Here is a 144179-nt window from a genome sequence, read left to right on the forward strand (position 1 = left end):
TTCTCAACCTAAAGACCAAGGCAGGAAAAAGGGGTGATTGTTCCGTTTAAAATAAATTTTAGCGACGCTTTAGACACAACTTGCTTTTTCAATTTTAAAGAGTTGAGAAAAAGCTAAAGATGACTCTAGTCTCCTTCGATGTTTTAACGAGCCCGAAGTGACAAATGCTCGGATGGACTTTTTCCATTATAGAGTCTGAAAAAGGCCAAAAGGAACTGCTCTGGAGTTCTAGGTAGAGGGTGTGCCAAACTTTTCGCAAAACCGCAGAATACTTTTTAGGGTACGGGCGGTCAATCTTCCTTAATGATGTGTTCAGTGCATTGTGATCAGTAGGGCGGCCGACATGGCTTCCTATGGATAAAGGTTATATTCCTATAGGGGTCTCCCAATATATACGCGACGGTATGTGGGAGCACAATCCGTACTGGCACTTGTCGTCTCTCAGGAGGAATCACCCAACCATCAGCGAGGCGACCAGTGACCAGGTTTTACGACACCGGAACATGTCTCTAGCCTAGACCTCTATGTTGTGCGTTATGTTACAAAGCATTGTTAAGTTCATTCAATTTATTTTAGGTTGATCTTTCTTAGAAGTTTGCCTTTTTGGATCACCATGAGATGTATGATACAATTCCTAAATGCAGTCTAAAGATGATAAGCAAGCTTTTATATCTTTTCAACAATGAAAATCCTAGCTACAAGGGGAAAAGAAAGACACCATCTTTTCTCAAAGAGCGTAGAGCACACAGTAATGCACTTTTCCCTAAATCAACATACAAACTGTCAAAATGCAAATGCACATATGCATGTATTTGTTTTCACTTTCTTAATATTGATGCCTAAAAAGAAAGTTGTTATATAAATTTGAATTCGATTTCAAGTGAAAACACAAACAAGTTCCTTTTTCAAAATCAAAAAGACGATTACGACACTTTATGATTTACTTGTTTCGACACTTTGAAATGCATAAATTCAAACCAAAAGACAAAAGTAAAAGCTAAATCAACTGTGAACAGCAAACAAACTCACTCCTAAGATCAAAACGACACTTACGACAGGTCTAGATCTAGGGGCGACAGTATGACTAATTTACTTTCATAATGGGAAACTGCAAATGATGTAACAAATACACAAAGAACAAATATAGTTTCTTTATATAACTGAGGTGGAATTGAGGCAAAGAAAAGAGGTTTCAGATAGGTACACTGATTGATAACAGGCTGCAAAAAACAGAGATAAAACTGAGCAAAAGGAAGCAGGGAACCACAGCTGCACAAGGCAAAGACTGATCAGCGCACTCCTAACACAGAGGTTTTGACATTCAGCGCAGGTAGCCTTCACAGGACCTGCGTTGAAATGCAGAACCTCTTCATAGAGTCTACGCTGAAGCAGAAACGAGAGTTGTTTCTGGGTTCTGGGTTACGGTTTGCAGTTAAATCTACAGTTTTTGGCCGGATAAAAGCTATCAATTAGGTACAATTAGGAGGATTATTTATAGGAGGACTAAGATCTATCACAAAAGGCTGTTATAGCACTTCTGGATCAGCTTCTCAGATCATAAACAGGCCCAGTGAGAGGGCTAGAGTAGCTGATCTCTACTTTGCATTTGTAAATAGCAAATGCAGTTCGATTCGGCACTCTTGAGTCTATGAAATGAATAGCAATAGAAACACAAATAAACTAACAAGATACTGTCCCCAGCGGAGACGCCATTTTGTTGTTGGGAAAAGTATCCAATTCGAAATGCCCCTATCCCACTCTAAGAGGTGATAGTGCCTTAGCAACAAACAAGGAAAGCTATCTGAGTATTCTTCTTTATGAGATGCAAATAGAGAAAGAAGGATGTAACTAACCGGTGTCTTCCGCTAGTTTGTCGATCCAATCTCTCTCTCTTTCGTTCACTTCCTGCTGCCTGCTCTTTCACTGGTCCATCTTCACACAGTTCCTGCAAGATCACAAGAGAGGAAAACTACATGAAAGATAACTAGTTTAGGATCAGATATAAACTAAATATGAAAATATAACAAAACATCATTGAAATACAAGCATATAGGAGAAACTCAAGTAGCTTTATTGATATGATAACAAGGTTCAAGAGGAGATACAACCAAATGAGTCCTGATCCAGCATCTACCTCCCAGCAAAAGAATCCCTTCCTCTCCTCCAACAAAGCATAAATCACCCAATGTACTAATCTCAATCTCAAACCAACAGCAATTCTCTGCAAAGTACAAAATTCCAGCCTCCTGAACCTCTGGGTGAGAGATCCATATATAGATGTGAGCAGAGAGGATGAGTCAGCTCATGTTTTGACTTGTGGCTTCTCTCTGTCAGTTCTTGCTTCCACTTGGAGGTTGTGAACCTCTTACTCATCACTTGGTCGAATTCACTGAGGCAAGTGTCATTGAGGAAGATTCTGGAAGCTTCCAGGGTCTTTACACCTCGTTGAATGAACTTGCCATTTGTCATTTCCCGCTCAGCGCACCCTGGTAGTGCTTCTACCTGCGTTGCAGTGCAACTGGCCAGTGTAACCTCTGCATTTCAACGCAGGCAGCTAGTGGAGCTGTTGAATTGATCCTGATTTGACCATTTCTAAGTGATTTTTGGTGGAGAACTTCTGGAAGAAGCTGTCTTTGGTTGACCTTGTTCCTCTAGGGGTAGGAACAACTCATTTAGGGACTTTGGATCCCTTGGATTATGGACATTTCATGCTCAATGCTGTAAGGCACAAAAATGTCTATAACAAACAAGAACAGGAGAGGGCTCTCTCCGAGTCACGCTAAGTGAATAGATAAACGAAAGCGGTCTGAGATGACTTACAGTGAAGTATTGATCTTAGGCTAGTAAGTGAATATGGATACAAGAAACAATTTTTATGAATGACTGAGTTTCTGGGATGGTATAGGACCAACGAACAGCAATGAGCAGAGAATTTAATACAAAGGCACAGATTACTTCGTGAGGCAAGACAGGTGGAAAGTCTAGTAATTTAGTTAGAAATAACGTGGAATGTAGGAATTGCTTAGGATGGTGAAAAGGGCATAAGTACATGAATCCTTTTCAATAGAAGAAGAACACCGAACATGAAATTTTCCCACAAGAGAGCAATAAAATTGAATTCTACCTTATCTAACTTAGAAAATTTCACTGGAATTGAATATGAAATGAATTGTGAAACATTACGAAATACATATGAAACATAAGAGACACATTTTCTACACTCACAACCACATGAATCTCATGAAACAGAGTCGTTGCCTATCATTAATCCTCTTGTCAAAATATACAATGAAGAACTGAGTTTCTCTCCCACAGTCTCCCAGAAATTACAAGCCAACCAACACTTTGCAAATAGTTTGCATACAATATATAGAATGTGCCATGAAGAGATAGAATGCCCCAGGGTTGGGGAGTTACTCGAATTATTACAAAATGGAGGTGGAAAGCCAACCATTAGCTACAGGTGTAGCACTACAAACATGACAAATGGCTTGGGTGACTATTGGCCTTCCTTTGCCACTTGGATAGAAGCCAATCTGGAGTGAAAATAATTTAAATGCCTCTTTAGGTGCCAAAAAAGTGAGATGTAGATGAGCGGGCCCACTTGGAGAAGTCACGAATCGAAATTTCGTGAAATGGGCATGATTTTGGCATTTTTCTCTATATGCAGCGCGCCAAATTCTATATGCACAGTGCCACTTTGGAGGCTGTTTTGAGGTACCTGTAGGAGTCCAAACTGTGCCCAAGTGTGCTTTTTGGAAATATTGGCCCATCTACTTTCCAACTCAAGTGGAATTTCTGAATTTGGTACTCATTTTCCCCTCCAAGTCTTCATTCTCCCAAGACTGCTTCCTGTGTGTCAAAATAGGGGCAGAGAGGTCATTTTTTGGGTGTTTTTGACCTCCTGGAGAGTCAAATCATGCCCAAATTTCTTGTCCAAGCACTAGTAGTCGTGATTTAGCATGCTAAATCCAAAAATGCAAGCCATTTCCAATTTGGAGCTCCCATTTCTAAGCGTTGCGCCATAGGGAGAAAAAACCTGTGTTTTGACCAAAAAATTACCATGTGACCAAAATTGCCCCAAATTTGTTGAAATCTGGGCTGGAGGTTCTTTATGAAGTGCTATGCTATGCCAAAGAAGCTTCAGCCAAGATTCAAAGCTGATCTTTCTCTTTTTCCTCTTTTGTTTCTTTGCTCAATTTTGCCTTCAAGCTCTTTATCGGGGCCTTTGCACTCATATTTCGTGCCCTGTAATGGAAAGCCATGTGTCTTAGTAAGTCATGGTCCTTGTCGACCTTGTCCAGCAGCCTCTCCAAGTGCATGTTAACTCTCTCGAGATTGGCCTCCTGGTCCTCATTGATCTCTTGCTCTAATAACGTGAGCTCAACTCTTCTCCTTTGTGCAGCTTGGCGATGCTCATGAATGTTTTGTAGCTCCATGATCGCTTGCTGATCCTCAAGCTGTTTGTTCCTTTGCTCCAGATATTTCATATTCCATTTGGCTCTTTCTAAATCAAAGGACAGGGCTTCAATCTCTGATTGCTGCTCCTGGATGATCTCTCTAATCTTTGCATTTTTCGGTTCTGTATCTATCTCATCATCATGAAGGAGAACGAATTCAGTCTCTCATTCACCTGATGGCTCACCTGAAGGCCCCTCATCATGCATTGGCTCCTTACCTTTGTCCTGTTCCTGTGTCGTCGATGCCGGAAGCGAGGCCCCTTCCACCCCGGGTGGAGATAACACTCGCTTTGCCACTGCAAACAAATGTCTACTGCCTCTCTGATAGGTGATGAATACTGGAATAATAGCAGCCTCATGGTGCTCATACTAGTGAGAAGGACCACCTATCTTATGCTCTGCTTATGATAATACCCGTGGAGTGTTGAAGAAGTCACGGGAGATGAAGTCCTCCCAAGTAATGCCCTACAATCCCAACTAATGATCCACCAAAATCTGGATAAGAGCAAAGTGATAAACACTGTTAAGTTGCTGCTGAGGGGTCTTATGCTGCATGAAATTGTTCATCCTCTCTATGTTCCTGCAAATGAAAAATGGGAGGTTCATCATCCGCACCCTAGTAAAGTGCATGAGCAACCTGATGTGATAGGCATATAGACGAGAGAACCTTCCCTCATAGCTGAAGTACTTCATGATCAACCTCATTAGTGAAGCATACTCATTTCTCAAATATTGGAATGGAAAGACTCTTGTGAGCTGGCTCAAACAACTGGCCTTGATGTAAGGCTCATAATGCTGCCTATCCACCTTCTTCTTCTTATGCCATTGTTCTCCAACATTTGGTATGCCTGTTGCCACTGAGATAGTTTCGGGTGTCAATGTGAAGGAGACCCTGGCCAAGATAGACTGACCTCCATGGAGGTGAAGCAAAAAAAGACGGGCCAACTCATGATGAACTCTAACATTAGCCACCCTTTGACAAAATTCAAAACATTCTAGGTGCTGGAAACATGACATAGCAAGAGGGCATGCCTGCAATTCAATGAGGGTGTTTGGCTCATCCCTAACATGTTTTCCACTCTTGTGATGTCTCCTGGGAACCTATTCTTCTGGGGACATATCACTTTGAGTCTCCACCTCCTATTCTGATGAACCCTCAGATGCCATGACTGATGTTTATGTGTTGTGCTTGGACTGCCCTTTGATGATGGTGAAACTAGGTGTTGTTGTGATATCTGCCACCAAGGGGAACAATGAAACAAAAGGGAGTATTAGGAGGGGAGTAATATGATGGGAATAGGGGTTATGGGGAGAATTTTTTTTTAGGCATATGTAGGGGGTTTGGGTATTTGATAGGGTAGTTTTTTGGGGTTTTGACAAGGTAGGGTTTTGCGGTGTTTTGTTGACCAATAAGAGGAGGGGAAAGGGAATAGGGTTTGGTAGTGTTTTAGGGTAGGGATAATGGGAAAAATGAGAAAGGGAGGATAGGGAAAAATGGTGGGTGAAAATGGAACCTTGGCCTCAATACCACGATTATGCAACCCTCGCAACAATGGCTTTGGTGTTTTCTAGTGGTTTGTTTTATGAATTTTAGTTGCCACTATAACTAGCCATGGACCACCATAACCTTCACAAAAATACATGAGCCATCAATATTTAGAGCCTACCTGTCGATTTGAGGGGCTTCATAAAAAATTTGGGGAAGTTTGGCACTGTTTTGGTGCTTTTTCTGTGTGCGCTACGCGCAAAACCCAGCGCGCCACACCCTAGGTGTGCGCCACACTCATTGGAAAAATACATTGAAGGCCGAATCTGTGTGCGCTGCGCCCTCTGTGTGTGCCACACCCCTATGCATATGCGCCACGCCCTGAAAACCTCCTCCAACCTTTCTCCAAACACGCGCGATGCACACTCAAAGACTTTGCAATGTTTCCCTATGCGTTGATTTGCACAATGACTTTGATTTTTTGGTGAAAAGTTGTATATAAAGACTTGGAAGTCATGGGTTAAATTTTGCTTTTCAAAAACCCATTTTTCTAAGGTTATGTTTTGACACTTTTTCACTGACTTAAAGCACCATTGACTTTCACTTTTCCTTTGAAATTTTGACTCAAAGAATATTTTATCACCAACGACACTGTTTGACTTTTCTTCAAAACAGAGTTTTGAAGAACAATCGAAGTTTATCAATATGACGATGAAATTCTCTAAATCATTACCTTGTAAGGGCCTCACTCTAGCCTACATGGCTTTACTGGACATATTTAAAGACCAAATTGATTAATCCCTAGACCTAATGATCGAAAATGACTTTTTTTTGTTAAAGGACCAGACCTTGACTGTCATGGATTTTAGTGACCATTGACAAAAGACCTAAGCTAGCAGGAGCCAGACATGAGGGGAAATGACTAGCATGACCTTTTCTGTCAGATCATGACATGCCCCTAGCAGAATGCAGATGAGTGAATCGAGCGGGACACCTAAAAAAGAAATGCATAAAGAGTTTTGATCTCTGACGGAGGACTGACCAGACCGACACTAACATTGGCTCCAATGGGGGATGATAGCTCCTTGGAGGTGCCAAGAACAACAAATCTCTGGAAGAGCTAGACAGTGCCTTCGTCCATTGGGCTATGGAGTCATCATTTTGACAAACAACACCAGACTCTGATTCATTTATGAAACTAAAATGACCAAAAGAATGACTCAAACTTGACATTGAAATGACTTAAAGACTAACTTGACAAACTCAAACCAAACTGAAAAAAAAAAATGGTATTTACAATGACAGTGGAAGCAGTGTTAATAACTCAGCAATGGTACCGCTTGAGCAGCCAACCATTGATCAGCCGTCTTGGACAATCTTCCCTGTTCATTTCCTTCAGAAGAAAGGCATTCTAACCCCGATATGCTACAATCTTGAAAGGACCTTTCCAAAGATTCTCAAACTTACCGTGCTTACCTTTTTCCTCATTCCTTGCATCCCACTTCAGTACCACATCATCCAACTGAAATTTGTCCATATTGACCTTTCTGTCATAAATTTTCTTTATTTTCTCCTGCAATTTGGATGTGTTCTTGAAAACTTCTTCTCTTGTCTATTGCAAGTGGACCATTTGATTCAACCTTCTCTGCATGGGATCTTCTTCACTGCCGGCCTCCTGAAGAAGTTTAACTACTGGGGCAGCAAGAGAGGTAGGAAATACTGTATCAACTCCATAAACAAGCTCAAATGGTGACGTACCAATGGATTTCTTCTGACTGACCCGATCTGCCCAAAGTGCATGGACCAACCTCTTATGCCAGCTCTTCTTATTTATTTCCAACAGCTCCTTGATGATGTTGACCAATGATTTGTTCTAAGACTCTGCCAATCCATTGCCTTGCAGATGATAGGTAGTTGAGTGACCCAAAATGATGTGATATTTATGAAAAACTCTACCATCCTTTTTTATTTGAAAGCTGTTGCGTTATCGGTGATTAACTTTTTCGGGAAACCAAAGCGAGACAAGATGTTATTTTCAAGGAATGAAATGATTACTGCATCTGTAGCTTGTCTGGTGGGAGTTGCCTTGATCCATTTCGTGAAATAATATGTCGCTGTGAGGATCCATCTATGCTGACCGGAAGAAGCGGGATGAATTTCACTAATGAAATCCAACCCCCATTGCTGGAAAGGAGCACTCACCTCAATAGGCTTAAGTGGAAAAGGTTGTAACTTCTGCTTTCCTTCAAAAATCTGACACTTATGACAGTGCTTGACAATCTTATATACATCAACAAACAATGTTGGCCAATAGTACCTTGCTCTCAGAATTTTATTTGCTGTTGACTTCCAAAAAATGTGACCACCACACTCTCCTCCGAGGAAATCCTCCATAACTTTCTTTTCTTCTTCTTCCACCAAACAATTCAAAATAACACCACCGAGATCTTTCCAATAAAGTGTAGAATTAAGAATGCAAAACTTGACAGCTTTCAACTTGAGTGTTCTCGCTCGGTTTCTAGGCATTCCAGGCGGTGGTGACAAATTTTTAAGCACATATATGATATATGAATACCACAGAGAGAAAGAAAACATTTCAGATACCTGAATTGACGATCCTTCCTCATTCTCATTGGACATAGCAGTGATCAAATTTATGTACAAGGCGTGCAAGTTTGATTCGGCCATTAACTTCGCCAATCCCTGTCATTTAACCAGCTTTGTTGGCTTTATTTCCACATCATATTCTAGCAAGGCTGCATTCCATTTGCGACGTCTTCCTTCCAGATCGGTCTGCACTAAAACATATTTTACAGTAGCATTAGGAACTTAGGCCAAAATATGAGAATGTAGAATATATACCCGGAAATCTTTCAATGCCTTCACAAGTGCAAGGGCTTGCTTCTCAATGATGTTGTATTTTAAGGCTGCATCTCTTATGGCTCTGCTGAAAAATGCAATGGGTCTTTCATGATCATCTCTTTTCTGCAATAACACAGCTACCATAGTGTGCTTTGAAGCAAATGAAAATAATATGAAATCCTGATTGTAGTCCGGGCTTACTAGAACTAGAGCTGAAGCAAGAGCCAATTTGTCCAAATTGAAAGATTTTATAGCCTCCTCCATCCACTTCACTTGGCTATTGTTCTTAAGCATGTTTTTTATTTCTCTTAGGTGCTCAAAAAGATTAGGTATAAAGCGGCTTCAAAAATTCGTCTTACCATTGAACTATTGTATCTCCTTTTTATTCCGGGGCAGATCGATTTGTTGAATTGCTTGCACACATGCTAGGTCAATACGAATGCCATATTTTGAGATAATGTGCCCGAGTACTTTGCCTTCCTCCATGGCTAACAAGCTCTTCTTCGGATTCAGCGACAAACCATATTTTCTGCACTTTTGGAAGACAGTTTTTAGATGGTACATGTGCTCTTCATCAGATTTGGAAAATACTGTCAAATCATCCAAGTACACCACCAAAAAGACATTCTTCTCATTTGCAAAAGCCAAGTCCATTGCACGCTGAAATGTGGCACCTGCGTTCTTCAAACTGAAAGGCATTTTAGCGTAATGAAAGGTTCCCCATGGAGTGGTGAATGTTGTCTTGTCTCGGTCATCTTCATGGACAGAAACTTGGTTATATCCAGAATAACCATCAAGTAGTGACATACGAGATGCTCCCACTACTTGCTGAAGTATATGGTCCATTTTGGGCAGTGGATAGTTGTCCTTCAATGAAACTTTATTGAGATTTCTAAAATCAATGCATAAGTGGATTTCACCTATCTTCTTTCATACGGGCACCAAATTAGAGATCCAATCTGAAAATCTGATGGGAATAATAATCCCTGATTTGTACAACCTGTTTATCTCCTTTTCAATAGATGGCAGAAACTTTGGATTTAGCCTCCTTAACTTTTGTCTGAATGGTTTTTGATTGGGCTTGATGGGTATAGTGTGCTGAATTATATTGGTATCATATGTCTTTAAGTTAGAATAGTCCCAAGCAAACACATCTGCAAATGAAGCTAGCAGACTGAAGTATTTGTCCTTGATCTTTGGTGGCAATGCTTTGGACAATTTTACCAACTTAGGATTAGTAGTTTTTTTGATGTTGAGCTCTTCTACACCCTTCTCTGTTGGCTGTAATGTTGGCTTTTGGGCTACATCATCTTGATCAAAAAGTTCTTCTAAAGGTATCAAGCCTTTAGGAATAACGTTATTCTTCAGCGACAACACGTCCATTTCATTGATATGCACCTCATCTGTACCATTACCTTTACCATCGTCATTTTCTACATCAATTGAGGTCTCTTTGAACTTGCCTTTGTTTTGTAGAAAATCATCAATCTCCTCATCATCTTGGAACACTTTCCAATATCTATGATTGTCTGGAACGGTTGGACGATGCTTGACATGGATTTCGAATTTATTGCTAGAGTTCATTGGGATCTTCAAACAACTTGCTGCCTTGGCAAGAGTGTCAGCAATACTATTTTGTATACGAGGCACGCATGTCAAGGTGTATTCTGAAAATAATTTTAGGATGTCTAGAACTGAATTATGGTAAGCCCGCATCCTTGGATGCTTTGCTTGATACTCGCCTCTGACCTACTTAATTACCAATTCGGAGTCTCCATATATTTAAATCCTCTTAGCATTCAGCTTTCTTAGAACCTTTAGGCCAGCAAGCAGAGCTTCATACTCAGCTTCATTGTTTGAACACTCAAAAGCCAACTTGTAAGAGCATACCCGTGTGTTACTAGGCACTTTGTTCAGGGCGGAGAAAGGACCGCGTACCCAAATTCCAATTCCAGCACCATCATTTCCTACTACTCCATCAAAATCCATGGTCCACAAACCTTCTTCCTCCTCTTGCAAGTGCTGGAAATCTGTTTGTTGTGCCTTGTTTGCTTGCTATCCATTACTTTCAGCTGATTGCCCAACAGTGTTCTGTTGTTCTTGTCCTTTTTTCTTTAAAATTTCTCTGAAATTTTCTGTTATTTCTGGAATATCATCTGCTTCAACTAACTGACTATCTATATCATTGAAACTATCTGAATACAAAACAAAAGACTCTAAATCTGTATGTACATAGTTAATTGGATGATTTATTGGTTTCTCCTTGCTTGTGATCATGTATTTCATTTTTTGTTCCCGATACAATTTCCTCATTTGTCTGAACACTGGAATCGTTGCATACAAGAAACCTAGCTGTAGTGTCCCTTTCAATTTCGCTACCCAAGACCTGGAAAGGAGCATGCCAAACCTGGGAGGAATATCTGCTACAACCACATCCATCAAAACATTCTTCATTGGGAGCTGATCCAGACTCACAACCAAGTCTTTGATGACTCCTATACATCTTACTCTGTTGGAATCAAATGAATAGAGATCATGGTATTTCCAGGTGATGTCCAGACCAAGCTTATCCATGATAGCTTCGGGCATGAGATTGTGAGAAGCTCCGAAATCGAACATGGCATTATGTAACTCAAAATCATGCAATCTTAAACTGATATAAGAGGGTGGCACATCACTATCAGGAGACTCACCATTCGATGTTGGCCCAAAAATCATTTCAGGTTGATCATCTTCGACATTCACCATGTCAGACATTGGGTCCAAATTCAACATTTTAGATACTTGCCCTCTATAACTGTTGTTCCTCATTATTTCAGTCAAGGGGATGGATAACTTTAATTTAGAAATCTCATTCTCTAAATTAAAAACGGGAATCTTTTCTACCTCTTTGACTGGGATTTCTTTCTTTTCCTTTTCTTTCGATGCAACCTGCTGATGTGATTGTTCTGCTGATGGTGATTTGCTGCTCTCCAGACCAACCGCCTCCTTTGCTTTCCTTTGTGTAACTAATGAATCATTCTTTGATGCCTCAACATCCTTCTTTTTCTGAATTGGTTTGACCGGCACATCTCTATTTCTAAGTGAATATCGTTGCTGCTGGGCAGACAGAGCATTCATGTAGCCTCTTTGGTATTCATCTAATTCTTCCTCCAAGATGGTGTAGTTTGCTAGAATGAAATCTACATCTTTGTGTACAACTGAACTTTCTACATACTCCTCATCCTCAGTGAGATAAATAGGCAAATCATCAGGAGTAAAGAGGTGGTTTTCTTCACCTATTATATTCCCGTCCTCATCTGACTCCGGTGAATGCACAAAATGTTGCTGCAAAGGTGTTTGTACTGGCTTTGTGTTGTCTGCTCTTGGGCTCGTTGATCTCTCTGTCTTATTCTATATTGTGGTTGTTGCTGACCACGAAAGTTAGGATTTCTAACTTGTGGCTCTGGTTTGTCAAGTTTCACCCTTTCAAGCATCTGATCTACCTTCTTTAGTAATTGATCCATCGAGGAAGACTCTTCCTTGACTATGACCTTCTTTTCTGCTTTCGCTCTAGCTCTTTTGGACAACAGATTTGGTTCAACGCTGACCGCTATCTTCTACATGTCTTCCATTGTGGTCGGTTCTCTCTCTCTCTCTTAATTGATAAGCCATGTCAGCATCAAAACCATCCAAGAACTTCACCATGGCTAGTCCCACAGGTGGCCTTAGATGATCTGGAATTTTGTTATAAATTGAATTGAATCTAACACATTAGTCTTGGACCGACTCACCAGCGTTTCATTTGATTTGCTCATATTTAGCTAGAATTTGAAGAGGATTATTTTTCACTTCCCATCGGTTTAAAAATTGTCTTTGTAGGTCGGCCAAGGTAGCGATACTTGCTGCTGGCAAACCTCTGAACCATTTCCTCACGTCACCTGCAAATGTCTCTACAAAGAGTCTCATTGCCACATTCTCCACATCGATCTCATGAAGTTCATAGAAATCTGCCATTCTATCCACATGTTGCTGAGTAGTAATGCTGTTAGGAGTGCCATCAAAAAACGAGATTTTGCTTTGATAATCTGTAGGCATATCATCTAGAAATTGAGGCAGAACCAGGGGTGCAAAATGGGCAACCATCACTCGGTGGATTTGGCTTTAGAGGTGTTGGAGGAGTGTGCACAGTTTGTAGGGAATTAACAATTGGAATTTGAAGTTGTGTCACAATATAATTATCAATTGACGAGTTGGCCCTTTCAGTTTCTAGGTCTACAAGAAATTTTGGATCGGGGATAGTATAGTCAACAGCCCTTTCGGATTTGGTCTCGAACAATGATATTTCAAACCGCTCATCAAACTCAAGCTCTTCAAGATACTCAAAAATGCCAGGAAATGAATGGGATTTGAAAGAGGGAGTTATAGTGCTCTCTTGATGAAGGAGTCTTGGAATCAAGTTGGGGTTTTCGTAAATATGAGGAGGATCCGGATCTAGATTGGCTCTGGTATATCGTCTTGAAGCCAGCGTGCTATTTTCGAAAAAATCAGAAGGACATGAACAACTCACTCAGCCTATCAAATCCTAAACTTATCATCCAAAAGCTTAGAATTATCAAGAAGTAAGGGGATTAATTACGTTCCCTAGTATGGTCGCTATTATGTTAGCACCTAAATCTGCCTTAGGCTGAAGGAAGGAAAAATTCAGGGTAACCACAAACCACTCTTAGTGAATAGATAAACGAAAGCGGTCTGGGATGACTTACAACGAAATATTGATCTTAGGCTAGTACGTGAATATGGATACAAGAAAAAAAAATTATGAATGACTGAGTTTCTGGGATGGTATGTGACCAACGGACAACAATGAGCAGATAATTTAATACAAAGGCATAGATTACTTCATGAGGCAAGACAGGTGGAAAGTCTAGCAATTTAGTTAGAAATAACATGGAATGGAGGAATTGCTTAGGAGGGTCAAAAGGGCATAAGTACATGAATCCTTTTCAACAGAAGAAGAACACTAAACATGAAATTTTCCCACAAGCAGAGCAATAAAATTGAATTCTACCTTATCTAACTTAGAAAATTTCACTGGAATTGAATATGAAATGAACTATGAAACATTACGAAATACATATGAAACATAAGAGACACATTTTCTACACTCACAACCACATGAATCACATGAAACAGAGTCATTGCCTTTCACTAATCCTCTGTCAAAATATACAATGAAGAACTAAGTTTCTCTCCCACAGTCTCCCAGAAATTACAAGCCAACCAAACCTTTGCAAATAGTTTGCATACAATTTATATAATGTGCCATGAAGAGATAGAATGCCCAAGGGTTGGGGAGTTACTTGAATTATTACAAAATGGAGGTGAAAGCCAACCATTAGCTACAGGTGCAGCATTACAAACATGACAAATGGCTTGGGTGGCTGTTGGCCTTCCTTTGCCACTTGGATAGAAGCCAATCTGGAGTGTATATACTTTAAATGCCACATTAGGTGCCAAAAAAGTAAAATGTAGATGAGTGGGCCCACTTGGAGAAGTCACGAATCGAAATTTCGTGAAACGGGTGTGATTTTGGCCTTTTTCTCTATATGCGCCGCGCCAAATTCTATATGTGCCACACCACTTTGGAGTCTGTTTTGAGGTACCTTCAGAAGTCCAAATTGTGTCCAAGTGTGATTGTTGGAAAGCTTGGCCTGTCTACTTTCCAACCCAAGTAGAATTTCTAAATTTGGGGCTCATTTTCCCCTCCAAATCTTCATTCTTCCAAGACTGCTTCCTATGTGTCAAAATAGGGGCAAAGAGGTCATTTTTTGGGTGTTTTTGACCTCCTAGAGACTCAAATCATGCCCAAATTTCTTGTCCAAGCACTAGTAGTCGTGCTTTTACATGCTAAATCCAAAAATGCAAGCCATTTCCAATTTGGAGCTCCCAATTCTAAGCGTCGGGCCAGTGGCACGGTGTACAGGGAGAAAAAACCTGTGTTTTGACCAAAAAATTACCATGTGACCAAAATTGCCCTAGATTTGATGAAATTTGGGGTGGAGGTTCTCTATGAAGTGGTATGTTGTTCCAAAGAAGCTTCAGCCAAGATTCGAAGCCGATCTTGCTCTTTTGCCTCTTTTGTTGCTTTGCTCAATTTTGCCTTCAAGCTCTTTATCCGGGCCTTTGCACTCATATTTCGTGCCCTTTAATGGAAATCCATGTGTCTCAGTAAGGCATGGTCCTTTTCGGCCTTGTCCAATAGCCTCTCCAAGTGCATGATAACTCTCTCGAGATTGGCCTCCCGCTCCTCATTGATCTCTTGCTCCAATGATGTGAGCTCAACTCTTCTCCTTTTGTAGCTTGGCGATGCTCATGAATGTTTTGTAGCTCCATGATCGCTTGTTGATCCTCAAGAAATTTCTTCCTCTGCTCCAGATATTTCGTATCCCATTTGGCTCTTTCTAAATCAAGGGACAAGGCTTCAATCTCTGATCTCTGCTCCTGGATGATCTCTCTAAGCTCTACATTTTTTGGTTTTGTATCTGTCTCATCATCATGAAGGAGAATGAATTCGGTCTCTCGTTCACCTGATGGCTCACCCGAAGGCCCCTCATCATGCATTAGATCCTTACCTCTATCCTGTTCCTGTGTCTTCGATGCTGGAAGCGAGGCCCCTTCCACCCCAAGTGGAGATAACGCTCGCTTTGCCACTGCAAACAAATGTCTACTGCCTGTCTGATAGGTGATGAATACCGGCATAGTAGCGGCCTCATGGTGCTCATATTGGTGAGAAGGACCACCTATCTCATGCTCTGCCTCTGATAATACCTGTGGAGTGCTAAAGAAGTCACGGGAGATGAAGTCCTCCTAAGCAATGCCCGGCAATCCCAGCTGATGATCCACCAAAATCTGGATAAGAGAAAAGTGATAAACATTGTTAAGTTGCTGCTGAGGGGTCTTATGCTGCATGAAAGTGTTCATCCTCTCTATGTTCCTGCAAAGGAAAAATGGGAGGTTCATCATCCGCACCTTGGTAAAGTGCATGAGCAACCTGATGTGATAGGCATATAGACGAGAGAACCTCACCTCACAGCTGAAGTACTTCATGGTCAACCTCATGAGTGGAGCATACTCATTTCTCAAATATCGGAATGGAAAGACTCTTGTGAGCTGCCTCAAACAATTGGCCTTAATGTAAGGCTCATAATGCTTCCTATCCACCTTCTTCTTCTTATGCCACTATTCTCCAACATTCGGTATGCATGTTGCCACTAAGATAGTTTCGAGTGTCAATGTGAAGGTGACCCCGACCAAGATAGACTGACCTCCATGGAGGTGAAGCACAAAAAGATAGGCCAAATCATGATGAACTCTAACATTAGCCACCCTTTGACAAAATTCAAAACATGCTAGGTGCTGGAAACATGACATAGCAAGAGGGCATGCCTGCAATTCAGTAAGGGTGTTTGGCTCATCCCTAACATGTTTTCCACTCTTGTGATGTCTCCTGGGAGCCTGTTCTTCTGAGGACGTATCAATTTGAGTCTCCACCTCATACTCTGATGAACCCTCAGATGCCATGACTGTTGTTTATGTACTGTGCTTGGACTACCCTTTGATGATGGTGAAACTAGGTGTTGTTGTGATATCTACCACCAAGGGGAACAGTGAAACAAAAGGAAGTATAGGAGGGGAGTAATATGATGGGAATAGGGGTTATGGGGAGAATTTTGTTTAGGGATATGTAGGGCGTTTGGGTATTTGATAGGGTAGGTTTTTGGGGTTTTGACAAGTTAGGGTTTTGGGGTGTTTTCTTGACCAATAAGAGGAGGGGAAAGGGAATAGGGTTTGGTAGTGTTTTAGGGTAGGGATAATGTGAAAAATGAGAAAATGAGGATATGGAAAAATGGTAGGTGAGGGAAACGATGGTGGGTGAAAATGGAACCTTGGCCTCAATACCACGATTATGCAACCCTAGCAACAATGGCTTTGGTGTTTTCTAGTGGTTCGTTTTATGAATTTTAGTTGCCACTATAACTAGCCATGGACCACCATAACCTTCACAAAAATACATGAGCCATCGAGATTTACAGCCTACCTGTCGATTTAAGGGGATTCACAAAAAATTTGGGGAAGTTTGGCACTGTTTTGGTGCTTTTTCTGTGTGTGCCACGCGCAAAACCCAGTGTGTCGCGCCCTGGGTGTGCGCCACGCTCATTGGAAAAATACACTGAGGGCTGGCTCTGTGTGCGTCGCACCCTCTATGTGTGCCACGGCCCTGTGTATATGCGTCACGCCCTGAAAACAGCTTCCAACCTTGCTCCAAACACACATGATGCACACTCAAAGACTTTGCAATGTTTCCCTATGCCTTGATTTGCACAATGACTTTGATTTTTTGGTGGAAACTTGTATGTAAAGACTTGCAAGACATTGGTTAAATTTTGCTTTTCAAAAACCCATTTTTCTAAGGTTATGTTTTGACACTTTTTCACCGACTTAAAGCACCACTGATTTTTACTTTTCCTTTGAAATTTTGGCTCAAATGATGAAATTTTCGGCACTCTTTGCAGGCATTTCATGACAGAGCATTTGGCCACGGAAACCATGAATGCATCTGAAGAAATCAATTGATGACTTTTTTGAAAATTTTATCACCAATGACACTGTTTGACTTTTCTTCAAAACAAAGTTTTGAAGAACAGTCGAAGTTTATGAATATGATGATGAAACTCTCTGAATCATTACTTTGTAAGGGCCTCACTCTGGCCTGCATGGCTTTACTGGACATATTTAAAGACCAAATTGATTAATCCCTAGACCTAATGATCAAAAATGACTTTTGTCCGTTAAAGGACCAGAACTTGACTGTCATGGACTTCAGTGATCATTGACCAAAGACCTAAGCCAGCAGGAGCTAGACATGAGGGGAAATGACTAGCATGACCTTTTCCATCAGATCATGACATGCCCCTAGCGGAATGCAGATGAGTGAATGGAGCGGGACACCTAAAAATGAAATGCATAAAGAGTTTTGATCTCTGACAGAGGACTGACCAGACCGACTGTAACACACTCCAAGTAATTTTACTGAGCAGATACCTAATGAAACTCTGTTTCTGATCAACACTATTGACCCATGGTAGGGAGACATTATTTTTTATCTCCAAACCCAAAATTTTCGATCTGAGTTGTCCCAATCCAACCGACACCGCATTCGGCATTAGTTCCAACCCTATCGGATCCTCAGTGATACATTGTTTCGGGTCGGTGTGGACTATGTTCTTCATAGATGTCTCACCCTTGAAGAGGCTAATTAGGTCTTAAATGATTGCCACTCTAGTGCCTATGGTCGTCATATGTCTAGATATGCCACTGCTCAGAAAATCCTCTACACCGGTTATTTGTAGCCTTTTGTCTTCAAAGACTTCATTCTAGTTGTCCAAAAATGCCATGAATGCCATATTTTCAGCCACAAATAGTGCACCCCACCCGCACCCCTACACCCAGTAGTTACCATTGGCCCATTTTCCAAATGGGGCATTGATTTCATGACATGTAACCCTCACTCGATCGGGGGGCCCGGTTATATCATCGTCGTCATCGACTATTTTACTAAATGGGTTGAGACGATGCCTACATAAAATTTTGATGGTACTAATTTTCCTCAGTTCCTTTTTAACCATGTCATAACACACTTTGGTATCCCTCAAGCTATCATGACTGACCATGGATCACATTTTCGTCAGCACATAATAGTATTGCTTAGTTGAGCCTTCGACATGATAGCTCAACTCCTTATTATCCACACGCCAATGGCCAGGTTGAATCTGTTAATAAAGTTTTGATTACTATGCTTCAACGTACCATTAGGAAGCATAGAAACGATTGGTATTTAATGCTATTCTCAGCTCTTTGGGCTTACAGAACTTCTGCTAAGATGACCATTGGATTCACTACATTCTAGCTGGTGTACAGTTCCGAGGCAACTCTTCCAATCGAATGTGAAATCCATTCGCTTAAGCTGGCTATCGAACCTCTTCTAAATACCTTGCATCAAGAGGAGAGGCTACTATATCTTGAGAGACTTGACGAGACTTGTCGCATTGCTGCGATGGTCATCGAAGCTCAAAAGAAGCGAGTAAAAGCTCATTTTGACCAAACTGTTTCTCCTCACACTTTTGTTGAAGGTGACTTGGTCCCTCTTTACGATCAATCCAATGCTAAATTGGGGGTAGGGATGTTCGAACCCATGTGGCATGGGCCCTACATTGTCAAGTGTGTCTTAGAGAAAGGCGCATATGATCTATGTGACTATGAGGGAAATGCATTGTCACAGCCCCGTAATGGGTTGTATCTCAAAAAGTAAAATGCGTGAGATTCGTGTAAGAACTTTTGTACATTAGTGTGTTAACTCATTAGTGTGTGTTTTTGGTTTTTGGTGTGTTTGTTTGCTTTCTAGACATGTGTTTTTCTGCTTACCCCGTGTTCCACTCAGTTGCAGATTTCATCAAGCCATTACATTTTTTTTGGTAATGGTGCTTGTCGTAGCACAAGGAACTTCTGTTCTGTAGCATGGGTAATCTATGACCCTAATGGAGAGCTAATTAAATTACAAGGTATTTGCCTTGGTTGAACAACCAATAATATTTTTGAATATAGTGCAGTTATTGAACTCTTGTCAGAGGCAAATGCTCTTAGAATTAGGGCTTTATTTGTCAAGTTGGATTCGTAGCTTGTGTTACAATTAAACAATCATTACTCAATGAGAAATCCACAAATATTGTGTATGTATCTACGTGTTATAATTCTGGAAATAAATTTTTATTACATTGTGTATCAACATATTCCATGTAATTTAAATACATTAACTGACGTATTAGAAAATTTTGTTCTTAATAGGCATTTGCATCATTTATAAAACTAAATCATGTTATGAACACATAAGTAGAAATAAAACATGCATATATATATATATATATATATATATATATATATATATATATATATATATATATATATATATATATATATATATATATATATATATATATATATATATATATATATATATATATATATCTATATATATATATATATATATATATCTCACATCTGCTGGAGTGTTTACATCAAAATGTCAAAAACTAGAGTGTTCTAAGACACTTGGCTTTCAAAGCCTACAAAATGTGTAAAAGAACTAGATAAACTATCAAACTACACGGTGCTCATGATAGCACGAGACCACCCTGATCACTCGGCCTAGCAGCTGATGCAGCCTCACAGAGACTCCCATAGTATGTCTCTAGAAACGCAATGGAACATCATTGATAGTGGCATAATCTGGAACTGCTCGAGTTATTTCCTCTAGATTGTGCTCCATCTCAGCTAAGGGGTCAACCCCTTCTTCATAGTCTAGACCCACTATCATCTAAGTAGCTCGTCGTGCCATTAGCGATATGCCTGGTGGTCTCTCTAGTCCCACATCTACACATTTATCATAATTTGAGTCACAGTTTAAATTTTTACAAAAAATCATTCAACTTGAAAAAATCCAAAAAACAAGTTTTTACCTGCATCGATCCACTGTTTGCCTGGTGGTAGAGGTAGATCTGGATCCCACCTGAAATCTATTCCAACATAAGCGTAGTCATCCCCCACAAGTATTTGGCATTCTAGCCAAGTGAAGAACTGTGGTGGATAATTCATATGCTAACTTGTGCCTCCTCGAGGCATGAGCTGGCTCCATCTCCCAAGTCTCAGATATCGGGGGCAAGATCTAGTACTTCTGCCAACTAATACCAAAATAGGGGCACTTTCTCCAAAAATATGGTCACCAGTATGGAACCAAACCCAAATTTCTTCAGCTGTCCATGCTTCCCCTTGGTTAGTTGACCTTTCATGTTTTCCAAAACTCATCCACACCAGTTGAAAATAATGGGGGTCAATCATGCGATAGCATATTGGAACTGGGATTTTGAAGCCTCATGCAAGGCTTGCATGCCAAATACACATACCATAATGAACAAAATCGTTCTCAAGACAAGGCTATTGGTGATTGTCGCAATCTTCACCTTACCTCCGTTGGTTATTTTGGCATGAGGACAATACCTCTGCACTAAACCCCCTGTACTCTCACCTCCTTGGCAAGTTCCAAAGAGTTGAACTGCTTCCCCTTGTTAGGACAATCCTGTGATGAAGTATATATCCATCTCCTCTAGTTCTAGTTCCTGGCCTTTTATGATGAAGATCTCTCGATCTACATCCTAGAGACTAATTGGATAGGGTAGCAACTCCATCTGATCCCTCAACCCTGTGGTCCTAAAGAATTTTAGCAGCTTGCAATTCCTCAAAGAATTTATGCATTCCGGATCTTGAGCTACTTGAAAGTCTTTAGCCTCATGGCCTCTTTCTTTCCACTCCAAGACCATATTCTCCTGCAAAACAACATTTAAACACTTATTAATGCCTTTTAAATCAATCAAAATCATCATCTTTTTTCTTAAAAGAGAGTTATATTTTTTTAAATCCGCCCTCAGCGCCATCACACCTATTTTTACAAACAATGTGATGGCATCATGTGAGCATTTAGGCTCAAGTGGGATCATCGTGGGTCCAATGACCATACCCGCAATGGTCATCGGGGCCCTAAATTTTTAAAAATCCTCCTTTCTAGCATAAAAACCACCATTTAAAATGCATAAAAATGTAATAAAATGCAAGAGTAAGGATGAGGTTCTTACTTGTCACACGCAATTCCTGAAATGGTACCCTGGATCTCCTATAGCAACCACTGGAAAATCAAGAGAATTAGGGCACAAAAAACACTTTCAGAGCTTAGTTTTATAAAATGGTAAAAAATGAAATTACTTTTACCTATTTATAAGTTTTGAAAGTCATTTTGTCAATATTTTTTGTAATATTTTAATATTTTCTCTCGATATCAGTGATGGGTGTGTTTCTTGTGCAGTTATAGGTGCCTTCAATGTGAACATTGATTATTATTACTGACCGATTCTAGGGGTTTTATTTTATCTCTTTTTTAGACAAATTAAACAAATGAAAAAGGAACCCTCCTAGAGTCATCTTTTAGCTCTTTTCTGACTCTCAAAAACTGAAAAGATTGTCAAGTACTTGTCATTTTGAACTCGTTAAAGTAAATGAATCAATGTCACCTTAGTATATGTTTACCCCTTTTTCGGGTTGAGATTGACTATTTACAAAAAAGGTACACCTTGGTCAACATGGTCAAGAGGTTCCCTCGGATATTATTTTCTACCTTTTCGGGTTCGAGGGACAAATTATGAAAAGGGACATGTTGGAGTTTTCCTTTCCATTTCTTTTTCACACTCTCTAAATGTGAAAAAGATACCAACCTATTCTAACATCGAGCTCGTTAAAAACTTTATGATGAAAGACTCGTCACCATGATGAGACTGAGCTTCTCCTTCCTAGGGCTCGTAAAACTTACTAAGATGGATTCATCCGAAGAATGAACTTACATGACAAGCATATTCTATCCCCTTCAATCTTGTGATAAAATAATTGGGGTACTCGCTAGAAATAGCGGGGAAAAGTGAAGATGAGACATCCTTTGTATAGACAACATGTTGCTCTTGAACATGACACTCTTCTGCTCTCATGTTGGATTTGAGATATCCTCACTCAGTCACTTCTCCTCCCAGGTTTGGGTGATCCATTTTGCCTCTCATTTGACTATTCCACACTTTCATCATGACCTTTAGTCCTATTTCAAGTCAGATGCTACCACACTTTGGAGTCGTGTCACCAATATGTTGAAGATAATTCCAATTTGCAGTTATTTACCTATACATTATTTGAGTCATTGATAGAGACTTGATTATTATTCCACTTTATTCCTTATTTTCATGTCGATGATGAGGGATTCATCATTTCCCTCCTTCGATGGGTCACTTCCTGATGACTTCAGCTCATTATCCAAGAAGATGACTTAGGAACTCCCTTTCAATACCTTATAGCTGGCATGCCCTAATGGCTAGTTCTTCACTCCCAACGACAAGTCTTCATTATTGGTTTTCTATCGGGTGATTCCAGGAGTGTTCGACCTCAGCTTCATTATCATAGTCACAGATTGCACTTTTGTACCTTGAGATCCATTTTCATTATTGGTGGTTTCTCTCATACCTATTAATGGTCCACATCATTTGCCAGTAATCACGTGGTTTTATAGCATGTTTGACTCCAACATGTTTATTCGCATGTTAGGATTCATACATTGATCAGGTCAGGATAGAGCGTAAGACCATGAGTCTTTCCTATTATGACTCAGGATCAATGGAGTTATATGTCATTCATGATTGTACACATGTTTCTACTATACGGATGGTTGTGACCATAGTGTGAGACTTTATATCTATGATGATCCTTCTTATCTGGATGGTTGCGCCCATATGTTATAGACATTTTTGTGCCTTACAGCATTGAGCATGAAATGTCCATAATCTAAGGGATCCAAAGTCCCTAAACATGTTGTTCCTACCCCTAGAGGAACAAGGCTAACAAACCACAGCAATTCACAGAAGTTCTCCACCAGAAACTGCTCAAAAACAAGTCAATTCAGGGTCAATTCAGTGGATCCACTAGCTGTTTGCGCTGAATGTCAAAGCCAACACTGGCTACCTGCGCTGAATGTCAAAGCCAACACTGGCAACCTGCGCTGAGCGAGATTGGACATGTGGCAAGTTCATTCCACAAGGTGTCAAAACCCAGGAAGCTTCCAAAATGACACTTGCCTCAGGGAATTCGACTATGATGAGTAAGAGGTTCCAAAATCTCCAAGTGGAAGCAAGAACCTCCAAGTGGAATCAAGAACTAACAAAGGGAGAGGACACTAGTTAGATCTCAAGCTGACTCATCCTCTCTCCAAACATCTATATATGGATCTCTCCTCCATGAGATCTGGAGGCTGGAATTTTGTTATTGCAAAGAATTGTTGTTGGTTTGAGATTGGAATCATTGGGTGCTTAATGCTTTGAAGGGAGGTGAAGATAGGAATTCCATTCTGCTGGGAAGGAGATGCTGGATTGGAGCCCTCTGGGTTGTATCTCTTCCTGAACCTTGTTATTCATCAATAAAGCTATCTTGGTTTCTCCTATATACTGATGTATCTTTGATGTATGATTGCATTAGTATGTTTAGTTTACTTCTAATCCTGAACTAGTTATGATTATGAATCTATGTCTTTGTGTAGTGTTCTTCTCTTGTGATCTTGCAGAGACCTGTTGAAGCTGGGCGAGTAAGAAGGCAAGTAGCTGTGAACTCCCAAAGAGAAGAGAAACCGGATCGAGGGACAAACGGAAGACACCAATTAGTCCATCCATCTCTCTTCATTCTTAATTCATAAAGGAAGAATACTAGAATAGCTGTCTCTGTTTGTTGCTAAGGCACTGTCACACCTTAGGTGGATAGGATCGTCTTGCATAGGCATTTTTCCCCACAAAAAATTGGCGACTCCACTGGGAGATAATCAACAAAATGGATAGCGATCCTTCAAGAGTTTGATCTGGAAGATCAAACTCTTGAAGGATAAAGCTATCTGGAGTTTCATCAATAAAGCTATCTGGGTTTCTCCTATATTCTTATGTATCTTTGATGTATGATTGCATTAGTATGTTTAGTTTACTTCTAATCCTGAACTGTTATAGACATTTTTGTGACTTATAACATTGAGCATGAAATGTCCATAATCTGAGGGATCCAAAGTCCCTAAACATGTTGTTCCTACCCCTAGAGGAACAAGGCTAACAAACCACAGCAATTCACAGAAGTTCTCCACCAGAAACCGCTCAAAACAAGTCAATTCAGGATCATGTCAATGGCTCCACTGGCTGTCTGCGCTGAATGTCAAAGCCAACACTGGCTACCTACGCTGAATGTCAAAGCCAACACTGGCTACCTGCGCTGAGCGAGAGTGGACATGTGGCAAGCTCATTTCTCAAGGTGTCAAAACCCAGGAAGCTTCCAAAATGACACTTGCCTCAGGGAATTCGACTATGATGAGTAAGAGGTTCCAAATCTCCAAGTGGAAGCAAGAACCTCCAAGTGGAATCAAGAACTGACAGAGGGAGAGGACACTAGTCAGATCTCAAGCTAACTCATCCTCTCTCCAAACATCTATATATGGATCTCTCCTCCATGAGATCTAGAGGCTGGAATTTTGTTATTGCAAAGAATTGTTGTTGGTTTGAGATTGGAATCATTGGGTGCTTAATGCTTTGAAGGGAGGTGAAGATAGGAATTCCATTCTGCTGGGAAGGAGATGTTGGATTGGAGCCCTCTGGGTTGTATCTCTTCCTGAACCTTGTTATTCATCAATAAAGCTATCTTGGTTTCTCCTATATACTGATGTATCTTTGATGTATGATTGCATTAGTATGTTTAGTTTACTTCTAATCCTGAACTAGTTATGATTATGAATCTATGTCTTTGTGTAGTGTTCTTCTCTTGTGATCTTGCAGAGACCTGTTGAAGCTGGGCGAGCAAGAAGGCAAGTAGCTGTGAACTCCCAAAGAGAAGAGAAACCAGATCGAGGGACAAACGGAAGACACCGGTTAGTCCATCCATCTCTCTTCATTCTTAATTCATAAAGGAAGAATACTAGAATAGATGTCTCTGTTTGTTGCTAAGGCATTGTCACACCTTAGGTGGATAGGATCGTCCTGCATAGGCATTTTTCCCCACAAAAAATTGGCGACTCCGCTGGGGATATCTGTTTAGTCATTTTATTTGTGTCTCTATCATTGTTTGTTTCATAGACTCAACAACAACAATCGAACTGCATCTGCTCTTCTCAGTTGCAAAGTAGACAGTTGCTGCCTTGATCCAATCACTAGATTTGTCTATGATCTGAACAATGGACTCACAAATGATTTGATGATCCTTTGTGATAGATCTTAGTACCCCCTCAAAGCATCCCTTTGATTGTACCTTGCTTGTGGTTTTGATTTGGCCTGAAACCATTGATTAATTAGCAATCTGTGACCCAGAACCCAGTGAGAAACACTCGTTTCTCATTCAGCGCGAACCCTGTGAAGGCATTCTGCATTTCAACGCAGGTCCCATGAAGGCCACCTGTGCTGAATGTCAAAACCTCTGTGTTGAGGTTGCGCTGATCCATTTTTGCCTTGTGCAGCTGGGGTTCTCTGCTCTCTGTTGCCCTGTTTTGATCTCTGATTTTTGAAGCCTGTAACCAGCATAGGTACCAGTCTGATAACTTCTTTTCTCTGCTTGAATTCCGCCTCCTTTTGTACAAAAAGACTGTGAGTGTTTTTATGTGTTTGTGGCGTCATTTACAGTTTTCCTTTGCATGAGTGAAATAATCATCTTGTAGCCCTTAATTCAGATCTGTCGGTTGTGATCTTAGAACAGAGTTCATTGGCTATTTACAGTTGATTATACATTTGCTTTTGCTTATTTGTTTGAGTTTGTCTCTTTTAAGTGTCGAAACAAGTGTTCATTTCGAAAGTCGTAAAGTGTTGTAATCTCTTCCACCCTTTCTGATTTCGAAAAAGTAAACTTGTTTGTACTTGTCATTTAAAAGCAAATTCAAAGTTGTACAAAAAAGCTTTCTTTGTAGGCATCAATACTAAGAAAGCGGAAAACAAACACCTGCATTGTGCATTTGCATTTTGATAGTTTGCATGCTTGATTTAGGAAAAGTGCATTAGAGTGTGCTGATTGCTCTTTGAGAAAATATGGTATCTTTCTTTTCCCTTAGTAGCTAGGATTTTCAAAGTTGAAAAGATATAAAGCTTGCTTATCATCTTTAGACTGCATTTAGGAATTGTATCATACATCTCGTGGTGATCCAGAAAGGAAAACTTCTAAAAAGATCAACTTAAAATAAACTGAATGAACTTAACAACGCTTTGCAACATAACGCACAACATAGAGGTCTAGGCTAGAGACGTGTTCTGGCGTCGTAAAGCCTGGTGACTGTCGATCTCGTTGAAGGTGGGTGATTCCTCCTGAGGGACGATAGCGCCAGTACGGAATGTGCTCCCACGTACCGTCGCGTATATATTGGGAGACCCCTATAGGAATACAACCTTTATCCTTAGGAAGCCGTGTCGGTCGCCCTACTGATCGCAATGCACTGAACACAGCATTCAGGAAGATCGACCGCCCGTACCTTAAAAAGTATTCTGCGGTTTTGCGAAAAGTTTGGCACACCCTCTGCCTAGAACTCCAGAGCAGTTTCTTTTGGCCTTTTTCAGACTCTATAACAGAAAAAGTCCATCCGAGCATTTGTCACTTCGGGCTCGTTAAAACATCAAAGGAGACTAGAGTCATCTTTAGCTTTTTCTCAACTCTTTAAAAGTGAAAAAGCAAGTTGTGTCTAAAGCATCTAAAAAATTCATTCAATTCGGAAACACATTTTCCCCTTTCGTATTTTGGTTGATCGAGTAATCCCCAATCGTGGAAGAAAGTCAATTGAAACCCCGTCATTTGCGGAGGCTTACGAGTCAACCGTCTTTGTCTCCAGAATCGAAAACAGTACAGACAAAGCGAACTCGTTTAACCGGTTTGAAATCTCCTATCAAAGTTAGAACAAGTGTTCCAACAACATCTGAGATTCCGGTTACTCCAAACATTTTTGGAAACCCTGCCTCTATTGAAGAAGTTCAATAGCCACAGAGGGACAGTAACACTGATCCTAGTCTGAGAGCAAATACTTGCGTTACTGAACCAGTTCCATCTGTAACCGGTCCAGAGAGTCTTGTTCCTCAAACAACTGTCGCTGTCGAATCAACCCCTTCTTCGGCACCAGAAATATTTTACGGACCTGATGGTCTTCCTCTTCCACCTGGTTTGATTGCGATAGAGGAAATTGTAGAAGATCCGCAAGCAAGTACTCCAACACATTTTGGAGTAGGGGTCACTCTATTTCCTTCTACATTAGAAGTTAGTCCATCACCAGTGGAAGTTCCTGTAGAATCACTAGGCAATCTATTGGATAGACTCAAAATGTCTGAGCAACCGTTGACATCTAGGACTGTGTCAAATGACACAGCGACAGCAGAACTCCCTGCTGTCACTCCGACGATGTTTGCTGCCGTACCATCTGTCCCAACTAGCTCGCAACCACTAGAAGGAGTCCACCTAGGGACTATTTCGACAGTGTGGTATGTTCCAGTTTGTTCCTCCGGAATAATATCCGGCAATTCTTATGTTGAAACTCGACAAATTGATCCCTATGGAGGTCAATTTGGGCCATCCAGTCCCCAAGGGCAAACAATCCCCTTGAGTTCCGGATTGCTACCGTATGGGGGGTAGTATGCCCTGTCATTACCCTCTCCAGGAGGATATCCATACGGCAGTTCTCAATAGTATTCATGTTATACTGGAATAACGACAAGTGGTTGGGTACCTATGCTACCCCAACAACCAAGAGTTGTGTATTCTATGCAACAATGTGTACCTATGTCGAACATCCCGACAACACCAGCTATTTTAACAGTGTCACAAGTTCAAACGATGCCTATTGTATGTCAGCCTCAGATTTCTCAGGTTGTAATGCAACAACCCCTTGACCCCGTGACACAACCACAATCGCCAACTAGTGGGGTGACACAGGTCCAAACGGGTACAATTACCCCACATCTTGGTCCGCCGGTTAGTATAGCACAGTAGAACATGGCTTTACAACCGTGGCTGGTGCAATACCAACAACCACAGTCCCAGCAAGTGTACCAAGGTTCTGAGCAGCAGATCTTTGCGAACAGTGGACAACCGTACATTCAAAATGGTCAAAACCAACCGCTTTACAGTGGTCAAGTCCACCAACCGTATCAGTCATACCAACATCAATTACATTATGCTGGTATGCAAAGACCAACTGTTCAGGCGATTCCATCGTATCCTGGGTGTGCTTCACCTAACCTGAATCAACAGTTACCATTCGTGGCAACTCTAGAGTTACCCAATTTACACTGGTTAACAAACGATCCAATTGCTTACGCCCCTTGGTGGCTAGCGATTCCTCACAAACTTCCATCGGACATTCCTAAATTCAATGGAAATCCAGGCAAAGACCCATCGAATCACGTGATGACTTTTCATCTGTGGTGTTCATCAAACACCCTGAACGATGATTCGATAAGGCTTCGCCTTTTTCAGAGGACGTTAACGGGTCCAGCAGCTAAATGGTATATTGAGTTACCTAGAGCCTCGTTCGACAATTTCAGCTCCCTAGCCACGACTTTCTTAACCCATTTTCAATTACCGATAAGGTATGAAACGGGAACGAAAATCTTAACCAACTTCAAGCAGACAACGGCCACTCATATATCCGATCATATACATGAGTGGCATCGTCGTCGTAGGATGGTGAAAACATACGTTCCTGATCAGCTATTAGCTGAATGGTTTATAAAGTCGTTACTTCTTGCCATAATGGAAGATGTGGCCAAGGGGGGGGTCGTAACAGAGGAGCAAGTTATTGCTCGTGCACAATATCTAGACTTAGTATACACTCAGTCTGGCACGCTCTACGACAAAATACCGGACGCCCCTAGACTGGAATTCTCAATTCCTCCTCCTCCTAAATCAAATAGTGACTCTCATGCCGGCGATGGTGTGATTGGCACAACAAACGCAAAGTCGACAAAGGATTCGTCTAAGAAAGCCCGTAAGACTTCAGATCAAAATGCAAAAGAAGAAATTCTTGCTTCAGAAGTAAATGCCGTATCAGCAGATAAAGGAAAAGAAACCAATCAACCAGGAAGCAAGAAGAAGCAAAACAAAGGGAAGAAGAAGAAACAAGGTGTGTCATCCCCTGAAAAAACTTCTTCAAACCCTCCTGGAAATAGGAAACTGAATTATCCATGTCAAATATGTGATGAGGATCATCGGACAAGAGAATATCCGTACAAAGCTGAGATTAAAATATTCTTTAAGAGTCCGAAAACTTCAGCTGTATTAACTGATCCGTTTCCCAATCCCGGTCAAAATCTGGTTGATAGTGGAAATGCTTCCCCGTCGCAAGTGCTAATGTTGTCGATCTCAAAGCAACAAAATGATGCTTTGATTTCGACAAGGAACAAAGATTACGGGAATCCGCAGCTGTCGAACGACAAAGGTAAAGATCAACCAAGTAGTTCGACAACAACTTCGACAGAAGTTGTACCGCCCATCATTCCTGAATTAACAATAAAACCGCCAAAGGGAGTAGTACACAAGTCGACATTTAATCCTCGCGCCAGAGCAGCGCAACATTATAACATAGTGGAAGATTTGGCCCAATCGCCATCCGCTATGTCGACTCTTGAAGTACTACAAAATTGCCCATCCCAAAGGCAGGCTTTGTTATCGGCTATCAGTGGGGTTGATCCTAAGGATTCCAATCTTGTATCCTTCGACCACAAAGGATATGATCCTCAGTTACCAGCTCAACTAGCTTTCCTTATTCAAGTGAAAGCCCTCAACAAAACTGTTCACCGAACAATTATTGATGAGGGGGCATCTACATGTATCATGTCGATGAGTTGCTAGAAAACTTTAGGATCTCCAACCTTGTCGCGATCTTCAACGACGTTAAAAGCATTCGACGGACGGACGTACACCCCGTACGGTATCCTAAATAACTTGAAGGTTGAACTAGGGGGAAAAACGGTAGAAATAGATGTTGAAGTCATCGATGGGAACCTTGACTACAACATCCTGCTGGGAAGACCATGGATATATGTCATGGAAGCTGTAGTGTCAACTTATTTTAGGAAGATCGCATTCCCTTTTCAAGGAGGGATTACGATCGTCGACCAACAAAACTTCCTCCCTAATGGTTCACAAGTTACGGGAAGCATTCCCATGATCCATGGAAGCAACCATTCGCTTCAAGATATCGAAGTAGGCCTACTGAAAGACCCCACATTGATGGGAACTTTCGCGCTTCCACCTCCCATCTATATAGGAGAAATAGCGTTGGTAGCAGCCTGCAACATGATATCTTCCACGAGGATCTCAGAAGACGATATCGACATGGATCATGCAAAGGTTTTGCCCCCAAGCCCAATAGAAATATTGTAGCAATCAATGTTTCGGGCATGGGAGGCGAACCCAAATCAACGCTCATCAAGCGTTTGGGTAGATAGGTCTAGAGAATATGGTACCCCATTAGATCCTTGGTCGAAAGTGCATGGGAATGACGAAGGAATCCTACAATCAATGTTGATTGAGGGGGCACCATGGAATGATTGCCACCATCGTTCCCTTCTTCCAGATTATGAAGAAGATACTCAACATGACCTTTATCACCCTTCAGTTTTTGAATTCCTATCAAATACTGTAAATACGGTGGATTCCGAACGAAACTTATCCAATATTGAAGAGACTACAGCCATAAATATCTCAACTAAAACAAATGTTGTAGAGAATATTTATGTCGGCAAAGGATGTTCTCATTCAGAACTGGAAATATTTAACGCTCTTTTTCGCGAGTTCAGAGATGTCTTTGCTTGGTCATATGATGAAATGCCAGGCATTGACTCGAGTATAGTTGAACACGAAATTAAGATGTATCCTGATGTCAAACCAGTAAGACAACGGCTTCGGCAGGTGCACCCCAAGAAAGCCGCTGCCATTAAAGCAGAAGTTGAAAAGCTTCTCCATGCTGGTTTCATCTACCCGGTTCCTCTAACCAATTGGGTATCAAATATTGTCCCTGTTATGAAGAAACAAGGGACAATTAGAGTGTGTGTCGATTATAGGGATGTAAACCAAGCTTGTCTGAAAGACAACTACCCTACACCCTTCATCGACCAGATAATTGACGAATGCGCCGGATGTGAAATCTTTTCATTCATGGATGGATTTTCCGGGTATAATCAAATAAATATCCGCCCACATGACCAGTCAAAGACTGCATTCATTTGTCCGTGGGGCACATTCGCTTATCGAAAATTACCCTTTGGTTTAAAGAACACAGGGGCGACGTTTCAGAGGGCAATGAATTATGCCTTCCATGACATCAAGAACATCGTTCAACCATATCTCGACGATCCTCCGGCTCATTCACGAAAGCGGACTGATCATCCGCAGCATTTAAGAGCGATATTTCTACGTTGCCGACACTACAAGATAAGACTCAATCCACACAAATGTGTGTTTTGCGTCGGTTTTGGTCGTTTACTTGGCTTTGTAGTCTCCAAGGATGGGATTCGTCTCGACCCTTGCAAGGTTCAGGCAATCATCAATTCGCCTCCACCTTCAAATTTGCTTCAGATTCAGAAACTCAAAGGGAAAGCAAACTTTCTGAGGAGGTTCATTCCAAATTACGCAGAACTTGCTAAAGGTTATACTCGTCTTTTGAAAAAGGATGTACCTTTTGTCTGGGATCAGGTGGCGCAAGCTTCCTTTGATGCTCTGAAAGATTCTCTAGTAAAAGCATCATTAATGTATGCCCCAGACTATCAAAGAGATTTTAACCTATATCTAGCTGCAGCGGATATGACCATTGCGATGGTTTTAGTTCAAGAAGTCGATGGAATTGAACATCCTATATATTATTTAAGTAAAAACTTGAATGATACAGAAAGAAAATATTCTTATGTTGAAAAACTAGCGCTTGCAGCCATTCAAGCGATTCAAAGATTTCGACATTATGTCCTCTTTCGGAAAACTACCATTTTATCATATTGCAACCCCATGACTTATATACTGTCGCGACAGTTGGTGGGGGGAAAATATTCAAAATTTATAGCGATCCTTCAGGAGGCCTAACACCTCTCACTCTGAACAGAAACATATACGATACCAAGCAAAGGACTACATGATCGTCGGTGATACACTTTACCGTCGTGGTATCGATACAGTTCTGAGGAGGTGCCTTACCCATGAAGAGGCCGAAAAAAACCTGAATGAGTGTCATTCAGGCGCGTGTGGGGGGTATCAATCTGGATATGCAACAGCACAAAAAATTTTACGAGCAGGATACTACTGGCCAACCATGTTCAAAGATTGCATCACCGCAGTCAGAAGTTGCCATGCTTGTCAAATTTTTGATAGCAAAACCAGAAGACCACCCGCACCTTTACAGCCAATAGTTGTTGTTGGGCCTTTCGCCAAATGGGGCATCGATTTCATGCAATGTAACCCCACCTCGACCGGGGGGCATGGGTATATTATAGTCGCCATTGACTAGTTTACCAAATGGGCCGAGGCGATGCCTACATTAGATAACACTGGTGAAACAGCTGCCCTTTTCTTTTTCAATCATGTAGTCGCCAGGTTCGGCGTACCACAGGCTATAGTTACAGATCATGGATCACATTTTTGCAATCACATGATGGTTGAATTAGCTGCCAAGCTAGGGCTATCTCACAACAGCTCTACCCCGTATTATCCGCAAGCCAACGGACAAGTTGAAGCAATCAACAAGGTCCTAAAGCGTATGTTGCAAAGGATGATCGGAGTTCACAAAAGAAGGTGGCACCTAATCCTGTACTCAACCTTGTGGGCTTACCGAACGTCAGTAAGAAATGCGACCGAGTTCACACCTTTCCACCTGGTGTATGGCCTGGAGGCAGTCTTACCAGTCCAGTGCGAAATTTCATCTCTTAAACTCGCAATCGACCTCCTCCCCGGAACTTCAGAAGAAGAAGCCCGTTTCTTGGAATTAATCCAATTGGATGAAACCCGTCGTGACGCCGCTTTGGCTAACGAAGCCCATAAGAAACGAGTCAAGGCGCAGTTCGACAAGAATGTCAAACCCCGTGTCTTCTCAGAAGGTGACTTGGTCTTGCTTTACGACCAAGAATCCGACAAATTGGGAGTAGGAAAATTTAATTCTTTATGGATGGGCCCCTATATTGTTAAACGAGTGTTAGCAAAAGGAGCCTACGAGTTAATGGATTATGAAGGAATTCCACTGGCGCAACCCCGCAATGGGTTGTACCTCAAGCGTTACTATGCTTAAATAGTAACCTGTGTGCTTTTGTTGTATTTTGTTTTCGCTAAAGTGTTTGTTTTGGTCGAGTAATCCACCTTTTTACATTTATTGTAGATGTCGAACCTTTCTGAGACATGTGTGGGATATGCTGACGGAGCGAGTCGTAGTTCGCGGAACCTGCCCTCCGCGGCCTGGGCCATTTTTGATCCAAGCGGCGAGTTAGTAAGTTTCAGAGGTGTGTGTATTGGGCAATCAACGAATAATATCGCTGAGTATAGCGCGTTGATAGAACTACTCTCTGATGCCATCACCCATGGTATACGCCGACTAATCGTCAGGCTAGACTCACAACTCGTGATACTACAACTCAATGGTATATATTCCGTCCGCAATCCAGCTATTTATCGTATGTTTCTAAGGTTTAAGATTTTGGAAAGACAGTTTGAGTTAATTCAATACCCACATATTTCCAGGAACTTAAACACATTAACCGACTCATTAGCAAACTATGTGTTAGATAGACATTTGCGACATTTATAAAAAGAAATGCATCATCAATGTTGTGCAAGTGGATCATATAACTCAACCGGAATAAACTCCGAAAATCAAAATATATATATAAAAGTTGTTTATCGTTTACACATAATGTTCTGTAACCAAGACAAAAATTGGTCGCATGACCCAAGAACTCAAAAATGCTAGGGGGCACCCTAGCCTAGTGATGCTCATGATAGCACGTCATGGCCTGTGCAATCATGCTCAAGAGACGAGTCCATCGTCTAGGCACACCAGTAGTATGTCGCTGCAACTGTAAAGGTAACTCGTCGATCCACACATCCGGAATACCAAGAGTAAGGCTCTCAACCTACTCCTGCACAGCTGTAAGGGTCTCGGCCACGTCAAGGTCGCAAAGAATAACCCTCCCAGCAGGCTCCCCTGCTGGGGCAGCGACTGGCACTCTCGGGCGAACTGCTAGATGAACAGGACCAACATCTGCATGCACACAAGAGTTTGATTAAAGTCTTGATAGACTAAAGCACAAAAACATTATGAATAAAAACAGTAAACAGTGATATGGTCGAAGATTTTACCAATAGCACCCCACTGTTCGCCATCCGGTAGTACCAAATCCGGATCGCCTCGGAAATCCATGCCAACATATGGATACTCGGAATAGACCATCTCCTGACGCTCGAACCACCTAAAGAAGATATCAGTGAAAGAAATATGAGATTGACCAGCATGCCTAGACATGTGATCAACCCATATCTGCATGTGTGGCTCGGTAGGAGAAGGTAAGTCGAGCGCGATATACTGAGGCTGTATCAGTGGAATCTTCTCCAAGGCAAAGGCAGTCAAGATAGAACCAAATCCAAAGTTCTTTAGCTTCCCGTCCTTTACCTTGGTCAACTGACTTTTCATCTGAATAAGTACTACATCACACCAGTTGAAGACTTTCGGTTGGAGACACTCCAAGGTGTGCTGCACGTAAGATCTGTTGGCAACATGAAGAGATGCGCTACCGGCCATCCTACCAATAGTATACAGAATGGACCTAAGAGACCTGTCAGTAATCTCACGGATAACGACCTTGCCGTCTCTGCTTGGATGAGATCCTTCCCTGCAATACTGGCGGACATAATCTCTCACGGAGTCATTCCCTCGGGCCGAACCTGACAAAGAAATGGGGGCACCCCGCCTTGACAATCCAGTCAAGAAGTAAATGTCTACTATGGTCAAGGGGATGGATTTGCCCCTAATCTAGAATACTTGGTTGATAGGATCCCAAGCATCAAGCATATACTGCAGTAAGGAGATCTGTGCTCTCACACTAGAGATACGGAAGAACTTCAGCAGGCCACAGTTCCGCAGCGCGTTCACCGTGATGGGATCATGGAGGGCAATCATGTCCTCTTCTTCATGTTCTCGTTCTCGCCATGTAAGGGTCATTTTTCTCAAAGGTCCCTGCAAAACAAACAAGAGAAAGAGTAAGATCCTGGATTTGATGAGAAACTGGCAAAATTTTCATCAAAAACTGTGCAACAAAACCAGTTTTTTGTGCCCAACGCAGTTAGCCAGTGTTCCACCTGCGTTGAAGGTCAAACTGCCTTAAGGTAGCTTGACATTCAGCGCAGGTTTCGAGTGAACCAGCTGCGCTGATGGCAGAGCGCCCTAACAAAACCCCAAGTGCTCAGGGAGATAGGAAAACAGGCACAGAATGGAAAAATGAAACCATGAAAAGAAAGAGCTAGAGTTTAGCTCCTACCTGGTCCAGACGGCGCCGAGAATCGTCCACAGAATCTCCCGAAATTAGCTGGTGAAAATCAAGGGGGAAGAGGCACCTCTGATGAGCCCCAATTTTGGTACAATTTGGGCTCATTTTTGGCCTATTTTGCTTGCTCAAACCATTCATTTTTATTGTTTATGGATACACTTCTTAGTTTATTCATGTTGTTTGTAGGAGAAAGGATAGGCACTTTATCTACGTAGCTAATGCATTGTGATTCCAGGTTTTGGCATTAAAAGGGAGCAAAAGACAACGAAAAGGTGGCAAGGAGACAACGAGTTGGCATTGCTGACGTAAGGAGAGGTTGTCCACGGTCTTGGGGGACATTCCTCGTGATCCTCACCAAGAACTCCGAGCCCCACTCCATCCTCCCTTCGAGCTTAATACACGGCCATCTGTTCTACAGGAACAGCAGTTCAAAACTGCTCTACAGGAAACAGCATTTATGATCATCCTACAGGATCAACAGTTAAACTATAGATTGAACAGCCAAGCTCCTAGAATCATGGATACTTGTTGGAGCATCGTTTTGTATAAGTATAGAGGCCTTAGCCTTGGTTAGGTTGTTGAAACTCTCGTATTACTATTGTAATTTTGGAGCACAGCTCAAGTTTCGTTCTCTTTTGTAAGCCAATTTGGCATGTTATCAGATTATGAATAAAGAAGGCCACTTTTGAGTTAGCTCTGAGTTTTCTCAAGGAGCTATAGCTCTCAGCTTAGGGCCCAACCTGAGAGCCATAGACCTCCTCAGTGTCGTAATGCATTTACCATTAGTTCCAGCACTTGAGTTTGTTTAGTTTCCTATGCAATTCGGATTTCCAGCTTGTTAGTTTAATTGTTTTCATTAGCATAGATAGGACTGGTATGATGCTTTGCTTTCAGTATTCAAGTTTGATAGGTTGGTAGAATAAATCTCTTGGAGCTCCAACAAAAACAAGTTGTAAAGGTTCACTGCCATCTCACTGTTTGGGATTGGGGTGTAGACCATGATCAGCCACCAAAAAGAACAGCAGTCGTTTCATCTCCACGCAAGCTGCCACATGAACGTTTGTATTGAAGATCCATTCATACATTCTCGACATTGATCCATACTGCACTCTCACGCATTAGTTTCATTTCTTGTTTTCCATTTCGGATTTATAGGTTTCATGGCATAATAGGTTAATGAATTTCTTGTTTTGATGCACTGGTCATTTGTTTCATTTACACTGCTCTTTCTCAAGCCACTTCCTTCGTCGTTTTCTCCATCCACCTGCAAGTTCTATTCACCTTCTATCTCACTCACTTGCCCTCCAACTCTCTCATTTCACGTACAGCTCCATCTCCTGCACTCTCGTTGATTCCACCTTTCCAAAACATCAACCCATTGCATGCACCCTTCCTTCGTCTGACTTTCCATTTCCTGAGACATCATCAGGTCCATCTCCATCTCCCTTAGCCTCCCACACCATTCCATTTCTCCTCCATCACTCCAACCACTCATAGTAGGACATCCTGTAGCCATTTGTAGACATCCTGTAGAAAACAGAGTATCCTGTAGGATCCCCTGCAGCCTTCCTATAGGAGGCCACTCACTTCATTGCCGAGCTTCTGAATGTGAGGGACCTTTGTGGATGGGTGCTAAGGATGCCTAGGGACCTTTCCTAGCCTCCCCAACCTGTCCCACACTTTCTTTCCTTCTACATCCCACCTGCACAATCAAACCCTAATTAGGCCAAGTTCACACTCATTCCACACACCTAAAGGAAAAACACAAAAACACATTTCTCATGATGCAAGTAGCTTAGACCCATGCATTTACACTTGTTAGAGGTAATGACAGCATTCATAAGAGTTGCATCCACATTCTTTGCATTATAGAGGATAGACTAGTTAAATTAGGGTTTCATAGATTTACATGCTTTAAATTGCTTTTGATTCAGTTTGTCAAGTAGAGTAGCCTTCCTTTGAGTTAGCTTTCGTCCATCATTGATAAAGCTTCTTCTGTGAGCCTATAGAAGTTGGCTTAAGCCCTAGCAGACTTGTGCCAGCTGACCAAGTGACAGCTGCGACAAGGGCTAGTACTTGTGCATACAGCACCGTCGCTTCCAAGTTTGTACGAACTACCGGGTTGATAAAATTAAGAGACAGGAAGCCCCAGGAGTTGTAGCATTATTGCTACAATACTGGAGCTCACCAACCTCCAAAGCTCCAACAAACCAAGTTCAAATGAAATGGTAAAATGAGAGGTAAAAACACTTTTTAATTTCTTTTTACGTAGTTCAAAGCGAAATATTAGGGTTTTAATCTCATTTTCAAACAAATGTTATTCATTTCTAACTAAGTTTGATGCAGCAATTGAGAATGCAGTACTATCTTTGAAAAGGGCAAAGCTAGTTATGGTAAAAAATCAAAATTTGACCATATAAACGAGCAGTTTTAGCACACAGTTCATGCTCGTTAAAAAATAAACGCAAGATCCGAGCAGTTTTAGCGCATAGTTCATGCTCGTTAAAAAATAAACATAATATTGAGCAGTGTTTTTCCGCGTTCAAGCTCGTTAAAAAACGAACTATCTTCTGGTAAATAACCACTGTGAATGTAGCCTTATCTGCCTTTAAAGCCTTGGTCGTGTTTGCACCATCACCTCCACTTTTCATTTGGCCAATCGTTCACCTCCATATGATTGTTTACCCATTTTGAGGAACAGCTGCGAAGAGTGATTTCACCTAGCCATCCTTGTGACACTGCCGTGATTGGAAAATTCCAACCTGTACCTGGAATCAGTTGCTAACCCTGTTTATCACTCGTTCCTCAAAAGACGAGTCTTCTTTAAGCTCTTTTCAACTGACTCGTAAAATATGAAAAGATTGCCGAGTCTTGGCCTTCCAGCTCGTTAAAGCGACAGGAAGTGCTATCCCTCCTCTAGATTTTAATCTTTTTGGACCTGAGGGATTATTGCACAAAAAGATCGAGCGCTTGTTTTGTTCGGCTCGTTAAAACTATCGAAAACTCATCCCTTCTGTATTGTTTTACACTTTTTCGGACTAAAGGGATTAGATGACGAAAAAGGAATTTCGGAGTTAACTTTATGTACCTTTTCAGACTCTCTAAAAATGAAAAGGACCGATTTATCTTTGTCGTTAGACTCGTTAAAATCACTAAATAGCGACAAACTCGTCTTTAGACGAGAACGAGTTTCACTATCGCTAGGCTCGTTAAAACATAGCGATGGGCTTGCCCGAAGGGCAGGTTATAGAACAAGCATATGTTATCCTCCTCAAGCTTGACAAAAATAAAGAGGTACTGGTCAGCAATGACTGGCGAAAAATTGGGAGAAACTAAAGAAAACTTTGATGGTATCAAGTCACTCTTGAACATGACACTTTTCCTCCGTACCACAATCGGGTTGGGTTGTTTCATTCACCAGTCACATCACCATGGTCTCGCCATACCATCCATATTTGGGGTAATGCTACCGATCCATCGCATCAATGTCGCCACATGTTCAAGAGAAGTCGTTCAGAAAGAGTCAACCGTGTCCCATCCACTGCCATACATTATCCTTCATCCGTTCATGACCGCCACCCTGAATCATATGTCACAGATCGTTTTCACCTCCATCAAAATCATTAGCTCTGTTCCGTGTCATTGATGTGGGATTCATTAAGGCCCTCCTTTGACGGATCGCTTCTTGTCGACTTCAGCTCATTATCCAAGAAGTTGATCTAGGAACAACCCCTTCAGTACTTTGAAGCTTGCATGCCTCAATGGCAAGTTTCTCACTTCCGGCGACAGGTATACATCAATGACCTTCGACCGAAAGATTTTGCATGGTGTTCGATGCCAAGTCCTTTATTCACACCACATGAATTGTACTGCAATACCTTGAGCGTCATTATCATTATCGGTGATTCCTCTCGCGCTTGTTAACGATTTACCTCATTGACCGGTAATCAAGCGATGTCTTTCCATGTTCGACTTCACAACAATTCTCGCATGGATCGACTTGTACTTAGAGTGAAGATCGAACGAGTTCGAAGACCCCGGATCTAGTTTCATCCATCCGGGCTGCGATATATATTCAGGAAAGATAAAGACATTTGACATGTACATCATTGCAGCAGATGATCATCCTACTCAAAGGATGATAATTTCATCAAAATTATCAGTCTACCATCAGACGATTGTCTGTTCTATGTACAAAGAAATGAATTTATAAAGCTGAGCATGGGAATGCCCGCCTCAGCTAGATCATGAAAGCAGTATGAAAAATAATGTATTGTATTGTATCTTATTACAGGTCTCCTCCCAGCATTGGATGAACTTCGGATCCTCCGGGATAAAGCATTTCACCCGATAAACATCCTCATACTTTAGGGGGCAACTGTTATAGACATTTTTGTGCCTTACAGCATTGAGGATGAAATGTCCATAATCTAAGGGATCCAAAGTCCCTAAACATGTTGTTCCTACCATTCAAGCGATTCAAAGATTTCGACATTATGTCCTCTTTCGGAAAACTACCATTTTATCAGATTGCAACCCCATGACTTATATACTGTCGCGACAGTTGCTGGGGGCCAAATATTCAAAATGGATAGCGATCCTTCAAGATTTTGATCTGGAAGATCAAACTCTTGAAGGATAAAGCTATCTGGAGTTTCATCAATAAAGCTATCTGGGTTTCTCCTATATTCTTATGTATCTTTGAGATCCATATGTATCCTTTAACCCATTTTCAATTACCGATAAGGCATGAAACGGGAACGGAAATCTTAACCAACTTCAAGCAGACAATGGCCACTCATATATCCGATCATATACATGAGTGGCGTCGTCGTCGTAGGATGGTGAAAACATACGTTCCCGATCAGCTACTAGCTGAATGGTTTATAAAGTCGTTACTTCCTGCCATAACGGAAGATGTGGCCAAGGGGGGAGTCGTAACGGAGGAGCAAGTTATTGCTCGTGCACAATATCTAGACTTAGTTTACACTCAGTCTGGCACGCTCTACGACAAAATACCTGACGCCCCTAGACTGGAATTCTCAATTCCTCCTCCTCCTAAATCAAATAGTGACTCTCATGCCGGCGATGGTGTGATTGGCATGGCAAACGTGAAATCGACAAAGGCTTCATCTAAGAAAGCCCGTAAGACATCAGATCAAAATGCAAAAGAAGAAATTCTTGCTTCGGAAAAATGCCTATGCAGGACGATCCTATCCACCTAAGGTGTGACAGTGCCTTAGCAACAGACAGAGACAGCTATTCTAGTATTCTTCCTTTATGAATTAAGAATGAAGAGAGATGGATGGACTAACCGGTGTCTTCCGTTTGTTGCTAAGGCACTGTCACACCTTAGGTGGATAGGATCGTCCTGCATAGGCATTTTTCCCCAGAACAAATTGGCGACTCCACTGGGGAGATTTGTTTAGTCATTTTATTTGTGTCTCTATCATTGTTTGTTTCATAGACTCAACAGCAACAATCAAACTGCTTCTGCTATTCTCAGATGCAAAGTAGACAGTTGCTGCTTTGATCCAATCACTGGATTTGTCTATGATCTGAACAATGGACTCACAAATGATTTGATGATCCTTTGTGATATATCTTAGTACCCCCTCAAAGCATCCCTTTGATTGTACCTTGCTTGTGGTTTTGATTTGGTCTGAAACCGTTGATTAATTAGCAATCTGTGACCCAGAACCTAGTGAGAAACTCTCGTTTCTCGTTCAGCGCGAACCCTGTGAAGGGATTCTGCATTTCAACGCAGGTCCCGTGAAGGCCACCTGCGCTGAATGTCAAAACCCCAGTGTTGAGGTTGCGCTGAACCAGTTTTGCCTTGTGCAGCTGGGGTTCTCTCCTCTCTGTTGCCCTGTTTTGATCTCTGTTTTTTGCAGCCTGTAACCAGCATAGGTACCAATCTGATAACTCCTTTTCTCTGCTTGAATTCTGCCTCCTTTTGTACAAAAATACTGTGAGTGTTTTTATGTGTTTGTGGCGTCATTTACAGTTTTCCTTTGCATGAGTGAAGTAATCATCCTGTAGCCCTTGATTCAGATTTGTCGATTGCGATCTTAGGAGAGAGTTCATTGGTTGTTTACAGTTGATTATACATTTGATTTTGCTTATTGGTTTGAGTTTGTCTCTTTTAAGTGTCGAAACAAGTGTTCATTTCGAAAGTCGTAAAGTGTTGTAATCTCTTCTACCCTTTCTGATTTCGAAAAAGTAAACTTGTTTGTACTTGTCATTTAAAACCAAATTCAAAGTTGTACAAAAAGCTTTCTTTGTAGGCATAAATACTAAGAAAGCGAAAACAAACACCTGCATTGTGCATTTGCATTTTGATAATTTGCATGCTTGATTTAGGAAAAAGTGCATTAGAGTGTGCTGATTGCTCTTTGAGAAAAGATGGTGTCTTTCTTTTCCCTTAGTAGCTAGGATTTTCAAAGTTGAAAAGATATAAAGCTTGCTTATCATCTTTAGACTGCATTTAGGAATTGTATCATACATCTCGTGGTGATCCAGAAAGGCAAACTTCTAAAAAGATCAACTTAAAATAAACTGAATGAACTTAACAACGCTTTGCAACATAACGCACAACATAGAGGTCTAGGCTAGAGACGTGTTCCGGCGTCGTTAAGCCTGGTGACTGTCGATCTCGTTGAAGGTGGGTGATTCCTCCTGAGGCACGATAGCGCCAGTACGGATTTTGCTCCCACGTACCATCGCGTATATATTGGGAGACCCCTATAGGCATAAAACCTTTATCCCTAGGAAGCCGTGTCGGCCGCCCTACTGATCGCAATGCACTGAACACAGCATTCAGGAAGATCGACCGCCCGTACCCTAAAAAGTATTCTGCGGTTTTGCGAAAAGTTTGGCACACCCTCTACCTAGAACTCCAGAGCAGTTCCTTTTGGCGTTTTTCAGACTCTATAACAGAAAAAGTCCATCCGAGCATTTGTCACTTCGGGCTCGTTAAAACATCGAAGGAGACTAGAGTCATCTTTAGCTTTTTCTCGACTCTTTAAAAGTGAAAAAGAAATTTGTGTCTAAAGCGTCGTTAACAATTTATTTTAAACGGAACAATCACCCTTTATTCCCACGTTGATCTTTAGGTTGAAAAGATGGAGCCCACCAACCAAGGAATTCCCCTTGTTGGAAATCCTAGTCCCTTCTCCTCTTGGGGAGATGTTGGTGTGCCCCACATGGCCACATTGTCGCTTCCAGGACTGACGATTGGCCTGCCTGTCTGGCTCTTTTCAACCAATGTCGTTCAGAACACCAGTATTCCTGAACAGTCGAGTCAACAGTTAGACCAGACCAGAATTGCCCACCAGCCTTCGACTTCATATAATTCTTCCTCTCCTCCTTCCTCTTCGCTTGACGGAATTGGTAGAACAAAAAACCGAGTTCCTAAGGAGAAGAAGGAGAAGAAGAAGGAGCCAAAGGCGACTGGGGGCAAACAAGTGTCGTCTGACAAAAATCCACACACAGCACTGGCAAGGCCTAAATCGCCATGCTTCATATGCAAGGGAGACCACTTCCACAAAGATTGTCCCTGCATCCCTCGGATACTAAGGGACTGGTCTCCCCGTTTGCACAATTTGGTAGCATCAACCTCTGATAGCCATGTTGACTGCTCATCGTCAACTAGTGGAAGTGAAGCCACAGGACAAAGAGGGAAAGCTAAATTTCCCTGCAGACTGTGTGACGGTGACCATGCCATCCACCGTTGTCCCTTCTTAGACGACGCAAAAAGAGTTCTGGAAGATCAACCGATTTTACGAGTGCAACTTCCTCCTGGATATCAAAGACTCCTGCCAAGTCCTTCGCTAGTTGAGAACCCGGCTGGCCCGCTCAGGTGGTCAGCCAAAGTGCCGGTCATTGAAGATGAACCATCTGAATCCATACCTGACGAAAGTCTAAAGGTTGAAATGGCAGTTGACCTGGTTTTGCCTTCAGAGGCTCTATCTTCGAATGATACCATCACAGAGGAGAATAAAGACGACACCGTCCAAATTCTCTTCATCAACACTGACTCTGATGAACAAGGGGGCAATGCCCCCATTCCTTTATCGCGGGAAGGAAGTTCATCAGAGCGATATCCAGCCATCTATTTGGTCCCACCGCCAAGCAACCTAGTTGTCTCGTTCGACTGGAACCAACTAGGTAGACCCTACTTGCCAGCTAGCATACCATTCAGAATTATCGTCCAAATATACAGAATGGTAATGGCGGGCACTATCATTGATGAAGGGGCATCTGTGAGTATCCTTTCCTCTATTGCTTGGAAAGCACTTGGTTCGCCAGCGCTTTTGCCTGAAATGAGAAATCTATCAGGCTTTGATAAAGGAACCAGTCGACCTTTAGGGATCCTCCCCAATGTGCCCGTAACATTGAAAGGGAAGACCGTTCAAATGAACGTGATGGTCGTTCAAGGACCCTTGGATTATAACCTACTCCTTGGACGAGACTATATATATTGCATGGGAGCCGTCGTCTCCTCACTCTTTAGAGTAATTTGTTTTCTGCATGAAGGAAGAATGGTCAAGCTCGTGGACCAACTTTCATTCCCCGGATCACGCATCGCAAATAGTCATATACCATCCCTAAATGGTCTATTCACACAAGAAGTGTCTCAATCCACGGTCTGTCCTCCTGATGAGCGCGAGTAATCCGGGAGGATATGACTGGAACCCAGGGGGCATGCGTCCTGGTCTGCTTCGGCAGGGAAACTTTGGGTATAGGGTAGGTTTCCGCGGGAGAATATGACTAGTCCGTACCCCGTCCATCTAGGAAGAGGGGTTTTTCTAGAATAAGATTCTTTTGTCAAAGTTATGTGAGTCGGCGGGCGTCGTCGCTCACCGTTGGTAGACATCGCTGAAGAAGTGTCTTGTTTGCTCCGCGAACGAGACAATCTTTGGGTAACCTGAAAGAGGTAGGCCTCTCTCGGCAAGACAAATGTTTTGACGGAGGTGAAGTAGAGGTAACCTTGAAATCGTACTTTATGCCTGGGGGCATGCAAACCTTTTGGAGTGCAAGCAAGGGGCGGCTATTTATTTTTTAAATTTTTAGGACCTCTAACCCTCTAAACTCGTAGGATTAGTCGTTTCTGAACTTGCATAACGAAAGGATCCGGGGCAAAGCTTCGTGAGATGAAGTTCCATAAAAAATAGAATCTCAATGAGACACTCTTATCATATGACTGGTATAATCGAGCAGTTTTAGCACACAGTTCATGCTCGTTAAAAAATAAACGCAAGATCCGAGCAGTTTTAACGCGGACTTCATGCTCATTAAAAAATAAACATAAGCAATGAGCAAGTGTTTCCACCAGCGTTTAAGCTCATTTTAAAATAAAAAATGAACCAATTCCCGGTAAATAACCACTATGAATATAACCTTATCTGCCATTAAAGCCTTGGTCGTGTTTGCACCATCACCTCCACTTTTCATTTGGCCGATCGTTCACCTCCATATGATTGTTTACCCATTTTGAGGAACAGCTGCGAAGAGTGATTTCACCTAGCCATCCTTGTGACACTGCCGTGATTGGAAAATTCCAACCTGTACTTGGAATTAGCTGCTAACCCTGTTTATCACTCGTTCCTCAAAAGACGAGTCTTCTTTAAGCTCTTTTCAACTGACTCGTAAAATATGAAAAGATTGCCGAGTCCTTAGCCTTCCAGCTCGTTAAAGGGACAGGAAGTGCTATCCCTCCTCTAGATTTTAATCTTTTTGGAACTGAGGGATTATTGCACAAAAAGATCGAGTGCTTGTTTTGTTCGGCTCGTTAAAACTATCAAAAACTCATCCCTTCTGTATTGTTTTATACTTTTTCAGACTAAAGGGATTAGATGACGAAAAAGGACTTTCGGAGTTAACTTTATGTACCTTTTCAGACTCTCTAAAAATGAAAAGGACCGAGTTATCTTTGTCGTTAGACTCGTTAAAATCACTAAATAGCGACAAACTTGTCTTTAGACGAGAACGAGTTTCACTATCGCTAGGCTCGTTAAAACATAGCGATGGGCTTGCCCGAAGGGCAGGTTATAGAACAAGCATATGTTATCCTCCTCAAGCATGACAACAATAAAGAGGTACTGGTCAGCAATGACTGGGGAAAAATTGGGAGAAACTAAAGAAAACTTTGATGGTAGCAAGTCGCTCTTGAACATGACACTTTTCCTCCGTACCACAATCGGGTTGGGTTGTTTCATTCACCGGTCACATCACCATGGTCTCGCCATACCATCCATAATTGGGGTAATGCTACTGATCCATCGCATCAGTGTCGCCATATGTTCAAGAGAATTCGTTCAGAAAGAGTCAACCGTGTCCCATCCACTGCCATACATTATCCTTCATCCGATCATGACCGCCACCCTGAATCATATGTCACAGATCGTTTTCACCTCCATCAAAATCATTAGCTCCGTTCCGTGTCATTGATGTGGGATTCATTAAGGCCCTCCTTTGACGAATCGCTTCTTGTCGACATCAGCTCATTATCCAAGAAGTTGATCTAGGAACAACCCCTTCAGTACTTTGAAGCTTGCATGCCTCAATGGCAAGTTTCTCACTTCCGGCGACAGGTATACATCAATGACTTTCGACCGAAAGATTTTGCGTGGTGTTCGATGCTAAGTCCTTTATTCACACCACTTGAATTGTACTGCAGTACCTTGAGGGTCATTATCATTATCGGTGATTCCTCTCGCACTTGTTAACGGTTTACCTCATTGACCGGTAATCAAGCGATGTCTTTCCATGTTCGACTTCAGAACAATTCTCACATGGATCGACTTGTACTTAGAGTGAAGATCGAACGAGTTTGAAGAACCCGGATCTAGTTTCATCCATCCGGGGTGCGATATATATTCAGGAAAGATAAAGACATTTGACATGTACATCATTGCAGTAGATAATCATCCTACTCAAAGGATGATAATTTCATCAAAATTATCAGTCTACCATCAGACGATTGTCTATTCTATGTACAGAAAAATGAATTTATAAAGCTGAGCATGGGAATGCCCTCCTCAGCTAGATCATGAAAGCAGTATGAAAAATAATGTATTGTATTGTATCTTATTACAGGTCTCCTCCCAGCATTGGATGAACTTCGGACCCTCCTGGATAAAGCATTTCACCCGATAAACGGCCTCATACTTTAGGGGGCAACTGTTATAGACATTTTTGTGCCTTACAACATTGAGCATGAAATGTCCATAATCTAAGGGATCCAAAGTCCCTAAACATGTTGTTCCTACCCCTAGAGGAACAAGGCTAACAAACCACAGCAATTCACAGAAGTTCTCCACCTGAAACTGCTCAAAAACAAGTCAATTCAGGATCATGTCAATGGCTCCACTGGCTATCTGCGCTGAATGTCAAAGCCAACACTGGCTACCTGCGTTGAGCGAGAGTGGACATGTGGCAAGCTCATTTCTCAAGGTGTCAAAACCCAGGAAGCTTCCAAAATGACACTTGCCTCAGGGAATTCGACTGGTGATGAGTAAGGGGTTCCAAATCTCCAAGTGGAAGCAAGAACCTCCAAGTGGAATCAAGAACTGACAGAGGGAGAGGACACTAGTCAGATCTCAACCTGACTCATCCTCTCTCCAAACATCTATATATGGATCTCTCCTCCATGAGATCTAGAGGCTGGAATTTTGTTATTGCAAAGAATTGTTGTTGGTTTGAGACTGGAATCATTGGGTGCTTAATGCTTTGGAGGGAGGTGAAGATAGGAATTCCATTTTGCTGGGAAGGAGATGCTGGATTGGAGCCCTCTGGGTTGTATCTCCTCCTGAACCTTGTTATTCATCAATAAAGCTATCTTGGTTTCTCCTATATACTGATGTATCTTTGATGTATGATTGCATTAGTATGTTTAGTTTACTTCTAATCCTAAACTAGTTATGATTATGAATCTATGTCTTTGTGTAGTGTTCTTCTCTTGTAATCTTGCAGAGACCTGTTGAAGCTGGGCGAGCGAGAAGACAAGTAGCTGTGAACTCCCAAAGAGAAGATGATCTGGATCGAGGGACAAACGGAAGACACCGGTTAGTCCATCTGTCTCTCTTCATTCTTAATTCATAAAGGAAGAATACTAGAATAGCTGTCTCTGTTTGTTGCTAAGGCACTGTCACACCTTAGGTGGATAGGATCGTCTTGCATAGGCATTTTTCCCCACAACAAATTGGCGACTTTTTCCCCACAACAAATTGGCGACTCCGCTGAATGTCAAGCAAGTACTCCAACACATTTTGGAATAGGGGTCACTCTGTCAAGCAAGTACTCCAACACATTTTGGAATAGGGGTCACTCTATTTCTGGAAACTCTAGTTATTCACCAATTTGTTGTGGGGAAAAATGCCTATGCAGGACGATCCTATCCACCTAAGGTGTGACAGTGCCTTAGCAACAAACAGAGACAACTATTCTAGTATTATTCCTTTATGAATTAAGAATGAAGAGAGATGGATGGACTAATCGGTGTCTTCTGTTTGTCCCTCGATCCGGTTTCTCTTCTCTTTGGGAGTTCACAGCTACTTGCCTTCTTGCTCGCCCAGCTTCAACAGGTCTCTGCAAGATCACAAGAGAAGAACACTACACAAAGACATAGATTCATAATCATAACTAGTTCAGGATTAGAAGTAAACTAAACATACTAATGCAATCATACATCAAAGATACATCAGTATATAGGAGAAACCAAGATAGCTTTATTGATGAATAACAAGGTTCAGGAAGAGATACAACCCAGAGGGCTCCAATCCAGCATCTCCTTCCCAGCAGAATGGAATTCCTAATATATAACTGTGGGTTATATCTCATAGGCATTTTAAGTTCTGTTGCTTGCTTCTTCTTCAGGAGCAACATATATGATCGGATATGTGAGTGGCCGTTATATGATACTTGCTTCTCTGAGGCAAGTGTCATTTTGGAAGCTTCCACGTCAAATTATCCATATGTCTTCTGATTGCAATAGAGGAAATTGTAGAAGACCAGCAAGAAAGTACTCCAACACATTTTGGAGTAGGGATCACTCTATTTCCTTCTACGTCAGAAGTTAGTCTATCACCAGTGGAAGTTCCTATAGAATCGCTAGGCAATCTATTGGATAGACTCAAAATGTCTGAACAACCATCAACATCTAGTACTGTGTCGAACGACACGGCGACAGCAGAGCTCCCTGCCATCACTCCGACGATGTTTGCCGGCGTACCATCTGTCCCAACTAGCTCACAACTGCTAGAAGGAGTCCACCCAGGGACTATTTCGACAGTGTGGTCTGTTCCAGTTTGTTCCTCCGGAATAATATCCGGCAACTCTTATATTGAGACTCGACAAATTGATCCCTATGGAGGTCAATTTGGGCCATCCAGTCCCTAAGGGCAATCAATCCCCTTGTGTTTCAGATTACCACCGTATGGGGGACAGTATGCCCTTTCATTTCCCCCTCCGGGAGGATATCCATACGGGAGTTCTCAACAGTATTCAGGTTATACTGGAGTTACGACAAGTGGTTGGGTACCTATACTACCCCAGCAACCAAGAGTTGTGTATTCTATGCAACAATGTGTACCTATGTTGAACATCCCGACAACGCCAGCTATTGTAACAGTGTCACAAGTTCAAATGATGCCTGTTGTATGTCAACCTCAGATTTCTCAGGTTGTAATGCAACATCCCCTTGACCTTGTGACTCAACCACAATCGCCAACTGGTGGGGCAACACAGGTCCAAACGGATACAATTACCCCACATCTTGGTCCGCTGGTTAGTATAGCACAGCAGAACATGGCTTCACAACCGTGGCTGGTGCAATACCAACAACCACAGTTCCAGCAAGTGTACCAAGGTTCTGAGCAGTAGATCTTTGCAAACAGTGGACAACCGTACATTCAAAATGGTCAAAACCAACCACTTTATAGTGGTCAAGTCCACCAACCATATCAGTCATACCAACATCAATTACATTATGCTGGTATGCAAAGACCAACTGTTCAGGCAATTCGATCATATCCTAGGTATGCTTCGCCTAACCTGAATCAGTAGTTACCATTCGTGGCAACTTTAGAGTTACCCGATTTACACCGGTTAACGAATGATCCAATTGCTTACGCCCCTTGGGGGCCAGCAATTCCTCACAAACTTCCATCAGACATTCCTAAATTTAATGGAAATCCAGGCGAAGACCCATCGAATCACGTGATGACATTTCATTTGTGGTGTTCATCAAACACCCTAAACGATGATTCGATAAGGCTTCGCCTTTTTCAGAGGACGTTAACGGGTCCAGCGGCTAAATGGTATATTGAATTACCTAGAGCCTCGTTCGACAATTTCAGCTCCCTAGCCATGACTTTCTTGACCCATTTTCAATTACCGATAAGGTATCAAATGGGAATGGAAATCTTAACCAACTTCAAGCAGACAACGGCCACTCATATATCCGATTATATACATGAGTGGCGTCGTCATTGTAGGATGGTGAAGACTTACGTTCCCGATCAGTTATTAGCTGAATGGTTTATAAAGTCATTGCTTCCTGCCATAACAGAAGATGTGGCCAAGGGGGGAGTCGTAACGGAGGAGCAAGTTATTGCTCGTGCACAATATCTAGACTTAGTTTACACTCAGTCTGGCACGTTCTACCACCAAATACCTGATGCCCCTAGACCAGAATTCTCAATTCCTCCTCCTCCTAAATCAAATAGTGACTCTCATGCCGGTGATGGTGTGATTGGCACGGCAAACGTGGAATCGACAAAGGCTTCATCTAAGAAAGCCCGTAAGACTTCAGATCAAAATGCAAAAGAAGAAATTCTTTCTTCGGAAGTAAATGCCGTATCAGCAGATAAAGGCAAAGAAACCAATCAACCAGGAAGCAAGAAGAAACAAAACAAAGGGAATAAGAAGAAACAAGGTGAGTCATCTCCTGGAAAAACTTCTTCAAACCCTCCTCGGAAAGGGAAACCAAAAAGTCCATGCATGATATGTGACGAGGATCATTGGACAACCGATTGTCCATACAAAGCTGAGCTTAAAAGATTCTTCAAAAGTTCGCAAACCTCAGCTGTGTTAACTGATCCGTTTCCCAATCCAGGTCAAAATCTGGTTGATAGTGGAAATGCTTCCCCGTCGCAAGTGCTAATGTTGTCGATCTCCAAGCAACAAAATGATGCTTTGATTTCGAGAAGGAACAAAGATTACAGGAATCCGCAGCTGTCGAACGACAAAGATAAAGATCAACCAAGTAGTTCAACAACAACTTCGACAGAAGTTGTACCGCCCATCATTCCTGAATTAACAATAAAACCACCAAAGGGAGTAGTACACAAGTCGACATTTAATCCTCGCGCCAGAGCGGCACAGCATTATAACATAGTGGAAGATTTGGCCCAATCGCCATCCTCTATGTCGACTCTTGAAGTACTACAAAATTGTCCATCCCAAAGGTAGGCTTTGTTATCGGCTATTGGTGGGGTTGATCCTAAGGATTCCAATCTTGTATCCTTCGACCACAAAGGATACGATCCTCAGTTACTAGCTCAACTAGCTTTCCTTATTCAAGTGAAAGCCCTCAACAAAACTGTTCACCGAACAATTATTGATGAGGGGACATCAACATGTATTATTTCGATGAGTTGCTGGAAAACTTTAGGATCTCCAACCTTGTCGCGATCTTTGACGACATTAAAAGCATTCGACCGAAGGACATATACCCTGTGCGGTATCCTAAATAACTTGAAGGTTGAACTAGAGGGAAAAACCGTAGAAATAGATGTTGAAGTCATCGATGGGAATCTTGATTACAACATCCTACTGGGAAGACCATGGATATATGCCATGGCGGCTGTAGTGTCGACCTATTTTAGAAAGATCGCATTCCCTTTTCAAGGAGGGATTACGGTCGTCGACCAACAAAACTTCCTCCCTAATGGTTCACAAGTTACAGGAAGCATTCCCATGATCCATGGAAGCAACCATTCGCTTCAAAATATCAGGGTAGGCCTACTGAAGGACCCTGCCTTAATGGGTACTTTTGCCCTACCGCCTCCAAGTAATCTGGCGGAAGTGGCCACAGTGGAAACCTACAATATGAAATCTTCTATATCTAATGGATTCGGAAGATTCCTAAACATTTTGTCAGCATGGATCATCGCCATAATAGAAATATTGTAGCAATCCATTTTCTTGGCTTGGAGGGCAAACCCAAATCAACGCTTATCAAGAATTTGGATAGATAGGTCTAGAGAATATGGTACCCCTTCAGATCCTTGGTCGCGAGTGCATGGAACCGACAAAGGAATTGTCCAATCAATGATAATTGACAGAGCACCATGGAATGATTCCCACCATCGTTCCCTTCTCCCGGATTGTGGAGAAGATACTCAAGATGACCTTTATCATCCTTCAGTTTTCGATTTTCTATCAAATACTGTAAATACAGTGGGTTCCAAGGATAGTTCTTATCTTGTGTCGACCTCGTTAAAAAATGAAACAAGGAGTCATGAGGATAGTTCTTTTATTGTGTCAACCTCGTTAAAAAATGAAACAAATCCCCTTTTCAAATCTCAAAGGTAAACCTTCATTCCAACCACCGAGTTGAATGCAATGAAGCTTGGGGGGCATGCACCTCGATTTGCGTTATTATGCTGGGGGCATGCAAACTTAAGCTTCGAGCAGTTTTAGCACACAGTTCATGCTCATTAAAAAATAAACGCAAGATCCGAGCAGTTTTAGCGCATAGTTCATGCTCGTTAAAAAATAAACATAAGATTGAGCAGTGTTTTTCCGCGTTTAAGCTCGTTAAAAAATGAACTACCCGGTAAATAACCACTGCGAATGTAAATTATTAGCCATTAAAGCCTTGGTCGTGTTTGCACCATCACCTCCACTTTTCCATTGGCCGATCATTCACCTCCATTTGATTGTTTACCCATTTTGAGGAACAGTTGTGAAGAGTGATTACACTAGCCATCCTTGTGACACTGCCATGATTGGAAAATTCCAACCTGTACCTGGAATCAGCTGCTAACCCTTTTTATCACTCGTTCCTCAAAAGACGAGTCTTCTTTAAGCTCTTTTCATCTGACTCGTAAAATATGAAAATATTGCCGAGTTTTGGCCTTCCAGCTCGTTAAAGCGACTGGAAGTGCTATCCCTCCTCTAGATTTTAATCTTTTTGGACTTGAGGGATTATTGCACAAAAAGATCGAGCGCTTGTTTTGTTCGGCTTGTTAAAACTATCCAAAATTCATCCCTTCTGTATTGTTTTATACTTTTTCGGACTTAAGGGATTAGATGACGAAAAAGGACTTTTGGAGTTATCTTTACGTACCTCTTCAGACTCTCTAAAAATGAAAAGGGACCGAGTTGTCTTTGTCGTTGGACTCGTTAAAATCATTAAATAGCGACAAACTTGTCTTTAGACGAGAACGAGTTTCACTATCGCTAGGCTCGTTAAAACATAGCGATGGGCTTGCCCGAAGGGCAGGTTATAGAACAAGCATATGTTATCCTCCTCAAGCTTGACAAAAATAAAGAGGTACTGGTCAGCAATGACTAGGGAAAAATTGGGAGAAACTAAAGAAAACTTTGATGGTAGCAAGTCGCTCTTGAACATGACACTTTTCCTCCGTACCACAATCGGGTTGGGTTGTTTCATTCACCGGTCACATCACCATGGTCTCGCCATACCATCCATATCTGGGGTAATGCTACCAATCCATCGCATCAGTGTCGCCATATGTTCAAGAGAAGTCGTTCAGAAAAGTCAACCATGTCCCGTCCACTGCCATACATTATCCTTCATCCTTTCATGACCGCCACCCTGAATTATATGTCACAGATCGTTTTCACCTCCATCAAAATCATTAGCTCCATTCCGTGTCATTGATGTGGGATTCATTAAGGCCCTCCTTTGACGGATCGCTTCTTGTTGACATCAGCTCATTATCCAAGAAGCTGATCTAGGAACAACCCCTTCAGTACTTTGAAGCTTGCATGCCTCAATGGCAAGTTTCTCACTTCCGGCGATAGGTATACATCAATGACCTTCGACCGAAAGATTTTGCGTGGTGTTCGACACCAAGTCCTTTATTCACACCACGTGAATTGTACTACAGTACCTTGAGGGTCATTATCATTATCAGTGATTCCTCTCGCGCTTGTTAACGGTTTACCTCATTGACCGGTAATCAAGCGATGTCTTTCCATGTTCGACTTCAGAACAATTCTCACATGGATCGAATTGTACTTAGAGTGAAGATCAAACGAGTTTGAAGACCCTGGATCTAGTTTCATCCATCCGGGTTGTGATATATATTCAGGAAAGATAAAGACATTTGACATGTACATCATTGCAGTAGATAATCATCCTACTCAAAGGATGATAATTTCATCAAAATTATCAGTCTACCATCAGACGATTGTCTGTTCTATGTACAGAAAAATGAATTTATAAAGCTGAGCATGGGAATGCCCGCCTCTGCTAGATCATGAAAGCAATATGAAAAATAATGTATTGTATTGTATCTTATTACAGGTCTCCTCCCAGCATTGGATGAACTTCGGACCCTCCTCACCCGATAAACGGCCTCATACTTTAGGGGGCAACTGTTATAGATATTTTTGTGCCTTACAACATTGAGCATGAAATGTGCATAATCTAAGGGATCCAAAGTCCCTAAACATGTTGTTCCTACCCCTAGAGGAACAAGGCTAACAAACCATAGCAATTCACAGAAGTTCTCCACCTGAAACTGCTCAAAAACAAGTCAATTCAGGATCATGTCAATGGCTCCACTGGCTGTCTGCGCTGAATGTCAAAGCCAACACTGGCTACCTGCACTGAATGTCAAAGCCAACACTGGCTACCTGCGCTGAGCGAGAGTGGACATGTGGCAAGCTCATTTCTCAAGGTGTCAAAACCCAGGAAGCTTCCAAAATGACACTGGCCTCAGGGAATTCGACTATGATGAGTAAGAGGTTCCAAATCTCCAAGTGGAAGCAAGAACCTCCAAGTGGAATCAAGAACTGATAGAGGGAGAGGACACTAGTTAGATCTCAAGCTGACTCATCCTCTCTCCAAACATCTATATATGGATCTCTCCTCCATGAGATCTAGAGGCTGGAATTTTGTAAAGAATTGTTGCTGGTTTGAGACTGGAATCATTGGGTGCTTAATGCTTTGAAGGGAGGTGAAGATAGGAATTCCATTTTGCTAGGAAGGAGATGCTGGATTGGAGCCCTCTGGGTTGTATCTCTTCCTGAACCTTGTTATTCATCAATAAAGCTATCTTGGTTTCTCCTATATACTGATGTATCTTTGATGTATGATTGCATTAGTATGTTTAGTTTACTTCTAATCCTGAATTAGTTATGAATACGAATCCATCAAAATCATTAGCTCCGTTCCATGTCATTGATGTGGGATTCATTAAGGCCCTCCTTTGACGGATCGCTTCTTGTCGACTTCAGCTCATTATCCAAGAAGTTGATCTAGGAACAACCCCTTCAGTACTTTGAAGCTTGCATGACTCAATGGCAAGTTTCTCACTTCCGGCGACAGGTATACATCAATGACCTTCGACCGAAAGATTTTGCGTTGTGTTCAACGCCAAGTCCTTTATTCACACCACGCGAATTGTACTTCAATACCTTGAGGGTCATTATCATTATCGGTGATTCCTCTCGCGCTTGTTAACGGTTTACCTCATTGACCGGTAATCAAGCGATGTCTTTCCATGTTCGACTTCAGAACAATTCTCACATGGATCGACTTGTACATAGAGTGAAGATCGAACGAGTTCGAAGACCCCGGATCTAGTTTCATCCATCCGGGCTGCAATATATATTCAGGAAAGATAAAGACATTTGGCACGTACATCATTGCAGTGGATTTGATCCTATCATTGCAGTCTTAATGCTACTCCAAAATGTGTTGGAGTACTTGCTTGCGGGTCTTCTACAATTTCCTCTATTGCAGTGGGGAAAAATGCCTATGCAGGACGATCCTATCCACCTAAGGTGTGACAGTGCCTTAGCAACAAACAGAGACAACTATTCTAGTATTCTTCCTTTATGAATTAAGAATGAAGAGAGATGGATGGACTAACTGGTGTCTTCCATTTGTCCCTCGATCCGGTTTCTCTTCTCTTTGGGAGTTCACAGCTACTTGCCTTCTTGCTCGCCCAGCTTCAACAGGTCTCTGCAAGATCACAAGAGAAGAATACTACACAAAGACATAGATTCATAATCATAACTAGTTCAGGATTAGAAGTAAACTAAACATACTAATGCAATCATACATCAAAGATACATTAGTATATAGGAGAAACCAAGATAGCTTTATTGATGAATAACAAGGTTCAGGAAGAGATACAACCCAGAGGGCTCCAATCCAGCATCTCCTTCCCAGCAGAATGGAATTCCTATCTTCACCTCCCTTCAAAGCATTAAGCACCCAATGATTCCAATCTCAAACCAACAACAATTCTTTGCAATAACAAAATTCCAGCCTCTAGATCTCATGGAGGAGATATCCATATATAGATGTTTGGAGAGAGGATGAGTCAGCTTGAGATCTGACTAGTGTCCTCTCCCTCTGTCAGTTCTTGATTCCACTTGGAGGTTCTTGCTTCCACTTGGAGATTTGGAACCTCTTACTCATCACCAGTCGAATTCCCTGAGGCAAGTGTCATTTTGGAAGCTTTCTGAGTTTTGACACCTTGAGAAATGAGCTTGCCACATGTCCACTCTCACTCAGCGTAGGTAGCCAGTGTTGGCTTTGACATTCAGCACAGGTAGCCAGTGTAGCCATTGACATTCAGCGCAGACAGCCAGTGGAGCCATTGACATGATCCTGAATTGACTTGTTTTGAGCAGTTTCTGGTGGAGAACTTCTGTGAATTGTTGTGGTTTGTTAGCCTTGTTCCTCTAGGGGTAGGAACAACATGTTTAGGGAATTTGGATCCCTTAGATTATGGACATTTTATGCTCAATGCTGTAAGGCACAAAAATGTCTATAACAATTGCCCCCTAAAGTATGAGGCCGTTTATCGGGTGAAATGCTTTATCCAGGAGGGTCCAAAGTTCATCCAATGCTGGGAGGAGACTTGTAATAAGATACAATACAATACATTATTTTTCATACTGCTTTCATGATCTAGCTGAGGCGGGCATTCCCATGCTCAGCTTTATAAATTCATTTTTTTGTACATAGAACAGACAATCGTCTGATGGTAGACTGATAATTTTGGTGAAATTATCATCCTTTGAGTAGGATGATCATCTGCTGCAATGATGTACATGTCAAATGTCTTTATCTTTCCTGAATATATATCGCAGCCTGGATGGATGAAACTAGATCCGGGGTCTTCAAACTTGATCGATCTTCACTCTAAGTATAAGTCGATCCATGTGAGAATTGTTCTGAAGTCGAACATGGAAAGACATCGCTTGATTACCGGTCAATGAGGTAAACCGTTAACAAGCGCGAGAGGAATCACCGATAATGATAATGACCCTCAAGGTACTGCAGTACAATTCACGTGGTGTGAATAAAGGACTTGGCATTGAACACCACGCAAAATCTTTCGGTCGAAGGTCATTGATGTATACCTGTCGCCGGAAGTGAGAAACTTGCCATTGAGGCATGCAAGCTTCAAAGTACGTAAGGGGTTCTTCCTAGATCAACTTCTTGGATAATGAGCTGAAGTAAAAAAGAAGCGATCCGTCAAAGGAGGGCCTTAATGAATCCCACATCAATGACACGGAATGGAGCTAATGATTTTGATGGAGGTGAAAACGATCTGTGACATATGATTCAGGGTGGCGGTCATGAATGGATGAAGGATAATGTATGGCAGTGGATGGGACACGGTTGACTCTTTCTGAACGACTTCTCTTGAACATGTGGCAACACTGATGCGATGGATCGGTAGCATTACCCCAAATATGGATGGTATGGCGAGACCATGGTGATGTGACCGGTGAATGAAACAACCCAAACCGATTGTGGTATGGAGGAAAAGTGTCTTGTTCAAGAGCGACTTGCTACCATCAAAGTTTTCATTAGTTTCTCCCAATTTTTCCCCAGTCATTGCTGACCAGTACCTCTTTATTTTTGTCAAGCTTCAGGAGGATAACATATGCTTGTTCTATAACCTGCCCTTTGGGCAAGCCCATCGCTATGTTTTAACGAGCCTAGCGATAGTGAAACTCGCTCTCGTCTTAAAGACAAGTTTGTCGCTATTTAGTGATTTTAACGAGTCTAACGACAAAGATAACTCGGTCCTTTTCATTTTTAGAGAGTCTGAAAAGGTACATAAAGTTAACTCTGAAAGTCCTTTTTCGTCATCTAATCCCTTTAGTCCGAAAAAGTATAAAACAATACAGAAGGGATGAGTTTTCGATAGTTTTAACGAGCCGAACAAAACAAGCGCTCGATCTTTTTGTGCAATAATCCCTCAGGTCCAAAAAGATTAAAATCTAGAGGAGGGATAGCACTTCCTGTCGCTTTAACGAGCTGGAAGGCCAAGACTCGGCAATCTTTTCATATTTTACGAGTCAATTGAAAAGAGCTTAAAGAAGACTCGTCTTTTGAGGAACGAGTGATAAACAGGGTTAGCAGCTGATTCCAGGTACAGGTTGGAATTTTCCAATCACGGCAGTGTCACAAGGATGGCTAGGTGAAATCACTCTTCACAGCTGTTCCTCAAAATGGGTAAACAATCATATGGAGGTGAATGATCAGCCAAATGAAAAGTGGAGGTGATGGTGCAAACACGACTAAGGCTTTAATGGCAGATAAGGCTACATTCACAGTGGTTATTTACTGGAAGATAGTTCGTTTTTTAACGAGCTTGAACGCGGAAAAACACTGCTCAATCTTATGTTTATTTTTAACGAGCATGAACTATGCGCTAAAACTCCTCGGATCTTGCGTTTATTTTTTAACGAGCATGAACTGTGTGCTAAAACTGCTCGTTTATATGGTCAAATTTTGATTTTTTACCATAACTAGCTTTGCCCTTTTCAAAGATAGTACTGAATTCTCAATTGCTGCATCAAACTTAGTTAGAAATGAATAACATTTGTTTGAAAATGAGATTAAAACCCTAATATTTCGCTTTGAACTACGTAAAAAGCAATTAAAAAGTGTTTTTACCTCTCATTTTACCATTTCATTTGAACTTGGTTTGTTGGAGCTTTGGAGGTGCCTCTTCCCCCTTGATTTTCACCAGCTGATTTCGGGAGATTCTGTGGACAATTCTCGGCGCCGTCTGGACCAGGTACGAGCTAAACTCTAGCTCTTTCTTTTCATGGTTTCCTTTTTCCATTCTGTGCCTGTTTTCCTGTCTCCATGAGCACCTGGGGTTTTGTTAGGGTGCTCTGCCATCAGCGCAGCTGGTTCACTCGAAACCTACGCTGAATGTCAAGCTGCCTTAAGGAAGTTTGACCTTCAACGTAGGTGGAACACTGGCTAACTGCGTTGGGCACAAAAAACTGGTTTTGGTCCACAGTTTTTGATGAGAATTTTGCCAGTTTCTCATCAAATCCAGGATCTTACTCTTTCTCTTATTTGTTTTGCAAGGACCTTTGAGCAAAATGACCCTTACATGGCGAGAACGAGGACATGAAGAAGAGGACATGATTGCCCTCCATGATCCCATCACGGTGAACGCGCTGCGGAACTGTGCCCTGTTGAAGTTCTTCCGTATCTCTAGTATGAGAGCACAGATCTCCTTACTGCAGTATATGCTTGATGCTTGGGATCCTATCAACCAAGTATTCTAGATTAGGGGCAAATCCATCCCCTTGACCATAGTAGACATTTACTTCTTGACTGGATTGTCAAGGCGGGGTGCCCCCATTTCTTTGTCAGGTTCGGCCCGAGGGAATGACTCCGTGAGAGATTATGTCCACCAGTATTGCAGGGAAGGATCTCAGCCGAACAGAGACGGCAAGGTCGTTATCCGTGAGATTACTGACAGGTCTCTCAGGTCCATTCTGTATACTATTGGTAGGATGGCCGGTAGCGCATCTCTTCATGTTGCCAACAGATCTTATGTGCAGCACGCCTTGGAGTGTCTCCAACCGAAAGTCTTCAACTGGTGTGATGCAGTACTTATCCAGATGAAAAGTCAATTGACCAAGGTAAAGGACGGTACGCTGAAGAACTTTGGATTTGGTTCTATCTTGACTGCCTTTGCCTTGGAGAAGATACCACTGATACAGCCTCAGTATATTGCGCTTGACTTGCCTTCTCCTACCGAGCCACGCATGCAGAGATGGGTTGATCACATGTCTAGGCATGCTGGTCAATCTCATATTTCTTTCACTGATATCTTCTTCAGGTGGTTCGAGCGTCAGGAGATGGTCTTGTTACACTAAAAAATGTCACCATGACTATTTGCAATTAATATGGCTCCATCCACTGTCATACTATCCTCCTTGGCAAGTCTCATGCCTCTGCCTTCCATGTCAAACTCAAAGAAAGAGAGAAAAGTCATTTAAAGTCAAGTTATCTCTGGTACGCAGTTTCTCTCAGCCTTACCTGCGTATATGCAACCCAAGTTCACAATACCTGCGTACTTGTACGCTTTGTATGTAAAGGGATGGGTGCGTACTCGTGTAAAGGTCAAAAGGCCAAGTTTCATCTTAAAAAAGTTACTTGTGGTCATTTCTAGAGCATTCTAGAAGCTTGTTTGACGTGTATGAAGCGCCTCCAGATGGTTCATGTATCCCTATAGAAGAGGAACTTATCCCATCAAGAGGGGAGCTAACCCACCCAAAAGAGGGGCTTATCCCATTGATGGTGGACCTGATTAACTTCTTCTACAGCACTATAAATACATGCATTAGGCCAGAGGGAGGGTAGGTTGAAAGCTTGTGAGGAGAGATTACCATCTTTACTTGTTTCCATTGGGAGGTGGGTGAGCTGATCAGAGTAAAGGAGAACCCTTATGGACCCTAGGAGGAACTTGCGCAACAAACTCGTTTAGCATGAGTCTCAATTGCTAAGGCAGCTTCATGTCGAGTCTCATCTAATTTAGCTAAGTATGACCGGAATGTGACCCCTCGAAATTTTTCGGAAGGAGACCTAGTGTTGTTGTATGATCAAGCTAATGATAAGTTAGGTGCTGGAAAATTCGTTCCTATGTGGCATGGGCCCTACATTGTCAAGGGAAAGCTAGCAAAAGGGGCCTATGAGCTGGTAGACTTTGACGGGGACTCTTTGGGTAAACCCAGAAATGGCCTTTACCTAAAGAGGTATTATGCTTAAGTGATGGGTATGGAGATTTTAGTTAGGATAGTTTTCTCTTTCTAGCTGCTATGTGTGCTTAGTTTAGACTGTGTGCTTAGTTTGGGCAGTGTGCTTAGTTTAGAAAGTGTGTTTTCGTCGTTATTTTGGCTTATCTTGATTTTACTCTTGATATTGCAGATGTCGACGCCTCTCCAAACGTACATTGGATTTGATGATGGTGCTTGTCGTAGTACATGGAATATCTCTTCCGCATCTTGGGTTATTTACTCGCCCTCTGACGAGTTAGTTTCTATGCATGGGGTGAGCCTCGGTCAAACAACAAACAACATTGCAGAATACAGTGCAGTGATTGAGTTATTATCTGAATCTATTTCATTTGGGATTCGGAGTTTGATAGTGAGGTTAGATTCTGAACTCGTTGTATTACAGCTTAATAGAGTCTATGCCATTAGAAATCCAGTGTTATTAAGATTGTTTTTGAGAGTGCGTCTCTTGGAACGTGAATTTGATTACATTGAATATCAGCATATTCCAAGGTATTTAAACACATTAGCAGATGCAATGGCATCTCGAATGTTAAATAGACATTTGTAACAATCATAAATGTAAATTTATAAACATTTCATCACACATGTTTAACAAAATAAGCTGGTAATAATGATATATATATAGATAGGAGTGTGTCAAAAAATATACATCGTCTTCGATCATAGGTTGAAAAACACCTTATGATCGGCAAAAATGATAAGTACAAAAAACCAAAATGTCACATGTGTCTACAAAGTGACTAGCCAATCACTGGTGATGCTCTCTATATGACACCACTGCATGGGCTACTCTACACAAAAAACTCCTAAAGGGTCCCAGGACTGCGACTACATAGCGCTGCAATCTGATAGGAATATCATCTATAGTCGTCTCTGGTATACCCGCCGTCAGACGCTCTAGATCCTGCTCCAACTCAGCTAGTGTCTCTGCAGCCGCGTCCTATGGGGCCGGTGCCGGTGCAACTGGCTGTCTCCTCTCAAAAGCCCGGAGATTGGCCGGACGTCGTGGACCTACATCTGCATTTTGAAACATTTTCCTGTCAGTTTGAGACGATATATATAAAAAACAAAAAAATAGATAATTTAAAAACTTGTGAAAAATGAAAGTACCTCTATCATCCCATTATTCTCCCTGTGGAAGAACCATGTCTGGATCGTTCCGAAAATCCATTCCGGCATAAGGAAAATCCTGAATCGCAAAGACCTGGTTTTCCAACCAGTGAAAGTAACCGTCAAAAAATCGAACAACTGCTGCTCCCTCATCAGGATGCCAGGCCATCACCGCAACCCATCTCGTCAAGTTAGGCTCCCGAGGAGACCCAACTGGAACAGTAAGATGCTGGGGGATCAGCATTGGAACTCTCTCTAGGGCAAAGCTCACAACCAAAGGCCCATATCCAAAGGTCTTCAATCGTCCGGTCTTTGCCCTAGTCAGTTGGCCCTTCATATTGGCCAACACAGCATCGCACCAGTTGAAAATGGTGCCTTGGAAGCAATCTATAGCCATCCACATTTGGGACCCGGTGGCATGGTGCAAAGTGGCCACGCCGCAAAGTCTGGTAACAGTAAAGGCTATCACTATAAGTTCAGGTCGGGATATGTATTTGATTTCTATCCCCTTCTCCTGGTTTTGATTGTTGCACCACTCTAGCCGGAGACTGGTAAGGGATTGGCCACCCGGCCTAGTCCCGAATAGAGAGAGTTGCTCGCCCCTGTTAGGCAAGCCAGTGAAAAAATATATGTCGGAGGGCTCTATCTCGAGCTGGTGCTCTCCGATGTAGAAACACTGATCCTGAATGTTCCACCTTTCAACCAGCCACTCAAGGAATGGCACCTGGGCCCTCATGCCAGGTATGGCCCAGTACTTGTAGAGACCGCATGCCTTTAACGCGTCAATAGAAGGTTGATGACCTATTGCGGCCAAATCAACGTCCTCATGTTCTCTTTCACGCCAATCAAGCATGGTGTGCACCCTGCACATCATAAAACATCTGTTAGAGTCCATAAAATTTGAAATTTTTGGTCCATTTTGGAGAAATGAGGATGTCAAAATGCGTTTTGCGGGGTACGCACCCCGGCCTTTAGGAACAGAGCATCCGGACGCAGCTGCCCTTAAGGCCGGGTGCGTACGCCCAGTATTTTCCCCATTGAGAAAATATCGGGGTACGTAGGTCAGCAGTGCATGACCTGCGTACCCCGAAGGGCGCATCTTGAAACCCCAAGACCTCCAAAAAATCAAATGAAAACCTAAAAATGAATTTTAAACGGATGGAAAGCAAGAGAAGGATGTTGTAGAATACCTGATGAGACGGCGTTCGATTCTGGCGGTCGGATTCTCCGCAATGTCCACAGGAAGTTTCTTGTCAAAAGCCCTTTTCTCAACCTCAACAGTGAAATGGTAAAAATGACATGGTAAAAGGTCTTTTTATAGGTTTTTTGGATGAATGAATGCTAAGTTTGTTTATTTTTCACCATGAAAGGATATTTTTCAATGTATTTTTGCCCATCTTAAATAGGTATCAGTAATGTGTTGTTTTTGTGCAGGACAAAGGGACTTTAGGGTAAATTATCATTTTTCACGTCAGAGTCATCTTTTAAGCCCTTTTCTGACTCCTAAAACATGAAAAGATTGCCAAGCGTTTCTTTTACACTCGTTAAAATGGAATTAAAAGACGGTCCTCTTATAGCCATTTTCTGACCGTAAAAACACGAAAAGATTGCCGGGTTTTTGTCGTTTCAAACTCGATATTGGAAATAAAACGACGTGTCCTTGATCGCTTTTTACTTTTCAGGTCAACGGCACTAAACATGAAAGTACTCCTTGGTCGCAAGATCAAGCGGTTCTCTCAGGTATTATTTTATACTTTTTCGGGCTTGGGAGACACAAATTTACGAAAAAGTTCACCTTGGAGTCTTCTTTAGTTTTTCTTTTCAGACTCTCTAAAATTGAAAAAACGCCGAGTTTCTCCTATACTGGACTCGTTAAAATTTCACAGTAAAGGACCTGTTCGATTACAAACAGGAACGGACCACTCCTTCTTAGGGTCCGAATCTAAACTAAGTTGGACTCATCCGAAGGATGAGCTTATAATCAAGCATATGTTATCCTCCTCAAGCTTGTAAAAAATAAAGAGGTACTTGCCAGAAATGGTGGGGGAAAAGAGAGAAGAATGAACCTATTTGTTATCCTTTGTTATAGAAGAACCTTATTACCGCTCTTGAACACGACACTTTTCATTCACCTGGGTTGGGAAATCCTTTGCCTTAAAGTTGATCAAACCACTTTGAAAGACTTCAACTGTTTCTGGGTATTAACTTTGGGTCAATCGTCCCCAAGCCATCTGTCGTGTCGTTATGTGTTCAAGAGGTTTCTGCAAATAAACCATTCATATGCAAAATACTTGTCATCCATTTTGACCATCCCTGAGTCAGTCCTTACAGCAACATTTCTTCAACTTGAACAATGATTTCGTGTTGTAGGCTTGCCTGCAACGAGTCGCTTTCTATCGACATCAACACATTATCTAGAAAGATGACTTAGAGATCGTCAGTACCTTGAAGTATGCATGCATCAATGGCAGGTTTCTCGCCTTTGACGACAGTTTACATCATTGACTTTCGATCAAAGGACTCCGTGATGTGTTCGACATCAACCCATTCATTCACATTTCATGGATTGTATTGGGTACTTTGAGAACCATTGACATCACTGGTGGTCTCTCTCACACTTGTTAACAGTTTACATCATCAATTGGTAATCAAGTGGTTTCTACCATGTTCGACATCGACTCATTTATTCACATGGATAGAATCGTACCAATTCGGGAAGTAGAAATGAAGACCCTGGATCTAGTTTCCACCATCCAGGCTGCGAGGAGTTTTGTATTCATTATATAGTAGACTAATCATAAACAGATGGCTGCGTCCATACTGTGTCTACAAAAGTCTATAATTATGATGTACTGCAAAATCATTCCTGTATCAGAGCAGTAGTTAGATTATTAGTTAAAGTTTTCAATCTGAGTATGGGAATGCCTACCTCAGCGATGATATCATCTTATATATGTATTTTGTGTTGAATATTTGCAGGTTCTGACCAGGCTCTCCGCAAGATACTCCTTGAAATGATAAAGTACTTCACCCTTCCTAGATCATATAAAACCCTAATCTACTACAGGCTTCGCACTTTAGGGGGCAATCTGTTACACTAAAAAATGTCACCATGACTATTTACAGTTAGTATGGCTCCATCCACTGTCATACTATCCTCCTTGGCAAGTCTCATGCCTCTGCCTTCCATGTCAAACTCAAATAAAGAGAGAAAAGTCATTTAAAGTCAAGTTATCTCTGGTACGCAGTTTCTCTCAGCCTTACCTGCGTATACGCAACCCAAGTTCACAATACCTGCGTACTTGTACACTCTGTATGTAAAGGGATGGGTGCGTACTCGTGTAAAGGTCAAAAGGCGCAAGTTTCATCTTAAAAAAGTTACTTGTGGTCATTTCTAGAGCATTCTAGAAGCTTGTTTGACGTGTATGAAGCGCCTCCAGATGGTTCATGTATCCCTATAGAAGAGGAACTTATCCCATCAAGAGGGGAGCTAACCCACCCAAAAGAGGGGCTTATCCCATTGATGGTGGACCTGATTAACTTCTTCTACAGCACTATAAATACATGCATTAGGCCAGAGGGAGGGGAGGTTGAAAGCTGAACATTCCTAAGGGTAGATGCTGCTGGAATTAGGACTTCCTTGTGAAAACTTGTGAGGAGAGATTACCATCTTTACTTGTTTCCATTGGGAGGTGGGTGAGCTGATCAGAGTAAAGGAGAACTCTTGTGGACCCTAGGAGGAACTTGCGCAACACCAAGGCTCAGGTTGTAATGGTTCCTTTTGTTACCTTTAATACAAATTAGTCCATTCTTCTCAACAATTTGTTATTTATGAGTTGTTTCATATACTCCTTGGTCTATATGTTAAATATGTTTTATTTTATGTGATATTCAGGTGCTATTTAATTGTGTGACTGTTGGTGAATGCAGGTTTCGAAGAGAAGGAGGAGCTCATCCGGATCAACGAAGCTGGACTACTACAACAGCGTTGGGTTACAGGTAAGATCGAAACACTTGATTTCTCGTATTATAATGCATATTTAGAGAAGGATTGCTCTCATTTGTCTTGTTTGTCACTAGAAAGTCTTAGGCTTCTAGGGAGGTCGGTTGTGTCTGCACCGTCGACTCTTTCCGTGTGACAGGTCTATTCCGAGTATCCATATGTTGGCATGGATTTCCGAGGCGATCCGGATTTGGGACTACCGGATGGTGAACAGTGGGGTGCTATTGGTAAAATCTTTGACCATATCACTGTTTACTGTTTTTATTCATAATGTTTCTGTGCTTTACTCTGTCAAGACTTTAATCAAACTCTTGTGTGCATGCATATGTTGGTCCTGTTCGTCCAGCAGTTCGCCCGAGAGCGCCAATCGCTGCCCCAGCAGGGGAGCCTGCTAGGAGGGTTATTCTTTGCGACCTTGACGTGGCCGAGACCCTTACAGTTGTGCAGGAACAGGTTGAGAGCCTTACTCTTGGTATTCCGGATGTACGGATCGACGAGTTACCTTTACAGTTGCAGCGGCATACTACTGGTGTCCCTAGAAGATGGACTCGTCTCTTGCGCATGATTGCACAGGCCATGACGTGCTATCATGAGCATCACTAGGCTAGGGTGCCCCCTAGCATTTTTGAGTTCTTGGGTCATCCGACCAATTTTTGTCTTGGTTACAGAACATTATGTGTAAACGATAAACAACTTTTATATATATATATTGATTTTCGGCGTTTATTCCGGTTGAGTTATATGATCCACTTGCACAACATTGATGATGCATTTCTTTTTATAAATGTTGCAAATGTCTATCTAACACATAGTTTGCTAATGAGTCGGTTAATGTGTTTAAGTTCCTGGAAATATGTTGGTATTGAATTAACTCAAACTGTCTTTCCAAAATCTTAACCCTTAGAAACATACGATAAATAGCTGGATTGCAGACGGAATATATACCATTGAGTTGTAGTATCACGAGTTGTGAGTATAGCCCGACTATTAGTCGGCGTATACCATGGGTGATGGCATCAGAGAGTAGTTCTATCAACGCGCTATACTCAGCGATATTATTCGTTGATTGCCCAATACACACACCTCTGAAACTTACTAACTCGTCGCTTGGATCAAAAATGGCCCAGGCCGCGGAGGACAGGTTCTGCGAACTACGACTCGCTCTGTCAGCATATCCCACACATGTCTCAGAAAGGTTCGACATCTACAATAAACGTAAAAAGGTGGATTACTCGACCAAAACAAACACTTTAGCGAAAACAAAATACAACAAAAGTACACAGGTTACTATTTAAGCATAGTAACGCTTGAGGTACAACCCATTGCGGGGTTGCGCCAGTGGAATTCCGTCATAATCCATTAACTCGTAGGCTTCTTTTGCTAACACTCGTTTATCAATATAGGGGCCCATCCATAAAGAATTAAATTTTCCTGCTCCCAATTTGTCGGATTCTTGGTCGTAAAGCAAGACCAAGTCACCTTCTCAGAAGACACGGGGTTTGACATTCTTGTCGAACTGCGCCTTGACTCATTTCTTATGGGCTTCGTTAGCCAAAGCGGCGTCATGACAGGTTTCATCCAATTGGATTAATTCCAAGAAATGGGCTTCTTCTTCTGAAGTTCCGGGGAGGAGGTCGATTGCGAGTTTAAGAGACGAAATTTCGCACTGGACTGGTAAGACTGCCTCGAGGCCATACACCAGTTGGAAAGGTGTGAACCCGGTCGCATTTCTTACTGACGTTCAGTAAGCCCACAAGGCTGAGTATAGGATTAGGTGCCACCTTCTTTTGTGAACTCCGATCATCCTTTGCAACATATGCTTCAGGACCTTGTTGATTGCTTCAACTTGTCCGTTGGCTTGCGGATAATACGGGGTAGAGCTGTCGGGAGATAGCCCTAGCTTGGCAGCTAATTCAACCATCATGTGATTGCGAAAATGCGATCCATGATCTGTAACTATAGCCTGTGGTACGCCGAACCTGGCGACTACATGATTGAAAAAGAAAAGGGCAGTTGTTTCACCAGTGTTATCTAATGTAGGCATCGCCTCGGCCCATTTGGTAAAATAGTCAACGGCGACTATAATATACCCATGCCCCCCGGTCGAGGTGGGGTTACATTGCATGAAATCGTTGCCCCATTTGGCGAAAGGCCCAACAGCAACTATTGGCTGCAAAGGTGCGGGTGCTCTTCTGGTTTTGCTATCAAAAATTTGACAAGCATGGCAACTTCTGACTGCGATTATGCAATCTTTGAACATGGTTGGCCAGAAGTATCTTGCTCGTAAGATTTTTTGTGTTGTTGCATATCTAGATTGATGCCCCACACACGCGCCTAAATGACACTCATTCAGGGCTTTTTTGGCCTCCTCATGGGTAAGGCACCTCCTCAGAACTGTATCGATACCACGACGGTAAAGTGTATCACCGACGATCATGTAGTCTTTCGCTTGGTATCGTATACGTTTCTGTTAAGAGTGAGAGGTGTTAGGCCTGAACTTTTGGGTTTGGAGATAAATTATTATATCTCCATACCACTCATTGCTTGTAGATATCAGAAACAAATTCTCGTCCACGATTGATTCTTCGGATGTTTCATCGTTGGACGACGATGGGAGATCGCACAATAATTCTGCGAAAACTAGAGCTTTCTTTGATTTGAATTTTACAAATTCCAGATCAAACTCTTGAAGGATCGCTATCCATTTTGAATATTTTCCCCCCAGCAACTGTCACGACAGTATATAAGTCATGGGGTTGCAATCTGATAAAATGGTAGTTTTCCGAAAGAGGACATAATGTCGAAATCTTTGAATCGCTTGAACAGCTGCAAGCGCTAGTTTTTCAACATAAGAATATTTGCTTTCTGTATCATTCAAGTTTATACTTAAATAATATATAGGATGTTCAATTCCATTGACCTCTTGAACTAAAACCATCACAATGGTCGTATCTGCTGCAGCCAGATACAGGTTAAAATCTCTTTGATAGTCTGGGGCATACATTAATGATGCTTTTACTAGAGAATCTTTCAGAGCATCAAAGGAAGCTTGCGCCACCTGATCCCAGAAAAAAGGTACATCCTTTTTCAAAAGATGAGTATAACCTTTAGCAAGTTCTGCGTAATTTGGAATGAACCTCCTCAGAAAGTTTGCTTTCCCTTGGAGTTTCTGAATTTGAAGCAAATTTGAAGGTGGAGGCAAATTAATGATTGCCTGAACCTTGCAAGGGTCGAGACGAATCCCATCCTTAGAGACTACAAAGCCAAGTAAACGACCAGAACTGACGCAAAACACACATTTGTGTGGATTGAGTCTTATCTTGTAGTGTCGGCAACGTAGAAATATCGCTCTTAAATGCTGCGGATGATCAGTCCGCTTTCACGAATGAGCCGGAAGGTCGTCGAGATATGGTTGAACGATGTTCTTGATGTCATGGAAGGCATAATTCATTGCCCTCTGAAACGTCGCCCCTGCGTTCTTTAAACCAAAGGGTAATTTTCGATAAGCGAATGTGCCCCATGGACAAATGAATGCAGTCTTTGACTGGTCCTGTGGGCGGATATTTATTTGATTATACCTGGAAAATCCATCCATAAATGAAAAGATTTCACATCCAGCGCACTCATCAATTATATGGTCGATGAAGGGTGTAGGGTAGTTGTCTTTCGGACAAGCTTGGTTTACATCCCTATAGTCAACACACACTCTAATTGTCCCTTTTTTCTTCATAACAGGGACAATATTCGATACCCAATCGGTTAGAGGAACTGGGTAGATGAAACCAGCATGGAGAAGCTTCTCAACTTCTGCTTTGATGGCAGCGGCTTTCTTGGGGTGCACCTGCCGAAGCCGTTGTCTTACTGGTTTGACATCAGGATATATCTTAATCTCATGTTCAACGATACTCGAGTCAATGCCTGGCATTTCATCATATGACCAAGCAAAGACATCTCTGAACTCACGAAAAAGAGCGTTATATATTTCCAGTTCTGAAGGAGAACAACCTTTGCCGACATAAATATTCTCTACAACATTTGTTTTAGTCGAGATATTTATGGCTATAGTCTCTTCAATATTGGATAAGTTTCGCTCAGAATCCACCGTATTTACAGTATTAGATAGGAATTCAAAAACTGAAGGGTGATAAAGGTCATGTTGAGTATCTTCTTCATAATCTGGAAGAAGTGAACGATGGTGGCAATCATTCCATGGTGTCCCCTCAATCAACATTGATTGTACGATTTCTTCGTCAGTTCCATGCACTTTCGACCAAGGATCTAATGGGGTACCATATTCTCTGGACCTATCTACCCAAATGCTTGATGAGCTTTGATTTGGGTTCGCCTCCCATGCCCGAAACATTGATTGCTACAATATTTCTATGGGGCTTGGGGGCAAAGCCATTGCATGATCCATGTCTTCATCTTCTTCTGCGACCTTCGTAGAAGATATCATGTTGTAGGCTGCTACCAAGGCTATTTCTCCTATATAGATGGGAGGTGGAAGCGCGAAAGTTCCCATTAATGTGGGGTCTTTCAGTAGGCCTACTCTGATATCTTGAAGCGAATGGTTGCTTCCATGGATCATGGGAATGCTTCTTGTAACTTGTGAACCATTAGGGAGGAAGTTTTGTTGGTCGACGATCGTAATCCCTCCTTGAAAAGGGAATGCGATCTTCCTAAAATAAGTCGACACTACAACTGCCATGGCATATATCCATGGTCTTCCCAGTAGGATGTTGTAGTCAAGATTCCCATTGATGACTTCAACATCTATTTCTACTGTTTTTCCCCCCAGTTCGACCTTCAAGTTATTTAGGATACCTTACGGGGTGTACGTCTGTCTGTCGAATGCTTTTAATGTCATCGAAGATCGCGACAAGGTTGGAGACCCTAGAGTTTTCCAGCAACTCATCGACATGATACATGTAGATGCCCCCTCATCAATAATTGTTCGGTGAACAGTTTTGTTGAGGGCTTTCACTTGAATAAGGAAAGCTAGTTGAGCTGGTAATTGAGGATCGTATCCTTTGTGGTCGAAGGATACAAGATTGGAATCCTTAGGATCAACGCCACCAATAGCCGATAACAATGCCTGCCTTTGGGATGGGCAATTTTGTAGTACTTAGAGAGTCGACATAGCGGATGGCGATTGGGCCAAATCTTCCACTATATTATAATGCTGCGCCGCAAGCAAGTACACTTATCAGAACTCCACTGGTTTTGTTGTAGGGAAAAATGCCTATGCAGGATGATCCTATCCACCTAAGGTGTGACAGTGCCTTAGCAACAAACAGAGACAACGATTCTAGTATTCTTCCTTTATGAATTAAGAATGAAGAGAGATGGATGGACTAACCGGTGTCTTCCGTTTGTCCCTCGATCCGGTTTCTCTTCTCTTTGGGAGTTCACAGCTACTTGCCTTCTTGCTCGCCCAGCTTCAACAGGTCTCTGCAAGATCGCAAGAGAAAAACACTACACAAAGACATAGATTCATAATCATAACTAGTTCAGGATTAGAAGTAAACTAAACATACTAATGCAATCATACATCAAAGATACATCAGTATATAGGAGAAACCAAGATAGCTTTATTGACGAATAACAAGGTTCAGGAAGAGATACAACCCAGAGGGCTCCAATCCAGCATCTCCTTCCCAACAGAATGGAATTCCTATATTCACCTCCCTTCAAAGCATTAAGCACCCAATGATTCCAATCTCAAACCAACAACAATTCTTTGCAATAACAAAATTCCAGCCTCTGGATCTCATGGAGGAGAGATCCATATATAGATGTTTGGAGAGAGGATGAGTCAGCTTGAGATCTGACTAGTGTCCTCTCCCTCTGTCAGTTCTTGATTCCACTTGGAGGTTCTTGCTTCCACTTGGAGATTTGGAACCTCTTACTCATCATAGTCGAATTCCCTGAGGCAAGTGTCATTTTGGAAGCTTCCTGGGTTTTGACACCTTGAGAAATGAGCTTTCCACATGTCCACTCTCGCTCAGCGCAGGTAGCCAGTGTTGGCTTTGACATTCAGCGTAGGTAGCCAGTGTTGGCTTTGACATTCAGCACAGAGAGCCAGTGGAGCCATTGACATGATCCTGAATTGACTTGTTTTGAGCAGTTTCTGGTGGAGAACTTCTGTGAATTGCTGTGGTTTGTTAGCCTTGTTCCTCTAGGGGTAGGAACAACATGTTAGGGACTTTGGATCCCTTAGATTATGGACATTTCATGCTCAATGCTATAAGGCACAAAAATGTCTATAACAGTTGCCCCCTAAAGTATGAGGCCGTTTATCGGGTGAAATGCTTTATCCAGGAGGATCCGAAGTTCATCCAATGCTGGGAGGAGACCTGTAATAAGATACAATACAATACATTATTTTTCATACTGCTTTCATGATCTAGCTGAGGCGGGCATTCCCATGCTCAGCTTTATAAATTCATTTATTTGTACATAGAACAGACAATCGTCTGATGGTAGACTAATAATTTTGATGAAATTATCATCCTTTGAGTAGGATGATCATCTGCTGCAATGATGTACATGTCAAATGTCTTTATCTTTCCTGAATATATATTGCAGCCCGGATGGATGAAACTAGATCTGGGTTCTCCGAACTCGTTCGATCTTCACTCTAAGTACAAGTCGATCCATGTGAGAATTGTTCTGAAGTCGAACATGGAAAGACATCGCTTGATTACCGGTCAATGAGGTAAACCGTTAACAAGCGCGAGAGGAATCACCGATAATGATAATGACCCTCAAGGTACTGCAGTACAATTCATGTGGTGTGAATAAAGGACTTGGCGTCGAACACCACGCAAAATCTTTCGGTCGAAGGTCATTGATGTATACCTGTCGCCGGAAGTGAGAAACTTGCCATTGAGGCATGCAAGCTTCAAAGTACTGAAGGGGTTGTTCCTAGATCAACTTCTTGGATAATGAGCTGAAGTCGACAAGAAGCGATCCCTCAAAGGAGGGCCTTAATGGATCCCACATCAATGACACGGAACGGAGCTAATGATTTTGATGGAGGTGAAAACGATCTGTGACATATGATTCAAGGTGGCGGTCATGAACGGATGAAGGATAATGTATGGCAGTGGATGGGACACGGTTGACTCTTTCTGAACGACTTCTCTTGAACATGTGGCGACACTGATGCGATGGATCGGTAGCATTACCCCAAACATGGATGGTATTGCGAGACCATGGTGATATGACCGGTGAATGAAACAACCCAACGCGATTGTGGTACGGAGGAAAAGTGTCATGTTCAAGAGCGACTTGCTACCATCAAAGTTTTCTTTAGTTTCTCCCAATTTTTCCCCAATCATTGCTGACCAGTACCTCTTTATTTTTGTCAAGCTTGAGGAGGATAACATATGCTTGTTCTATAACCTGCCCTTCGGGCAAGCCCATCGCTATGTTTTAACGAGCCTAGCGATAGTGAAACTCGTTCTCGCCTAAAGACAAGTTTGTCGCTATTTAGTGATTTTAACGAGTCTAACGACAAAGATAACTCGGTCCTTTTCATTTTTAGAGAGTCTAAAAAGGTACATAAAGTTAACTCCAAAAGTCCTTTTTCATCATCTAATCCCTTAAGTCCGAAGAAGTATAAAACAATACAGAAGGGATGAGTTTTCGATAGTTTTAACGAGCCGAACAAAACAAGCGCTCGATCTTTTTGTGCAATAATCCCTCAGGTCCAAAAAGATTGAAATCTAGAGGAGGGATAGCACTTCCTGTCCCTTTAACGAGCTGGAAGGCCAAGACTCGGCAATATTTTCATATTTTACGAGTCAGTTGAAAAGAGCTTAAAGAAGACTCGTCTTTTGAGGAACGAGTGATAAACAGGGTTAGCAGCTGATTCCAGGTACAGGTTGGAATTTTCCAATCACGGCAGTGTCACAAGGATGGCTAGGTGAAATCACTCTTCGCAGCTGTTCCTCAAAATGGGTAAACAATCATATGGAGGTGAACGATTGGCCAAATGAAAAGTGGAGGTGATGGTGCAAACACGACCAAGGCTTTAATGGCAGATAAGGTTACATTCACAGTGGTTATTTACCGGGTAGTGGTTCATTTTTTATTTTAAAATGAGCTTAAACGCTGGTGGAAACACTTGCTCATTGCTTATGTTTATTTTTTAACGAGCATGAAGTCCGTGTTAAAACTGCTCGGATCTTGCATTTATTTTTTAACGAGCATGAACTTTGTGCTAAAACTGCTCGATTATATGGTCAAATTTTGATTTTTTACCATAACTAGCTTTGCCCTTTTCAAAGATAGTACTGTATCCTCAGTTGCTGCATCAAACTAGTTAGAAATGAATAACATTTGTTTTGAAAATGAGATAAAACCCTAATATTTCGCTTTGAACTACGTAAAAAGAAATTAAAAAGTGTTTTTACCTCTCATTTTACCATTTCATTTGAACTTGGTTTGTTGGAGCTTTGGAGGTGCCTCTTCCCCTTTGATTTTCACCAGCTGATTTCGGGAGATTTTGTGGACGATTCTCAGTGCCGTCTGGACCAGGTAGGAGCTAAACCCTAGCTCTTTCTTTTCATGGTTTCCTTTTTCCATTCTGTGCCCGTTTTCCTGCTTCCCTGAGCCCCTGGGGTTTTGTTAGGGCGCTCTGCCATCAGCGCAGCTGGTTCACTCGAAACCTGCGCTGAATGTCAAGCTGCCTGAAGGCAGTTGGACCTTTAACGTAGGTCGAACACTGGCTAGTTGCCCTGGGCATAGAAAATCGGTTTTGTTGCACAGTTTCTAATGAAAATTTTGCCAGTTTCTCATCAAATCCAGGATCTAACTCCTCTCATGTTTGTTTTTCAGAGATTATTGGAGCAAAATGACCCTTACATGGCGAGAACGAGAACATGAAGAAGAGGACATGATCGCCCTCCATGATCCTGTCATGGTGAACGCGCTGCGGAACTGTGGCCTGTTGAAGTTCTTCCGTATCTCTAGTATGAGAGCACAGATCTCCTTACTGCAGTATATGTTTGATGTTTGGGATCCTATCAACCAAGTATTCCAGATTAGGGGCAAATCCATCCCCTTGACCATAGTAGACATTTACTTCTTGACTGGATTGTCAAGGCGGGGTGCCCCCATTTCTTTGTCAGGTTCGGCCCGAGGGAATGACTCCGTGAGAGATTATGTCCGCCAGTATTGCAGGGAAGGATCTCATCCGAGTAGAGACGGCAAGGTCGTTATCCGTGAGATTACTGACAGGTCTCTCAGGTCCATTCTGTATACTATTGGTAGGATGGCCGGTAGCGCATCTCTTCATGTTGCCAACAGATCTTATGTGCAGCACGCCTTGGAGTGTCTCCAACCGAAAGTCTTCAACTGGTGTGATGCAGTACTTATCCAGATGAAAAGTCAGTTGACCAAGGTAAAGGACGGGAAGTTGAAGAACTTTGGATTTGGTTCTATCTTGACTAGCTTTGCCTTGGAGAAGATACCACTGATACAGCCTCAGTATATTGTGCTCGACTTGCCTTCTCCTATCGAGCCACGCATGCAGAGATGGGTTGATCACATGTCTAGGCATGCTGGTCAATCTCAGATTTCTTTCACTGATATCTTCTTCAGGTGGTTCGAGCGTCAGGAGATGGTCTATTCCGAGTATCCATATGTTGGCATGGATTTCCGAGGCGATCCGGATTTGGTACTACCGGATGGCGAATAGTGGGGTGCTATTGGTAAAATCTTCGACCATATCACTATTTACTCTTTTTATTCATAATGTTTCTGTGCTTTACTCTGTCAAGACTTTAATCAAACTCTTGTGTGCATGCAGATGTTGGTCCTGTTCGTCCAGCAGTTCGTCCGAGAGCGCCAGTCGCTGCCCCAGCAGGGGAGCCTGCTGGGAGGGTTATTCTTCGCGACCTTGACGTGGCCGAGACCCTTACAGCTGTGCAGGAACAGGTTGAGAGCCTTACTCTTGGTATTCCGGATGTACGGATCGACGAGTTACCTTTACAGTTGCAGCGGCATACTACTGGTGTGCCTAGACAATGGACTCGTCTCTTGCGCATGATTGCACAGGCCGTGACGTGCTATCATGAGCATCACTAGGCTAGGGTGCCCCCTAGCATTTTTGAGTTCTTGGGTCATGCGACCAATTTTTGTCTTGGTTACAGAACATTATGTGTAAACGATAAACAGCTTTTATATATATATTTTGATTTTCGGGGTTTATTCCGGTTGAGTTATATGATCCACTTGCACAACATTGATGATGCATTTCTTTTTATAAATGTCGCAAATGTCTATCTAACATATAGTTTGCTAATGAGTCGGTTAATATGTTTAAGTTCCTGGAAATATGTTGGTATTGAATTAACTCAAACTGTCTTTCCAAAATCTTAACCCTTAGAAACATATGATAAATAGCTGGATTGCGGATGGAATATATACCATTGAGTTGTAGTATCACGAGTTGTGAGTCTAGCCTGACGATTAGTCAGCATATACCATGGGTGATGGCATCAGAGAGTAGTTCTATCAACGCGCTATACTCAGCGATATTATTCGTTGATTGCCCAATACACACACCTCTGAAACTTACTAACTCACCACTTGGATCAAAAATGGCCCAGGCCACGGAGGACAGGTTCCGCGAACTACGACTCGCTCCATCAACATATCCCACACATGTCTCAGAAAGGTTCGACATCTGCAATAAATGTAAAAAGGTGGATTACTCGACCAAAACAAAATACAGCAAAAGCACACATGTTACTATTTAAGCATAGTAACGCTTGAGGTACAACCCATTGTGGGGTTGCGCCAGTGGAATTCCATCATAATCCATTAACTCCTAGGCTCCTTTTGCTAACACTCGTTTAACAATATAGGGGCCCATCCATAAAGAATTAAATTTTCTTGCTCCCAATTTGTCAGATTCTTGGTCGTAAAGCAAGACCAAGTCACCTTCTGAGAAGACACGGGGTTTGACATTCTTGTCGAACTGTGCCTTGAATCGTTTCTTATGGGCTTCGTTAGCCAAAGCGGCTTCACGACAGGTTTCATCCAATTGGATTAATTCCAAGAAACGGGCTTCTTCTTCTGAAGCTCCGGGGAGGAGGTCGATTGCGAGTTTAAGAGACAAAATTTCGCACTGGACTGGTACGACTGCCTCCAGGCCATACACCAGTTGGAAAGGTGTGAACCTAGTCACATTTCTTACTGACGTTCGGTAAGCCCATAAGGCTGTGTACAGGATTACGTGCCACCTTCTTTTTTGAACTCCGATCATCCTTTGCAACATACGCTTCAGGACCTTGTTGATTGCTTCAACTTGTCTGTTGGCTTGCGGATAATACGGGGTAGAGCTGTCGTGAGATAGCCCTAGCTTGGCAGCTAATTCAACCATCATGTGATTGTGAAAATGCGATCCATGATCTGTAACTATAGCCTGTGGTACGCCGAACCTAGCGACTACATGATTGAAAAAGAAAAGGGCAGCTGTTTCACCAGTGTTATCTAATGTAGGCATCGCCTCGGCCCATTTGGTAAAATAGTCAACGGCGACTATAATATACCCATGCCCCCCGGTCGAGGTGGGGTTACATTGCATGAAATCGATGCCCCATTTGGCGAAAGGCCCAACAGCAACTATTGGCTGCAAAGGTGCGGGTTGTCTTCTGGTTTTGCTATCAAAAATTTGACAAGCATGGCAACTTCTGACTGCGATTATGCAATCTTTGAACATGGTTGGCCAGAAGTATCCTGCTCGTAATATTTTTTGTGATGTTGCATATCCAAATTGATGCCCCCCACACGCGCCTGAATGACACTCATTCAGGGCTTTTTCGGCCTCCTCATGGGTAAGGCACCTCCTCAGAACTGTATCGGTACCACGACGGTAAAGTGTATCATCGACGATCCTATCCACCTGATCAAATAGGTACCTCTATTGTTATAGACATTTTTGTGCCTTACAACATTGAGCATGAAATGTCCATAATCTAAGGGATCCAAAGTCCCTAAACATGTTGTTCCTACCCCTAGAGGAACAAGGCTAACAAACCACAACAATTCACAGAAGTTCTCCACCTGAAACTGCTCAAAAACAAGTCAATTCAGGATCATGTCAATGGCTCCACTGGCTGTCTGCGCTGAATGTCAAAGTCAACATTGGCTACCTGCGCTGAATGTCAAAGCCAACACTGGCTACCTGCGCTGAGCGAGAGTGGACATGTGGCAAGCTCATTTCTCAAGGTGTCAAAACCCAGGAAGATTCCAAAATGACACTTGCCTCAGAGAATTCGACTGGTGATGAGTAAGGGGTTCCAAATCTCCAAGTGGAAGCAAGAACCTCCAAGTGGAATCAAGAACTAATAGAGGGAGAGGACACTATTCAGATCTCAAGCTGACTCATCCTCTCTCCAGCCTCTAGATCTCATGGAGGAGAGATCCATATATAGATGTTTGGAGAGAGGATGAGTCAGCTTGAGATCTGACTAGTGTCCTCTCCCTCTGTCAGTTCTTGATTCCACTTGGAGGTTCTTGCTTCCACTTGGAGATTTTGAACCCCTTACTCATCACCAGCCGAATTCTCTGATGCAAGTGTCATTTTGGAAGCTTCCTGGGTTTTGACACCTTGAGAAACTAGGGTTTCCCTTATATATGATCGGATATATGATCGGATATGAACGAGTGGGGAAAAAACAAGAAATCTAGAATTTGTTGTGGAAGCTCATGCCTTGGGTTGTATCTCTTCCTGAACCTTGTTATTGATCAATAACAAGGGTAAAGCGCGTTGATAGAACTACTCTCTGATGCCATCACCCATGGTATACGCCGACAGAGGGAATATATCAAATATATTTAACTACCATGTCAATCTCTTTATTTTTCCTGAATATATATCGCAGCCCGGATGGATGAAACTAGATCCGGGGTCTTCAAACTCGTTCGATCTTCACTCTAAGTACAAGTCGATCCATGTGAGAAATGTTCTGAAGTTGAACATGGAAATACATCGCTTGATTACCGGTCAATGAGGTAAACCGTTAACAAGCGCGAAAGGAATCACCGATAATGATAATGATCCTCAAGGTACTGCAGTACAATTCACGTGGTGTGAATAAAGGACTTGGCGTTGAACACCACGCAAAATCTTTCGGTCGAAGGTCATTGATGTATACCTGTCGCCGGAAGTGAGAAACTTGCCATTGAGGCATGCAAGCTTCAAAGTACTGAAGGGGTTGTTCCTAGATCAACTTCTTGGATAATGAGCTGATGTCGACAAGAAGCGATCCATCAAAGGAGGGCCTTAATGAATCCCACATCAGTGACACGGAATGGAGCTAATGATTTTGATGGAGGTGAAAACGATCTGTGACATATGATTTAGGGTGGCGGTCATGAAAGGATGAAGGATAATGTATGGTAGTGGACGGGACACGATTGACTTTTCTGAACGACTTCTCTTGAACATATGGCGACACTGATGCGATGGATCGGTAGCATTACCCCAGATATGGATGGTATGGCGAGACCATGGTGATGTGACCGGTGAATGAAACAACCCAACCCGATTGCGGTATGGAGGAAAAGTGTCATGTTCAAGAGCGACTTGCTACCATCAAAGTTTTCTTTAGTTTCTCCCAATTTTTCCCCAGTCATTGCTGACCAGTACCTCTTTATTTTTGTCAAGCTTGAGGAGGATAACATATGCTTGTTCTATAACCTGCCCTTCGGGCAAGCCCATCGCTATGTTTTAACGAGCCTAGTGATAGTGAAACTCGTTCTCGTCTAAAGACAAGTTTGTCGCTATTTAATGATTTTAACGAGTCTAACGACAAAGATAACTCGGTCCCTTTTCATTTTTAGAGAGTCTGAAAAGGTACGTAAAGATAACTCAAAAAGTCCTTTTTTATCATCTAATCCCTTAAGTCCGAAAAAGTATAAAACAATACAGAAGGGATGAGTTTTCGATAGTTTTAACGAGCCGAACAAAACAAGCGCTCGATCGTTTTGTGCAATAATCCCTCAGGTCCAAAAAGATTAAAATCTAGAGGGATAGCACTTCCGGTCGCTTTAACGAGATGGAAGGCCAAAACTCAGCAATCTTTTCATATTTTACGAGTCAGATGAAAAGAGCTTAAAGAAGACTCGTCTTTTGAGGAACGAGTGATAAAAAGGGTTAGCAGCTGATTCCAGGTACAGGTTGGAATTTTCCAATCATGGCAGTGTCACAAGGATGGCTAGTGTAATCACTCTTCGCAGCTGTTCCTCAAAATGGGTAAACAATCAAATGGAGGTGAATGATCGGCCAATGGAAAAGTGGAGGTGATGGTGCAAACACGACCAAGGCTTTAATGGCTGATAATTTACATTCGCAGTGGTTATTTACCGGGTAGTTCATTTTTTAACGAGCTTAAAAAACGCAGAAAAACACTGCTCAATCTTATGTTTATTTTTTAACGAGCATGAACTATGCGCTAAAACTGCTTGGATCTTACATTTATTTTTTAACGAGCATGAACTGTGTGCTAAAACTACTCGAATCTTAAGTTTGCATGCCCGCAGCATAATAACGCAAATCGAGGTGCATGCCCCCCAAGTTTCATTGCATTCAACTCGGTGGTTGGAATGAAGGTTTACCTTTGAGATTTGAAAAGGGGATTTGTTTCATTTTTTAACGAGGTTGACACAATAAAAGAACTATCCTCATGAATCCTTGTTTCATTTTTTAACGAGGTCAACATAAGATAAGAACTGTCCTCGGAACCCACTGTATTTACAGTATTTGATAGAAAATCAAAAACTGAAGGATGATAAAGGTCATCTTGAGTATCTTCTCCACAATCCGGGAGAAGGGAACGATGGTGGGAATCATTCCATGGTGCCCCGTCAATTATCATTGATTGGACAATTCCTTTGTCGGTTCCATGCACTCGCGACCAAGGATCTGAAGGGGTACCATATTCTCTAGACCTATCTATCGAAACACTTGATGAGCATTGATTTGGGTTTGCCCTCCAAGCCAAGAAAATTGATTGCTACAATATTTCTATTATGGCGATGATCCATGCTGACAAAATGTTTAGGAATCTTCCGAATCCATTAGATATAGAAGATTTCATATTGTAGGTTTCCACTGTGGCCACTTCCGCCAGATTACTTGGAGGCGGTAGGGCAAAAGTACCCATTAAGGCAGGGTCCTTCAGTAGGCCTACTCCGATATTTTGAAGCGAATGGTTGCTTCCATGGATCATGGGAATGCTTCCTGTAACTTGTGAACCATTAGGGAGGAAGTTTTGTTGGTGGACGATCGTAATCCCTCATTGAAAAGGGAATGCGATCTTTCTAAAATAGGTCGACACTACAGCCACCATGGCATATATCCATGGTCTTCCCAGTAGGATGTTGTAATCAAGATTCCCATCGATGACTTCAACATCTATTTCTATGGTTTTTCCCTCTAGTTCAACCTTCAAGTTATTTAGGATACGCACGGGGTATATGTCCTTCCGTCGAATGCTTTTAATGTCGTCGTAGATCGCGACAAGGTTGGAGATCCTAAAGTTTTCCAGCAACTCATCGACATAATACATGTTGATGCCCCCTCATAAATAGTTGTTCGATGAACAGTTTTGTTGAGGGCTTTCACTTGAATAAGGAAAGCTAGTTGAGCTGGTAACTGAGGATCGTATCCTTTGTGGTCGAAGGATACAATATTGGAATCCTTAGGATCAACCCCTCCAATAGCCGATAACAAAGCTTGCCTTTGGGATGGACAATTTTGTAGTACTTCAAGAGTCGACATAGCGGATGGCGATTGGGCCAAATATTCCACTATGTTATAATGCTGCGCCGCTCTGGCGCGAGGATTAAATGTCGACTTGTGTACTACTCCCTTTGGCGGTTTTATTGTTAATTCAGGAATGATGGGCGGTACAACTTCTGTCGAAGTTGTTGTCGAACTACTTGGTTGATCTTTATCTTTGTCGTTCGACAGCTGCGGATTCCCGTAATCTTTGTTCCTTGTCGAAATCAAAGCATCATTTTGTTGCTTGGAGATCGACAACATTAGCACTTGCGACGGGGAAGCATTTCCACTATCAACCAGATTTTGACCTGGATTAGGAAACGGATCAGTTAACACAACTGAGGTTTGCAAACTTTTGAAGAATCTTTTAAGCTCAGCTTTGTATGGACAATCAGCTGTCCAATGATCCTCATCACATATCATGCATGGACTTTTTGGTTTCCCTTTCCGAGGAGGGTTTGAAGAAGTTTTTCCAGGAGATGACTCACCTTGTTTCTTCTTATTCCCTTTGTTTTGTTTCTTCTTGCTTCCTGGTTGATTGGTTTCTTTTCCTTTATCTGCTGATGTGGCATTTACTTCCAAAGCAAGAATTTCTTCTTTTGCATTTTGATCTGAAGTCTTACGGGCTTTCTTAGATGAAGCCTTTTTCGATTTCGCGTTTACCGTGCCAATCACACCATCGCTGGCATGAGAGTCACTATTTGATTTAGGAGGAGGAGGAATTGAGAATTCCGGTCTAGGGGCGTCAGGTATTTTGTCGTAGAGCATGCCAGACTGAGTGTAAACTAAGTCTAGATATTGTACACGAGCAATAACTTGCTCCTCCGTTACGACTCCCCCCTTGGCCACATCTTCTGTTATGGCAGGAAGCAATGACTTTATAAACCATTCAGCTAATAACTGATCGGGAACGTAATTCTTCACCATCCTACGACGACGACGCCATTCATGTATATGATCGGATATATGAGTGGTCGTTGTCTGCTTGAAGTTGGTTAAGATTTCTGTTCCCGTTTCATACCTTATCGGTAATTGAAAATGGGTCAAGAAAGTCGTGGCTAGGGAGCTGAAATTGTCGAACGAGGCTCTAGGTAATTCAATATACCATTTAGCCGCTGGACCCGTTCACGTCCTCTGGAAAAGGTGAAGCCTTATCGAATCATCATTTAGGGTGTTTGATGAACACCACAGATGAAATTTCATCACGTGATTCGATGGGTCTTCGCCTGGATTTCCATTAAATTTAGGAATGTCCGATGGAAGTTTGTGAGGAATCGCTGGCCACCAAGGGGCATAATCAATTGGATCATTCGTTAACCGGTGTAAATCAGGTAGCTCTAAAGTTGCCACAAATGGTAACTGCTGATTCAGGTTAGGCGAAGCACACCGAGGATACGATGGAATCGCCTGAACAGTTGGTCTTTGCATACCAGCATAATGTAATTGATGTTGGTATGACTGATACGGTTGGTGGACTTGACCACTGTAAAGCGGTTGGTTTTGACCGTTTTGAATGTACGGTTGTCCACTATTCGCAAAGATCTGCTGCTCAGAACCTTGGTACACTTGCTGGAACTGTGGTTGTTGGTATTGCACTAGCCACGGTTGTGAAGCCATGTTCTGGTATGCTATACTAACCGGTGGACCAAGATGTGGGGTAATTGTACCCGTTTGGACCTGTGTCGCCCCACCAGTTGGCGATTGTGGTCGAGTCACAGGGTCAAGGGGCCGTTGCATTACAACCTGAGAAATCTGAGGTTGACATACAACAGGCATCGTTTGAACTTGTGACACTGTTACAATAGCTGGCGTTGTCGGGATGTTCGACATAGGTACACATTGTTGCATAGAATACACAACTCTTGGTTGCTGGGGTAGTATAGGTACCCAACCACTTGTCGTAACTCCAGTATAACCTGAATACTGTTGAGAACTCCCGTATGGATATCCTCCCGGAGGGGGAAATGAAAGGGCATACTGCCCCCCATACGGTGGTAATCCGGAACACAAGGGGATTGATTGCCCTTGGGGACTGGATGGCCCAAATTGACCTCCATAGGGATCAATTTGTCGAGTCTCAATATAAGAGTTTCTGGATATTATTCCGGAGGAACAAACTAGAACAGACCACACTGTCGAAATAGTCCCTGGGTGGACTCCTTCTAGCGGTTGTGAGCTAGTTGGGACAGATGGTACGCCAGCAAACATCGTCGGAGTGACGGCAGGGAGCTCTGCTGTCGCCGTGTCGTTTGACACAGTCCTAGATGTTGACGGTTGTTCAGACATTTTGAGTCTATCCAATAGATTGCCTAGCGATTCTACAGGAACTTCCACTGGTGATAGACTAACTTCTGATGTAGAAGGAAATAGAGTGACCCCTACTCCAAAATGTGTTGGAGTACTTGCTTGTGGGTCTTCTACAATTTCCTCTATTGCAATCAAACCAGGTTGAAGAGGAAGACCGTCAGGTCCGTAAAATATTTCTGGTGCCAAAGAACGGGTTGATTCGACAGTGACAGTTGTTTGAGGAGCAAGACTCTCTGAACCGGTCACAGATGCAACTGGTTCAGTAACGCAAGTATTTGCTCTCAGACTACGATCAATGTCACTGTCCCTCTGTGGCTGTTGAACTTCTTCAATAGAGGCAGGGTTTCCAGAAAAGTTTGGAGTAATCGGAATCTCAGATGTTGTTGGAACACTTGTTCTAACTTTGATAGGAGATTTCGAACCGGTTAAACGAGTTCGCTTTGTCCGTACTGTTTTTGATTCAGGAGACAAAGACGGTTGACTCGTAAGCCTCCACGAACGACGGGGTTTCAATTGACTTTATTCCACGATTGCGGATTACTCGATCAACCAAAATACAAAAAGGGAAAGTGTGTTTCCGAATTGAATGAATTTTTTAGACGCTTTAGACACAACTTGCTTTTTCACTTTTAAAGAGTCGAGAAAAAGCTAAAGATGACTCTAGTCTCCTTCGATGTTTTATCGAGCCTGAAGTGACAAATGCTCGGATGGACTTTTTCTGTTATAGAGTCTGAAAAAGGCCAAAAGAAACTGCTCTGGAGTTCTTGGCAGAGGGTGTGCCAAACTTTTCGCAAAACCGCAGAATACTTTTTAGGGTACGGGCGGTCGATCTTCCTGAATGCTCTGTTCAGTGCATTGCGATCAGTAGGGCAGCCAACACGGCTTCCTAAGGATAAAGGTTTTATTCCTATAGGGGTCTCCCAATATATACGCGACGGTACGTGGGAGCACAATCCGTACTGGCGCTATCGTCCTTCAGGAGGAATCACCCACCTTCAACGAGATCGACAGTCACCAGGCTTTATGACGCAGGAACACGTCTCTAGCCTAGTCCTCTATGTTGTGCGTTATGTTGCAAAGCGTTGTTAAGTTCATTCAGTTTATTTTAAGTTGATCTTTTTAGAAGTTTGCCTTTCTGGATCACCACGAGATGTATGATACAATTCCTAAATGCAGTCTAAAGATGATAAGCAAGCTTTATATCTTTTCAACTTTGAAAATCCTAGCTACTAAGGGAAAAGAAAGACACCATCTTTTCTCAAAGAGCAATTAGCACACTCTAATGCACTTTTCCTAAATCAAGCATGCAAACTATCAAGATGCAAATGCACAATGCAGGTGTTTGTTTTTCGCTTTCTTAGTATTGATGCCTACAAAGAAAGTTTTTTGTACAACTTTGAATTTGCTTTTAAATGACAAATACAAACAAGTTTACTTTTTCGAAATCAGAAAGGGTAGAAGAGAATACAACACTTTACGACTTTCGAAATGAACACTTGTTTTGACACTTAAAAGAGACAAACTCAAACCAATAAGCAAAATCAAATGTATAATCAACTGTAAATAGCCAATGAACTCTCTCCTAAAATCACAATCGACAGATCTGAATCAAGGGCTACAGGATGATTATTTCACTCATGCAAACGAAAAATGTAAATGACGCCACAAACACATAAAAACACTCACAGTCTTTTTGTACAAAAGGAGGCGGAATTTAAGTAGAGAAAAGGAGTTATCAGACTGGTACCTATGCTGGTTACAGGCTGCAAAAATCAGAGATCAAAACAGGGCAATACAGAGCAGAGAACCCCAGCTGCACAAGGCCAAACTGGTTCAGCGCAACCTCAACACTGGGGTTTTGACATTCAGCGCAGGTGGCCTTCACGGGACCTGCGTTGAAATGTAGAACCTCTTCACAGGGTTCGCGTTGAATGAGAAACGAGAGTTTCTCACTGGTTTCTCGGTCACAGATTGCTGATTAATCAACGGTTTCAGGCCAAATAAAAGCAACAAGCAAGGTACAATCAAAGGGATGCTTTGAGGGGGTACTAAGATCTATCACAAACGATCATCAAATCATTTGTGAGTCCATTGTTCAGATCTTAGACAAATCCAGTGATTGGATCAAGGCAGCAACTGTCTACTTTGCATCTGATAGTAGCAGAAGCAGTTCAATTGTTGCTGTTGAGTCTATGAAGCAAACAATGATAGAGACACAAATAAAATGACTAAAACAAATTTCCCCAGTGGAGTCGCCAATTTGTTGTGGCGAAAAATGCCTATGCAGGACGATCCTATCCACCTAAGGTGTGACAGTGCCTTAGCAACAAACAGAGACAGCTATTCTAGTATTCTTCCTTTATGAATTAAGAATGAAGAGAGACGGATGGACTAACCGGTGTCTTCCGTTTGTCCCTCGATCCAGATCCTCTTCTCTTTGGGAGTTCACAGCTACTTGTCTTCTCGCTCGCCCAGCTTCAACAGGTCTCTGCAAGATTACAAGAGAAGAACACTACACAAAGACATAGATTCATAATCATAACTAGTTTAGGATTAGAAGTAAACTAAACATACTAATGCAATCATACATCAAAGATACATCAGTATATAAGAGAAACAAAGATAGCTTTATTGATGAATAACAAGGTTTAGGAGGAGATACAACCCAGAGGGCTCCAATCCAGCATCTCCTTCCCAGCAAAATGGAATTCCTATCTTCACCTCCCTTCAAAGCATTAAGCACCCAATGATTCCAGTCTCAAACCAACAACAATTCTTTGCAATAACAAAATTCCAGCCTTTAGATCTCATGGAGGAGAGATCCATATATAGATGTTTGGAGAGAGGATGAGTCAGCTTGAGATCTGACTAGTGTCCTCTCCCTCTGTTAGTTCTTGATTCCACTTGGAGGTTCTTGCTTCCACTTGGAGATTTTGGAACCTCTTACTCATCATAGTCGAATTCCCTGAGGCAAGTGTCATTTTGGAAGCTTCCTGGGTTTTGACACCTTGTGGAATGAACTTGCCACATGTCCAATCTCGCTCAGCGCAGGTAGCCAGTGTTGGCTTTGACATTCAGCGCAGGTAGCCAGTGTTGGCTTTGACATTCAGTGCAAACAGCTAGTGGAGCCACTGAATTGACCCTGAATTGACTTGTTTTTGAGCAGTTTCTGGTGGAGAATTTCTGTGAATTGGTGTGGTTTGTTAGCCTTGTTCCTCTAGGGGTAGGAACAACATGTTTAGGGACTTTGGATCCCTTAGATTATGGACATTTCATGCTCAATGCTGTAAGGCACAAAAATGTCTATAACAGTTGGAGAGAGGATGAGTCAGCTTGAGATCTGACTAGTGTCCTCTCCCTCTATCAGTATCATAGGATATGAGTAGTTCGACAACAACTTCGACAGAAGTTGTACCGCCCATCATTCCTGAATTAACAATAAAACCGCTAAAGGGAGTAGTACACAAGTTGACATTTAATCCTCGCGCCAGAGCGGCGCAACATTATAACATAGTGGAAGATTTGGCCCAATTGCCATCCGCTATGTCGACTCTTGGAGGGCAAACCCAAATCAATGCTCATCAAGCGTTTGGATAGATAGGTCTAAAGAATATGGTACCCCTTCAAATCCTTGGTTGCGAGTGCATGGAACCGACAAAGGAATTGTCCAATCAATAATAATTGACGGGGCACCATGGAATGATTCCCACCATCGTTCCCTTCTCCCGGATTGTGGAGAAGATACTCAAGATGACCTTTATCATCCTTCAGTTTTCGATTTTCTATCAAATACTGTAAATACAGTGGGTTCCCAAGACAGTTCTTATCTTGTGTCGACCTCATTAAAAAATGAAACAAGGAGTCATGAGGATAGTTCTTTTATTGTGTCAACCTCGTTAAAAAATGAAACAAATCCCCTTTTCAAATCTCAAAGGTAAACCTTCATTCCAACCACCGAGTTGAATGCAATGAAGCTTGGGGGGCATGCACCTTGATTTGCGTTATTATGCTGGGGGCATGAAAACTTAAGATTCGAGCAGTTTTAGCACACAGTTCATGCTCGTTAAAAAATAAACGCAAGATCCGAGTAGTTTTAGCGCATAGTTCATGCTCGTTAAAAAATAAACATAAGATTGAGCAGTGTTTTTCCGCGTTTAAGCTCGTTAAAAAATGAACTACCCGGTAAATAACCACTGCGAATGTAAATTATCAGCCATTAAAGCCTTGGTCGTGTTTGCACCATCACCTCCACTTTTCCATTGGCCGATCATTCACCTCCATTTGATTGTTTACCCATTTTGAGGAACAGCTGCGAAGAGTGATTACACTAGCCATCCTTGTGACACTGCCGTGATTGGAAAATTCCAACCTGTACCTGGAATCAGCTGCTAACCCTTTTTATCACTCGTTCCTCAAAAGATGAGTCTTCTTTAAGCTCTTTTCATCTGACTCTTAAAATATGAAAAGATTGCCGAGTTTTGGCCTTCCAGCTCGTTAAAGCGACCGGAAGTGCTACCCTCCTCTAGATTTTAATCTTTTTGGACCTGAGGGATTATTGCACAAAAAGATCGAGCGCTTGTTTTGTTCGGCTCGTTAAAACTATTGAAAACTCATCCCTTCTGTATTGTTTTATACTTTTTCGGACTTAAGGGATTAGATGACGAAAAAGGACTTTTGGAGTTATCTTTACGTACCTTTTCAGACTCTCTAAAAATGAAAAGGGACCGAGTTGTCTTTGTCGTTAGACTCGTTAAGATCATTAAATAGCGACAAACTTGTCTTTAGACGAGAACGAGTTTCACTATCGCTAGGCTCGTTAAAACATAGCGATGGGCTTGCCCGAAGGGCAGGTTATAGAACAAGCATATGTTATCCTCCTCAAGATTGACAAAAATAAAGAGGTACTAGTTAGCAATGACTGGGGAAAAATTGGGAGAAACTAAAGAAAACTTTGATGGTAGCAAGTTGCTCTTGAACATGACACTTTTCCTCCGTACCGCAATCGGGTTGGGTTGTTTCATTCACCGGTCACATCACCATGGTCTCGCCATACCATCCATATCTGGGGTAATGCTACCGATCCATCGCATCAGTGTCACCATATGTTCAAGAGAAGTCGTTCAGAAAAGTCAACCGTGTCCCGTCCACTGCCATACATTATCCTTCATCCTTTCATGAGCGCCACCCTGAATCATATGTCACAGATCGTTTTCACCTCCATCAAAATCATTAGCTCCGTTCCGTGTCATTGATGTGGGATTCATTAAGGCCCTCCTTTTACGGATCGCTTCTTGTCAACATCAGCTCATTATCCAAGAAGCTGATCTAGGAACAACCCCTTCAGTACTTTGAAGCTTGCATGCCTCAATGGCAAGTTTCTCACTTCCGGCAACAGGTATACATCAATGACCTTCGACCGAAAGATTTTGCATGGTGTTCGACGCCAAGTCCTTTATTCACACCACGTGAATTGTACTGCAGTACCTTGAGGGTCATTATCATTATCGGTGATTCCTCTCGCGCTTGTTAACGGTTTACCTCATTGACCGGTAATCAAGCGATGTCTTTCCATGTTCGACTTCAGAACAATTCTCACATGGATCGACTTGTACTTAGAGTGAAGATCGAACGAGTTTGAAGACCCCGGATCTAGTTTCATCCATCCAGGCTGCGATATATATTCAGGAAAGATAAAGACATTTGACATGTACATCATTGCAGCAGATAATCATCCTACTCAAAGGATGATAATTTCATCAAAATTATCAATCTACCATCAGACGATTGTCTGGTCTATGTACAGAAAAATGAATTTATAAAGCTGAGCATGGGAATGCCCGCCTCAGCTAGATCATGAAAGCAATATGAAAATAATGTATTGTATTGTATCTTATTACAGGTCTCCTCCCAGCATTTGATGAACTTCGGACCCTCCTGGATAAAGCATTTCACCCGATAAACAGCCTCATACTTTAGGGGGCAACTGTTATAGACATTTTTGTGCATTACAACATTGAGCATGAAATGGTCATAATCTAAGGGATCCAAAGTCCCTAAACATGTTGTTCCTACCCCTAGAGGAACAAGGCTAACAAACCACAGCAATTCACAGAAGTTCTCCACCTGAAACTGCTCAAAAACAAGTCAATTCAGGATCATGTCAATGGCTCCACTGGCTGTCTGCACTGAATGTCAAATCCAACACTGGCTACCTACGCTGAGCGAGAGTGGACATGTGGCAAGCTCATTTCTCAAGGTGTCAAAACCCAGGAAGCTTCCAAAATGACACTTGCCTCAGAGAATTCGATTGGTGATGAGTAAGGGGTTCCAAATCTTCAAGTGGAAGCAAGAACCTCCAAGTGGAATCAAGAACTGACAGAGGGAGAGGACACTAGCCAGATCTCAAGCTGACTCATCCTCTCTCCAAACATCTATATATGGATCTCTCCTCCATGAGATCTAGAGGCTGGAATTTTGTTATTGCAAAGAATTGTTGTTGGTTTGAGATTGGAATCATTGGGTGCTTAATGCTTTGAAGGGAGGTGAAGATAGGAATTCCATTCTGTTGGGAAGGAGATGCTGGATTGGAGCCCTCTGGGTTGTATCTCTTCCTGAACCTTGTTATTCATCAATAAAGCTATCTTGGTTTCTCCTATATACTGACGTATCTTTGATGTATGATTGCATTAGTATGTTTAGTTTACTTCTAATCCTGAACTAGTTATGAATATGAATCTATGTCTTGTGTAGCGTTCTTCTCTTGTGATCTTGCAGAGACCTGTTGAAGCTGGGCGAGCGAGAAGGCAAGTAGCTCGGAACTCTCCAAGAGAAGAGAAACTGGATCAAGGGACAAACGGAAGACACCGGTTAGTCCATCCATCTCTCTTCATTCTTAATTCATAAAGGAAGAATACTAGAATAGTTGTCTCTGTTTGTCGCTAAGGCACTGTCACACCTTAGGTGGATAGGATCGTCCTGCATAGGCATTTTTCCCCACAACAAATTATCCACATTTTTCCCTGCATAGGCATGTTTCCCTCATTTTTCCGACGGCAAATGAGGGGGCTACTTTGCAACCGGGGTCTGCCTAGTCTTTAGACGAGAACGAGTTTCACTATCGCTAGGCTCGTTAAAACATAGCGATGGGCTTGCCCGAAGGGTAGGTTATAGAACAAGCATATGTTATCCTCCTGAAGCTTGACAAAAATAAAGAGGTACTGGTCAGCAATGACTGGGGAAAAATTGGGAGAAACTAAAGAAAACTTTGATGGTAGCAAGTCGCTCTTGAACATGACACTTTTCTTCCGTACCACAATCGGGTTGGGTTGTTTCATTCACCGGTCACATCACCATGGTCTCGCCATACCATCCATATCTGGGGTAATGCTACCAATCCATCGCATCAGTGTCGCCATATGTTCAAGAGAAGTCGTTCAGAAAAGTCAACCGTGTCCCGTCCACTGCCATACATTATCCTTCATCCTTTCATGACCGCCACCCTGAATCATATGTCACAGATCGTTTTCACCTCCATCAAAATCATTAGCTCCGTTCTGTGTCATTGATGTGGGATTCATTAAGGCCCTCCTTTGACGGATCGCTTCTTGTCGACATCAGCTCATTATCGAAGAAGCTGATCTAGGAACAACCCCTTCAGTACTTTGAAGCTTGCATGCCTCAATGGCAAGTTTCTCACTTCCGGTGACAGGTATACATCAATGACCTTCGACCGAAAGATTTTGCGTGGTGTTCGATGCCAAGTCCTTTATTCACACCACGTGAATTGTACTGCAGTACCTTGAGGGTCATTATCATTATCGGTGATTCCTCTCGCGCTTGTTAACGGTTTACCTCATTGACCGGTAATCAAGCGATGTCTTTCCATGTCCGACTTCAGAAAAATTCTCACATGGATCGACTTGTACTTAGAGTGAAGATCGAACGAGTTTGAAGACCCCAGATCTAGTTTCATCCATTCGTGTTGCGATATATATTTAGGAAAGATAAAGACATTTGACATGTACATCATTGCAGCAGATAATCATCCTACTCAAAGGATGATAATTTCATCAAAATTATCAGTCTACCATCAGACGATTGTCTGTTCTATGTACCGAAAAATGAATTTATAAAGCTGAGCATGGGAATGCCCGCCTCAGCTAGATCATGAAAGCAATATGAAAAATAATGTATTGTATTATATCTTATTACAGGTCTCCTCCCAGCATTGGATGAACTTTGGACCCTTCTGGATAAAGCATTTCACCCGATAAACGGCCTCATACTTTAGGGGGCAACTGTTATAGACATTTTTGTGCCTTACAACATTGAGCATGAAATGTCCATAATCAAAGGGATCCAAAGTCCCTAAACATGTTGTTCCTACCCCTAGAGGAACAAGGCTAACAAACCACAACAATTCACAGAAGTTCTCCACCTGAAACTGCTCAAAAACAAGTCAATTCAGGATCATGTCAATGGCTCCACTGGCTGTCTGCGTTGAATGTCAAAGCCAACACTGGCTACCTGCGCTGAGCGAGAGTGGACATGTGGCAAGCTCATTTCTCAAGGTGTCAAAACCCAGGAAGCTTCCAAAATGACACTTGCCTCAGAGAATTCGACTGGTGATGAGTAAGGGGTTCCAAATCTCCAAGTGGAAGCAAGAACCTCCAAGTGGAATCAAGAACTGACAGAGGGAGAGGACACTAGTCAGATCTCAAGCTGACTCATCCTCTCTCCAAACATCTATATATGGATCTCTCCTCCATGAGATCTAGAGGCTAGAATTTTGTTATTGCAAAGAATTGTTGTTGGTTTGAGATTGGAATCATTGGGTGCTTAATGCTTTGAAGGGAGGTGAAGATAGGAATTCCATTCTGCTGGGAAGGAGATGCTGGATTGGAGCCCTTTGGGTTGCATCTCTTCCTGAACCTTGTTATTCATCAATAAAGCTATCTTGGTTTCTCCTATATACTGATGTATCTTTGATGTATGATTGCATTAGTATGTTTAGTTTACTTCTAATCCTGAACTAGTTATGATTATGAATCTATGTCTTTGTGTAGTGTTCTTCTCTTGTGATCTTGCAGAGACCTGTTGAAGCTGGGTGAGCAAGAAGGCAAGTAGCTGTGAACTCCCAAAGAGAAGAGAAACTAGATCGAGGGACAAACGGAAGACACCGGTTAGTCCATCCATCTCTCTTCATTCTTAATTCATAAAGGAAGAATAGTAGAATAGCTGTCTCTGTTTGTTGCTAAGGCACTGTCACACCTTAGGTGGATAGGATCGTCCTGCATAGGCATTTTTCCCCACAACAAATTGGCGACTCCGCTGGGGAAATTTGTTTTAGTCATTTTATTTGTGTCTCTATCATTGTTTGCTTCATAGACTCAATAGCAACAATCGAACTGCTTCTGCTACTATCAGATGCAAAGTAGACAGTTGCTGCCTTGATCCAATCACTGGATTTGTCTATGATCTGAACAATGGAGTCAAAAATGATTTGATGATCCTTTGTGATAGATCTTAGTACCCCCTCAAAGCATCCCTTTGATTGTACCTTGCTTGTTGCTTTTATTTGGCCTGAAACCATTGATTAATCAGCAATCTGTGACCCAGAAACCAGTGAGAAACTCTCGTTTCACGTTCAGCGCGAACCCTGTGAAGAGGTTCTGCATTTCAACGCAGGTCTCGTGAAGGCCACCTGCGCTGAATGTCAAAACCCTAATGTTGAGGTTGCGCTGAACCAGTTTGGCCTTGTGCAGCTGGGGTTCTCTGCTCTGTATTGCCCTATTTTGATCTCTAATTTTTGCAGCCTGTAACCAGCATAGGTACCAGTCTGATAACTCCTTTTCTCTGCTTAAATTCTGCCTCCTTTTGTACAAAAATATTGTGAGTGTTTTTATGTGTTTGTGGCGTCATTTACAGTTTTCCTTTGCATGAGTGAAATAATCATCCTGTAGCCCTTGATTCAGATCTGTCGATTGTGATCTTAGGAGAGAGTTCATTGGCTGTTTACAGTTGATTATACATTTTCTTTTGCTTATTGGTTTGAGTTTGTCTCTTTTAAGTGTCAAAACAAGTGTTCATTTCGAAAGTCGTAAAGTGTTGTATTCTCTTCTACCCTTTCTGATTTCGAAAAAGTAAACTTGTTTGTATTTGTCATTTAAAAGCAAATTCAAAGTTGTACAAAAAGCTTTCTTTGTAGGCATCAATACTAAGAAAGCGGAAAACAAACACCTGCATTGTGCATTTGCATCTTGATAGTTTGCATGCTTGATTTAGGAAAAGTGCATTAGAGTGTGCTGATTGCTCTTTGAGAAAATATGTTTTCTTTCTTTTCCCTTAGTAGCTAGGATTTTCAAATTTGAAAAGATATAAAGCTTGCTTATCATCTTTAGACTACATTTAGGAATTGTATCATACATCTCGTGGTGATCCAGAAAGGCAAACTTCTAAAAAGATCAACTTAAAATAAACTGAATGAACTTAACAACGCTTTGCAACATAACGCACAACATAGAGGTCTAGGCTAGAGACATGTTCCAGCGTCGTAAAGCCTGGTGACTGTCGATCTCGTTGAAGGTGGGTGATTCCTCCTGAGGGACGATAGCGTCAATACGGATTGTGCTCCCACGTACCGTCGTGAATAAAACTCAAATCATTTGTGAGTCCAGAAGAAAACTCAAATCATTTGTGAGTCCATTGTTCAGATCATAGACAAATCCAGTGATTGGATCAAGGCAGCAACTGTCTATTTTACAACTGAGAATAGTAGAAGCAGTTCGATTGTTGCTGTTGAGTCTATGAAACGGGGAAGCTGTGTCGGCCACCCTACTGATCACAATGAAAGTTGGTCCATTTGCAAGTGTTTCATTTGCCGTTCTCGGTGCCGTTGGAGCTTGAGTACCATTTGTACCTCTTTATTTTTGACGCAATTCACCATCCTTGTTAGCCAGTGTTGGCTTTGACATTCAGCGCAGGTAGCCAGTGTTGGCTTTGACATTCAGCGCAGACAGCCAGTGGAGCCATTGACATGATCCCGTCACGGTGAATGCGCTGCGGAAACACTTGCATGTGTACATAGTTCCCAGGACAATTCAGTTTAGCTCCTACCAACTTCTTGGATAATGAGTTGGCTCAGGATAGTGAAACTCGTTCTCGTCTAAAGACAAGTTTGTCGCTATTTAATGATTTTAACGAGTCCAACGACAAAGACAACTTGGTCCCTTTTCATTTTTAGAGAGTCTGAAAAGGTACGTAAAGATAACTCCAAAAGTCCTTTTTCGTCATCTAATCCCTTAAGTCCAAAAAAGTATAAAACAATACAGAAGGGATGAGTTTTCGATAGTTTTAATGAGCCAAACAAAACAAGCGCTCGATCTTTTTGTGCAATAATCCCTCAGGTCCAAAAAGATTAAAATCTAGAGGAGGGATAGCACTTCCGGTCGCTTTAATGAGCTGGAAGGCCAAAACTCGGCAATCTTTTCATATTTTACGAGTCAGATGAAAAGAGCTTAAAGAAGACTCATATTTTGAGGAATGAGTGATAAAAAGGGTTAGCAGCTGATTCTAGGTGCAGGTTGGAATTTTCCAATCACGGCAGTGTCACAAGGATGGCTAGTGTAATCACTCTTCGCAGCTGTTCCTCAAAATGGGTAAATAATCAAATGGAGGTGATGGTGCAAACACGACCAAGGCTTTAATGGCTGATAATTTACATTCGCAGTGGTTATTTACCGGGTAGTTCATTTTTTAATGAGCTTAAACGTGGAAAAACACTGCTCAATCTTATGTTTATTTTTTAACGAGAATGAACTATGCGCTAAAACTGCTCAGATCTTGCGTTTATTTTTTAATGAGCATGAACTGTGTGCTAAAACTGCTCGAATCTTAAGTTTGCATGCCCCCAGCATAATAACGCAAATCGAGGTGCATGCCCCCCAAGCTTCATTGCATTCAACTCGGTGGTTGGAATGAAGGTTTACCTTTGAGATTTGAAAAGGGGATTTGTTTCATTTTTTAACGAGGTTGACACAATAAAAGAACTATCCTCATGACTCCTTGTTTCATTTTTTAACGAGGTCGACACAAGATAAGAACTGTCTTGGGAACCCACTGTATTTACAGTATTTGATAGAAAATCGAAAACGGAAGGATGATAAAGGTCATCTTGAGTATCTTCTCCACAATCCGGGAGAAGGGAACGATGGTGGGAATCATTCCATGGTGCCCCGTCAATTATCATTGATTGGACAATTCCTTTGTCGGTTCCATGCACTCGCGACCAAGGATCTGAAGGGGTACCATATTCTCTAGACCTATCTATCCAAACGCTTGATGAGCGTTGATTTGGGTTTGCCCTCCAAGCCAAGAAAATTGATTGCTACAATATTTCTATTATGGCGATGATCCATGCTGACAAAATGTTTAGGAATCTTCTGAATCCATTAGATATAGAAGATTTCATATTGTAGGTTTCCACTGTGGCCACTTCCGCCAGATTACTTGGAGGCGGTAGGGCAAAAGTACCCATTAAGGCAGGGTCCTTCAGTAGGCCTACTCCGATATTTTGAAGCGAATGGTTGCTTCCATGGATCATGGGAATGCTTCCTGTAACTTGTGAACCATTAGGGAGGAAGTTTTGTTGGTCGACGATCGTAATCCCTCCTTGAAAAGGGAATGCGATCTTTCTAAAATAGGTCGACACTACAGCCGCCATGGCATATATCCATGGTCTTCCCAGTAGGATGTTGTAATCAAGATTTCCATCGATGACTTCAACATCTCTTTCTACGGTTTTTCCCTCTAGTTCAACCTTCAAGTTATTTAGGATACCGCACAAGGTATATGTCCTTCCGTCGAATGCTTTTAATGTCGTCGAAGATCGCGACAAGGTTGAAGATCCTAAAGTTTTCCAGCAACTCATCGACATAATACATGTTGATGCCCCCTCATCAATAATTGTTCGGTGAACAGTTTTGTTGAGGGCTTTCACTTGAATAAGGAAAGCTAGTTGAGCTGGTAACTGAGGATCGTATCCTTTGTGGTCGAAGGATACAAGATTGGAATCCTTAGGATCGACCCCACCAATAGCCGATAACAAAGCCTGCCTTTGGCATGGACAATTTTGTCGTACTTCAAGAGTCAACATAGCGGATGGCGATTGGGCCAAATCTTCCACTATGTTATAATGCTGCGCCGCTCTGGCGCGAGGATTAAATGTCGACTTGTGTACTACTCCCTTTGGCGGTTTTATTGTTAATTCAGGAATGATGGGCGGTACAACTTCTGTCGAACTACTTGGTTGATCTTTATCTTTGTCGTTCGACAGCTGTAGATTCCCGTAATCTTTGTTCCTTGTCGAAATCAAAGCATCATTTTGTTGCTTGGAGATCTACAACATTAGCACTTGCGACGGGGAAGCATTTCCACTATCAACCAGATTTTGACCTGGATTGGGAAACGGATCAGTTAACACAGCTGAGGTTTGCGAACTTTTGAAGAATCTTTTAAGCTCAGCTTTGTATGGACAATCGGCTGTCCAATGATCCTCATCACATATCATGCATGGACTTTTTGGTTTCCCTTTCCGAGGAGGGTTTGAAGAAGTTTTTCCAGGAGATGACTCACCTTGTTTCTTCTTATTCCCTTTGTTTTGTTTCTTCTTGCTTCCTAGTTGATTGGTTTCTTTGCCTTTATCTGCTGATACGACATTTACTTCCGAAGCAAGAATTTCTTCTTTTGCATTTTGATCTGAAGTCTTACGGGCTTTCTTAGACGAAGCCTTTGTCGATTTCGCGTTTGCCGTGCCAATCACACCATCTCCGGCATGAGAGTCACTATTTGATTTAGGAGGAGGAGGAATTGAGAATTCCGGTCTAGGGGCATCAGGTATTTTGTCGTAGAGTGTGCCAGACTGAGTGTAAACTAAGTCTAGATATTGTGCACGAGCAATAACTTGCTCCTCCGTTACGACTCCCCCCTTGGCCACATCTTCTGTTATGGCAGGAAGCAATGACTTTATAAACCATTCAGCTAATAACTGATCGGGAACGTAAGTCTTCACCATCCTACGATGACGACGCCACTCATGTATATGATCGGATATATGAGTGGCCGTTGTCTGCTTGAAGTTGGTTAAGATTTCCGTTCCCGTTTCATACCTTATCGGTAATTGAAAATGGGTCAAGAAAGTCGTGGCTAGGGAGCTGAAATTGTCGAACGAGGCTCTAGGTAATTCAATATACCATTTAGCCGCTCGACCCGTTAACATCCTCTGAAAAACGCAAAGCCTTATCGAATCATCGTTTAGGGTGTTTGATGAACACCACAGATGAAATGTCATCACGTGATTCGATGGGTCTTCGCCTCAATTTCCATTAAATTTAGGAATGTCCGATGGAAGTTTGTGAGGAATCGCTGGCCACCAAGGGGCGTAAGCAATTGGATCATTCATTAACTGGTGTAAATCGAGTAACTCTAAAGTTGCCACGAATGGTAACTGCTGATTCAGGTTAGGCGAAGCATACCCAGGATACGATGGAATCGCCTGAAAAGTTGGTCTTTGCATACCAGCATAATGTAATTGATGTTGGTATGATTGATACGGTTGGTGGACTTGACCACTGTAAAGCGGTTGGTTTTGACCATTTTGAATGTATGGTTGTCCACTGTTCACAAAGATCTGCTGCTCAGAACCTTGGTACACTTGCTGGAACTGTGGTTGTTGGTATTGCACCAGCCACGGTTGTGAAGCCATGTTCTGCTGTGCTATACTAACCGGCGGACCAAGATGTGGGCTAATTGTACCCGTTTGGACCTGTGTCGCCCCACCAGTTGGCGATTGTGGTTGAGTCACAGGGTCAAGGGGCTGTTGCATTACAACTTGAGAAATATGAGGTTGACATACAACAGGCATCGTTTGAACTTGTGACACTGTTACAATAGCTGGTGTTGTCGGGATGTTCGACATAGGTACACATTGTTGCATAGAATACACAACTCTTGGTTGCTGGGGTAGTATAGGTACCCAACCACTTGTCGTAACTCCAGTATAACCTGAATACTGTTGAGAACTCCCGTATGGATATCCTCCCGGAGGGGGAAATGAAAGGGCATACTGCCCCCCATACGGTGGTAATCCGGAACACAAGGGGATTGATTGCCCTTGGGGACTGGATGGCCCAAATTGACCTCCATAGGGATCAATTTGTCGAGTCTCAATATAAGAGTTGCCGGATATTATTCCAGAGGAACAAACTGGAACAGACCACATTGTCAAAATAGTCCCTGGGTGGACTCCTTCTAGTGGTTGTGAGCTAGTTGGGAAAGATGGTACGCCGACAAACATCGTCGGAGTGACGGCAGGGAGCTCTACCGTCACCGTGTCGTTTGACACAGTCCTAGATGTTGACGGTTGTTCAGACATTTTGAGTCTATCCAATAGATTACCTAGCGATTCTACAGGAACTTCCACTGGTGATAGACTAACTTCTGATGTAGAAGGAAATAGAGTGACCCCTACTCCAAAATGTGTTGGAGTACTTGCTTGTGGGTCTTCTACAATTTCCTCTATTGCAATCAAACCAGGTGGAAGAGGAAGACCGTCAGGTTCGTAAAATATTTCTGGTACCGAAGAAGGGGTTGATTCGACAGCAACAGTTGTTTAAGGAGCAAGACTCTCTGAACCGGTCAGAGATGGAACTAGTTCAGTAACGCAAGTATTTGCTCTCAGACTAGGATCAGTGTCACTGTCCCTCTGTGGCTGTTGAACTTCTTCAATAGAGGCAGGGTTTCCAGAAATGTTTGGAGTAACCGGAATCTCATATGTTGTTCGAACACTTGTTCTAACTTTGATAGGAGATTTCGAACCGGTTAAACGAGTTCGCTTTGTCCGTACTGTTTTTGATTCAGGAGACAAAGATAGTTGACTCATAAGCCTCCGCGAACGACGGTGTTTCAATTGACTTTCTTCCACGATTGCGGATTACTCAATCAACCAAAATACAAAAAAGGGAAAGTGTGTTTCCGAATTGAATGAATTTTTTAGATGCTTTAGACACAACTTGCTTTTTCACTTTTAAAGAGTCGAGAGAAAGCTAAAGATGACTCTAGTCTCCTTCGATGTTTTAACGAGCCCAAAGTGACAAATGCTCGGATGGACTTTTTCTATTATAGATTCTGAAAAAGGCCAAAAGAAGCTACTCTGGAGTTCTAGGCAGAGGGTGTGCCAAACTTTTCGCAAAACCGCAGAATACTTTTTAGGGTACGGGCGGTCGATCTTCCTGAATGCTGCGTTCAGTGCATTGTGATCAGTAGGGCGGCCGACACGACTTCCCCGTTCCATTAAATCCGGGAAATTTTCCGTTCACTTCCACTGGGGAGATCTGTTTAGTCATTTTATTTGTGTCTCTATCATTGTTTGTTTCATAGACTCAACAACAGCAATCAAACTGCATCTGCTCTTCTCAGTTGCAAAGTAGACAGTTGCTGCCTTGATTCAATCACTGGATTTGTCTATGATCTGAACAATGGACTCACAAATGATTTGATGATCCTTTGTGATAGATCTTAGGACCCCCTCAAAGCATCCCTTTGATTGTACCTTGCTTGTGGTTTTGATTTGGCCTGAAACCGTTGATTAATCAGCAATCTGTGACCCAGAACCCAGTAAGAAACTCTCGTTTCTCGTTCAGCGCGAAACCTGTGAAGGCATTCTGCATTTCAATGCAGGTCCTGTGAAGGCCACCTGCGCTGAATGTCAAAACCTCTGTGTTGAGGTTGCGCTGATCCAGTTTTGCCTTGTGCAGCTGGGGTTCTCTGCTCTCTGTTGCCCTGTTTTGATCTCTGATTTTTGCAGCCTGTAACCAGCATAGGTACCAGTCTGATAACTCCTTTTCTTTGCTTAAATTCCGCCTCCTTTTGTACAAAAAGACTGTGAGTGTTTTTATATGTTTGTGGCATCATTTACAGTTTTCCTTTGCATGAGTGAAGTAATCATCCTGTAGCCCTTGATTCAGATCTGTCGATTGTGATCTTAGGAGAGAGTTCATTGGTTGTTTACAGTTGATTATACATTCGCTTTTTCTTAGTGGTTTGAGTTTGTCTCTTTTAAGTGTCGAAACAAGTGTTCATTTCGAAAGTCATAAAGTGTTGTAATCTCTTCTACCCTTTCTGATTTTGAAAAAGTAAACTTGTTTGTACTTGTCATTTAAAAGCAAATTCAAAGTTGTACAAAAATCTTTCTTTGTAGGCATCAATACTAAGAAAGCGGAAAACAAACACCTGCATTGTGCATTTGCATTTTGATAATTTGCATGCTCGATTTAGGAAAAAGTGCATTAGAGTGTGCTGATTGCTCTTTGAGAAAAGATGGTGTCTTTCTTTTCCCTTAGTAGCTAGGATTTTCAAAGTTGAAAAGATATAAAGCTTGCTTATCATCTTTAGACTGCATCTAGGAATTGTATCATACATCTCGTGGTGATCCAGAAAGGCAAACTTCTAAAAAGATAAACTTAAAATAAACTGAATGAACTTAACAACGCTTTGCAACATAACGCACAACATAGAGGTCTAGGCTAGAGACGTGTTCCCGCGTCGTAAAGCCTGGTGACTGTCGATCTCGTTGAAGGTGGGTGATTCCTCCTGAGGGACGATAGCGCCAGTACGGATTGTGCTCCCACGTACCGTAGCGTATATTTTGGGAGAACCCTATAGGCATAAAACCTTTATCCTTAGGAAGCCGTGTCGGCCGCCCTACTGATCGCAATGCAACAACATTCAGGAAGATCGACCGCCCGTACCCTAAAAAGTATTCTGCGGTTTTGCGAAAAGTTTGGCACACCCTCTGCCTAGAACTCCAGAGCAGTTCCTTTTGGCCTTTTTCAGACTATATAATAGAAAAAGTCCATTCGAGCATTTGTCACTTCGGGCTCGTTAAAACATCGAAGGAGACTAGAGTCATCTTTAGCTTTTTCTCGACTCTTTAAAAGTGAAAAAGCAAGTTGTGTCTAAAGCGTCGTTAACAATTTATTTTAAACGGAACAATCACCCTTTATTACTGCGTTGATCTTTAGGTTGAAAAGATGGAGCCCACCAACTAAGGAATTCCCCTTGTTGGAAATCCTAGTCCCTTCTCCTCTTGGGGAGATGTTGGTGCGCCCCACATGGCCACATTGTCGCTTCCAGGACTGACGATTGGCCTGTCTGTCTGGCTCTTTTCAACCAATGTCGTTCAGAACACCAGTATTCCTGAACAGTCGAGTAAACAGTTAGACCAGACTAGAATTGCCCACCAGCCTTCGACTTCATATAATTCTTCCTCTCCTCCTTCCTCTTCACTTGACGGAACTGGTAGAACAAAAAACTGAGTTCCTAAGGAGAAGAAGGAGAAGAAGAAGAAAGAGAAGAAGAAGAAGGAGCCAAAGGCGACTAGGGGCAAACAAGTGTCGTCTAACAAAAATCCACACACAGCACTGGCAAGGCCTAAATCGCCATGCGTCATATGCAAGGGAGACCACTTCCACAGAGATTGTCCCTGCATCCCTCGGATACTAAGGGACTGGTCTCCCCGTTTGCACAATTCAGTAGCATCGACCTCTGATAGCCATGTTGACTGCTCACCGTCAACTAGTGGAAGTGAAGCCACAGGACAAAGAGGGAAAGCTAAATTTCCTTAGAGACTGTGTGAAGGCGACCATGCCATCCACCATTGTCCCTTCTTAAACGAGGCAAAAAGAGTTCTGGAAGATCGCCCGATTTTACGAGCGCAACTTCCTCCTGGATATCAAAGACTCCTGCCAAGTCCTTCGCTAGTTGAGAACCCAGCTGGCCTGCTCAGGTGGTCAGCTGAAGCGCCGGTCATTGAAGATGAACCGTATGAATCCATACCTGACGAAAGTCTAAAGGTTGAAACAGCAGTTGACCCGGTTTTGCCTTCAGAGGCTCTATCTTCGAATGATACCATCACAGAGGAGAATAAAGACGACACCATCCAAATTCTCTTCATCAACACTGACTCTGATGAACAAGGGGGAAATGCCCCCATTCCTTTATCGCAGGAAGGAAGTTCGTTAGAGCGATATCCGGCCGTCTATTCGGTCCCACCGCCAAGCAACCTAGTTGTCTCGTTCGACTGGAACCAACTAGGCAGACCCGCTTGCTAGCTAGCATACCATTCAGAATTATCGTCCAAATATACAGAATGGTAATGGCTGGCACTATCATTGATGAGGGGGCATCTGTGAGTATCCTTTCCTCTATTTCTTGGAAAGCGCTTGGTTTGCCAGCGCTTTTTCCTGAAATGAGAAATCTATCAGGCTTTGATAAAGGAACCAATCGACCTTTAGGGATCCTCCCCAATGTGCCCGTAACATTGAAAGGGAAGACCGTTCAAATAAACGTGATGGTCGTTCAAGGACCCTTGGATTATAACCTACTCCTTGGACGAGACTATATATATTGCATGGGAGTTGTCGTCTCCTCACTCTTTAGAGTAATGTGTTTTCCGCATGAAGGAAGAATGGTCAAGCTCGTGGACCAACTTTCATTCCCCGGATCACGCATCGTAAATAGTCATATACCATCCCTAAATGGTCTATTCACGCAAGAAGTGTCTCAACCCAAGGTCCGTCCTCCTGATGAGCGCGAGTAATCCGGGAGGATATGACTGGAACCCAGGGGGCATGCGCCCTGGTCTGCTTCGGCAGGGAAACTTTGGGTATAGGGTAGGTTTCCGCGGGAGAATATGACTAGTCCGTACCCCGTCCGTCTAGGAAGAGGGGTTGTTCTATAATAAGATTCTTTTGTCAAAGTTATGTGAGTCAGCGGGCGTCGTCGCTCACCGTTGGTAGACATCACTGAAGAAGTGTCTTGTTTGCTCCGCGAACGAGACAATCTTTGGGTAACCTGAAAGAGGTAGGCCTCTCTCGGCAAGACAAATGTTTTGGCGGAGGTGAAGTAGAGGTAACCTTGAAATCGTACTTTATGCCTGGGGGGATGCAAACCTTTTGGAGTGCAAGCAAGGGGCGGCTATTTATTTTTTAAATTTTTAGGACCTCTAACCCTCTAAACTCGTAGGATTAGTCGTTTCCAAACTTGCATAACCAAAGGATCCGGGGCAAAGCTTCGTGAGATGAAGCTCCATAAAAAATAGAATCTCAATGAGACACTCTTATCATATGACTGGTATAATCGAGCAGTTTTAGCACAAAGTTCATGCTCGTTAAAAAATAAACGCAAGATCCGAGCAGTTTTAACGCGGACTTCATGCTCGTTAAAAAATAAACATAAGCAATGAGCAAGTTTTTCCACCAGCGTTTAAGCTCATTTTAAAATAAAAAATGAACCACTACCCGGTAAATAACCACTGTGAATGTAACCTTATCAGCCATTAAAGCCTTGGTCGTGTTTGCACCATCACCTCCACTTTTCACTTGGCCGATCGTTCACCTCCATATGATTGTTTACCCATTTTTAGGAACAGCTGCAAAGAGTGATTTCACCTAGCCATCCTTGTGACACTGCCGTGATTGGAAAATTCCAACCTGTACCTGGAATCAGCTGCTAACTCTGTTTATCACTCGTTCCTCAAAAGACGAGTCTTTTTTAAGCTCTTTTTGACTGACTCGTAAAATATGAAAAGATTGCTGAGTTTTGGCCTTCCAGCTTGTTAAAGGGACAAGAAGTGTTATCCCTCCTCTAGATTTTAATCTTTTTGGACCTGAGGGATTATTGCACAAAAAGATCGAGCGCTTGTTTTGTTCGGCTCGTTAAAACTATTGAAAAATCATCCCTTCTGTATTGTTTTATACTTTTTCGGACTAAATGGATTAGATGACGAAAAAGGACTTTCGGAGTTAACTTTATGTACCTTTTTAGACTCTCTAAAAATGAAAAGGACCGAGTTATCTTTGTCGTTAGACTCGTTAAAATCACTAAATAGTGACAAACTTGTCTTTAAGATGAGAGCGAGTTTCACTATCGCTAGGCTCGTTAAAACATAGCGATGGGCTTGCCCGAAGGGCAGGTTATAGAACAAGCATATGTTATCCTCCTCAAGCTTGACAAAAATAAAGAGGTACTGGTCAGCAATGACTGGGGAAAAATTGGGAGAAACTAAAGAAAACTTTGATGGTAGCACGTTGCTCTTGAACATGACACTTTTCCTCCGTACCACAATCGGGTTGGGTTGTTTCATTCACCGATCACATCACCATGGTCTCGCCATACCATCCATATTTGGTGTAATGCTACCGATCCATCGCATCAGTGTCGCCACATGTTCAAGAGAAGTCGTTCAGAAAGAGTCAACCGTGTCCCATCCACTGCCATACATTATCCTTCATCCATTCATGACCACCACCCTGAATCATATGTCACAGATCGTTTTCACCTCCATCAAAATCATTAGCTCCATTCCATGTCATTGATGTGGGATTCATTAAGGCCCTCCTTTGACGGATCGCTTCTTGTCGACTTCAGCTCATTATCCAAGAAGTTGATCTAGAAACAACCCCTTCAGTACTTTGAAGCTTGCATGCCTCAATGGCAAGTTTCTCACTTCCGGCGACAGGTATACATCAATGACCTTCGACATTATACATGTTTAGATACAATGTATAATAATTCATTGTATTGTAATAAGTTCTTAATTCTTTGGAATCATTGGGTGCTTAATTTTATAGACATTTTTGTGCCTTACAGCATTGAGCATGAAATGTCCATAATCTAAGGGATCCAAAGTCCCTAAACATGTTGTTCCTACCCCTAGAGGAACAAGGCTAACAAACCACAGCAATTCATAGAAGTTCTCCACCAGAAACTGCTCAAAACAAGTCAATTCAGGATCATGTCAATGGCCCCACTGGCTGTCTACGCTGAATGTCAAAGCCAACACTGGCTACCTGCACTGAATGTCAAAGCCGACACTGGCTACCTGCGCTGAGCGAGAGTGGACATGTGGCAAGCTCATTTCTCAAGGTGTCAAAACCCAGGAAGCTTCCAAAATGGCACTTGCCTCAGGGAATTCGACTATGATGAGTAAGAGGTTCCAAATCTCCAAGTGGAAGCAAGAACCTCCAAGTGGAATCAAGAATTGACAGAGGGAAAGGACACTAGTCAAATCTTAAGCTGACTCATCCTCTCTCCAAACATCTATATATGGATCTCTCCTCCATGAGATCTAGAGGCTGGAATTTTGTAAAGAATTGTTGTTGGTTTGAGACTGGAATCATTGGGTGCTTAATGCTTTGAAGGGAGGTGAAGATAGGAATTCCATTTTGCTAGGAAGGAGATGCTGGATTGGAGCCCTCTGGGTTGTATCTCTTCCTGAACCTTGTTATTCATCAATAAAGCTATCTTGGTTTCTCCTATATACTGATGTATCTTTGATGTATGATTGCATTAGTATGTTTAGTTTACTTCTAATCCTAAACTAGTTATGATTATGAATCTATGTCTTGGTGTAGTGTTCTTCTCTTGTAATCTTGCAAAGACCTGTTGAAGCTGGGCGAGCGAGAAGACAAGTAGTTGTGAACTCCCAAAGAGAATAGGATCTGGATCGAGGGACAAACGGAAGACACCGGTTAGTCCATCCATCTCTCTTCATTCTTAATTCATAAAGGAAGAATACTAGAATAGTTGTCTCTGTTTGTTGCTAAGGCACTGTCACACCTTAGGTGGATAGGATCGTCCTGCATAGGCATTTTTCCCCACAACAAATTGGCAACTCCACTGGGGAGATCTGTTTAGTCATTTTATTTGTCTCTCTATCATTGTTTGTTTCATAGACTCAACAACAACAATCGAACTGCATCTGCTCTTCTCAGTTGCAAAGTAGACAGTTGCTGCCTTGATCCAATCACTGGATTTGTCTATTATCTGAACAGTGGACTCACAAATGATTTGATGATCCTTTGTGATAGATCTTAGTACCCCCTCAAAGCATCCCTTTGATTGTACCTTGCTTGTGGTTTTGATTTGGCCTGAAACCGTTGATTAATTAGCAATCTGTGACCCAGAACCCAGTGAGAAACTCTCGTTTCTCGTTCAGCGCAAACCCTGTGAAGGCATTCTGCATTTCAACGCAGGTCCCGTGAAGGCCACCTGTGTTGAATGTCAAAACCCTAGTGTTGAGGTTGCACTGAACCAGTTTTTCCTTTTGCAGCTGGGGTTCTCTGCTCTTTGTTGCCCTGTTTTGATCTCTGTTTTTTGCAGCCTGTAACCAGCATAGGTACCAGTCTGATAACTCCTTTTCTCTGCTTAGATTCCACCTCCTTTTGTACAAAAAGACTATGAGTGTTTTTATGTGTTTGTGGCGTCATTTACAGTGAAGTGATCATCCTGTAGCCCTTGATTCAGATCTGTTGATTGTGATCTTAGGAGAGAGTTCATTGGCTATTTACAGTTGATTATACATTTGTTTTTGCTTATTGGTTTGAGTTTGTCTCTTTTAAGTGTCGAAACAAGTGTTCATTTTGAAAGTCGTAAAGTGCTGTATTCTCTTCTACCCTTTCTAATTTCGAAAAAGTAAACTTGTTTGTACTTGTCATTTAAAAGCAAATTCAAAGTTGTACAAAAAGCTTTCTTTGTAGGCATTAATACTAAGGAAGCGGAAAACAAACACTTGCATTGTGCATTTGCATTTTGATAGTTGGCATGCTTGATTTAGGAAAAGTGCATTAGAGTGTGTTGATTGCTCTTTGAGAAAAGATGGTGTCTTTCTTTTCCCTTAGTAGCTAGGATTTTCAAAGTTGAAAAGATATAAAGCTTGCTTATCATCTTTAGACTGCATTTAGGAATTGTATCATACATCTCGTGGTGATCCAAAAAGGCAAACTTCTAAAAAAGATCAACTTAAAATAAACTGAATGAACTTAACAACGCTTTGCAACATAACGCACAACATAGAGGTCTAGGCTAGAGACGTGTTCTGGCGTCGTAAAGCCTGGTGACTGTCGATCTCGTTGAAGGTGGGTGATTCCTCCTGAGGGACGATAGCGCCAGTACGGATTGTGCTCCCACGTACCGTCGCATATATATTGGGAGATCCCTATAGGAATTTAACCTTTATCCTTAGGAAGCCGTGTCGGCCGCCCTACTGATCGCAATGCACTGAACACAGCATTCAGGAAGATCGACCGCCCGTACCTTAAAAAGTATTCTGCGGTTTTGCGAAAAGTTTGGCACACCCTTTGCCTAGAACTCCAGAGCAGTTTCTTTTGGCCTTTTTCAGACTCTATAATAGAAAAAGTCCATCCGAGCATTTGTCACTTCGGGCTCGTTAAAACATCGAAGGAGACTAGAGTCATCTTTAGCTTTTTCTCGACTCTTTAAAAGTGAAAAAGCAAGTTGTGTCTAAAGCGTCTAAAAAATTCATTCAATTTGGAAACACACTTTCCCCTTTTTATATTTTGGTTGATCGAGTAATCCACAATCGTGGAAGAAAGTCAATTGAAACCCCGTCGTTCGCGGAGGCTTACGAGTCAACCGTCTTTGTCTCTGGAATCGAAAACGGTACAGACAAAGCGAACTCGTTTAACCGGTTCAAAATCTCCTATCAAAGTTAGAACAACTGTTCCGACAACATCTGAGATTCCGGTTACTCCCAACATTTCTGGAAACCCTGCCTCTATTGAAGAAGTTCAACAGCCACAGAGGGACAGTGACACTGATCCTAGTATGAGAACAAATACTTGTGTTACTGAACCAGTTCCATCTGTAACCGGTCCAGAGAGTCTTGTTCCTCAAACAACTGTCGTTGTCGAATCAACCCCTTCTTCGGCACCAGAAATATTTTACGGACCTGACGGTCTTCCTCTTCCACCTGGTTTGATTGTGATAGAGGAAATTGTAGAAGATCCGCAAGCAAGTACTCCAACACATTTTGGAGAAGGGGTCACTCTATTTCCTTCTACATCAGAAGTTAGTCCATCACTAGTGGAAGTTCTTGTAGAATCACTAGGCAATCTATTGGATAGACTCAAAATGTCTGAGCAACCGTCGACATCTAGGACTGTGTCAAATGACACATCGACAGCAAAACTCCCTGCTGTCACTCCGAAGATGTTTGCCGGCGTAACATCTGTCCCAACTAGCTCGCAACCGCTAGAAGGAGTCCACCCAGGGACTATTTCGACAGTGTGGTCTGTTCCAGTTTGTTCCTCCGGGATAATATCCGGCAACTCTTATGTTGAAACTCGACAAATTGATCCCTATGGAGGTCAATTTGGGCCATCCAGTCCCCAAGGGCAAACAATCCCCTTGAGTTCTGGATTGCTACCGTATGGGGGGCAGTATGCCCTGTCATTACCCCCTCCAGGAGGATATCCATACGGCAGTTCTCAACAGTATTCAGGTTCTACTGGAGTTACGACAAGTGGTTGGGTACCTATGCTACCCCAACAGCCAAGAGTTGTGTATTCTATGCAACAATGTGTACCTATGTCGAACATCTCGACAACACCAGCTATTGTAACAGTGTCACAAGTTCAAACGATGCCTATTGTATGTCAGCCTCAGATTTCTCAGGTTGTAATGCAACAACCCCTTGACCTCGTGACACAACCACAATCGCCAACTGGTGGGGCGACACAGGTCCAAACGGGTACAATTACCCCACATCTTGGTCTGCCGGTTAGTATAGCACAGCAGAACATGGCTTCACAACCGTGGCTGGTGCAATACCAACAACCACACTTCTAGCAAGTGTACCAAGGTTCTGAGCAGCAGATCTTTGCGAACAGTGGACAACTGTACATTCAAAACGGTCAAAACCAACCGCTTTACAGTGGTCAAGTCCACCAACTGTATCAGTCATACCAACATCAATTACATTATGCTGGTATGCAAAGACCAACTGTTCAGGCAATTCCATCGTATCCTAGGTATGCTTCACCTAACCTGAGTCAATAGTTACCATTCGTGGCAACTCTAGAGTTACCCGATTTACACCGGTTAACAAACGATCCAATTACTTACGCCCCTTGGTGGCCAGCGATTCCTCACAAACTTCCATCGGACATTCCTAAATTCAATGGAAATCAAGGCGAAGACCCATCGAATCACGTGATGACTTTTCATCTGTGGTGTTCATCAAACACCCTGAACGATGATTCGATAAGGCTTCGCCTTTTTCAGAGGATGTTAACGGGTCCAGCGGCTAAATGGTATATTGAGTTACCTAGAGCCTCGTTCAACAATTTCAGCTCCCTAGCCACGACTTTCTTAACCCATTTTCAATTACCGATAAGGTATGAAACGGGAACGGAAATCTTAACCAACTTCAAGCAGACAACGGCCACTCATATATCCGATCATATACATGAGTGGCGTCGTCGTCGTAGGATGGTGAAAACATACGTTCCCGATCAGCTATTAGCTGAATGTTTTATAAAGTCGTTACTTCCTGCCATAACGGAAGATGTGGCCAAGGGGGGAGTCGTAACGGAGGAGCAAGTTATTGCTCGTGCACAATATCTAGACTTAGTTTACACTCAATCTGGCATGCTCTACGACAAAATACCTGACGCCCCTAGACCGGAATTCTCAATTCCTCCTCCTCCTAAATCAAATAGTGACTCTCATGCCGGCGATGGTGTGATTGGCACGTTAAACGCGAAATCGACAAAGGCTTCGTCTAAGAAAGCCCGTAAGACTTCGGATCAAAATGTAAAAGAAGAAATTCTTGCTTCGGAAGTAAATGCCGTATCAGGAGATAAAGGCAAAGAAACCAATCAACCAGGAAGCAAGAAGAAGCAAAACAAAGGGAAGAAGAACAAACACGGTGAGTCATCCCCTGAGAAAAATTCTTCAAACCCTCCAAGGAAAGGGAAACCAAAAAGTCCATGCATGATATGTGATGAGGATCATTGGACAGGCAATTGTCCATACAAAGCTGAGCTAAAAAGGTTCTTCAAAAGTTCGCAAACCTCAGCTGTGTTAACTGATCCTTTTCCCAATCCAGGTCAAAATCTGGTTGATAGTGGAAATGCTTCCCCGTCGCAAGTGCTAATGTTGTCGATCTCCAAGCAACAGAATGATGCTTTGATTTTGACAAGGAACAAAGATTACGGGAATCCGCAGTTGTCGAACGACAAAGGTAAAGATCAACCAAGTAGTTCGACAACAACTCCGACAGAAGTTGTACCTCCCATCATTCTTGAATTAACAATAAAACCGCCAAAGGGAGTAGTACACAAGTTGACATTTAATCCTCGCGCCAGAGCGGCGCAGCATTATAACATAGTGGAAGATTTGGCCCAATCGCCATCCGCTATGTCGACTCTTGAAGTACTACAAAATTGCCCATCCCAAAGGGAGGCTTTGTTATCGGCTATTGGTGGGGTCGATCCTAAGGATTCCAATCTTGTATCCTTCGACCACAAAGGATACGATCCTCAGTTACCGGCTCAACTAGCTTTCCTTATTCAAGTGAAAGCCCTCAACAAGACTGTTCACCGAACAATCATTGATGAGGGGGCATCTACATGTATCATGTCGATGAGTTGCTGGAAAACTTTAGGGTCTCCAACCTTGTCGCGATCTTCGATGACATTGAAAGCATTCGACAGTAGGACATATACCCCGTACGGTATCCTAAATAACTTGAAGGTTGAACTGGGGGGAAAAACAGTAGAAATAGATGTTGAAGTCATCGATGGGAATCTTGACTACAACATCCTACTAGGAAGACCATGGATATATGCCATGGCAGCTGTAGTGTCGACTTATTTTAGGAAGATCGCATTCCCTTTTCAAGGAGGGATTACGATCGTCGACCAACAAAACTTCCTCCCTAATGGTTCACAAGTTACAGGAAGCATTCCCATGATCCATGGAAGCAACCATTCGCTTCAAGATATCGGAGTAGGCCTACTGAAAGACCCCACATTAATGGGAACTTTCGCGCTTCCACCACCCATCTATATAGACGAAATAGCCTTGGCAGCAGCCTCCAACATGATATCTTCTACGAAGGTCGCGGAAGAAGATGAAGACATGGATCATGCAATGGCTTTGCCCCCAAGCCCCATAGAAATATTGTAGCAATCAATGTTTCGGGCATGGGAGGCGAACCCAAATCAACACTCATCAAGTGTTTGGGTAGATAGGTCCAGAGAATATGGTACCCCATTAGATCCTTGGTCGAAAGTGCATGGAACTGACGAAGGAATCCTACAATCAATGTTGATTGAGGGGACACCATGGGATGATTGCCACCATCATTCCCTTCTTCCAGATTATGAAGAAGATACTCAACATGACCTTTATCACCCTTCAGTTTTTCAATTCCTATCAAATACTGTAAATACGGTGGATTCTGAGCGAAACTTATCCAATATTGAAGAGACTATAGCCATAAATATCTCGACTAAAACAAATGTTGTAGAGAATATTTATGTCGGCAAAGGTTGTTCTCCTTCAGAACTGGAAATATATAACGCTCTTTTTCACGAGTTCAGAGATGTCTTTGCTTGGTCATATGATGAAATGCCAGGCATTGACTCGAGTATCGTTGAACACAAGATTAAGATATATCCTGATGTCAAACCAGTAAGACAACGGCTTCGGCAGGTGCACCCCAAGAAAGCCGCTGCCATCAAGGCAGAAGTTGAGAAGCTTCTCCATGCTAGTTTCATCTACCCGGGTTTCTAACCGATTGGGTATCAAATATTGTCCCTGTTATGAAGAAACAAGGGACAATTAGAGTGTGTGTCGACTATAGGGATGTAAACCAAGCTTGTCCGAAAGACAACTACCCTACACCCTTCATCGACCAGATAATTGATGAGTGCGCCGGATGTGAAATCTTTTCATTTATGGATGGATTTTCCGGGTATAATCAAATAAATATCCGCCCACAGGACCAGTCAAAGATTGCATTCATTTGTCCATGGGGCACATTCGCTTATCGAAAATTACCCTTTGGTTTAAAGAACGCAGGGGCGACATTTCAGAGGGCAATGAATTATGCCTTCCATGACATCAAGAACATCGTTCAACCATATCTCAACGACCTTCCGGCTCATTCGCGAAAGCGGACTGATCATTCGCAGCATTTAAGAGCGATATTTCTACGTTGCCGACACTACAAGATAAGACTCAATCCACACAAATGTGTGTTTTGTGTCAGTTCTGGTCGTTTACTTGGCTTTGTAGTCTCTAAGGATGGGATTCGTCTCGACCCTTGCAAGGTTCAGGCAATCATTAATTTGCCTCCACCTTCAAATTTGCTTCAGATTCAGAAACTCCAAGGGAAAGCAAACTTTCTGAGGAGGTTCATTCCAAATTACGCAGAACTTGCTAAAGGTTATACTCGTCTTTTGAAAAAGGATGTACCTTTTGTCTGGGATCAGGTGGCGCAAGCTTCCTTTGATGCTCTGAAAGATTCTCTAGTAAAAGCATCATTAATGTATGCCCCAGACTATCAAAGAGATTTTAACCTGTATCTGGCTGCAGCAGATACGACCATTGCGATGGTTTTAGTTCAAGAGGTCGATGGAATTGAACATCCTATATATTATTTAAGTAAAAACTTGAATGATACAGAAAGCAAATATTCTTATGTTGAAAAACTAGCGCTTGCAGCTGTTCAAGCGATTCAAAGATTTCGACATTATGTCCTCTTTCAGAAAACTACCATTTTATCAGATTGCAACCCCATGACTTATATACTGTCGCGTCAGTTGCTGGGGGGCAAATATTCAAAATGGATAGTGATCCTTCAAGAGTTTGATCTGGAATTTGTAAAATCCAAATCAAAGAAATCTCTAGTTTTCACAGAATTATTGTGCGATCTCCCATCGTCGTCCAATGATGAAACATCCGAAGAATCAATCGTGGACGAGAATTTGTTTCTGATATCTACAAGCAATGAGTGGTATGGAGATATAATAATTTATCTCCAAACCCAAAAGTTCAGGCCTAACACCTCTCACTCTGAACAGAAACGTATACGATACCAAGCGAAAGACTACATGATCGTCGGTGATACACTTTACCGTCGTGGTATCGATACAGTTCTGAGGAGGTGCCTTACCCATGAGGAGGCCGAAAAAGCCCTGAATGAGTGTCATTCAGGCGCGTGTGGGGGGCATCAATCTGGATATGCAACAACACAAAAAATCTTATGAGCAGGATACTTCTGGCCAACCATGTTCAAAGATTGCATAATCGCAGTCAGAAGTTGCCATGCTTGTCAAATTTTTGATAGCAAAACTAGAAGACCACCCGCACCTTTGCAGCCAATAGTTGTTGTTGGGCCTTTCACCAAATGGGGCATCGATTTCATGCAATGTAACCCCACCTCGACCGGGGGGCATGGGTATATTATAGTCGCCGTTGACTATTTTACCAAATGGGCCGAGGCGATGCCTACATTAGATAACACTGGTGAAACAGCTGCCCTTTTCTTTTTCAATCATGTAGTCGCCAAGTTCGGCGTACCATAGGCTATAGTTACAGATCATGGATCGCATTTTCGCAATCACATGATGGTTGAATTAGTTGCCAAGCTAGGGCTATCTCACGACAGCTCTACCCCGTATTATCCGCAAGCCAACGGACAAGTTGAAGAAATCAACAAGGTCCTGAAGCGTATGTTGCAAAGGATGATCGGAGTTCACAAAAGAAGGTGGCACCTAATCCTGTACTCAGCCTTGTGGGCTTACCGAACGTTAGTAAGAAATGCGACCGGGTTCACACCTTTCCAACTGGTGTATGGCCTGGAGGCAGTCTTACCAGTCCAGTGCGAAATTTCATCTCTTAAACTCGCAATCGACCTCCTCCCTGAAATTTCAGAAGAAGAAGCCTGTTTCTTGGAATTAATCCAATTGGATGAAACCCGTCGTGACGCCGCTTTGGCTAACGAAGCCCATAAGAAATGAGTCAAGGCCCGTCGTGACTTGGTCTTGTTTTACGACCAAGAATCCGACAAATTGGGAGCAGGAAAATTTAATTCTTTATGGATGGGCCCCTATATTGTTAAACGAGTGTTAGCAAAAGGAGCCTACGAGTTAATGGATTATGAGAGAATTCCACTGGCGCAACCCCGCAATGGGTTGCACCTCAAGCGTTACTATGCTTAAATAGTAACCTGTGTTCTTTTGTTGTATTTTGTTTTCGCTAAAGTATTTGTTTTGGTCGAGTAATCCACCTTTTTACATTTATTGCAGATGTCGAACCTTTCTGAGACATGTGTGGGATATGCTGACAGAGTGAGTCGTAGTTCGCGGGACCTGTCCTCCGCGGCCTGGGCCATTTTTTATCCAAGCGGCGAGTTAGTAAGTTTCAGAGGTGTGTGTATTGGGCAATCAACGAATAATATCGCTGAGTATAGCGCGTTGATATAACTACTCTCTGATGCCATAACCCATGGTATACGCCGACTAATCGTCAAGCTAGACTCACAACTTGTGATACTACAATTCAATGGTATATATTCCGTCCGCAATCTAGCTATTTATCGTATGTTTCTAAGGGTTAAGATTTTGGAAAGACAGTTTGAGTTAATTCAATACCAACATATTTCCAGGAACTTAAACACATTAACCGACTCATTAGCAAACTATGTGTTAGATAGACATTTGCGACATTTATAAAAAGAAATGCATCATCAATGTTGTGCAAGTGGATCATATAACTCAACTGGAATAAACCCCGAAAATCAAAATATATATATAAAAGCTGTTTATCGTTTACACATAATGTTCTGTAACCAAGACAAAAATTGGTCACATGACCCAAGAACTCAAAAATGCTAGGGGGCACCCTAGCCTAGTGATGCTCATGATAGCACGTCACGGGCTGTGCAATCATGCGCAAGAGACGAGTCCATCGTCTAGGCACACCAGTAGTATGCTGCTGCAACTGTAAAGGTAACTCGTCGATCCGTACATCCGGAATACCAAGAGTAAGGCTCTCAACCTGCTCTTGCACAGCTGTAAGGATCTCGGCCACGTCAAGGTCGCGAAGAATAACCCTCCCAGCAGGCTCCCCTGCTGGGGCAGCGACTGGCACTCTCGGGCGAACTGCTGGACGAACAGGACCAACATCTGCATGCACACAAGAGTTTGATTAAAGTCTTGACAGAGTAAAGCACATAAACATTATGAATAAAAACAGTAAACAGTGATATGGTCGAAGATTTTACCAATAGCACCCCACTGTTTGCCATCCGGTAGTACCAAATCCGGATCACCTCGGAAATCCATGCCAACATATGGATACTCGGAATAGACCATCTCCTGACGCTCGAATCACCTGAAGAAGATATCAGTGAAAGAAATCTGAGATTGACCAGCATGCCTAGACATGTGATCAACCCATCTCTGCATGCATGGCTCGGTAGGAGAAGGCAAGTCGAGCGCAAGATATTGAGGCTGTATCAGTGGTATCTTCTCCAAGGCAAAGGCAGTCAAGATAGAACCAAATCCAAAGTTCTTCAACTTCCCGTCCTTTACCTTGGTCAACTGACTTTTCATCTGGATAAGTACTGCATCACACCAGTTGAAGACTTTCTGTTGGAGACACTCCAAGGCATGCTGCACGTAAGATCTGTTGGCAACATGAAGAGATGCGCTACCGGCCATCCTACCAATAGCATATAGAATGGATCTGAGAGACCTGTCAGTAATCTCACGGATAACGACCTTACCGTCTCTGCTCGGCTGAGATCCTTCCCTGCAATACTGGCGGACATAATCTCTCACGGAGTCATTCCCTCGGGCCGAACCTGACAAAGAAATGGGGGCACCCCGCCTTGACAATCCAGCCAAGAAGTAAATGTCTACTATGGTCAAGGGGATGGATTTGCCCCTAATCTAGAATACTTGGTTGATAGGATCCCAAGCATCAAGCATATACTGCAGTAAGGAGATCTGTGCTCTCATACTAGAGATACAGAAGAACTTCAGCAGGCCACAGTTCCACAGCACGTTCACTGTGACGGGATCATGGAGGGAAATCATGTCCTCTTCTTCATGTTCTCGTTCTCGCCATGTAACGGTCATTTTTCTCAAAATTCCCTGCAAAACAAACAAGGGAAAGAGTAAGATCATGGATTTGATGAGAAACTGGCAAAATTTTCATCAAAAACTGTGCAACAAAACCAGTTTTCTGTGCCCAACGCAATTAGCCAATGTTCCACCTGCGTTGAAGGTCAAACTGCCTTAAGGCAGCTTGACATTCAACGCATGTTTCGAGTGAACCAGCTGTGCTGATGGCAGAGCGCCCTAACAAAACCCCAGGTGCTCAGGGAGACAGGAAAACAGGCACAGAATGGAAAAATGAAACCATGAAAAGAAAGAGCTAGAGTTTAGATCCTACCTGGTCCAGACGGTGCCGAGAATTGTCCACAGAATCTCCCGAAATCAGCTGGTGAAAATCAAGGGGGAAGAGGCACCTCCAAAGCTCCAACAAACCAAGTTCAAATGAAATGGTAAAATGAGAGGTAAAAACACTTTTTAATTGCTTTTTACGTAGTTCAAAGCGAAATATTAGGGTTTTAATCTCATTTTCAAACAAATGTTATTCATTTCTAACTAAGTTTGATGCAGCAATTGAGAATGCAGTACTATCTTTGAAAATGTCAAAGCTAGTTATGGTAAAAAATCAAAATTTGACCATATAAACAAGCAGTTTTAGCACACAGTTCATGCTCGTTAAAAAATAAATGCAAGATCTGAGCAGTTTTAGCACATAGTTCATGCTCGTTAAAAAATAAACATAAGATTGAGCAGTGTTTTTCCGCGTTCAAGCTCGTTAAAAAACAAACTATCTTCCGGTAAATAACCACTGTGAATGTAGCCTTATCTGCCATTTAAGCCTTGGTCGTGTTTGCACCATCACCTCCACTTTTCATTTGGCCAATCGTTCACCTCCATATGATTGTTTACCCATTTTGAGGAACAGCTGCGAAGAGTGATTTCACCTAGCCATCCTTGTGACACTGCCGTGATTGGAAAATTCCAAACTGTACCTGGAATCAGCTGCTAACCCTGTTTATCACTCGTTCCTCAAAAGAAAGATAAAACCACAAAATTCTCGTTGATGTTGAGAAATTCTTTGCAATAACAAAATTCTCGTTGATGTTGAGAAATTCCTGCTTCGGAAGTAAATGCCATATCAGTAGATAAAGGCAAAGAAACCAAGAAACTTGGAGGAACAAGGCTAACAAACCACAGCAATTCACAGAAGTTCTCCACCAGAAACTGCTCAAAACAAGTCAATTCAGGATCATGTCAATGGCTCCACTGGCTGTCTGCGCTGAATGTCAAAGCCAACACTAGCTACCTGTGCTGAATGTCAAAGCCAACACTAGCTAACAAGGATGGTGAATTGCGTCAAAAATAAAGAGGTACAAACGGTACTCAAGCTCCAACGGCGCCGAGAACGACAAATGAAACACTTGCAAATTTCCATTACATCATTGCTAGAATGATAATTTTGATGAAATTATCATCCTTTGAGTAGGATGATCATCTGCTGCAATGATGTACATGTCAAATGTATTTATCTTTCCTGAACATATATCGCAGCCCGGATGGATGAAACTAGATCCGGGGTCTTCGAACTCGTTCGATCTTCACTCTAAGTACAAGTCGATCCATGTGAGAATTGTTCTGAAGTCGAACATGGAAAGACATCGCTTGATTACCGGTCAATGAGGTAAACCGTTAACAAGCGCGAGAGGAATCACCAATAATGATAATGACCCTCAAGGTACTGCAGTACAATTCACGTGGTGTGAATAAAGGACTTGGCATCGAACACCACGCAAAATCTTTCGGTCGAAGGTCATTGATGTATACCTGTCGCCGGAAGTGAGAAACTTGCCATTGAGGCATGCAAGCTTCAAAGTACTGAAGGGGTTGTTCCTAGATCAACTTCTTGGATAATGAGCTGAAGTCGACAAGAAGCGATCCGTCAAAGGAGGGCCTTAATGAATCCCACATCAATGACACGGAACGGAGCTAATGATTTTGATGGAGGTGAAAATGATCTGTGACATATGATTCAGGGTGGCGGTCATGAACGGATGAAGGATAATGTATGGCAGTGGATGGGACACGGTTGACTCTTTCTGAATGACTTCTCTTGAACATGTGGCGACACTAATGCGATGGATCGGTAGCATTACCCCAAATATAGATGGTATGGCGAGACCATGGTGATGTGACCGGTGAATGAAACAACCCAACCTGATTGTGGTACGGAGGAAAAGTGTCATGTTCAAGAGCGACTTGCTACCATCAAAGTTTTCTTTAGTTTCTCCCAATTTTTCCCTAGTCATTGCTGACCAGTACCTCTTTATTTTTGTCAAGCTTGAGGAGGATAACATATGCTTGTTCTATAACCTGCCCTTCGGGCAAGCCCATCGCTATGTTTTAACGAGCCTAGCGATAGTGAAACTCGTTCTCGTCTAAAGACGAGTTTGTCACTATTTAGTGATTTTAACAAGTCTAACGACAAAGATAACTCGGTCCTTTTCATTTTTAGAGAGTCTGAAAAGGTACATAAAGTTAACTCCGAAAGTCCTTTTTCGTCATCTAATCCCTTTAGTCCGAAAAAGTATAAAACAATACAGAAGGGATGAGTTTTCGATAGTTTTAACGAGCCAAACAAAACAAGCCATTTTTGATCCAAGCGGCGAGTTAGTAAGTTTCAGAGGTGTGTGTATTGGGCAATCAACGAATAATATCGTTGAGTATAGTGCATTGATAGAACTACTCTCTGATGCCATCACCCATGGTATACGTCGACTAATCGTCAAGCTAGACTCACAACTCATGATACTACAACTCAATGGTATATATTCCGTCCGCAATCTAGCTATTTATCGTATGTTTCTAAGGGTTAAAATTTTGGAAAGACAATTTGAGTTAATTCAATACCAACATATTTCCAGGAACTTAAACACATTAACTGACTCATTAGCAAACTATGTGTTAGATAGACATTTGCAACATTTATAAAAAGAAATGCATCATCAATGTTGTGCAAGTGGATCATATAACTCAACTGGAATAAACCCCGAAAATCAAAATATATATATAAAAGCTGTTTATCGTTTACACATAATGTTCTGTAACCAAGACAAAAATTGGTCGCATGACCCAAGAACTCAAAAATGCTAGTGGGCACCCTAGCCTAGTGATGCTCATGATAGCACGTCAAGGCCTGTGCAATCATGTGCAAGAGACGAGTCCATCGTCTAGGCACACCAGTAGTATGCCGCTGCAACTGTAAAGGTAACTCATCGATCCGTACATCCGAAATACCAAGAGTAAGGCTCTCAACCTGCTCCTGCACAGCTGTAAGGGTCTCGGCCACGTCAAGGTCGCGAAGAATAACCCTCCCAGCAGGCTCCCCTGCTGGGGCAGCGACTGGCACTCTCGGGTGAACTGCTGGATGAACAGGACCAACATCTGCATGCAGACAAGAGTTTGATTAAAGTCTTGACAGAGTAAAGCACAGAAACATTATGAATAAAAACAGTAAACAGTGATATGGTCGAAGATTTTACCAATAGCACCCCACTGTTCGCCATCCGGTAGTACCAAATCCGGATCGCCTCGGAAATCCATGCCAACATATGGATACTGGGAATAGACCATCTCCTGACGCTCGAACCACCTGAAGAAGATATCAGTGAAAGAAATTTGAGATTGACCAGCATGCCTAGACATGTGATCAACCCATCTCTGCATGCGTGGCTCGGTATTAGAAGGAAAGTCGAGCGCAATATACTGAGGCTGTATCAGTGGTATCTTCTCCAAGGCAAAGGCAGTCAAGATAGAACCAAATCCAAAGTTCTTCAGCTTCCCATCCTTTACCTTGGTCAACTGACTTTTCATCTGGATAAGTACTGCATCACACTAGTTGAAGACTTTCGGTTGGAGACACTCCAAGGCGTGCTGCACATATGATCTGTTGGCAACATGAAGAGATGCGCTACTGGCCATCCTACCAATAGTATACAGAATGGACCTGAGAGACCTGTAAGTAATCTCACGGATAACGACCTTGCCGTCTCTGCTTGGCTGAGATCCTTCCCTGCAATACTGGCGGACATAATCTCTCACGGAGTCATTCCCTCGGGCCGAACCTGACAAAGAAATGGGGGCACCCCGCCTTGACAATCCAGTCAAGAAGTAAATGTCTACTATGGTCAAGGGGATGGATTTGCCCCTAATCTGGAATACTTGGTTGATAGGATCCCAAGCATCATGCATATACTACAGTAAGGAGATCTGTGCTCTCATACTAGAGATACGGAAGAACTTCAGCAGGCCACAGTTCCGCAGCGCGTTCACCATGACGGGATCATGTCAATGGCTCCCCTAGTTGTCTGCGCTGAATGTCAAAGCTAACACTGGCTACCTGCGTTGAATGTCAAAGCCAACACTGGCTAACAAGGATGGTGAATTGCGTCAAAAATAAAGAGGTACAAATGGTACTCAAGCTCCAACGGCAAATGAGGGGGCTACTTTGCAACCGGGAAGTGTTTGAAAAACTTGGAAACACTTGCTCATTGCTTATGTTTATTTTTTAACGAGCATGAAGTCCGCGTTAAAACTGCTCGGATCTTGCGTTTATTTTTTAATGAGCATGAACTTTGTGCTAAAACTGCTCGATTATATGGTCAAATTTTGATTTTTTACCATAACTAGCTTTTCCCTTTTCAAAGATAGTACTGTATCCTCAATTGCTGCATCAAACTAGTTAGAAATGAATAACAATTGTTTTGAAAATGAGATAAAACCCTAATATTTCGCTTTGAACTACGTAAAAAGCAATTAAAAAGTGTTTTTACCTCTCATTTTACCGTTTCATTTGAACTTGGTTTGTTGGAGCTTTGGAGGTGCCTCTTCCCCTTTGATTTTCACCAGCTGATTTTGGGAGATTCCGTGGACGATTCTCAGTGCCGTCTGGACAAGGTAGGAGCTAAACCCTAGCTCTTTCTTTTCATGGTTTCCTTTTCCCATTCTGTGCCCGTTTTCCTGCTTCCCTGAGCCCTTGGGGTTTTGTTAGGGTGCTCTGCCATCAGCGCAGCTGGTTCACTCGAAACCTGCGTTGAATGTCAAGCTACCTGAAGGCAATTTGACCTTTAACGTAGGTGGAACACTGGCTAGTTGCGCTGGGCATAGAAAATTGGTTTTGTTGCACAGTTTCTGATGAAAATTTTGCCAGTTTCTCATCAAATCCAGGATCTAACTCCTCTCATGTTTGAACTTGTGACACTGTTACAATAGCTGGCATTGTCAAGATGTTCAACATAGGTACACATTGTTGCATAGAATACACAACTCTTGGTTGCTGGGGTAGTATAGGTACCCAACGATAGTACCATAATGGCTGGCACTATCATTGATGACGGGGCATCTGTGAGTATCCTTTCCTCACACTCAATATTCTCATACTAATTATGATCTGTGAGGTTGATCATCCCATACTATTAATTGTGAGCATTGAGCATTGATCAGCATAGGCATTATGATTCAGATCTGTTGATTGTGATCAGATCTGTTAATTGTGAGCATTGAGGAGAAATAGCCTTGGTAGCAGCCTGCAACATGATTTCTTCTACGAAGGTCGTGGAAGAAGATGAAGACATGGATCATGCAATGGCTTTGCCCCCAAGCCCCATAGAAATATTGTAGCAATCAATGTTTCGGGCATGGGAAGCGAAAACAAATCAACAGGCATCATTTGAACTTGTGACACTCAATCGGTTGCTGGGGTAGTATAGGTAGAAAAGTCAACCGTGTCCCGTCCACTGCCATACATTATCCTTTATCCTTTCATGACCGCCACCCTGAATCATATGTCACAGATCGTTATCACCTCCATCAAAAATCATTAGCTCCATTCCGTGTCACTATTATAGACATTTTTGTGCCTTACAGCATTGAGCATGAAATGTCCATAATCTAAGGGATCCAAAGTCCCTAAACATGTTGTTCCTACCCCTAGAGGAACAAGGCTAACAAACCATAGCAATTCACAGAAGTTCTCCACCAGAAACTGCTCAAAAACAAGTCAATTCAGGGTCAATTCAGTGGCTCCACTAGCTGTTTGCGCTGAATGTCAAAGCCAACACTGGCTACCTGCGCTGAATGTCAAAGCCAACACTGGCTACCTGCGCTGAGCGAGATTGGACATGTGGCAAGTTCATTCCACAAGGTGTCAAAACCCAGGAAGCTTACAAAATGACACTTGCCTCAGGGAATTCGACTATGATGAGTAAGAGGTTCCAAAATCTCCAAGTGGAAGCAAGAACCTCCAAGTGGAATCAAGAACTAACAGAGGGAGAGGACACTAGTCAGATCTCAAGCTGACTCATCCTCTCTCCAAACATCTAGATATGGAATAATTCATATCTATTGATTGTGATGAGTAAGAGGTTCCAAATCTCCATGTGGAAGTAAGAACCTCCAAGTGGAATCAAGAATTGACAGAGGGAGAGGACACTAGTCAGATCTCAAGCTGACTCATCCTCTCTCCAAACATCTATATATGGATCTCTCCTCCATGAGATCTAGAGGCTGGAATTTTGTTATTGCAAATAATTGCTGTTGGTTTGAGATTGGAATCATTGGGTGCTTAATGCTTTGAAGGGAGGTGAAGATAGGAATTCCATTCTGCTGGGAAGGAGATGCTGGATTGGAGCCCTCTGGGTTGTATCTCTTCCTGAACCTTGTTATTCATCAATAAAGCTATCTTGGTTTCTCGTATATACTGATGTATCTTTGATGTATGATTGCATTAGTATGTTTAGTTTACTTCTAATCCTGAACTAGTTATGATTATGAATCTATGTCTTTGTGTAGTGTTCTTCTCTTGTGATCTTGCAGAGACCTGTTGAAGCTGGGCGAGCAAGAAGGCAAGTAGCTGTGAACTCCCAAAGAGAAGAGAAACCGGATCGAGGGACAAACGGAAGACACCGGTTAGTCCATCCATCTCTCTTCATTCTTAATTCATAAAGGAAGAATACTAGAATAGAAAGGATTCTATTATTATTCTCAGAGACAGCTATTCTAGTATTCTTCCTTTATGAATTAAGAATGAAGAGAGATGGATGGACTAACCGGTGTCTTCCGTTTGTCCCTCGATCCGGTTTCTCTTCTCTTGGAGAGTTCCCAGCTACTTGCCTTCTCGCTCGCCCAGCTTCAACAGGTCTCTGCAAGATCACAAGAGAAGAACGCTACGCAAGACATAGATTCATATTCATAACCAGTTCAGGATTAGAAGTAAACTAAACATTCTAATGCAATCATACATCAAAGATACATCAGTATATAGGAGAAACCAAGATAGCTTTATTGATCAATAACAAGGTTCAGGAAGAGATATAACCCAGAGGGCTCCAATCCAGCATCTCCTTCCCAGCAGAATGGAATTCCTATCTTCACCTCCCTTCAAAGCGTTAAGCACCCAATGATTCCAATCTCAAACCAACAGCAATTCTTTGCAATAACAAAATTCCAGCCTCTAGATCTCATGGAGGAGAGATCCATATATAGATATTTGGAGAGAGGATGAGTCAGCTTGAGATCTGACTAGTGTCCTCTCCCTCTGTCAGTTCTTGATTCCACTTGGAGGTTCTTGCTTCCACTTGGAGATTTGGAACCTCTTACTCATCATAGTCGAATTCGCTGAGGCAAGTGTCATTTTGGAAGCTTCCTGGGTTTTGACACCTTGAGAAATGAGCTTGCCACATGTCCACTCTCGCTCAGCGCAGGTAGCCAGTGTTGGCTTTGACATTCAGTGCAGGTAGCCAGTGTTGGCTTTGACATTCAGCGCAGACAGCCAGTGGAGCCATTGACATGATCCTGAATTGACTTGCTTTGAGCAGTTTCTGGTGGAGAACTTCTGTGAATTGCTGTGGTTTGTTAGCCTTGTTCCTCTAGGGGTAGGAACAACATGTTTAGGGACTTTGGATCCCTTAGATTATGGACATTTCATGCTCAATGCTGTAAGGCACAAAAATTTCTATAACAGTTGCCCCCTAAAGTATGAGGCCATTTATCGGGTGAAATGCTTTATCCAGGAGGATCAGAAGTTCATCCAATGCTGGGAGGAGACCTGTAATAAGATACAATACAATACATTATTTTTCATACTGCTTTCATGATCTAGCTGAGGCGGGCATTCCCATGCTCAACTTTATAAATTCATTTCTTTGTACATAGAACAGACAATCGTCTGATGGTAGACTGATAATTTTGATGAAATTATCATCCTTTGAGTAGGATGATCATCTGCTGCAATGATGTACATGTCAAATGTCTTTATCTTTCCTGAATATATATCGCAGCCCGGATGGATGAAACTAGATCCGGGGTCTTCGAACTCATTCGATCTTCACTCTAAGTACAAGTCGATCCATGTGAGAATTGTTCTGAAGTCGAACATGGAAAGACATCGCTTGATTACCGGTCAATGAGGTAAACCATTAACAAGCGCGAGAGGAATCACCGATAATGATAATGACCCTCAAGGTACTGCAGTACAATTCACGTGGTGTGAATAAAGGACTTGGCATAGAACACCACGCAAAATCTTTCGGTCGAAGGTCATTGATGTATACCTGTCGCCGGAAGTGAGAAACTTGCCAATGAGGCATGCAAGCTTCAAAGTACTGAAGGGGTTGTTCCTAGATCAACTTCTTGGATAATGAGCTGAAGTCGACAAGAAGCGATCCGTCAAAGGAGGGCCTTAATGAATCCCACATCAATGACACGGAAAGGAGCTAATGATTTTGATGGAGGTGAAAACGATCTGTGACATATGATTCAGGGTGGCGGTCATGAACGGATGAAGGATAATGTATGGCAGTGGATGGGACACGGTTGACTCTTTCTGAACGACTTCTCTTCAACATGTGGTGACACTAATGCGATGGATCGGTAGCATTACCCCAAATATGGATGGTATGGTGAGACCATGGTGATGTGACTGGTGAATGAAACAACCCAACCCGATTGTGGTACGGAGGAAAAGTGTCATGTTCAAGAGCGACTTGCTACCATCAAAGTTTTCTTTAGTTTCTCCCAATTTTTCCCTAGTCATTGCTGACCAGTACCTCTTTATTTTTGTCAAGCTTGACGAGGATAACATATGCTTGTTCTATAACCTGCCCTTCGGGCAAGCCCATCGCTATGTTTTAACGAGCCTAGCGATAGTGAAACTCGTTCTCGTCTAAAGACGAGTTTGTCGCTATTTAGTGATTTTAACGAGTCTAACGACAAAGATAACTCGGTCCTTTTCATTTTTAGAGAGTCTGAAAAGGTACATAAAGTTAACTCCGAAAGTCCTTTTTCGTCATCTAATCCCTTTAGTCCAAAAAAGTATAAAACAATACAAAAGGGATGAGTTTTCGATAGTTTTAACGAGCCGAACAAAACAAGCACTCGATCTTTTTGTGCAATAATCCCTCAGGTCCAAAAAGATTAAAATCTAGAGGAGGGATAGCACTTCCTGTCGCTTTAACGAGCTGGAAGGCCAAGACTCGACAATCTTTTCATATTTTACGAGTTAGTTGAAAAGATCTTAAAGAAGACTCGTCTTTTGAGGAACGAGTGATAAACAGGGTTAGCAGCTGATTCCAGGTACAGGTTGGAATTTTCCAATCATGGCAGTGTCACAAGGATGGCTAGGTGAAATCACTCTTCGCAGTTGTTCCTCAAAATGGGTAAACAATCATATGGAGGTGAACGATCAGCCAAATCAAAAGTGGAGGTGATGGTGCAAACACGACCAATGATTTAATGGCAGATAACGCTACATTCACAGTGGTTATTTACCGGAAGATAGTTCGTTTTTTAACGAGCTTGAACGCGGAAAAACACTGCTCAATCTTATGTTTATTTTTTAACGAGCATGAACTATGCGCTAAAACTGCTCGGATCTTGCGTTTATTTTTTAACGAGCATGAACTGTGTGCTAAAACTGCTCGTTTATATGGTCAAATTTTGATTTTTTACCATAACTAGATTTGCCCTTTTCAAAGATAGTACTGCATTCTCAATTGCTGCATCAAACTTAGTTAGAAATGAATAACATTTGTTTGAAAATGAGATTAAAACCCTAATATTTCGCTTTGAACTACGTAAAAAGCAATTAAAAAGTGTTTTTACCTCTCATTTTACCATTTCATTTGAACTTGGTTTGTTGGAGCTTTGGAGGTGCCTCTTCCCCCTTGATTTTCACCAGCTGATTTCGGGAGATTCTGTGGACGATTCTCGGCACCGTCTAGACCAGGTAGGAGCTAAACTCTAGCTCTTTCTTTTCATGGTTTCATTTTTCCATTCTGTGCCTGTTTTCCTGTCTCCCTGAGCACCTGGAGTTTTGTTAGGGCGCTCTGCCATCAGTGCAGCTGGTTCACTCGAAACCTGCACTGAATGTCAAGCTGCCTTAAGGCAGTTTGACCTTCAATGCAGGTGGAACACTGGCTAACTGCGTTGGGCACAGAAAACTGGTTTTGTTGCACAGTTTTTGATGAAAATTTTGCCAGTTTCTCATCAAATCCAGGATCTTAATCTTTCCCTTGTTTGTTTTGCAGGGACCTTTGAGCAAAATGACCCTTACATGGCGAGAACGAGAACATGAAGAAGAGGACATGATTGCCCTCTATGATCCCGTCACGGTGAACGCGCTGCGGAACTGTGGCCTGCTGAAGTTCTTCCGTATCTCTAGTATGAGAGCACAGATCTCCACTGCAGTATATGCTTGATGCTTGGGATCCTATCAACCAAGTATTCCAGATTAGGGGCAAATCCATCCCCTTGACCATAGTAGACATTTACTTCTTGACTGGATTGTCAAGGCGTGGTGCCCCCATTTCTTTGTCAGGTTCGGCCCGAGGGAATGACTCCGTGAGAGATTATGTCCGCCAGTATTGCAGGGAAGGATCTCAGCCGAGTAGAGACGGCAAGGTTGTTATCCGTGAGATTACTGATAGGTCTCTCAGGTCCATTCTATATACTATTGGTAGGATGGCCGGTAGTGCATCTCTTCATGTTGCCAACAGATCTTATGTGCAGAACGCCTTGGAGTGTCTCCAACCGAAAGTCTTCAACTAGTGTGATGCAGTACTTATCCAGATGGAAAGTCAGTTGACCAAGGTAAAGGACGGGAAGCTGAAGAACTTTGGATTTGGTTCTATCTTGACTGCCTTTGCCTTGGAGAAGATACCACTGATACAGCCTCAGTATATTGCGCTCGACTTGCCTTCTCCTACCGAGCCACGCATGCAGAGATGGGTTGATCACATGTCTAGGCATGCTGGTCAATCTCAGATTTCTTTCACTAATATCTTCTTCAGGTGGTTCGAGCGTCAGGAGATGGTCTATTCCGAGTATCCATATGTTGGCATGGATTTCCGAGGCGATCCAGATTTGGTACTACCGGATGGCGAACAGTGGGGTGCTATTGGTAAAATCTTCGACCATATCACTATTTACTATTTTTATTCATAATGTTTCTGTGCTTTACTCTGTCAAGACTTTAATCAAACTCTTGTGTGCATGTAGATGTTGGTCCTGTTCGTCCAGCAGTTCGCCCGAGAGTGCCAGTCGCTGCCCCAGCAGGGGAGCCTGCTGGGAGGGTTATTCTTCGTGACCTTGACGTGGCCGAGACCCTTACAGCTGTGCAGGAGCAGGTTGAGAGCCTTACTCTTGGTATTCCGGATGTACGAATCGACAAGTTACCTTTACAGTTGCAGCGGCATACTACTGATGTGCCTAGACGATGGACTCGTCTCTTGCGCATGATTGCACAGGCCGTGATGTGCTATCATGAGCATCACTAGGCTAGGGTGCCCCCTAGCATTTTTGAGTTCTTGGGTCATGCGACCAATTTTTGTCTTGGTTACAGAATATTATGTGTAAACGATAAACAACTTTTATATATATATTTTGATTTTCGGGGTTTATTCTGGTTGAGTTATATGATCCACTTGCACAACATTGATGATGAATTTCTTTTTATAAATGTCGCAAATGTCTATCTAACACATAGTTTGCTAATGAGTCGGTTAATGTGTTTAAGTTCCTGGAAATATGTTGGTATTGAATTAACTCAAACTGTCTTTCCAAAATCTTAACCCTTAGAAACATATGATAAATAGCTGGATTGCGGACGGAATATATACCATTGAGTTGTAGTATCATGAGTTGTGAGTCTAGCCTGACGATTAGTCGGCGTATACCATGGGTGATGGCATCAAAGAGTAGTTCTATCAACGCGCTATACTCAGCGATATTATTCGTTGATTGCCCAATACACACACCTCTGAAACTTACTAACTCGCCGCTTGGATCAAAAATGGCCCAGGCCGTAGAGGAAAGGTTCTGCGAACTACGAGTCGCTCCGTCAGCATATCCCACACATGTCTCAGAAAGGTTTGACATCTGCAATAAATGTAAAAAGGTGGATTACTCGACCAAAACAAACACTTTAGCGAAAACAAAATACAAAAAAAGCACATAGGTTACTATTTAAGCATAGTAACGCTTGAGGTACAACCCATTGCGGGGTTGCGCCAGTGGAATTCCGTCATAATCCATTAACTCGTAGGCTCCTTTTGCTAACACTCATTTAACAATATAGGGGCCCATCCATAAAGAATTAAATTTTCCTGCTCCCAATTTGTCGGATTCTTGGTCGTAAAGCAAGACCAAGTCACCTTCTGAGAAGACACGGGGTTTGACATTCTTGTCGAACTTCGCCTTGACTCGTTTCTTATGGGCTTCGGTAGCCAAAGCGGCGTCACGACGAGTTTCATCCAATTGGATTAATTCCAAGAAACGGGCTTCTTCTTCTGAAGTTCCGGGGAGGAGGTCGATTGCAATTTTAAGAGACAAAATTTCGCACTGGACTGGTAAGACTGCCTCCAGGCAATACACCAGTTGGAAAGGTGTGAACCCGGTCGCATTTCTTACTGACGTTTGGTAAGCCCACAAGGCTGAGTATAGGATTAGGTGCCACCTTCTTTTGTGAACTCCGATCATCCTTTGCAACATACGCTTCAGGACCTTGTTGATTGCTTCAACTTGTCCATTGGCTTGCGGATAATACGGGGTAGAGCTGTCGTGAGATAGCCCTAGCTTGGCAGCTAATTCAACCATCATGTGATTGTGAAAATGTGATCCATGATCTGTAACTATAGCCTGTGGTACACCGAACCTGGCGACTACATGATTGAAAAAGAAAAGGGCAGCTGTTTCACCAGTGTTATCTAATGTAGGCATCGCCTCGACCCATTTGGTAAAATAGTCAACGGCGACTATAATATACCCATGCCCCCTGGTCGAGGTGGGGTTACATTGCATGAAATCGATGCCCCATTTGGCGAAAGGCCCAACAGCAACTATTGGCTGCAAAGGTGCGGGTGGTCTTCTGGTTTTGCTATCAAAAATTTGACAAGCATGGCAACTTCTGACTGCGATTATGCAATCTTTGAACATGGTTGGCCAGAAGTATCCTGCTCGTAAGATTTTTTGTGTTGTTGCATATCCAGATTGATGCAACCCACACGTGCCTAAATGACACTCATTCAGGGCTTTTTCGGCCTCCTCATGAGTAAGGCACCTCCTCAGAACTGTATCGATACCACGACGGTAAAGTGTATCACCGACGATCATGTAGTCTTTCGCTTGGTATCGTATACGTTTCTGTTCAGAGTGAGAGGTGTTAGGCCTGAACTTTTGGGTTTGGAGATAAATTATTATATCTCCATACCACTCATTGCTTGTAGATATCAAAAACAAATTCTCGTCCACGATTGATTCTTCGGATGTTTCATCGTTGGACGACGATGGGAGATCGCACAATAATTCTGCGAAAACTAGAGCTTTCTTTGATTTGGATTTTACAAATTCCAGATCAAACTCTTGAAGGATCGCTATCCATTTTGAATATCTGACCCCCAGCAACTGTCACGACAGTATATAAGTCATGGGGTTGCAATCTGATAAAATGGTAGTTTTCCGAAAGAGGACATAATGTCGAAATCTTTGAATCGCTTGAACAACTGCAAGCGCTAGTTTTTCAACATAAGAATATTTACTTTCTGTATCATTCAAGTTTTTACTTAAATAATATATAGGATGTTCAATTCCATCGACCTCTTGAACTAAAACCATCGCAATGGTCATATCTGCTGCAGCTAGATACAGGTTAAAATCTCTTTGATAGTCTGGGGCATACATTAATGATGCTTTTACTAGAGAATCTTTCAGAGCATCAAAGGAAGCTTGCGCCACCTGATCCCAGACAAAAGGTACATCCTTTTTCAAAAGACGAGTATAACCTTTAGCAAGTTCTGTGTAATTTGGAATGAACCTCCTCAGAATGTTTGCTTTCCCTTCGAGTTTCTGAATCTGAAGCAAATTTGAAGGTGGAGGCAAATTAATGATCGCCTGAACCTTGCAAGGGTCGAGATGAATCCCATCCTTAGAGACTACAAAGCCAAGTAAATGACCAGAACTGATGCAAAACACACATTTGTGTGGATTGAGTCTTATCTTGTAGTGTCGGCAACGTAGAAATATCGCTCTTAAATGCTGCGAATGATCAGTCCGCTTTCACGAATGAGCCGGAAGGTCGTCGAGATATGGTTGAACGATGTTATTGATGTCATGGAAGGCATAATTCATTGCCCTCTGAAACGTCGCCCCTGCGTTCTTTAAACCAAAGGGTAATTTTCGATAAGCGAATGTGCCCCATGGACAAATGAATACAGTCTTTGACTGGTCCTGTGGGCGGATATTTATTTGATTATACCTGGAAAATCCATCCATAAATGAAAAGATTTCACATGCAGCGCACTCATCAATTATCTAGTCGATGAAGGGTGTAGGGTAGTTGTCTTTCGGACAAGCTTGGTTTACATCCCTATAGTCGACACACACACTAATTGTCCCTTGTTTCTTCATAACAGGGACAATATTTGATACCCAATCGGTTAGAGGAACCGAGTAGATGAAACTAGCATGGAGAAGCTTCTCAACTTCTGCTTTGATGGCAGCGGCTTTCTTGGGGTGCACCTGCCGAAGCTGTTGTCTTAATGGTTTGACATCAGGATATATCTTAATCTCGTGTTCAACGATACTCGAGTCAATGCCTGGCATTTCATCATATGACCAAGCAAAGACATCTTTGAACTCGCGAAAAAGAGCGTTATATATTTCCAGTTCTTCCCTTGATTGAGCGTTATATATATCCGGCCGTCTATTCGGTCCCACCGCCAAGCAACCTAGTTGTCTCGTTCGACTGGAACCAACTAGGCAGACCCCGCTTGCCAGCTAGCATACCATTCAAAATTATCGTCCAAATATACAGAATGGTAATGGCTGGCACTATCATTGATGAGGGGGCATCTGTGAGTATCCTTTCCTCACACTCAATATTCTCATACTAATTATGATCTGTGAGGTTGATCGTCCCATAATGTTAATTGTGAGAAAAGTCAACCGTGTCCCGTCCACTGCCATACATTATCCTTCATCCTTTCATGACTGCCACCCTGAATCATATGTCACAGATCGTTTTCACCTCCATCAAAATCATTAGCTCCGTTCTGTGTCACTGATGTGGGATTCATTAAGGCCCTCCTTTGACGGATCGCTTCTTGTCGACATCAGCTCATTATCCAAGAAGTTGATCTAGGAACAACCCCTTCAGTACTTTGAAGCTTGCATGCCTCAAAAAATGCAAGCTTAAAGTAACAGACCCCTTGGTTTATCCTATAATGCGTCAGGAGATGGTCTATTCCGAGTATCCATATGTTGGCATGGATTTCCGAGGCGATCCGGATTTGGTACTACCGGATGGTGAACAGTGGGGTGCTATTGGTAAAATCTTTGACCATATCACTGTTTACTATTTTTATTCATAATGTTTCTGTGCTTTACTCTGTCAAGACTTTAATCAAACTCTTGTGTACATGTAGATGTTGGTCTTGTTCATCCAGTAGTTCGCCCGAGAGTGCCAGTCGCTGCCCCAGCAGGGGAGCCTGCTAGGAGGGTTATTCTTTGCGACCTTGACGTGGCCGAGACCCTTATAGCTATGCAGGAGCAGGTTGAGAGCCTTACTCTTGGTATTCCGGATGTACGGATCGACGAGTTATCTTTACAGTTGCAGCGGCATACTACTGGTGTGCCTAGACGATGGACTCATCTCTTGCACATGATTGCACAGGCCGTGATGTGCTATCATGAGCATCACTAGGCTAGGGTGCCCCTTAGCATTTTTGAGTTCTTGGGTCATGCGACCAATTTTTGTCTTGGTTACAGAACATTATGTGTAAATGATAAACAACTTTTATATATATATTTTGATTTTCGGGGTTTATTCCGGTTGAGTTATATGATCCACTTGCACAACATTGATGATGCATTTCTTTTTATAAATGTCGCAAATGTCTATCTAACACATAGTTTGCTAATGAGTCGGTTAATGTGTTTAAGTTCCTGGAAATATGTTGGTATTGAATTAACTCAAACTGTCTTTCCAAAATCTTAACCCTTAGAAACATACGATAAATAGCTGGATTGCGGACGGAATATATACCATTGAGTTGTAGTATCACGAGTTGTGAGTCTAGCCTGACGATTAGTCGGTGTATACCATGGGTGATGGCATCAGAGAGTAGTTCTATCAACACCAATTTAGAAAATGAGTCAATTCAGGGTCAATTCAGTGGCTCCACCAGCTTTTTGCGCTGAATGTCAAAGCCAACACTGGCTACCTGCACTGAATGTCAAAGCCAACACTGGCTACCTGCGCTGAGCGAGATTGGACATGTGGCAACTTCATTCCACAAGGTGTCAAAACCCAGGAAGCTTCCAAAATGACACTTGCCTCAGGGAATTCGACTATGATGAGTAAGAGGTTCCAAAATCTCCGAGTGGAAGCAAGAACCTCCAAGTGGAATCAAGAACTAACAGAGGGAGAGGACACTAGTCAAATCTCAAGCTGACTCATCCTCTCTCCAAACATCTATATATGGATCTCTCCTCCATGAGATCTAGAGGCTGGAATTTTGTTATTGCAAAGAATTGCTGTTGGTTTGAGATTGGAATCGTTGGGTGCTTAATGCTTTGAAGGGAGGTGAAGATAGGAATTCCATTCTGCTGGGAAGGAGATGCTGGATTGGAGCCCTCTGGGTTGTATCTCTTCCTGAACCTTGTTATTCATCAATAAAGCTATCTTGGTTTCTCCTATATACTGATGTATCTTTGATGTATGATTGCATTAGTATGTTTAGTTTACTTCTAATCCTGAACTAGTTATGATTATGAATCTATGTCTTTGTGTAGTGTTCTTCTCTTGTGATCTTGCAGAGACCTGTTGAAGCTGGGCGAGCAAGAAGGCAAGTAGCTGTGAACTCCCAAAGAGAAGAGAAACCGGATCGAGGGACAAACGGAAGACACCAGTTAGTCCATCCATCTCTCTTCATTCTTAATTCATAAAGGAAGAATACTAGAATAGCTGTCTCTGTTTGTTGCTAAGGCACTGTCACACCTTAGGTGGATAGGATCGTCCTGCATAGGCATTTTTCCCCACAACAAATTGGCGACTCTACTAGGGAGATCTGTTTAGTCATTTTATTTGTCTCTATCATTGTTGGTTTCATAGACTCAACAACAACAATCGAACTGCATCTGCTCTTCTCAGTTGCAAAGTAGACAGTTGCTGCCTTGATCCAATCACTGGATTTGTCTATGATCTGAACAATGGACTCACAAATGATTTGATGATCCTTTGTGATAGATCTTAGTACCCCCTCAAAGCATCCCTTTGATTGTACCTTGCTTGTGGTTTTGATTTGGCCTGAAACCGTTGATTAATTAGCAATCTGTGACCCAGAACCCAGTGTGAAACTCTCATTTCTCGTTCAGCGTGAACCCTATGAAGGCATTCTGCATTTCAACGCAGGTCCCGTGAAGGCCACCTGCGCTGAATGTCAAAACCCCAGTGTTGAGGTTGCGTTGAACCAGTTTTGCCTTGTGCAGCTGGGGTTCTCTGCTCTCTGTTGCCCTGTTTTGATCTCTGTTTTTTGCAACCTGTAACCAGCATAGGTACCAGTCTGATAACTCCTTTTCTCTGCTTAGATTCTGCCTCCTTTTGTACAAAAAGACTGTGAGTGTTTTTATGTGTTTGTGGTGTCATTTACAGTTTTCCTTTGCATGAGTGAAGTGATCATGCTGTAGCCCTTGATTCAGATCTGTTGATTGTGATCTTAGGAGAGAGTTCATTGGTTGTTTACAGTTGATTATACATCTCGTGGTGATCTAGAAAGGAAAACTTCTAAAAAAGATCAACTTAAAAAAAACTGAATGAACTTAACAACGCTTTGCAACATAACGTACAACATAGAGGTCTAGGCTAGAGACGTGTTCCGGCGTCGTAAAGCCTGGTGACTGTCGATCTCGTTGAAGGTGGGTGATTCCTCCTGAGGGACGATAGCGCCAATACGGATTGTGCTCCCACGTACCATCGTGTATATATTGGGATACCCCTATAGGAATTTAACCTTTATCCTTAGGAAGCCGTGTCGGCTGCCCTACTGATCGCAATGCACTGAACACAACATTCAGGAAGATCGACCGCCCGTACCTTAAAAAGTATTCTGCGGTTTTGCGAAAAGTTTGGCACACCCTCTGCCTAGAACTCCAGAGCAGTTTCTTTTGGCCTTTTTCAGACTCTATAACAGAAAAAGTCCATCCGTGCATTTGTCACTTCGGGCTCGTTAAAACATCGAAGGAGACTAGAGTCATCTTTAGCTTTTTCTCGACTCTTTAAAAGTGAAAAAGCAAGTTGTGTCTAAAGCGTCGTTAACAATTTATTTTAAATGGAACAATCACCCTTTATTCCCGTGTTGATCTTTAGGTTGAAAAAATGGGGCACACCAACCAAGGAATTCCCCTTGGTGGAAATCCTAGTCCCTTCTCCTCTTGGGGAGATGTTGGTGCGCCCCACATGGCCACTTTGTCACTTCCAGGATTGACAATTGGCCTGCCGGTCTAGCTCTTTTCAACCAATATCGTTCAGAACACCACTATTCCTGAACAGTCAAGTCAACAGTTAGACCAGACCAGAGTTTCCCACCAGCCTTCTACTTCATCTTCCTCTCCTCCTTCCTCTTCGCTTGACGGAACTGGTAAAACAAAAAACCAAGTTCTTAAGGAGAAGAAGGAGAAGAAGAAGAAAGAGAAGAAGAAGAAGGAGCCAAAAGCGACTGGGGGCAAACAAGTGTCGTCTGACAACAATCCACACACCGCACTAGCAAGGCCTAAATCGCCATGCATCATATGCAAGGGAGACCACTTCCACAGAGATTGTCCCTATATCCCTCGGATACTAAGGGACTGGTCTCCCCGTTTGCACAATTCGGTAGCATCAAACTCTGATAGCCATGTTGACTGCTCACCGTCAACTAGCGGGAGTGAAGTCCCAGGACAGAGAGGGAAAGCTAAATTTCCCTACAGACTGTGTGAAGGTGACCATGCCATCCACCATTGTCCCTTCTTAGACGAGGCAAAAAGAGTTTTGGAAGATCGCCCGATTTTACGAGCGCAACTTCCTCCTGGATATCAAAAACTCCTGCCAAGTCCTTCGCTAGTTGAGAACCCGGCTGGCCCGCTCAGATGGTCAGCCGAAGCACCTATCATTGAAGATGAACCATCTGAATCCATACCTGACGAAAGTCTAAAGGTTGAAATGGAAGTTGACCCGGTTTTGCCTTTAGAGGAACTATCTTCGAATGATACCATCACAGAGGAGAGTAAAGACGACACCGTCCAAATTCTCTTCATCAACACTGACTCTGATGATCAAGGGGGCAATGCCCCCATTCCTTTATCGCAGGAAGGAAGTTCGTCAGAGCGATATCCGGCCGTCTATTCGGTCCCACCACCAAGCAACCTAGTTGTCTCATTCGACTGGAACCAACTAGGTAGACCCCGGTTGCCAGCAAGTATACCATTCAGAATTATTGTTCAAATATATAGAATGGTAATGGATGGCACTATTATTGATGAGGGGGCATCTCTGAGTATCCTTTCCTCTATTGTTTGGAAAGCGCTTGGTTCGCCAACGCTTTTGCCTGAAATGAGAAATCTATCAGGCTTTGATAAAGGAACCAGTCGACCTTTAGGGATCCTCCCCAATGTGCCCATAACATTGAAAGGGAAGACCGTTCAAATGAACGTGATGGTCGTTCAAGGACCCTTGGATTATAAACTACTCCTTGGACGAGACTATATATATTGCATGGGAGCCATCGTCTCCTCACTCTTTAGAGTAATGTGTTTTCCACACGAAGGAAGAGTGGTCAAGCTCGTGGACCAACTTTCATTTCCCGGATCACGCATCGCAAATAGTCATGTACCATCCCTAAATGGTCTATTCACACAAGAAGTGTCTCAACTTACGGTCCGTCCTCCTAATGAGCGCGAGTAATCCGCGAGGATATGACTGGAACCCAGGGGGCATGCGTCCTGGTCTGCTTCGGCAGGAAAACTTTGGTTATAGGGTAGGTTTCCGTGGGAGAATATGACTAGTCCGTACCCCGTCCGTCATGGAAGAGGGGTTGTTCTAGAATAAGATTCTTTTGTCAAAGTTATGTGTTTGGCGCTCGTTGTCTCTCACCTTTGTCTATTTCGGTAGGCATCGCCGAAGAAGTGTTTTATTCGTGGCCGCGAATGGAGCAATCTTTGGTAACCTGAAAGAGGTAGGCCTTTCCTGCTTAAACAAATGTTTTGGCGGACAAAGTAAGGGTAACCTTGAAATCATACTTTATATCTGGGGGCATGCAAACCTTTTGGAGTGCGAGCAAGGGGCGGCTATTTATTTTTTAAATTTTTAGGTCCTCCCTTTAAACCTGTAGGTCTAACCCTTTAAACTCGTAGGATTAGTCATTTCCGAACTTGCATAACGAAAGGATCCGGAGCAAAGCTTTGTAAGATCTAAGCTCCCTAAAAAATAGCATCTTCAATGAGACATTCTTATCATATGACTGGGTTAAACGAGCAGTTTTAGCACACAGTTCATGCTCGTTAAAAAATAAACGCAAGATCCGAGCAGTTTTAGCGCATAGTTCATTCTCGTTAAAGAATAAACATAAGATTGAGCAGTGTTTTTCCGCGTTCAAGCTCGCTAAAAAATGAACTATCTTCTGGTAAATAACCACTGTGAATGTAGCCTTATCTGCCATTAAAGCCTTGGTCGTGTTTGCACCATCACCTCCACTTTTCATTTGGCCGATCGTTCACCTCCATATGATTGTTTACCCATTTTGAGGAACAGCTGCGAGGAGTGATTTCACCTAGCCATCCTTGTGACACTGCCGTGATTGGAAAATTCCAACCTGTACTCGGAATTAGCTGCTAACCCTATTTATCACTCGTTCCTCAAAAGACGAGTCTTCTTTAAGCTCTTTTCAACTGACTTGTAAAATATGAAAAGATTGCCGAGTCTTGGCCTTCCAGCTCGTTAAAGCGACAGGAAGTGCTATCCCTCCTCTAGATTTTAATCTTTTTGGACCTGAGGGATTATTGCACAAAAATATTGAGCGCTTGTTTTGTTCAGCTCGTTAAAACTATCGAAAACTCATCCCTTCTGTATTGTTTTATACTTTTTCGGACTAAAGGGATTAGATGACGAAAAAGGACTTTCGGAGTTAACTTTATGTACCTTTTCAGACTCTCTAAAAATGAAAAGGACCGAGTTATCTTTGTCGTTAGACTCGTTAAAATCACTAAATAGCGACAAACTTGTCTTTAAGACAAGAGCGAGTTTCACTATCGCTAGGCTCATTAAAACATAGCGATGGGCTTGCCCGAAGGGCAGGTTATAGAACAAGCATATGTTATCCTCCTCAAGCTTGACAAAAATAAAGAGGTAGTGGTCAGCAATGACTGGGGAAAAATTGGGAGAAACTAAAGAAAACTTTGATGGTAGCAAGTCGCTCTTGAACATGACACTTTTCCTTTGTACCACAATCAGGTTGGGTTGTTTCATTCACCGGTCACATCACCATGGTCTCTCCATACCATCCATATTTGGGGTAATGCTACCGATCCATCGCATCAGTGTCGCCACATGTTCAAGAGAATTCGTTCAGAAAGAGTCAACCGTCTCCCATCCACTACCATACATTATCCTTCATCCATTCATGACTGCCACCCTGAATCATATGTCATAGATCATTTTCACCTCCATCAAAATCATTAGCTCTGTTCCATGTCATTGATGTGGGATTCATTAAGGCCCTCCTTTGACGGATCGCTTCTTGTTGACTTCAGCTCATTATCCAAGAAGTTGATCTAGGAACAACCCCTTCAGTACTTTGAAGCTTGCATGCCTCAATGGCAAGTTTCTCACTTCCGGCGACAGGTATACATCAATGACCTTCAACCGAAAGATTTTGCGTGGTGTTCGACGCCAAGTCCTTTATTCACACCACGTGAATTGTACTGCAGTACCTTGAGGGTCATTATCATTATCGGTGATTCCTCTCGCGCTTGTTAACGGTTTACCTCATTGACCGGTAATCAAGTGATGTCTTTCCATGTTTGACTTCAGAACAATTCTCACATGGATCGACTTGTACTTAGAGTGAAGATCGAACGAGTTTGAAGACCCCGGATCTAGTTTCATCCATCCGGGCTGCGATATATATTCAAGAAAGATAAAGACATTTGACATGTACATCATTGCAGCAGATGATCATCCTACTCAAAGGATGATAATTTCATCAAAATTATCAGTCTACCATCAGACGATTGTCTGTTCTATGTACAGAAAAATGAATTTACAAAGCTGAGCATGGGAATGCCCGCCTCAGCTAGATCATGAAAGCAGTATGAAAAATAATGTATTGTATTGTATCTTATTACAGGTCTCCTCCCAGCATTGGATGAACTTCGGACCCTCCTGGATAAAGCATTTCACCCGATAAACGGCCTCATACTTTAGGGGGCAACTGTTATAGACATTTTTGTGCCTTATAGCATTGAGCATGAAATGTCCATAATCTAAGGGATCCAAAGTCTCTAAACATGTTGTTCCTACCCCTAGAGGAACAAGGCTAACAAACCACAGAAATTCTTAATGCTTTGAAGGGAGGTGAAGATAGGAATTCCATTTTGCTGGGAAGGAGATGCTGGATTGGAGCCCTCTGGGTTGTATCTCTTCCTGAACCTTGTTATTCATCAATAAAGCTATGTTGTTTTCTCCTATATACTGATGTATCTTTGATGTATGATTGTATTAGTAAACAATGCAATCAGGAGATGATTAAAGTCTTGACAGAGTAAAGCACAGAAACATTATGAATAAAAACAGTAAACAGTGATATGTTCGAAGATTTTACCAATAGCTCCCCACTGTTCGCCATCCGGTAGTACCAAATCCGGATCGCCTCGGAAATCCATGCCAACATATGGCTACTGGGAATAGACCATCTCCTGAGAAATCTGAGGTTGACATACAACAGGCATCGTTTGAACTTGTGACACTGTTACAATAGCTGGCGTTGTTGGGATGTTCGACATAGGTACACATTGTTGCATAGAATACACAACTCTTGGTTGCTGGGGTAGTATAGGTACCCAACGAAAAAAACGTATTAGTCATACCAACATCAATTACATTATGCTAGTATGCAAAGACCAACTGTTCAGGTGATTCCATCGTATCCTGGGTATGCTTCACCTAACCTGAATCAACTGTTACCATTCGTGGCAACTCTAGAGTTACCCGATTTACACCGGTTAACAAACGATCCAATTGCTTACACCCCTTGGTGGCCGGCGATTCCTCACAAACTTCCATCGGACATTCCTAAATTCAATGGAAATCCAGGCGAAGACACATCGAATCACGTGATGACTTTTCATCTATGGTGTTCATCAAACACCTTGAATGATGATTCGATAAGGCTTCGCCTTTTTCAGAGAACGTTAATGGGTCCAGTGGCTAAATGGTATATTGAATTACCTAGAGCCTCGTTCGACAATTTCAGCTCCCTAGCCACGACTTTCTTAACCCATTTGCAATTATCGATAAGGTATGAAATGGGAACGGAAATCTTAACCAACTTCAAGCAGACAACGGCCACTCATATATCCGATCATATACATGAGTGGCGTCATCGTCGTAGGATGGTGAAAACATACGTTCCCGATCAGCTATTAGCTGAATGGTTTATAAAGTCGTTACTTCCTACCATAACGAAAGATGTGGCCAAGGGGGGAGTCGTAACGGAGGAGCAAGTTATTGCTCGTGCACAATATCTAGACTTAGTTTACACTCAGTCTGGCATGCTCTACGACAAAATACCTGATGCCCCTAGATCGGAATTCTCAATTCCTCCTCCTCCTAAATCGAATAGTGACTCTCATGCTGGCGATGGTGTGATTGGCACGAAAAACGCGAAATCGACAAAGGCTTCGTCTAAGAAAGCCCGTAAGACTTCAGATCAAAATGCAAAAGAGGAAATTCTTGCTTCGGAAGTAAATGCCGTATCAGCAGATAAAGGCAAAGAAACCAATCAACCAGGAAGCAAGAAGAAGCAAAACAAAGGGAAGAAGAAGAAAACTCAATAATATCGTTAATATCTGGACTCAATAATATCTGGACTCCGAGCGAAACTTATCCAATATTGAAGAGACTATAGCCATAAATATCTCGACTAAAACAAATGTTGTAGAGAATATTTATGTCGGCAAACGATGTTCTCCTTCAGAACTGGAAATATATAACGCTCTTTTTCGCGAATTCAGAGATGTCTTTGCTTGGTCATATGATGAAATGCCAGGCATTGACTCGAGTATCGTTGAACATGAAATTAAGATGTATCCAGATGTCAAACCAGTAAGACAACGGCTTCGGCAGGTGCACCCCAAGAAAGCCGCTACCATTAAGGTAGAAGTTGAAAAACTTCTCCATGCTAGTTTCATCTACCCGGTTCCTCTAACCGATTGGGTATCGAATATTGTCCCTGTTATGAAGAAACAAGGGACAATTAGAGTGTGCGTCGATTATAGGGATGTAAACCAAGCTTGTCCGAAAGACAACTACCCTACACCCTTCATCGACCAGATAATTGACGAATGCGCCAGATGTGAAATCTTTTCATTCATGGATGGATTTTCCGGGTATAATCAAATAAATATCTGCCCACAGGACCAGTCAAAGACTGCATTCATTTGTCTGTGGGGCACATTCGCTTATCGAAAATTACCCTTTGGTTTAAAGAACGCAGGGGCAACGTTTCAAAGGGCAATGAATTATGCCTTCCATGACATCAAGAACATCGTTCAACCATATATCGACGACCTTTCGGCTCATTCGCGAAAGCGGACTGATCATCCGCAGCATTTAAGAGTGATATTTCTACGTTGTTGACACTACAAGATAAGACTCAATCCACACAAATGTGTGTTTTGCGTCAGTTCTGGTCGTTTACTTGGCTTTGTAGTCTCTAAGGATGGAATTCGTCTCGACCCTTGCAAGGTTCAGGCAATCATTAATTTGCCTCCACCTTCAAATTTGCTTCAGATTCAGAAACTCTAAGGGAAAGCAAACTTTCTGAGGAGGTTCATTCCAAATTACGCAGAACTTGCTAAAGGTTATACTCATCTTTTGAAAAAGGATGTACCTTTTGTCTGGGATCAAGTGGCGCAAGCTTCCTTTGACGCTCTGAAAGATTCTCTCGTAAAAGCATCATTAATGTATGCCCCGGACTATCAAAGAGATTTTAACCTGTATCTGGCTGCAGCGGATACGACCATTGTGATGGTTTTAGTTCAAGAAGTCGATGGAATCAAACATCCTATATATTATTTAAGTAAAATCTTGAATGATACAGAAAGAAATATTCTTATGTTGAAAAACTAGCACTTGCAGCTGTTCAAGCGATTCAAAGATTTCGACATTATGTCCTCTTTCGGAAAACTACCATTTTATCAGATTGCAACCCCATGACTTATATACTGTCGCGACAGTTGCTGGGGAGCAAATATTCAAAATGGATAGCGATCCTTCAAGAGTTTGATCTGGAATTTGTAAAATCCAAATCAAAGAAAGCTCTAGTTTTCGCAGAATTATTGTGCGATCTCCCATCGTCGTTCGACGATGAAACATCCGAAGAATAAATCGTGGACGAGAATTTGTTTCGGATATCTACAAGCAATGAGTGGTATGGAGATATAATAATTTATCTCCAAACCCAAAAGTTCAGGCCTAACACCTCTCACTCTGAACAGAAACGTATACAATACCAAGCAAAGGACTACATGATCGTCGGTGATACGCTTTACCGTCGTGGTATCGATACAGTTCTGAGGAGGTGCCTCACCCATGAGGAGGCCGAAAGAGCCCTGAATGAGTGTCATTCGGGCGCGTGTGGGGGGCATCAATCTGGATATGCAACAGCACAAAAAATCTTACGAGCAGGATACTACTGGCCAATCATGTTCAAAGATTGCATAACCGCAGTCAGAAGTCGCCCTGCTTGTCAAATTTTTGATAGCAAAACCAGAAGACCACCCACACCTTTACAGCCAATAGTTGCTGTTGGGCCTTTCGCCAAATGGGGCATCGATTTCATGAC

This window comes from Pinus tabuliformis, chromosome J (genome assembly GCF_031772625.1).
Source record: "Pinus tabuliformis cultivar Carrire ecotype Pingquan chromosome J, CPIR1, whole genome shotgun sequence".
Taxonomy (NCBI): Eukaryota; Viridiplantae; Streptophyta; class Pinopsida; order Pinales; family Pinaceae; genus Pinus; species Pinus tabuliformis.